The 141,021-nt window shown below is 43.5% G+C and overlaps 9 protein-coding genes and 2 long non-coding RNA genes across 24 annotated transcripts; 6 read left to right on the top strand and 5 right to left on the bottom strand.

Moving 5' to 3' along the window:
* The first annotated feature begins 29,958 nt into the window (after positions 1 to 29,958).
* Positions 29,959 to 32,113, top strand: LOC307027067 (uncharacterized protein). The gene is made up of 2 exons (XM_079695265.1): positions 29,959 to 30,867; positions 31,058 to 32,113. The coding sequence occupies exons 1-2, from the start codon at positions 30,049 to 30,051 to the stop codon at positions 31,382 to 31,384; spliced, it is 1,146 nt and encodes a 381-aa protein (XP_079551391.1). The 5' UTR covers positions 29,959 to 30,048; the 3' UTR covers positions 31,385 to 32,113.
* A 294-nt stretch (positions 32,114 to 32,407) lies between these two features.
* Positions 32,408 to 38,445, bottom strand: LOC307027066 (uncharacterized protein). 3 transcript variants are annotated; one of them, XM_079695262.1, is made up of 5 exons: positions 37,443 to 38,445; positions 36,452 to 37,204; positions 35,677 to 35,889; positions 34,727 to 34,840; positions 32,408 to 34,304 (listed from the first exon to the last, which is right to left on the bottom strand). In XM_079695262.1, exons 1-5 carry the CDS (start codon positions 37,749 to 37,751, stop codon positions 33,243 to 33,245), a joined length of 2,451 nt encoding a protein of 816 aa, XP_079551388.1. In that variant the 5' UTR covers positions 37,752 to 38,445; the 3' UTR covers positions 32,408 to 33,242. The 3 variants fall into 3 exon arrangements, with proteins under 3 accessions (XP_079551388.1, XP_079551390.1, XP_079551389.1); XM_079695264.1 differs by lacking the exon at positions 36,452 to 37,204 and having other exon boundaries at positions 37,443 to 38,435; XM_079695263.1 differs by having other exon boundaries at positions 36,452 to 37,626.
* Positions 38,446 to 48,293: 9,848 nt separating this feature from the next.
* LOC307027056 (ubiquinone biosynthesis protein COQ9, mitochondrial-like) lies at positions 48,294 to 66,049 on the bottom strand. The gene is made up of 5 exons (XM_079695244.1): positions 65,771 to 66,049; positions 65,483 to 65,567; positions 50,664 to 50,819; positions 48,887 to 48,940; positions 48,294 to 48,653 (listed from the first exon to the last, which is right to left on the bottom strand). The coding sequence occupies exons 1-3, from the start codon at positions 65,935 to 65,937 to the stop codon at positions 50,730 to 50,732; spliced, it is 342 nt and encodes a 113-aa protein (XP_079551370.1). The 5' UTR covers positions 65,938 to 66,049; the 3' UTR covers positions 48,294 to 48,653; positions 48,887 to 48,940; positions 50,664 to 50,729.
* Positions 60,387 to 63,668, top strand: LOC307027058 (chromodomain-helicase-DNA-binding protein 8-like). The gene is made up of 6 exons (XM_079695245.1): positions 60,387 to 60,405; positions 60,502 to 60,603; positions 60,780 to 60,878; positions 61,390 to 61,857; positions 61,995 to 62,147; positions 63,503 to 63,668. Exons 4-6 carry the CDS (start codon positions 61,768 to 61,770, stop codon positions 63,584 to 63,586), a joined length of 327 nt encoding a protein of 108 aa, XP_079551371.1. The 5' UTR covers positions 60,387 to 60,405; positions 60,502 to 60,603; positions 60,780 to 60,878; positions 61,390 to 61,767; the 3' UTR covers positions 63,587 to 63,668.
* A 570-nt stretch (positions 66,050 to 66,619) lies between the features above and the next one.
* On the bottom strand, positions 66,620 to 74,998 carry LOC307027055 (uncharacterized protein). Its single transcript, XM_079695243.1, has 3 exons — positions 74,897 to 74,998; positions 67,449 to 67,686; positions 66,620 to 66,749 (listed from the first exon to the last, which is right to left on the bottom strand). Exons 1-3 carry the CDS (start codon positions 74,952 to 74,954, stop codon positions 66,680 to 66,682), a joined length of 366 nt encoding a protein of 121 aa, XP_079551369.1. The 5' UTR covers positions 74,955 to 74,998; the 3' UTR covers positions 66,620 to 66,679.
* Positions 74,999 to 75,143: 145 nt separating this feature from the next.
* LOC307027070 lies at positions 75,144 to 78,027 on the top strand. The gene is made up of 3 exons (XR_013804517.1): positions 75,144 to 75,642; positions 76,356 to 76,404; positions 76,596 to 78,027. It is a non-coding gene; the product is annotated as an uncharacterized lncRNA (long non-coding RNA).
* Positions 78,028 to 78,932: 905 nt separating this feature from the next.
* On the top strand, positions 78,933 to 84,231 carry LOC307027064 (anamorsin-like). 5 transcript variants are annotated; one of them, XM_079695258.1, is made up of 9 exons: positions 78,933 to 79,088; positions 79,812 to 79,972; positions 81,824 to 81,967; positions 82,255 to 82,334; positions 82,648 to 82,807; positions 83,181 to 83,254; positions 83,352 to 83,467; positions 83,608 to 83,689; positions 83,813 to 84,231. In XM_079695258.1, the coding sequence occupies exons 2-9, from the start codon at positions 79,816 to 79,818 to the stop codon at positions 83,921 to 83,923; spliced, it is 924 nt and encodes a 307-aa protein (XP_079551384.1). In that variant the 5' UTR covers positions 78,933 to 79,088; positions 79,812 to 79,815; the 3' UTR covers positions 83,924 to 84,231. The 5 variants fall into 5 exon arrangements, with proteins under 5 accessions (XP_079551384.1, XP_079551386.1, XP_079551385.1 ...); XM_079695260.1 differs by lacking the exon at positions 82,648 to 82,807 and adding an exon at positions 82,605 to 82,647; XM_079695259.1 differs by lacking the exon at positions 82,648 to 82,807 and adding an exon at positions 82,605 to 82,647 and having other exon boundaries at positions 83,178 to 83,254.
* A 2,081-nt stretch (positions 84,232 to 86,312) lies between these two features.
* Positions 86,313 to 101,266, bottom strand: prmt7 (protein arginine methyltransferase 7). 4 transcript variants are annotated; one of them, XM_079695253.1, is made up of 18 exons: positions 100,959 to 101,266; positions 98,641 to 98,677; positions 98,375 to 98,524; positions 97,872 to 97,980; positions 94,103 to 94,215; positions 92,688 to 92,917; positions 92,397 to 92,577; positions 92,195 to 92,322; positions 91,174 to 91,309; positions 91,014 to 91,097; positions 90,859 to 90,906; positions 90,629 to 90,718; positions 90,035 to 90,196; positions 89,653 to 89,727; positions 88,243 to 88,403; positions 87,397 to 87,493; positions 86,578 to 86,777; positions 86,313 to 86,475 (listed from the first exon to the last, which is right to left on the bottom strand). In XM_079695253.1, the coding sequence occupies exons 1-17, from the start codon at positions 101,051 to 101,053 to the stop codon at positions 86,619 to 86,621; spliced, it is 2,055 nt and encodes a 684-aa protein (XP_079551379.1). In that variant the 5' UTR covers positions 101,054 to 101,266; the 3' UTR covers positions 86,313 to 86,475; positions 86,578 to 86,618. The 4 variants fall into 4 exon arrangements, with proteins under 4 accessions (XP_079551379.1, XP_079551380.1, XP_079551378.1 ...); XM_079695254.1 differs by having other exon boundaries at positions 86,313 to 86,472; XM_079695252.1 differs by having other exon boundaries at positions 86,313 to 86,777.
* Positions 94,224 to 98,520, top strand: LOC307027065 (uncharacterized protein). Of its 4 annotated transcripts, none has more exons than XR_013804514.1 (5): positions 94,224 to 95,340; positions 96,307 to 96,381; positions 96,486 to 96,692; positions 97,926 to 98,054; positions 98,383 to 98,519. XR_013804514.1 is itself a non-coding variant. In XM_079695261.1 (4 exons), exons 1-3 carry the CDS (start codon positions 95,262 to 95,264, stop codon positions 96,644 to 96,646), a joined length of 318 nt encoding a protein of 105 aa, XP_079551387.1. In that variant the 5' UTR covers positions 94,224 to 95,261; the 3' UTR covers positions 96,647 to 96,692; positions 98,383 to 98,520. The 4 variants fall into 4 exon arrangements, 1 of the variants encoding a protein (XP_079551387.1); XR_013804515.1 differs by having other exon boundaries at positions 96,483 to 96,692; XR_013804516.1 differs by having other exon boundaries at positions 96,483 to 96,692; positions 98,315 to 98,431.
* A 3,934-nt stretch (positions 101,267 to 105,200) lies between the features above and the next one.
* On the bottom strand, positions 105,201 to 110,244 carry LOC307027071. 2 transcript variants are annotated; one of them, XR_013804518.1, is made up of 2 exons: positions 108,856 to 110,244; positions 105,201 to 105,323 (listed from the first exon to the last, which is right to left on the bottom strand). It is a non-coding gene; the product is annotated as an uncharacterized lncRNA (long non-coding RNA). The 2 variants fall into 2 exon arrangements; XR_013804519.1 differs by having other exon boundaries at positions 108,908 to 110,244.
* A 14,915-nt stretch (positions 110,245 to 125,159) lies between these two features.
* LOC307027059 (uncharacterized protein) lies at positions 125,160 to 129,472 on the top strand. The gene is made up of 5 exons (XM_079695246.1): positions 125,160 to 125,940; positions 126,682 to 127,263; positions 127,372 to 127,515; positions 128,091 to 128,346; positions 128,473 to 129,472. Exons 1-5 carry the CDS (start codon positions 125,191 to 125,193, stop codon positions 129,132 to 129,134), a joined length of 2,394 nt encoding a protein of 797 aa, XP_079551372.1. The 5' UTR covers positions 125,160 to 125,190; the 3' UTR covers positions 129,135 to 129,472.
* The last annotated feature ends 11,549 nt before the right edge of the window (positions 129,473 to 141,021 follow it).

Genomic DNA, 141,021 nt, shown 5'->3' with positions numbered 1-141,021 from the left:
TTTTGTATTTAAATGATGGGTCTTATCATTGTGGAGGGTCCCCAAGACAATGCAACTAGTCTGGAGCTCGCTGGGGTCCCGCAAATGCTTTAATCACGATTTTGTCCATTTGCCCATCAGTTTGTTAACGAAGTGGACAGAGGCTGTTTTTTGCCCCTAAAAGTGACTTTTAATGGTGTTTTTGGCATTTAAATGATGGGTCTTATCATTCTCCAGGGTCCCCGACACAATGAAACTAGTCTGGAGCTCGCTGGGGTCCCGCAAATGCTTTAATCAGGCGTTTTAACACTTTTCCCCACGAAAATTATTTTTAATTATTTTTTGGGGGCTATATAAATCAAATTCCGGTTAATGCCGAGCACAATCGTACCTTTTACTATTTTAATGTATTTGCATGATATATCTTTGGGCGATAAAAGCGACATATTTGGATGACTTTGTCAGTTTATGGAGCTTATCCCACAAATCCCGGATGATCCGGGCCAAATTTGGGAGCTCATAGGCAGCCTGCCATAGGCCCCCACCCGTGGAATGAAAAAAAAATGAAAGAAAACGGTCAATTATATCTTAAAATAATCAAAAAATGAACTTTTAAAATTACATGGGAGAGGGGATCTGAAAAATTGGAGAAGGGGAAAAGTGTTCGGCGCTTCGGGACGAAGCGCCGAACACTTTTCCCCTCCCCCGTTGCAAGGTACAACGGAGAGGGGAATCCAGACTTCCCCTCCTCCGTTGTAAAAAACCGTTCATGTTTTACAAGCTACCTTCTGCACGAAATCGGAAACCCGGTTTTTGAGAGGACTCAGAAAAAAAACGGCTGTGTAACTTCATGGAGGAATTCATCCGCTGTATGTGCACTTTGGCTCGGATACATTTTGTTGCCTGGAGACCCCCCAGCATGGTTCTTACCAAACTTAAAGTTTTTGAACTGGGCTCTGGAGGAAGGTAAGGGGAGTTGACAGGGGACTCAATCCGCCTCATGAGGCACTATTTTCGGATACATTTCAACACTTTTAGCCCTTTTTGATGGTTCTCCAAAAAATAACTCTGACTTTTTCAGAGTGTGGAGGAAGGTAAGGGGAGTTGACAGGGGACTCAATCCGCCTTATGGGGCACTATTCTCGGATACATTTCAACACTTTTAGCCCTTTTTGATGGTTCTCCAAAAAATAACTCTGACTTTTTCAGAGTGTGGAGGAAGGTGAGGGGAGTTGACAGGGGACTTTACCCGCCTTATGGGGCACTATTCTCGGATACATTTTTTCATTTTCACCCATTTTTGATGGTTCTCCAAAAAATAACTCTGACTTTTTCAGAGTGTGGAGGAAGGTGAGGGGAGTTGACAGGGGACTTTACCCGCCTTATGGGGCACTATTCTCGGATACATTTTTTCATTTTCACCCATTTTTGATGGTTCTCCAAAAAATAACTCTGACTTTTTCAGAGTGTGGAGGAAGGTGAGGGGAGTTGACAGGGGACTTTACCCGCCTTATGGGGCACTATTCACGGATACATTTTTTCATTTTCACCCATTTTTGATGGTTCTCCAAAAAATAACTCTGACTTTTTCAGAGTGTGGATGAAGGTGAGGGGAGTTGACAGGGGACTTTACCCGCCTTATGGGGCACTATTCTCGGATACATTTTTTCATTTTCACCCATTTTTGATGGAACTCCAAAAAATAACTCTGACTTTTTCAGAGTGTGGAGGAAGGTGAGGGGAGTTGACAGGGGACTTTACCCGCCTTATGGGGCACTATTCTCGGATACATTTTTTCATTTTCACCCATTTTTGATGGTTCTCCAAAAAATAACTCTGACTTTTTCAGAGTGTGGAGGAAGGTGAGGGGAGTTGACAGGGGACTTTACCCGCCTTATGGGGCACTATTCTCGGATACATTTTTTCATTTTCACCCATTTTTGATGGTTCTCCAAAAAGACAAGTTAGTCTTTTTTCTTCCCCCTTCCTCTTCTGATTTCTCACTGATCGAATGGCAAACGCGACCCGCCATCGGAGGGCCTCCGCCGGCCCGGCCTCGTGCCGGTGCTCTGGCGGTCAGTTCCTCCGAAACTGCGGGTTCGACTCTGATGGCCGGGAGGGACGAGGGAAACGTCGGGGGGGTCTGCTGGAGGCTCCTGCTGGAGTCTTGCGTTCACTGGGACCTGGCTCGAAAAACTCGAAACCCTGACTCCAGTGCGGTGTTGCGGCCATGCGCCTCCGGGTACCAGACTCCACTGCCTCCTCCGTGTTGCGTGGGCTGCGTGGGGGTAACCCTGCGTGTCCGTTACCCTGCGTGTCTCTTACCTCCCAGGCCGACCGATATGAAGCGTTTCCAAGACGAACCGTCTGACTCAGGGGTCCCACCACAGGTTCCGTAGCGGGGTGGAAGTTCCACCTCCTCTCTTTGCCGCGGAATGCAAAACAAACACCTGTTTCTCTCATCCTCCACTGTGGCATAGCGGCCTTAGTCGGCTGCGGCATTCAGCAATTGGCCTTGCTCCGGGCACAGGACCCTACTTCATCAAACTACCTATTTGATCCTGCGTAACAACCACATATATGCTTGTCTGCAAAGACATTGATCGAATGGCAAACGTGACCCGCCATCGGAAGGCCTCCGCCGGCCCGGCTTCGTGCCGGTGCTCTGGCGGTCGGTTCTTCCAAACTGCGGGTTTGACTCTGCTCCTGGGAGCACATATGCTTGTCTGCAAAGAGGGACATGCCTGGTCCCGCCCAGGTGTTCTTCTACGGCTAGTGTCCAGCCAGCTGCGGTATCATCAAATTTGACCCGCCATCGGAGGGCCTCCTCCCCGGGTCCAGCTTCCGGTGCTTGGCGGTCGGTTCCTCCAAACTGTGGGATTGACTCTGCTCCTGGGAGCGCATATGCTTGTCTGCAAAGAGGGACATGCCTGGTCCCGCCCAGGTGTTCTTCTACGGCTAGTGTCCAGCCAGCTGCGGTATCATCAAATTTGACCCGCCATCGGAGGGCCTCCTCCCCGGGTCCAGCTTCCGGTGCTTGGCGGTCAGTTCCTCCAAACTGTGGGATTGACTCTGCTCCTGGGAGCACATATATATGCTTGTCTGCAAAGAGGGACATGCCTGGTCCCGCCCAGGTGTTCTTCTACGGCTAGTGTCCAGCCAGCTGCGGTATCATCAAATTTGACCCGCCATCGAAGGGCCTCCTCCCCCGGGTCCAGCTTCCGGTGCTTGGCGGTCGGTTCCTCCAAACTGTGGGATTGACTCTGCTCCTGGGAGCACATATGCTTGTCTGCAAAGAGGGACATGCCTGGTCCCGCCCAGGTGTTCTTCTACGGCTAGTGTCCAGCCAGCTGCGGTATCATCAACTTTGACCCGCCATCGGAGGGCCTCCTCCCCCGGGTCCAGCTTCCGGTGCTTGGCGGTCGGTTCATCCAAACTACGGGTAATCCTGGAGCGGACATAAACAAATAATGATATTTTACAGGACATGATGGATATGTGTTTTTTCCAGGCTTTTTGGAAATAAACCAAATGTGATTTTGCAGTGCATGATATAGCTCATTTTACCCATGTGATGTTGTGCAGTACATTACTGAGCTCATTTAACGATATGGTCTACCAGGTGAAGTGGGATGCTGCCATTTCCCAACTGGTCTCCGGAGGAATATAAGGAGAGTTGACAGGGGACTCTGCCCAGTGCTCATGAACCAAATGAGGGGTGTGTTAGAGGGGAAAGGCTCTGGCTGTTTCTGCAGCCTCTGCATCTACCTTCTCTCCCCACCCCGATACCAGCGCGTGCCTGCTGTAAAAGGCAGGTGCACGGGCTCTCACTTCCACTAACTCTGAGCCTGGCTCCCGAGCAGCACGTTCTCCCCGGCAGTCCGCCAGCAGATGAAAAACACCCACCTCTCCGCCTCTTCCGAGGGACGAGGGAACCGCGCGGGGGGGTCTGCTGGAGGTTCCTGCCGGGTGCTCCGTACTGCGTTTCACCGGGACCTGGCTCGAAAAACTCGGAACTCTGACTCCAGTGCGGTGTGGCGGTCTCGCCCTGGCCGTCCACCGTGCGCCTCCGGGTACCTGACTCCCCTGCCTCCTCCGGGGGCAGGTGCGAGGGGTTCAATGCCTCCTCCCCCCGCTGCGGCGAAAGCCGGAGCGGGACGGAGCGCCCGGAGGTACTGTTACCCCCACGTTTTGTACCCAAAACTGTCTTGTGAGTTCGTGGCAGAACCATGAAACAAAAAACAATCAATGTATCGGACCCATCGCCAGTCGCGTTGGTGCGGAGGTGGGACCATTTTAACCAGGTGGTAACCCAAGTCCTCCCCTTGGTCCGTGTTCCCTGCATTGAAGCATCGGACCCATGGTTGCAATCAGCAGTTGGCTAACGCATATAAACGGAGAAACAGAAAACCATTTAAATAGAATTCATTGTGTGTGTTTTTGGAAGGATGTTGACCGAATGCCCGGTGTGCAGCCTCCGCTATCTGGCTTTGAATAAGCACCTTAAGCACAAACATGCAGTGCGGAACCTGGATGAAAGAGGCATCATTCTTAAAATGGCCAGTGGTAGAATAAATGTTCGGACCAAACCCTGTCCCATCACAGGGTGTTCGTATGCTGGGAGGAAACTACACCGTCATGTAACTCGTGACCACCCTGAGTTCTCCCGAGATGAGGCACATCAGGTCATGGCAAGGCTGAAGCATAGTGTGGCCCTGCAGTTGCTCCATGACCTCCGAGAGACTAATCCCATCATTGGAATGGCTACATCATTGGATATAGACAATGAGGAGGAATACCCGGTGCACCCTCCACCCTTCTCCCCACATACCGAGTGTGACGAAGAGGACTGCATGCAGGTGAGGCTGGACAATGTGGCATTGAGGGCTCAGAAGGATGCCCTCATTGATGAGGTGAAGACCCTGCGCTCCAGGCTAAAACAGGGTCTAAAACCCAGGAAGCAGAATGCCACTGCTGCTCTGCTTGAGGAAGACGAAGAATGTATACGATTTAAGGGCGTAGCAATCCCAAGTACCCCCGACATGAACTCAGTAGCCTCCGGCAGCAATACCCCTCTCAAGACCCCGGTGAAGACTGTCATGCGGTCCATAGAAGCCTCTGCGAGTGAGACCCCCCTCAAGTCTGTGATGCGGTCCCCAGAAGCCTCCGGAAGCAAGACCCCGGTGAAGACTGTCATGCGGTCCGACAAAGCCTCCGGTAGTGAGACCCCGGTGAAGACTGTCATGCGGTCCCCAGAAGCCTCTGGAAGCAAGACCCCGGTGAAGACTGTCATGCGGTCCGACAAAGCCTCCGGTAGAGAGACCCCTCTCAAGTCTGTGATGCGGTCCCCAGAAGCCTCCGGAAGCAAGACCCCAGTGAAGACTGTCATGTGGTCCCCAGAAGCCTCCGGTAGTGAGACCCCAGTGAAGACTGTCATGCGGTCCATAGAAGCCTCTGCGAGTGAGATCCCTCTCAAGTCTGTGATGCGGTCCCCAGAAGCCTCCGGAAGCAAGACCCCGATGCAGACTGTCATGCGGTCCGTAGAAGCCTCCTGTAGTGAGACCCCTGTATGCCAGAAGACCCGTGCGTCTGTCTCCAATAAGCTGAAAGCTAATCTGGCTAAGGACTGGCCCTCTTCCCAAAATCAATGGTGCACTGGGAAGGGACTGCGGAATACCATGCGTGAAATCACGTTGCCTAAAAGCATGGAGACGTACATTCAGACATACAGAGGTCATTGTGAGGGTCTTGCACCGACAGTAAAACGGAAAGAGAATTGTATGTCCAATGTCAGCCGGATAAAGAACTTCATTGTATTCATGGCCCATGGTTTTGACCGGCTGTCAGACTGGCTGTTTCTAAAAGACACAAAGAGGGTCCGGGGCTGGAGCAAGTATATTTCAGAGTCGGGCCGGACAGTCACAACATCGCTGTTGTTCCTGAAGACTGTGAACCATTTCCTGAGGTACTTGTCTGCATCAAAGCTCCGGGGGTGCAGGCTCACCCAGTCTGATATGACCAACATCATCAGAGAGGTGAAAGCCAACATTAACGATTTGAAAAAGTCTGTCACTCTCCACCAGTTTAAGGTGAAGAGGGACAAGCTGGATCGTCTGCCGAGCCAGGCGGAGCTTCTCGCCGCCATGGCGGCCGCTGAGAAGCGCATCCCTGATCTCCTTGACCTGATGGCTAGCAATCCGACCTCAATCACCCAGTACCTGCTATATGGCTATCTAACTCTCCATTGGAGCCTCCTGTATGGCCACCGTCCGGGTGTGTATGCAAACATGACCAACACGGAGGTCTTTGAGGCGGACAGAAGGGGCACTGCTGAGGGCTACATCATCCACGTGCAGGATCACAAGACTGCCAAGACATTTGGTGAAGCACAGCTGGTGCTTACAATAAAGGAGTTTAGCTGGGTCATGCGGTGGATGGGGATAAAAGAGGGCTTGTCGGGTCCTCAGAATGAATTCTTCCTTTTCACATCGGGGAAGCAGGCTTCCAAGAACCTGAACGCTCACTTGAAGAGGGCTTGGGCTGATGCTGGGCTAGAAACAGCCGTCACCTTCACCATCTTGCGCACTGCCCTGGCTGACAATATCAAGCATCACCAAGATCCAGAAAGCAGGTCGATTCTGGCTAGGTTTATGTGCCACGACGTAAGCACTGCAGACCGGTTCTACGCGAATACGCCTGGAATAAAGGAGGCATTGAAGATCCGCTCCATGTTCAGGGCGGCGGCAGCAGCTGCAGCAGCATCATCATCAGAAGGAGGTCTACCACCGTCAGCTACCTCCGAAGAGGATTCAGGGGCGGAGAGCAGCGATACCTCTTCTTCAGGACCGATTGGTACTCCTGATGAGGGGAAAGGGGCCGTGGACTCAACCTTTTTTCCCCGGTGCACTGTACAAGTTAGACGGCTAATATGGCCCCCAGGCCCCTGTTAATCATGTTGTTATTATGTTTATTTTGTATACTGTTTTTGTAAAAGTGGTGTGATAATTAAATTAAAAAAAAAAAAAAAACATTAGTATAACCTTGAAGGTTCCCAGGGGCAAATACAGTGCCTGTCATTTTGCAGGATATAATTTAACATGTAACCTCTCCTGGAAATGGACATACTCTGTGCATTTCCAGGAGAGGTTCCATGTTAAATTATATCCTGCAATATCCTCCAAAGAAGGGGTGGTAGTGTCATGAATAAGGCCGAATATGTATGCCGATGTGCGGACGGTAAAGCACCGCAAAATCCACCCCTTTAGGGTAACCAGGGGCATGAAGTTCTGTAGGGTGTGAACATCTGGGTTTAGTCCGAGTGAGGAGTGCTCGAGCGTGGGAGGATGTGTAATGCAGAGGAGGGTAACAAAAGGTGTGTGCAGGAGCAGGGAGAAAAGAGAAAATAAAAAGACTCAAAGTGTTCCACCTTCCAGCAGCAGCAGCAGCGGGCCCGCTCTGTCCGTGGTGCTGAACACCTGCCTGTCTATGTGGAGTACAAAAACAAACAAAGACAAACACCTTTAAGGTCACCAGGGGCGTGAGGTTCTGGTTCTGGCGGTGTGCATGGAGGGGTTTAGTCCGAGTGAGGAGTGCTCGAGCGTGGGAGGATGTGTAAGGCAGAGGAGGGGAACAAAAAAAAAACGAATACAAATAAGTTAAAGTGTGAACCTCCAGCAGGGCAGGTGCTGCTGCTGCTGCTGCTGCTGCTGCTGCTGCTGCTGCTGCTGCTGCTGCTGCTGCTGCGAAGGAGGACGAATATTGATGCTTGTGTTCGGACGGTAAAGCACCGCAAAATCCACCCCCCCTTAAAGGTGACCAGGGGCATGAGATTCTGCAGGGTGTGAACATCTGGGTTTAGTCCGTGGGGGAGTGCTTAAGTCCGGGGGCCCGGGGTCTCACGGTGCACGAGGTTATGGAAGTGCCACTGTTGCCGGAGGTCCTTAGTCCGTCCTTTGGGGCTCTGTCAGGGGCTACAGAGAGGTGGTTTTCCCGGTCCCTCTCCTGGAGGTATGAAATAACCTGAGCTCCATGTGAGGGAGCCGTGCTGGAGCTGCTTAGTCCGTCCTTTGGTGGTCTGTGAGGGGCTAATGAGAGGTGTTTTCCCCGGTCTATTTGATGGAAGTCTGACACGAGCAGAGTGTGCATGCTTTGAAACTAATCCACCCACACTTAGCATGCTATTTTAGGGTATAAATCGTACCTTGTCACCATGCACTGTGCTCCCTGGGACGACGCGCCCTCCTGTGGGGACACATGAGAACTGCACTCAAATCACTTTGTGCTTTTTAAACAGTTTAACATATTTTTTTCCACATTTAAAAAACGCTTTCTGCCCTGGAAATCATTTCTAATCATTATTACCGTTATGGAGGGGCTGCAGGAACACTTTCCCTGCCTTGCAAACATTTATTCCTGGTTCAAATAATCAATTTGTTCCGCCTGCTTTGCGTCAGCACCTCTGCGGCTGTCGGATTAACACAGATGAATGCACTTTTAACACTCACGCAGCCAGAATTCCTGCTCTTTTCCTGGGTTACAAAGTGAGGTGACGCAGCCTGTCCTCTGAGTCTCCCCGCCTCTCATAGACTTATTTCTGGGTAAAAAAAGCCATGTGCTCCGCCCCCTGGATCTCTGCATGTGTGTGTGTGCCTGTGAGTCTGTGGCTACTGTCCACATGCCCGCATTAGGAGGCACTATTTTCGGATACATTTTCTCATTTTCACCACTTTTCATGTTTTTATTATGTATATTGTTATATTATTATTATTATTATTATTGTATATATGTATACTGTGTATACTGTTTTTGTAAAAATCATGTGATTATTAAATAAATAATAAAACATGAATATAACCTTGAAGTTTCCCAGGGGCAAATACAGTGCCAGGTGTCAGACTATTTAAACAATGTTTACCCAGGATTCCGACACCTTCCCTGGCTTGTAAAATGCGGTGATGCGCCCTGGAGGTATCAGACTATTTTAAACAACTTTTCCCCGCCTTTCAAACACTTGTTCCTGGCTTATAGCCTGTCATTTTGCAGGATATAATTTAACATGGAACCTCTCCCAGGGGCAAATACAGTGCCAGGTGTCAGACTATTTAAACAATGTTTACCCAGGATTCCGACACCTTCCCTGGCTTGTAAAATGCGGTGATGCGCCCTGGAGGTATCAGACTATTTTAAACAACTTTTCCCCGCCTTTCAAACACTTGTTCCTGGCTTATAGCCTGTCATTTTGCAGGATATAATTTAACATGGAACCTCTCCCAGGGGCAAATACAGTGCCAGGTGTCAGACTATTTAAACAATGTTTACCCAGGATTCCGACACCTTCCCTGGCTTGTAAAATGCGGTGATGCGCCCTGGAGGTATCAGACTATTTTAAACAACTTTTCCCCGCCTTTCAAACACTTGTTCCTGGCTTATAGCCTGTCATTTTGCAGGATATAATTTAACATGGAACCTCTCCCAGGGGCAAATACAGTGCCAGGTGTCAGACTATTTAAACAATGTTTACCCAGGATTCCGACACCTTCCCTGGCTTGTAAAATGCGGTGATGCGCCCTGGAGGTATCAGACTATTTTAAACAACTTTTCCCCGCCTTTCAAACACTGTTTCCTGGCTTATAGCCTGTCATTTTGCAGGATATAATTTAACATGGAACCTCTCCCAGGGGCAAATACAGTGCCAGGTGTCAGACTATTTAAACAATGTTTACCCAGGATTCCGACACCTTCCCTGGCTTGTAAAATGCGGTGATGCGCCCTGGAGGTATCAGACTATTTTAAACAACTTTTCCCCGCCTTTCAAACACTTGTTCCTGGCTTATAGCCTGTCATTTTGCAGGATATAATTTAACATGGAACCTCTCCTGGAAATGGACATACTCTGCGCATTTCCAGGAGAGGTTCCATGTTAAATTATATCCTGCAAAATGACAGGCAACAACTCTCTTCCAGACGTTTAAAAACACTTTTCCGACTATTTTAAACAACTTTTCCCCGCCTTTCAAACACTTGTTCCTGGCTTATAGCCTGTCATTTTGCAGGATATAATTTAACATGGAACCTCTCCCAGGGGCAAATACAGTGCCAGGTGTCAGACTATTTAAACAATGTTTACCCAGGATTCCGACACCTTCCCTGGCTTGTAAAATGCGGTGATGCGCCCTGGAGGTATCAGACTATTTTAAACAACTTTTCCCCGCCTTTCAAACACTTGTTCCTGGCTTATAGCCTGTCATTTTGCAGGATATAATTTAACATGGAACCTCTCCCAGGGGCAAATACAGTGCCAGGTGTCAGACTATTTAAACAATGTTTACCCAGGATTCCGACACCTTCCCTGGCTTGTAAAATGCGGTGATGCGCCCTGGAGGTATCAGACTATTTTAAACAACTTTTCCCCGCCTTTCAAACACTTGTTCCTGGCTTATAGCCTGTCATTTTGCAGGATATAATTTAACATGGAACCTCTCCCAGGGGCAAATACAGTGCCAGGTGTCAGACTATTTAAACAATGTTTACCCAGGATTCCGACACCTTCCCTGGCTTGTAAAATGCGGTGATGCGCCCTGGAGGTATCAGACTATTTTAAACAACTTTTCCCCGCCTTTCAAACACTTGTTCCTGGCTTATAGCCTGTCATTTTGCAGGATATAATTTAACATGGAACCTCTCCTGGAAATGGACATACTCTGCGCATTTCCAGGAGAGGTTCCATGTTAAATTATATCCTGCAAAATGACAGGCAACAACTCTCTTCCAGACGTTTAAAAACACTTTTCCGACTATTTTAAACAACTTTTCCCCGCCTTTCAAACACTTGTTCCTGGCTTATAGCCTGTCATTTTGCAGGATATAATTTAACATGGAACCTCTCCTGGAAATGGACATGCATTTCCAGGAGAGGTTCCATGTTAAATTATATCCTGCAAAATGACAGGCAACAACTCTCTTCCAGACGTTTAAAAACACTTTTCCGAATATTTTAAACAACTTTTCCCCGCCTTTCAAACACTTGTTCCTGGCTTATAGCCTGTCATTTTGCAGGATATAATTTAACATGGAACCTCTCCTGGAAATGGACATACTCTGCGCATTTCCAGGAGAGGTTCCATGTTAAATTATATCCTGCAAAATGACAGGCAACAACTCTCTTCCAGACGTTTAAAAACACTTTTCCGACTATTTTAAACAACTTTTCCCCGCCTTTCAAACACTTGTTCCTGGCTTATAGCCTGTCATTTTGCAGGATATAATTTAACATGGAACCTCTCCTGGAAATGGACATACTCTGCGCATTTCCAGGAGAGGTTCCATGTTAAATTATATCCTGCAAAATGACAGGCAACAACTCTCTTCCAGACGTTTAAAAACACTTTTCCGACTATTTTAAACAACTTTTCCCCGCCTTTCAAACACTTGTTCCTGGCTTATAGCCTGTCATTTTGCAGGATATAATTTAACATGGAACCTCTCCTGGAAATGGACATACTCTGCGCATTTCCAGGAGAGGTTCCATGTTAAATTATATCCTGCAAAATGACAGGCAACAACTCTCTTCCAGACGTTTAAAAACACTTTTCCGACTATTTTAAACAACTTTTCCCCGCCTTTCAAACACTTGTTCCTGGCTTATAGCCTGTCATTTTGCAGGATATAATTTAACATGGAACCTCTCCTGGAAATGGACATACTCTGCGCATTTCCAGGAGAGGTTCCATGTTAAATTATATCCTGCAAAATGACAGGCAACAACTCTCTTCCAGACGTTTAAAAACACTTTTCCGACTATTTTAAACAACTTTTCCCCGCCTTTCAAACACTTGTTCCTGGCTTATAGCCTGTCATTTTGCAGGATATAATTTAACATGGAATCTCTCCTGGAAATGGACATATTCTGTGCATTTCCAGGAGAGGTTACATGTTAAATGATATCCTGCAAAATGACAGGCTACAACTCTCTTCCAGACGTTTAAAAACACTTTCCCCGACCATTTAAACATTATTTATGGCTTGTAAAGTGCGGTGATGAGCCCTGACAGTATCAGACTATTTAAAGGGTTACCAGGAGCATGAGAATATCCTCCACAGAAGGGGTGGTGGTGCCGTGAATAAGGCCGAATATGGATACCGATGTGCGGACGGTAAAGCACCGCAAAATCCACCCCCTTTAGGTTAACCAGGGGCATGGAGTTCTGTAGGGTGTGAACATCTGGGTTTAGTCCGTGGGGGAGTGCTTAAGTCCGGGAGTCCGGGGACTCACGGTGTGCAAGGTTATGGAGGTGCCCATGTCAGGGACACATGCTGGAGGTCTGTGGTCCGTCCTTTGGGGGTCTTGGAGGGGCCACAGAGAGGAGATTTCCCCGGTCTCTGTCCTGGATGAGTGAAATAAACAGAGTCTCCATGTCAGGGACACATGCTGGAGGTCTCTCTCCCGAGAGTGGACGTCCATTGCCTGTAAATTGGTCTAACATTAGGTCTGTCACTTTGGCTAACCGCACCACTGTCTGTCGTCTCCCGCAAGTGGACATCCATTGTCACTTTGGCTAACCGCACCACTGTCTGTCGTCTCCCGCAAGTGGACATCCATTGCCCCTAAATAGGGTTAGGGAATGTTCCGGTATTTGGACAACATTAACATGGGATCACTCCGGTCAATGTACGTACTTCGTCTCACTGGAATATTAATGGCCAGATTGAATACAACATCGACCCAAATTCTCCGGTCAATGACAGGAGAGTTTTGAAAGTGACAAAACACTGTTCCACACATTTAAAAACACTTAATCAATGTTTACCCAGGATCCATGCACCTTTCCTGGCTTGTAAAATGTGGTGATGCGCCCTGGAGGTAGCGGGTAGGCTCTGTGCGTGGTGCTGAACCCCAGCCTGTCTATGTGGAATACAAAAACAAACAAAGACAACACCTTTAAGGTCACCAGGGTCGTGAGGTTCTGGTTCTGGCGGTGTGCATGGAGGGGTTTAGTCCGAGTGAGGAGTGCTCGAGCGTGGGAGGATGTGTAAGGCAGAGGAGGGGAACAAAAGGTGTGTGCAGGAGCAGGGAGAAAAGAGAAAATAAAAAGACTCAAAGTGTTCCACCTTCCAGCAGCAGCAGCAGCGGGCCCGCGGTGCTGAACACCTGCCTGTCTATGTGGAGTACAAAAACAAACAAAGACAAACACCTTTAAGGTCACCAGGGTCGTGAGGTTCTGGTTCTGGCGGTGTGCATGGAGGGGTTTGACCTGGCTCCCCGACACAATGCACATAGTCTGGAGCAGCGGAGCAGCGGCTGGGCCGTGTTCCCCCTTCTGTCCATTTGCCTATCAGTTTGTTAACGAAGTGGACAGAGGCTGTTTTTTGCCCTTAAAAGTGACTTTTAATGGTGTTTTTTGTATTTAAATGATGGGTCTTATCCTTGTGGAGGGTCCCCAAGACAATGCAACTAGTCTGGAGCTCGCTGGGGTCCCGCAAATGCTTTAATCACACTTTTGTCCATTTGCCCATCAGTTTGTTAACGAAGTGGACAGAGGCTGTTTTTTGCCCCTAAAAGTGACTTTTAATGGTGTTTTTTGTATTTAAATGATGGGTCTTATCGTTCTCCAGGGTCCCCGACACAATGAAACTAGTCTGGAGCTCGCTGGGGTCCCGCAAATGCTTTAATCACACTTTTGTCCATTTGCCCATCAGTTTGTTAACGAAGTGGACAGAGGCTGTTTTTTGCCCCTAAAAGTGACTTTTAATGGTGTTTTTTGTATTTAAATGATGGGTCTTATCGTTCTCCAGGGTCCCCGACACAATGAAACTAGTCTGGAGCTCGCTGGGGTCCCGCAAATGCTTTAATCACACTTTTGTCCATTTGCCCATCAGTTTGTTAACGAAGTGGACAGAGGCTGTTTTTTGCCCCTAAAAGTGACTTTTAATGGTGTTTTTTGTATTTAAATGATGGGTCTTATCGTTCTCCAGGGTCCCCGACACAATGCACATAGTCTGGAGCTCGCTGGTGTCCCGCAAATGCTTTAATCAGGCGTTTTAACACTTTTCCCCACGAAAATGATTTTTAATCATTTTTTGGGGGCTATATAAATCAAATTCCGGTTAATGCCGAGCACAATCGTACCTTTTACTATTTTAATGTATTTGCATGATATATCTTTGGGCTATAAAAGCGACATGTTTGGATGACTTTGTCAGTTTATGGAGCTTATCCCACAAATCCCGGATGATCCGGGCCAAATTTGGGAGCTCATAGGCAGCCTGCCATAGGCCCCCACCCGTGGAATGAAAAAAAAATGAAAGAAAACGGTCAATTATATGTTAAAATAATCAAAAAATGAACTTTTAAAATTACATGGGAGAGGGGATCTGAAAAATTGGAGAAGGGGAAAAGTGTTCGGCGCTTCGGGACGAAGCGCCGAACACTTTTCCCCTCCCCCGTTGCAAGGTACAACGGAGAGGGGAATCCAGACTTCCCCTCCTCCGTTGTAAAAAACCGTTCATGTTTTACAAGCTACCTTCTGCACGAAATCGGAAACCCGGTTTTTGAGAGGACTCAGAAAAAAAACGGCTGTGTAACTTCATGGAGGAATTCATCCGCTGTATGTGCACTTTGGCTCGGATACATTTTGTTGCCTGGAGACCCCCCAGCATGGTTCTTACCAAACTTAAAGTTTTTGAACTGGGCTCTGGAGGAAGGTGAGGGGAGTTGACAGGGGACTTTATCCGCCTTATGGGGCACTATTCTCGGATACATTTCAACACTTTTAGCCCTTTTTGATGGTTCTCCAAAAAATAACTCTGACTTTTTCAGAGTGTGGAGGAAGGTGAGGGGAGTTGACAGGGGACTTTACCCGCCTTACGGGGCACTATTCTCGGATACATTTTTTCATTTTCACCCATTTTTGATGGAACTCCAAAAAATAACTCTGACTTTTTCAGAGTGTGGAGGAAGGTGAGGGGAGTTGACAGGGGACTTTACCCGCCTTATGGGGCACTATTCTCGGATACATTTTTTCATTTTCACCCATTTTTGATGGAACTCCAAAAAATAACTCTGACTTTTTCAGAGTGTGGAGGAAGGTGAGGGGAGTTGACAGGGGACTTTACCCGCCTTATGGGGCACTATTCTCGGATACATTTTTTCATTTTCACCCATTTTTGATGGTTCTCCAAAAAATAACTCTGACTTTTTCAGAGTGTGGAGGAAGGTGAGGGGAGTTGACAGGGGACTTTACCCGCCTTATGGGGCACTATTCTCGGATACATTTTTTCATTTTCACCCATTTTTGATGGTTCTCCAAAAAGACAAGTTAGTCTTTTTTCTTCCCCCTTCCTCTTCTGATTTCTCACTGATCGAATGGCAAACGCGACCCGCCATCGGAGGGCCTCCGCCGGCCCGGCCTCGTGCCGGTGCTCTGGCGGTCGGTTCCTCCGAAACTGCGGGTTCGACTCTGATGGCCGGGAGGGACGAGGGAAACGTCGGGGGGGTCTGCTGGAGGCTCCTGCTGGAGTCTTGCGTTCACTGGGACCTGGCTCGAAAAACTCGAAACCCTGACTCCAGTGCGGTGTTGCGGCCATGCGCCTCCGGGTACCAGACTCCACTGCCTCCTCCGTGTTGCGTGGGCTGCGTGGGGGTAACCCTGCGTGTCCGTTACCCTGCGTGTCTCTTACCTCCCAGGCCGACCGATATGAAGTGTTTCCAAGACGAACCGTCTGACTCAGGGGTCCCACCACAGGTTCCGTAGCGGGGTGGAAGTTCCACCTCCTCTCTTTGCCGCGGAATGCAAAACAAACACCTGTTTCTCTCATCCTCCACTGTGGCATAGCGGCCTTAGTCGGCTGCGGCATTCAGCAATTGGCCTTGCTCCGGGCACAGGACCCTACTTCATCAAACTACCTATTTGATCCTTTGTAACAACCACATATATGCTTGTCTGCAAAGACATTGATCGAATGGCAAACGTGACCCGCCATCGGAAGGCCTCCGCCGGCCCGGCTTCGTGCCGGTGCTCTGGCGGTCGGTTCTTCCAAACTGCGGGTTTGACTCTGCTCCTGGGAGCACATATGCTTTTCTGCAAAGAGGGACATGCCTGGTCCCGCCCAGGTGTTCTTCTACGGCTAGTGTCCAGCCAGCTGCGGTATCATCAAATTTGACCCGCCATCGGAGGGCCTCCTCCCCGGGTCCAGCTTCCGGTGCTTGGCGGTCGGTTCCTCCAAACTGTGGGATTGACTCTGCTCCTGGGAGCGCATATGCTTGTCTGCAAAGAGGGACATGCCTGGTCCCGCCCAGGTGTTCTTCTACGGCTAGTGTCCAGCCAGCTGCGGTATCATCAACTTTGACCCGCCATCGGAGGGCCTCCTCCCCGGGTCCAGCTTCCGGTGCTTGGCGGTCGGTTCCTCCAAACTGTGGGATTGACTCTGCTCCTGGGAGCGCATATGCTTGTCTGCAAAGAGGGACATGCCTGGTCCCGCCCAGGTGTTCTTCTACGGCTAGTGTCCAGCCAGCTGCGGTATCATCAACTTTGACCCGCCATCGGAGGGCCTCCTCCCCGGGTCCAGCTTCCGGTGCTTGGCGGTCGGTTCCTCCAAACTGTGGGATTGACTCTGCTCCTGGGAGCACATATGCTTGTCTGCAAAGAGGGACATGCCTGGTCCCGCCCAGGTGTTCTTCTACGGCTAGTGTCCAGCCAGCTGCGGTATCATCAAATTTGACCCGCCATCGGAGGACCTCCTCCCCGGGTCCAGCTTCCGGTGCTTGGCGGTCGGTTCCTCCAAACTGTGGGATTGACTCTGCTCCTGGGAGCACATATGCTTGTCTGCAAAGAGGGACATGCCTGGTCCCGCCCAGGTGTTCTTCTACGGCTAGTGTCCAGCCAGCTGCGGTATCATCAAATTTGACCCGCCATCGGAGGGCCTCCTCCCCCGGGTCCAGCTTCCGGTGCTTGGCGGTCGGTTCATCCAAACTACGGGTAATCCTGGAGCGGACATAAACAAATAATGATATTTTACAGGACATGATGGATATGTGTTTTTTCCAGGCTTTTTGGAAATAAACCAAATGTGATTTTGCAGTGCATGATATAGCTCATTTTACCCATGTGATGTTGTGCAGTACATTACTGAGCTCATTTAACGATATGGTCTACCAGCTGAAGTGGGATGCTGCCATTTCCCAACTGGTCTCCGGAGGAATATAAGGAGAGTTGACAGGGGACTCTGCCCAGTGCTCATGAACCAAATGAGGTGTGTGTTAGAGGGGAAAGGCTCTGGCTGTTTCTGCAGCCTCTGCATCTACCTTCTCTCCCCACCCCGATACCAGCGCGTGCCTGCTGTAAAAGGCAGGTGCACGGGCTCTCACTTCCACTAACTCTGAGCCTGGCTCCCGAGCAGCACGTTCTCCCCGGCAGTCCGCCAGCAGATGAAAAACACCCACCTCTCCGCCTCTTCCGAGGGACGAGGGAACCGCGCGGGGGGGTCTGCTGGAGGTTCCTGCCGGGTGCTCCGTACTGCGTTTCACCGGGACCTGGCTCAAAAAACTCGGAACTCTGACTCCAGTGCGGTGTGGCGGTCTCGCCCTGGCCGTCCACCGTGCGCCTCCGGGTACCTGACTCCCCTGCCTCGTCCGGGGGCAGGTGCGAGGGGTTCAATGCCTCCTCCCCCCGCTGCGGCGAAAGCCGGAGCGGGACGGAGCGCCCGGAGGTACTGTTACCCCCACGTTTTGTACCCAAAACTGTCTTGTGAGTTCGTGGCAGAACCATGAAACAAAAAACAATCAATGTATCGGACCCATCGCCAGTCGCGTTGGTGCGGAGGTGGGACCATTTTAACCAGGTGGTAGCCCAAGTCCTCCCCTTGGTCCGTGTTCCCTGCATTGAAGCATCGGACCCATGGTTGCAATCAGCAGTTGGCTAACGCATATAAACGGAGAAACAGAAAACCATTTAAATAGAATTCATTGTTTGTGTTTTTGGAAGGATGTTGACCGAATGCCCGGTGTGCAGCCTCCGCTATCTGGCTTTGAATAAGCACCTTAAGCACAAACATGCAGTGCGGAACCTGGAGGAAAGAGGCATCATTCTTAAAATGGCCAGTGGTAGAATAAATGTTCGGACCAAACCCTGTCCCATCACAGGGTGTTCGTATGCTGGGAGGAAACTACACCGTCATGTAACTCGTGACCACCCTGAGTTCTCCCGAGATGAGGCACATCAGGTCATGGCAAGGCTGAAGCATAGTGTGGCCCTGCAGTTGCTCCATGACCTCCGAGAGACTAATCCCATCATTGGAATGGCTACATCATTGGATATAGACAATGAGGAGGAATACCCGGTGCACCCTCCACCCTTCTCCCCACATACCGAGTGTGACGAAGAGGACTGCATGCAGGTGAGGCTGGACAATGTGGCATTGAGGGCTCAGAAGGATGCCCTCATTGATGAGGTGAAGACCCTGCGCTCAAGGGTAAAACAGGGTCTAAAACCCAGGAAGCAGAATGCCACTGCTGCTCTGCTTGAGGAAGACGACGAATGTATACGATTTAAGGGCGTAGCAATCCCAAGTACCCCCGACATGAACTCAGTAGCCTCCGGCAGCAATACCCCTCTCAAGACCCCGGTGAAGACTGTCATGCGGTCCATAGAAGCCTCTGCGAGTGAGACCCCCCTCAAGTCTGTGATGCGGTCCCCAGAAGCCTCCGGAAGCAAGACCCCGGTGAAGACTGTCATGCGGTCCGACAAAGCCTCCGGTAGTGAGACCCCGGTGAAGACTGTCATGCGGTCCCCAGAAGCCTCCGGAAGCAAGACCCCGGTGAAGACTGTCATGCGGTCCGACAAAGCCTCCGGTAGAGAGACCCCTCTCAAGTCTGTGATGCGGTCCCCAGAAGCCTCCGGAAGCAAGACCCCAGTGAAGACTGTCATGTGGTCCCCAGAAGCCTCCGGTAGTGAGACCCCAGTGAAGACTGTCATGCGGTCCATAGAAGCCTCTGCGAGTGAGATCCCTCTCAAGTCTGTGATGCGGTCCCCAGAAGCCTCCGGAAGCAAGACCCCGATGCAGACTGTCATGCGGTCCGTAGAAGCCTCCTGTAGTGAGACCCCTGTATGCCAGAAGACCCGTGCGTCTGTCTCCAATAAGCTGAAAGCTAATCTGGCTAAGGACTGGCCCTCTTCCCAAAATCAATGGTGCACTGGGAAGGGACTGCGGAATACCATGCGTGAAATCACGTTGCCTAAAAGCATGGAGACGTACATTCAGACATACAGAGGTCATTGTGAGGGTCTTGCACCGACAGTAAAACGGAAAGAGAATTGTATGTCCAATGTCAGCCGGATAAAGAACTTCATAGTATTCATGGCCCATGGTTTTGACCGGCTGTCAGACTGGCTGTTTCTAAAAGACACAAAGAGGGTCCGTGGCTGGAGCAAGTATATTTCAGAGTCGGGCCGGACAGTCACAACATCGCTGTTGTTCCTGAAGACTGTGAACCATTTCCTGAGGTACTTGTCTGCATCAAAGCTCCGGGGGTGCAGGCTCACCCAGTCTGATATGACCAACATCATCAGAGAGGTGAAAGCCAACATTAACGATTTGAAAAAGTCTGTCACTCTCCACCAGTTTAAGGTGAAGAGGGACAAGCTGGATCGTCTGCCGAGCCAGGCGGAGCTTCTCGCCGCCATGGCGGCCGCTGAGAAGCGCATCCCTGATCTCCTTGACCTGATGGCTAGCAATCCGACCTCAATCACCCAGTACCTGCTATATGGCTATCTAACCCTCCATTGGAGCCTCCTGTATGGCCACCGTCCGGGTGTGTATGCAAACATGACCAACACGGAGGTCTTTGAGGCGGACAGAAGGGGCACTGCTGAGGGCTACATCATCCACGTGCAGGATCACAAGACTGCCAAGACATTTGGTGAAGCACAGCTGGTGCTTACAATAAAGGAGTTTAGCTGGGTCATGCGGTGGATGGGGATAAAAGAGGGCTTGTCGGGTCCTCAGAATGAATTCTTCCTTTTCACATCGGGGAAGCAGGCTTCCAAGAACCTGAACGCTCACTTGAAGAGGGCTTGGGCTGATGCTGGGCTAGAAACAGCCGTCACCTTCACCATCTTGCGCACTGCCCTGGCTGACAATATCAAGCATCACCAAGATCCAGAAAGCAGGTCGATTCTGGCTAGGTTTATGTGCCACGACGTAAGCACTGCAGACCGGTTCTACGCGAATACGCCTGGAATAAAGGAGGCATTGAAGATCCGCTCCATGTTCAGGGCGGCGGCAGCAGCTGCAGCAGCATCATCATCAGAAGGAGGTCTACCACCGTCAGCTACCTCCGAAGAGGATTCAGGGGCGGAGAGCAGCGATACCTCTTCTTCAGGACCGATTGGTACTCCTGATGAGGGGAAAGGGGCCGTGGACTCAACCTTTTTTCCCCGGTGCACTGTACAAGTTAGACGGCTAATATGGCCCCCAGGCCCCTGTTAATCATGTTGTTATTATGTTTATTTTGTATACTGTTTTTGTAAAAGTGGTGTGATAATTAAATAAAAAATAAAAAAAAAACATTAGTATAACCTTGAAGGTTCCCAGGGGCAAATACAGTGCCTGTCATTTTGCAGGATATAATTTAACATGTAACCTCTCCTGGAAATGGACATACTCTGTGCATTTCCAGGAGAGGTTCCATGTTAAATTATATCCTGCAATATCCTCCAAAGAAGGGGTGGTAGTGTCATGAATAAGGCCGAATATGTATGCCGATGTGCGGACGGTAAAGCACCGCAAAATCCACCCCTTTAGGGTAACCTTTAGGGGCATGAAGTTCTGTAGGGTGTGAACATCTGGGTTTAGTCCGAGTGAGGAGTGCTCGGGCGTGGGAGGATGTGTAAGGCAGAGGAGGGTAACAAAAGGTGTGTGCAGGAGCAGGGAGAAAAGAGAAAATAAAAAGACTCAAAGTGTTCCACCTTCCAGCAGCAGCAGCAGCGGGCCTGCTCTGTCCGTGGTGCTGAACACCTGCCTGTCTATGTGGAGTACAAAAACAAACAAAGACAAACACCTTTAAGGTCACCAGGGGCGTGAGGTTCTGGTTCTGGCGGTGTGCATGGAGGGGTTTAGTCCGAGTGAGGAGTGCTCGAGCGTGGGAGGATGTGTAAGGCAGAGGAGGGGAACAAAAAAAAACGAATACAAATAAGTTAAAGTGTGAACCTCCAGCAGGGCAGGTGCTGCTGCTGCTGCTGCTGTGAAGGAGGACGAATATTGATGCTTGTGTTCGGACGGTAAAGCACCGCAAAATCCACCCCCCCTTAAAGGTGACCAGGGGCATGAGATTCTGCAGGGTGTGAACATCTGGGTTTAGTCCGTGGGGGAGTGCTTAAGTCCGGGGGCCCGGGGTCTCACGGTGCACGAGGTTATGGAAGTGCCACTGTTGCCGGAGGTCCTTAGTCCGTCCTTTGGGGCTCTGTCAGGGGCTACAGAGAGGTGGTTTTCCCGGTCCCTCTCCTGGAGGTATGAAATAACCTGAGCTCCATGTGAGGGAGCCGTGCTGGAGCTGCTTAGTCCGTCCTTTGGTGGTCTGTGAGGGGCTAATGAGAGGTGTTTTCCCCGGTCTATTTGATGGAAGTCTGACACGAGCAGAGTGTGCATGCTTTGAAACTAATCCACCCACACTTAGCATGCTATTTTAGGGTATAAATCGTACCTTGTCACCATGCACTGTGCTCCCTGGGACGACGCGCCCTCCTGTGGGGACACATGAGAACTGCACTCAAATCACTTTGTGCTTTTTAAACAGTTTAACATATTTTTTTCCACATTTAAAAAACGCTTTCTGCCCTGGAAATCATTTCTAATCATTATTACCGTTATGGAGGGGCTGCAGGAACACTTTCCCCGCCTTGCAAACATTTATTCCTGGTTCAAATAATCAATTTGTTCCGCCTGCTTTGCGTCAGCACCTCTGCGGCTGTCGGATTAACACAGATGAATGCACTTTTAACACTCACGCAGCCAGAATTCCTGCTCTTTTCCTGGGTTACAAAGTGAGGTGACGCAGCCTGTCCTCTGAGTCTCCCCGCCTCTCATAGACTTATTTCTGGGTAAAAAAAGCCATGTGCTCCGCCCCCTGGATCTCTGCATGTGTGTGTGTGCCTGTGAGTCTGTGGCTACTGTCCACATGCCCGCATTAGGAGGCACTATTTTCGGATACATTTTCTCATTTTCACCACTTTTCATGTTTTTATTATGTATATTGTTATATTATTATTATTATTATTATTGTATATATGTATACTGTGTATACTGTTTTTGTAAAAATCATGTGATTATTAAATAAATAATAAAACATGAATATAACCTTGAAGTTTCCCAGGGGCAAATACAGTGCCAGGTGTCAGACTATTTAAACAATGTTTACCCAGGATTCCGACACCTTCCCTGGCTTGTAAAATGCGGTGATGCGCCCTGGAGGTATCATACTATTTTAAACAACTTTTCCCCGCCTTTCAAACACTTGTTCCTGGCTTATAGCCTGTCATTTTGCAGGATATAATTTAACATGGAACCTCTCCCAGGGGCAAATACAGTGCCAGGTGTCAGACTATTTAAACAATGTTTACCCAGGATTCCGACACCTTCCCTGGCTTGTAAAATGCGGTGATGCGCCCTGGAGGTATCAGACTATTTTAAACAACTTTCCCCCGCCTTTCAAACACTTGTTCCTGGCTTATAGCCTGTCATTTTGCAGGATATAATTTAACATGGAACCTCTCCCAGGGGCAAATACAGTGCCAGGTGTCAGACTATTTAAACAATGTTTACCCAGGATTCCGACACCTTCCCTGGCTTGTAAAATGCGGTGATGCGCCCTGGAGGTATCATACTATTTTAAACAACTTTTCCCCGCCTTTCAAACACTTGTTCCTGGCTTATAGCCTGTCATTTTGCAGGATATAATTTAACATGGAACCTCTCCCAGGGGCAAATACAGTGCCAGGTGTCAGACTATTTAAACAATGTTTACCCAGGATTCCGACACCTTCCCTGGCTTGTAAAATGCGGTGATGCGCCCTGGAGGTATCAGACTATTTTAAACAACTTTTCCCCGCCTTTCAAACACTTGTTCCTGGCTTATAGCCTGTCATTTTGCAGGATATAATTTAACATGGAACCTCTCCCAGGGGCAAATACAGTGCCAGGTGTCAGACTATTTAAACAATGTTTACCCAGGATTCCGACACCTTCCCTGGCTTGTAAAATGCGGTGATGCGCCCTGGAGGTATCAGACTATTTTAAACAACTTTTCCCCGCCTTTCAAACACTTGTTCCTGGCTTATAGCCTGTCATTTTGCAGGATATAATTTAACATGGAACCTCTCCCAGGGGCAAATACAGTGCCAGGTGTCAGACTATTTAAACAATGTTTACCCAGGATTCCGACACCTTCCCTGGCTTGTAAAATGCGGTGATGCGCCCTGGAGGTATCAGACTATTTTAAACAACTTTTCCCCGCCTTTCAAACACTTGTTCCTGGCTTATAGCCTGTCATTTTGCAGGATATAATTTAACATGGAACCTCTCCTGGAAATGGACATACTCTGCGCATTTCCAGGAGAGGTTCCATGTTAAATTATATCCTGCAAAATGACAGGCAACAACTCTCTTCCAGACGTTTAAAAACACTTTTCCGACTATTTTAAACAACTTTTCCCCGCCTTTCAAACACTTGTTCCTGGCTTATAGCCTGTCATTTTGCAGGATATAATTTAACATGGAACCTCTCCTGGAAATGGACATACTCTGCGCATTTCCAGGAGAGGTTCCATGTTAAATTATATCCTGCAAAATGACAGGCAACAACTCTCTTCCAGACGTTTAAAAACACTTTTCCGACTATTTTAAACAACTTTTCCCCGCCTTTCAAACACTTGTTCCTGGCTTATAGCCTGTCATTTTGCAGGATATAATTTAACATGGAACCTCTCCTGGAAATGGACATACTCTGCGCATTTCCAGGAGAGGTTCCATGTTAAATTATATCCTGCAAAATGACAGGCAACAACTCTCTTCCAGACGTTTAAAAACACTTTTCCGACTATTTTAAACAACTTTTCCCCGCCTTTCAAACACTTGTTCCTGGCTTATAGCCTGTCATTTTGCAGGATATAATTTAACATGGAACCTCTCCTGGAAATGGACATACTCTGCGCATTTCCAGGAGAGGTTCCATGTTAAATTATATCCTGCAAAATGACAGGCAACAACTCTCTTCCAGACGTTTAAAAACACTTTTCCGACTATTTTAAACAACTTTTCCCCGCCTTTCAAACACTTGTTCCTGGCTTATAGCCTGTCATTTTGCAGGATATAATTTAACATGGAATCTCTCCTGGAAATGGACATATTCTGTGCATTTCCAGGAGAGGTTACATGTTAAATGATATCCTGCAAAATGACAGGCTACAACTCTCTTCCAGACGTTTAAAAACACTTTCCCCGACCATTTAAACATTATTTATGGCTTGTAAAGTGCGGTGATGAGCCCTGACAGTATCAGACTATTTAAAGGGTTACCAGGAGCATGAGAATATCCTCCACAGAAGGGGTGGTGGTGCCGTGAATAAGGCCGAATATGGATACCGATGTGCGGACGGTAAAGCACCGCAAAATCCACCCCCTTTAGGTTAACCAGGGGCATGGAGTTCTGTAGGGTGTGAACATCTGGGTTTAGTCCGTGGGGGAGTGCTTAAGTCCGGGAGTCCGGGGACTCACGGTGTGCAAGGTTATGGAGGTGCCCATGTCAGGGACACATGCTGGAGGTCTGTGGTCCGTCCTTTGGGGGTCTTGGAGGGGCCACAGAGAGGAGATTTCCCCGGTCTCTGTCCTGGATGAGTGAAATAAACAGAGTCTCCATGTCAGGGACACATGCTGGAGGTCTCTCTCCCGAGAGTGGACGTCCATTGCCTGTAAATTGGTCTAACATTAGGTCTGTCACTTTGGCTAACCGCACCACTGTCTGTCGTCTCCCGCAAGTGGACATCCATTGTCACTTTGGCTAACCGCACCACTGTCTGTCGTCTCCCGCAAGTGGACATCCATTGCCCCTAAATAGGGTGATGGTCAGGCCCTAAACAGCTCTATGCCAATTATGGGATGTCATCGTATGCCGTTTCCATGGCAACGCATCCCTCGCCATACAACTCTATGTTGTCGTAATTCAATGGAAAATCGTCCAAACGCCACCAGACTTCATATGATGGGGGATGGTCAGGCCGTAAACAGCTCTATGCCAATTATGGGATGTCATCATTTGCCGTTTCCATGGCAACGCATCCCCCTCCATAAAACCCAATGTTGTCTTAACTCAATGGAAAATGGTCCAAACCGCACCACACTTCAGATGACAGTTGATGGTCCGGCCCTCAACACCTCAATATGACAATAGTGAGTTTTCCTCAAAAGCTGTTGCCATGGCAACGCATCCCTCGCCGTTAAGCACGATATTGCTAAAACTCCTGTTTAAATGTTCAAAAAGTGTTCAAATTTCACATGTGTGCTAACGGTCAACCCCTCGAGACATATATGTGTCAGTTTTGAGATTTCGTCAAATTTCGTTGCTATGGTAACTAAATGGTCGCCGTGAAACACGGTTCTCTCATAACTCCAGTTAACTTGCTCCAAACGGCCCAAAACATCACAGGTTTGATAACGATGCAGCCCTCAACACATCTAGGCGTATTATGGGGTGTCATCAAATTCCGTTGCCATGGCGACAGATCACTCCCCATCAAACACAATGTTTGTCATACTGCTGTAACTCCTGTGTACGTTGTCCGATCAGCCTGAAACTTCCCACGTTTGCCAACGGCCGAGTCCTCGAGACATCTGCCTGACGTCGACGTGCGGACAACAGCCTGCGGAGCGTCGAAGACCCGCTCAACGCTGCTCGCAGCTTTAATTATTATTATTATTCTTCTTCTGATTATTATTTGAATACATTGCGCGCACTTTTGACCCCCGCAACATATGTGAAAACTCACCAAATTTCGCATGCGCATCAGAAGTCGTGAAAATAGCGATGTGTAATTGGTACGGGAACTTTGCGTAAAAAATTGCGTAGACCACGCCCACTTCCGTTTTTAACGTTAACTCCCCCTACTTTAACTTTCACGTAAACCAACGAAACTCGCTACGCATATCTAGGGTGCGGAGACGAGCAAAAAAGCCTCTTGGAGGGGTATAAAATAACGTACAGCAAGTCGGCCATTTTGAATTTGGCGTTGGAAAAACGCAATTTATCGCGTTTTTCGTCCTCCGCACTTTAACGAACTCCTCCTAGGGACTTTATCCGTACGACTCCAAATTCGTCGGGTAGCTTCTCGACAAATGGGCGATCTAAAGTTATCACGGAACTTATTTTCTTTCGCACGGCGCAGCCGTGATTTGGCGCCAAAGTTCGCGTTCGCTCGATGCTAGGCCATCCCTCGCCATGGAACACGGTGATGTCATAATTCAAACTGACATGCTCAGAACGCCACCAAAATTCACATGATGAATAACACTGCGGCCCTGAACAGCTCTACGTCAAATCCGATGTTACTTAATTTGGCGTTACCATGGCAACGGATCCCTCGCCATAACACACGGTGTCGCTGTAACTCCAATGGACACGGTCCCATCGTCCCCCAATCTTCACTTTTATATCACCGGTGAATGCCTCAACAGCTCTATGCCAATTATGGGATGTCATCGTATGCCGTTTCCATGGCAACGCATCCCTCGCCATACAACTCTATGTTGTCGTAATTCAATGGAAAATCGTCCAAACGCCACCAGACTTCATATGATGGGTGATGGTCAAGCCCTAAACAGCTCTATGCCAATTATGGGATGTCATCATTTGCCGTTTCCATGGCAATGCATCCCCCTCCATAAAACCCAATGTTGTCTTAACTCAATGGAAAATGGTCCAAACGACACCAGACTTCAGATCACAGTTAATGGTCCGGCCCTCAACACCTCAATGTGACAATAGTGAGTTTTCCTCAAAAGCTGTTGCCATGGCAACGCATCCCTCGCCGTTAAGCACGATATTGCTAAAACTCCTGTTTAAATGTTCAAAAAGTGTTCAAATTTCACATGTGTGCTAACGGTCAACCCCTCGAGACATATATGTGTCAGTTTTGACATTTCGTCAAATGTCGTTGCTATGGTAACTAAATGGTCGCCGTGAAACACGGTTCTCTCATAACTCTAGTTAACTTGCTCCAAACGGCCCAAAACTTCACAGGTTTGATAACGATGCAGTCCTCAACACATCTAGGCGTATTATGGGGTGTCATCAAATTCCGTTGCCATGGCGACAGATCACTCCCCATCAAACACAATGTTTGTGATACTGCTGTAACTCCTGTGTACGTTGTCCGATCGGCCTGAAACTTCCCACGTTTGCCAACGGCCGAGTCCTCGAGACATCTGCCTGACGTCGACGTGCAGACAACAGCCTGCGGAGCGTCGAAGACCCGCTCAACGCTGCTCGCAGCTTTAATTTTAGTTACTTTGCAAATTCTGATTAATGATGTGAAATATAAACAACCCTTAAAAGCAGACTTTAGTTACACCTGAGTAAAATTCAGGGAAGGTGATTGTCAAGTGCCAACAATCAGGAGAGATATTTGATAGTTGGTGCTTGAGAAGACTAAATCTGCAGATCTCTATAAAGTATATTCATTACTCGTTATTCTCTACTAATAGTTCATTAAAAACTGTATATAATGGCTATTTTGCACATCCCTTTCAAGATTTCAAGATTTTCTAAGGTTTATTGACATATCATATACACAACTACGGTGTAGTTATGCAATGAATGAAAAACTTGGGTCACAGTATCCTCAACAGTGCATTACAAGACATCTATCAATATGAGTCTATACCTCCACCATCAAACTGATAAATTCTACACATTTCTTATTCTATCTACATACATAAGAGTATAATTAATGTGTATAATATCAGTTAAAATAAGTGCTTCAACAGAGTTAACATTGCAGGAAAGCAATATATTAGACGTTAAGTACTTTGTCAGGCTTAATATTTATCTGTAGATAGATACCCCCAAAGCTTTTTTCTTATTTGAAAGAAGACCTTAACCTAAAGTATTCTTTAATGTGTTAATAAAGGTTAATTAGTTTGTCTGTTTTGCACATCCTCCTATTAATATCTTTGTACATCCAGCACTAAACTGTTTTATTGTAGAGATCACTTACAGTATCTTCTTGATTTTTTATATTCTATATCATTGACCTTCTACTTTCCCCCTATGAAAGTAGGTACTTTTAATATTTTTGTCATCAAATAACATTATTCAACGTGCTTTAACCACTAGGCGGTTCACACAAGATACACACAAGGTACACACAGCATACTAATAATAACTTTGCATTATTAGTGTAGGACATTTATGTATGAACAACATCTGAAGATGTGTAGTTTTATTCATATTTTTACATAATTGTACAGGATATTGCTATACTATTTCTCATGTTTTACTTCTACACATTAATATCTGATTTGTAAAACATCACACACAGAAAGGCATATCCGTCATTTAATGGTAAGCTATTGAAATTGTGATTCCATAGATGTTTCTCCCATCACCCAAATCCCCTGACTATTCTCTCAACTCATACATTCTTATATTCAAAGAAAATCAGTAATATCTTTAAAAACTACAAGTCCTTTTCTATCAGCTATGCACCGTTATGGTGTAAATATAACCTAACTACCAATTGGATCAAATATAAAAGTCAGCCGAATTACTATTGATACTGCAAGGAGACGTATTTTGTGAAAAGAAATGTAAGATGTTGTTTAATTTTGATATATTTATGATCCATGTCACGTATTCAGTTTTGGCGGCAGTTCTCCTGTTTGTCTAGAAGTCTTCTCATCAAAGCTCTATAAATAACAAACCACGGCAGATCTGTAATATTTAATTTAGCCGGACCGTGTATTACAATGCTGTTATGTGATGACTTTCAAAGAGAAAAGCAAGAACACTCGGAATAAAGTATTTTTTTTATTTTTTAAATGTTTTCGGATATCATATCGCATTAACATCATATCCCAACATGCATTGCGGTTAAACATCCAATCAACGAGCTTCAAGCTGAGGATCTTGGGTAATCTGTTCAGTGGGTTTGTGGTGTGTATCGCTCGAAATGTCCCTTATAGGCCTACGTCTGTTTCCGGTGACTTTATTTACGGCTAAAAAGCATGCTAAAAAGCCCAAGATTATAGAATTAAACGAATAAATAAAAACAAGGATAATTGTGTGTTATTGTTGAGTAAATAACGCACACACACACACACACACACACACACACACACACACACACACACACACACACACACACACACACACACACACACACACACACACACACACACACACACACACACACACACACACACACACACACACACACACACACACACACACACACACACACACACACACACACAAAGAAAACCTTTTGAATTCATTTAGAGTTGTTTTTTCTATTTCTTCTGAATTGTAGAAATCCTTGGTGTTTCAATAACCTCGTATTATATCATTGTTGCCCTGAGGCAACAAACCAACCCCTGGTTGAGGGGTGTGGGGGTGTCACATTTTATAATTCATATGATATCAGGGACCCTTTGATGTGGCCAGGGAAAAGAAAGTTTGGGGCTCTCTGCTGGAACTGCTACCTCCGCGACCCGACCACGGATAAGCGGGAGAAGATGGATGGATGGATGGATCAGGGACCCCTAAGCTCCTAAAACACATGGTGAACATTTTTTTCCTCCCAAAATAAAAAGTCATGCCATAGAGGGATAAGGCACTATTATACGGAGCCCCCAAGGGGACATGGAGAAGAACAAAAAAAAAAAAATGTTTTGCGAGATCTCGCAATACTTTTGCGAGATCTCGCAATACTTTTGCGAGATCTCGCAATACTTTTGCGAGATCTCGCAAAGGTTTTCATTTCGCTCAATGTACTTCCGGGTCAGTTCAGCGACACAGAAACCACAACAATGGAGCAGTTAATCGATTTTTACTTTGAGCTTGGCTTAAAATATAAAGACATAACATCAGTGCTTGGCAATAGGCACAGGTTTATCATAAGTGAAAGACACCTCAAGAGGAAACTCCGAGCGAGGGGACATGCACGTCGACATGTATACTCTGAGCTTGCGGTCCTGGTGGATTTCATTCGCAACCAGTTGCAGTACTCTGGGCAGCTTCATGGGTACCGCTGGATGTATGCAAAATGCAGAGTGCATGGACTGCGTGTGAGGAAGGAGGATGTGCGCTTGGTACTGAAGGAGCTGGATCCCAGAGGAGTGGCATTAAGGCAAGCAGGACGACTCAGGCGAAGGCGTTACTTCTCCAAAGGGCCAAACTTCATCTGGCACCTGGATTCGTATGATAAACTGAAGCCATATGGCATTTGTATAAATGGATGTATCGATGGGTATTCAAGAAAAATTATCTGGCTTAATGCCTACACAACAAGTAGTGACCCAAAGTTGATTGGGGGATATTACATGGAAGCAGTGCAGCGTTTAGGGGGCTGCCCTAGACTGGTGAGGGGCGATCTTGGAACAGAAAATGGCTATGTTCGAGGCATTCAGCGTTTCCTCGTACCTACTAGCCCAGACGGCACCCATGAAAGCTACTTGGAGGGAGCCAGCACCGCCAATCAACGAATCGAGTATTGGTGGGGTTTTCTTCGCAGAGAGTGCGCGGAGTTTTGGATGTGCTTATTTGGAGACCTCAGAGACAACGGGCATTTTGATGGTGGATTTCTGGACAAAAGCCTCCTTCAATTTTGTTGCATGGGACTCATCCAGGTGAGTTAATACATTGTGTGTATGTGCTGTGCGTGTGAGTTAGAGGAGAGAAAAAGAAAGAGAGGAGAGAGTGAAGGACACAGACAGAGGGCGGGGTTGGTGGTTATGTGTGAATGCCATAATGTTGTTCTCTATTTAAGTTGATGCGTATGTACAGTTCTTACTAAATGTATTACATTCTTTTTAACAGGATGAGTTGGATGACACTGCACAGGTTTGGAACGCGCACACCATCAGGCCGTCGAGAAACCTGAACGTCCCCAGCGGTCGGCCAAATGTGATGTATGCTGTGCCTGACCTTTACCGGACAAGAGACTACCTTTCCCCTGTTGAAGATGAACACGTTCAACTGTGCAAAAATGAATGTGTCTTTCGGCTGGCCATACCATGTGATCCAGATGTGTACGAACTATGCCACATCTTTATGGGCGAGTCCCATCTGACTCCACCAACAGACCCATATCAGGCTGTGAACTTGTATATGCACCTAAGAGAGGCCATCAGTGCATCTCTCTAAATCATATACCGTGACATTGGAACTCACCGTCACCGCACTGCTTGTTTGTTTCTGGGAGTATATAGCTCTTATGCCTGTAGTTTCTTTCACAAAGTAGTAATGCTACTCACTGCACTTGCTTGATGAACTTAGGTCATGTGTGTGCATAGCTCATATAATTAATTTGAAATCCTATCTTTAAGTTGACTAAGAATTTAGAATATGTCAGTAAAGTCTAAGCTGTTGAATATTTTAGATTCTGTAGACACCAGTCCTGTTAAGGTGTTATGAACTGTAAGATGACTAAAATACTGCCTTGTCAACATCACTCCCCCCTTTTATATACATGTGATGGCATGACCCTGTCCTCACTGTGCAGCTCCTTCAGTGACAGGCTGCTGCACCCCCACTGTCTCAGAGAGAGGGAGCAGCGGTCAGACTATATAACCAGTACAGCCCCTAGTAGACCCCCCCCCCACACACACACAATAACAGACTATAACACCCCCTGTTGTTAAATACCAACCATGTGCAATATATATATGCTGTTAATAACTGTGCAATATATACCTATAAACTTTTACAGGATGTGTATTTTGTAAATTGTCTAACTTTGTTTAAATTATAATTTGTTTATCTTTAATACTTTTTTATGCATGCTTCTTAGGTAACATTAAGCTGTCTTTGGCTCTTTTCTGCTGTAACAATGTAAATGTCCCCTCTGTTGGACTAATAAAGGTATTCATTGGGTGAGGCGTGTGGCGCAGTGGATATAGCCTTGTTATGGGGATCAGATGGTCAGAGGTTCAAACCCCACTGCATGTCGTTGTGTCTAGGCAAGACACTTCACCCCAAATTGCTCCTTGTCCACAGTATTGAGTATGTAAGTCGCTTTGGATAAAAGCGTCTAACCAGTAACATGTAATGTATTCTGATGTGTTTTCGAACTGTGAAACAAAAATAGTGTGTGTGAAAATGTATAGGACTTTAGTAATGCTAGAACCAAGTAGTACGAACATCAAGTTACATGTAATTAACAGAAAACACAGTGATGCCTGTGTTGACAGGCACTTTAATGTCAGAAAGGGGTAGAAAATAACAGCACAAGCTGATCTTTTAACAGTGTGGAAATATTAATAATAATTTTGTATTTTTATCTAGTGTGAAATCCTGGCTTGCAACCCTGATTCAATTTAAAATGTGCCTAATCAGTTTGGTTTGTCAATTTATTAAGACCAATTGAGAAATAAAAAAATAAAACATTGCACATTATGTATACGTCACTTCATATGCACATCTACATACACACGATTTCTGTTTCTAAAGAAAATAGCATTGAGTTATAATTCGGTGCCATGTTAAGATGGCAGTAAATGAAAGTGATATGTTGGTAATATTATTTATACATTCTGAGGGCTTGTAATTAGAGGGTAGTCTTTTCAGGCCACATTTCACACTTTCAACATCACCTTTTTGTAAACAGGATCTAACATAACTATTTCCACATTAAATTTCAAACATTTTTTTTCTGAGAGTTATCAAAAAGGACTGACTCTTTAACACCATAACATCAACAATTAACAATTTGACCAGTGACGGACAACACCGTTTAGCTTTCTTAGCTGCAAAAAAAACACACTTAATCTCAGCCTCTAAACTGGGTTACGATCAAACTGACAAAAATGAAAACTGCAGTCATTCTCAAAGCATATTAAAAAAAAAAGTAATATCCTTGTTAAAGCAGAAAATAGAATTGCAGACTGCTCATTACACGGTTCAGTGCATCAGTTGTTTCAATGAAAAAAAAAACACAAAAATATCAAATCAAAATAATATTCCAAACTGTTACTATCAGGCCTGATAATGACTGCTCTCAAGTTCAAAGGATATCCATTTCAAAGTAGTTGCTGGACAGGATATTGTCAAATTCCGTGCGAAATTCAGGGAAAGAGCTGTAGGTACACGGTATTTCAAGGATAGCTCCACAGGTATGAGCAACAGGCCTTCTGCTGAGCCCAGTTTCAGCATTAAAGCACACCCCAATTCTGTCAACACATATGACAGAAGAACCAGTGCAGAAACGCAGGATTTTTTCAGCTTTGGCTTGGTCAGCATTTTTCACATATCGTTGGAGGTGGATGAAAGTGGTCTGTTCTCTCTGAGACAGCACCACGTTGGTTGTTTCAAACAGTTGGGACACTCTTCTGCCTGTGGCTTTCTTCTTCTCATACAGAGACAACACACTGTCCTTGTCAGGCAGTTTCAGCTGTACAAGTGACATGGGTGTCAAGAAGCAATCGACGATATACTTTGGCTCTTGGAGAATGGCTTTATGAGCCATTGTTTCGATGGCAGGCTCCATGTTGTTCTTTGCCGGTAGGAAATGGGAACCCATCCTTGTGAAAAGGTCGAGCAAGTCCTCTTCATCACTCTCCTCCATTGTGCCCTGGAGAGCCTTCTCCACAGCTGATCTCTCAACAGGAGAGAGGTAGTTGAGAAACGATGTCATCAGGATGTCTACATCAACGGAGTCGACTCCATGAATGCAGGCTAAAATGAAAGCCTTTGATAGCCTCACTGGCATGACACCATGGTCCAGTAATCCTTTCACCCAGATCCGTCCAACTGCTTGCCATTCAGCCTCACAGAAATCTGGCCTCAGCCTTGGAACTCGCTCTGCTTCCCCTTCACACGTTTCAAGAAATTGCTCCCAGAATGCAGTGTAAACCTCCCTTGACCCTCCATTATCATCAATAGCATTTTCATTTACAAAGTCCATCTTTAGAGTCAAATGTATTATGCTACTGTCCATAAATACAGCCAAAAGATCTTCAACAACCTTTGTCCTGTGAATTGATGCACGTCGCGTGCTCTCTGGATTTCCTGAGCCTTCAGCTGAGGTTGATGGGGATAGTTGGCTGCTCGAATTTAAAAGCAAATCCTGTAGTAGAAGAACGAATCATACAAACACACACAAAAAGATTGGTCAATGAATGAAGCAGAGGCCAAAATGTCCTAATTGTTTAAATGTTGAGTATGAATCAAGGTCCATATAATATTGGATTCTATGTTTTTCCCATAATGCAACTCAAAAGCTATTTTTTACAAGACCTTCTTTCCAACTCCACCACACCTCCAGTTTATAACACAGACTTTCTATTTGTTGTCTCCAATTCAAAGCCGAGGTAACACTGAAAACTTCAGTATAAAAATCATCAAAGTTACTTTTTTTATACCTGACCGAGCTCCTCCAGAGCTCTCAGGACAGTATACAAATGTTTTACAGGCCACAGTTATGTGAAATCTTACAAGACCGGTAGTTTAAAGGATGTGTTCAGGGTTTCTTGCAGTGATGCATCTTACCTGTGCTGTTTGCACTGTATCCTCATGTATGGACACATGTGCCGAAGGCAGGCCAAAATCAGAGGACAAGGGGAGTAGTAAATCCTGCATTGGTACTCCATTCATCTCCGCACTCTGAAGGATGAATTAAGTATGTTATTAATTGACAGCAGACACTTTGAAGTCTTAGACGTTGTTGCAGACCGTAATTTACAAAAGTATTTCCGTAATAGTCTTCAACATCATCTTCTATTTAAAACCAGAAATACTTGTACGTGTTTATAAAAACTACTGCACAATCACAAGTCAAAAGGACTCTGTTGCTTTCCACTTCTACTGCAGCTTGCTAAATAACACCATTTATTTTAATACAAGTTGTACATGACTTTGCTATACCACTATACACAACAAATGGTAGTTTGATATAGAAATTATCGCAAAAAAAGGAGAATTGTGAAGTTGTGCATGCCACCATGAGTTATGAGCTTATGAGCAAAATTAAAATCTTTGTGGAATTCCACAGGTTTTCATCAGGTCTTGTTTGGTTTGTTGAAATGTGAAAGGTTCTAAAGCAGCATAAACTATTAAATGTTAATCAATATGCTGTGGCAAAATGAAGCTCTAAATATACAAGGGGTGAGCTAACATTTCAGTAAGTACAGTAAGCGTTTCACAGCACTGTAGGTTATTTCATTCGTGTGTCCAAAGAATAATCGGGGAACAGAATACATATGCCATAAAAATAAAAGGACATGGTACATTTTTTTCAAAGTAGGAATGCACATTTGACTTTTTCTATAAATTGAATCGAATTTACTGACTATTGAAATCCAACAAAAAACTACAGTATGTAATTGATTGAATTGAAGTAGCAATACATTTCTCAATCTTTTCTGTGTTTACTGGTTTGGTTTTAATACATATATTTGCATTTCTACCCCCTTACCCAAACACTTTCCTGATCACATTACCTGAGTGACATCCTCATGTGTGACGTCATTCCATTTTATCACAACTATCTCATCACCACCTGCTCCCCAAAGATCATCTTCCGGATCCCATACAAGTGTATCTGCCTCGTCTGTTGGGGTTGAATGGGAGCGATGTGATTGCCTTGGACCTTCTGCTGTCACAGTGTCAGAGGTTGATCTTTGTTTTTTGGATCTTGGTTGTATCTGGAAATGCTACAAAAAAACAACTTTTGTTGTCAGCAGTAATTTGTAATAATGGCAGGGAGAAAAACATGTTTCACAATTAATATCAAATGGTGTGCAAAAAAATACATATGACTACACATTAGCCTATTAAGCATAAAGGTACTGTGCAATAACTTTTAGATATTCTTCAATCTTCCCTCAGAGTCTCTAAGATAAGTGATATGTTTCAAAGCATTACAAATAAAAGTATGAAATAGCAAAAAAATATGCAACAAAAAGAAATGTATGCATCTGACCACACATGTCAACAACAAAGTCCTGGAAAAATTGAAACATACAGAGGTGAAAGTATGTTGGTAACGCCTTGGACAAAAGCGTGTGCTAAATAGCCCTACCATAACTATAGCTATGTAGAAAGTTGCTGACTAACTGTGGTGACTGATGGCACACAATGGAACCTTTCTGTTTTATGAAATCCATGTACATCATTTCTTTATTTAGTTATTACCTGAAGTTTAATCTTCAAGCACTATCTCTTTCCATCTGTCCCTGTCATTAAAGTGACTTTATATTTCCTACTGCCACAAACCTGATCGCTATTGTCGCTGTCAGATGAATATCCATGTTCTGGCAGATCTGTAATCAATTCATCTGCATCAACAGATCCATGTGAGTCTGCTCCCTCAGTGATGGCAACAGATGAATCTACAGATAAGGAATCTTCTCTAACTGTTTCTACCTCAGATGGGGATTGATCTTTTGGGTGGGCTTCTTCTTTTGTGGATATGTAAAATCTAAGCAGCTTCAGTTTAGTTTGTTCATAAAGTCTGCCAACAGTGTCATCTGAAGGGATCTGGTTTCTTTTAAAATCACAGACATCAAAGGTGAAGTCTTCAACTCGCCCTTTTGTTGAGTGGCCATTTGGGAAGAATAGCTTCTTTCCCATTTCCAAAAGCTGAGCAACAGTTGTTGTTTTTTCCACCGATGCATGTCTTGTTCCCCCGCCATTGCAGGTCCTCACTTGTTGGTATTCCTTATTGTGAAAATGAAGCCATCCAATTTCAATCTTCCTGGTAGTCTTTTCTGCTGCGTTATTTCTTTGTCTTGACATCCCTTCACCTTCTTTTTGAAACACACCTGATGCACCACACAATGCTCCTTTTGTTTTTGATTTACTTTTCCGTGCTCCTATTTTATCTCTTAATGTCTGTAGAAGAGTTTCTTTATCTGTGCTGCGCTTTGTTTGTTGACAGAAGGAGAGGACAGCTACTCGGTCACCATATGAAGTGATATACTTTGCCATTTGTTCATCATTCATGATGGTTAGCACTGCCTTGTCAACCTGCAAAAATAAAATAACTAATACATTACCAACAACCACTAGCTTGCTACCTAGCACCCTAACACTTAACTTGTAAACAAACGGCGCTTATCAAATTCAGAATTCAGCATTAAACGTTTTACAGAAGGATTTTTTAACTGCCATGCTACCTCCATATTACTTATAAAGTGTTTGACTTTTCCAGGCTCTGTGCTGTTACGGTAACTTATTCCGTGAATTGAATGAATGTTCTACGCACCTTGTCACTTTGCATTTTCATGATGTCCTCTTGTGGGACCTCTCTCGAGCGAAGAAAGCTTTCCAAATCCTCCTCCATGACTCTTTCATCTGTTACAAGCTGCCCCAGAGTACTGTAGGTTGCCAAACTGAACCGGCCGGAAGTACATTGCGCTAAACGAACATTTTTGCGGGATAAAGTATTGCGAGATCTCGCAAAAGTATTGCGAGATCTCGCAAAGGGGTTTTGCGAGATCTCGCAAAAGTATTGCGAGATCTCGCAAAACATTTGCGAGATATCGCAAAGGTTTTGCGATATCTCGCAAAACATTTTTATTTATTTTTTCTTCCCCATGTCCCCTTGGGGGCTCCGTACTATTACACATATTCTTAATTTGCAGTATTTTATTTTAAAAGTGTTCAGAAAGACTGCATCAAATATGCTATATCTATATATCTATATAATATCAATATTGTTTTTAACTTCAATCAAAGTCAATTTAAATAGCGGGCAAGACTTTCCAAGGAGTAAAAATGTTGCTGCTCGACTACTGACTGGAGGTATTGCTGATATCAAGTCTACCATATATCCTCTTCAAATACTCTGTCCAACAATATCAGTCTCATGAAGAAAGGTGTTTTAACGCTGATTCAAAATAGCACAGAAACATGCATTCTTGTTCTCAGGAGGGGACATTGACAGAAGATTACTCAAAAAGTACACAGTAAGTACTTCATAGTACTTGTTCGGGAGTAGTTTCACTAGTAGGCTACTGAGTCCAACAGGATCGATCTCACGAAGAACTATTGGCAGAAAAAATAATAACAAACTCGAGAGACGGCTGAGTTGACCGCAGTGCAGAATCGCTGTATAGTTGAAATCTCCTAACAATGTTGTCAATTTTAGACACAGGCCTATTATATTTCCAGCCCTTAATAGCATTCATTTTCTGGGCTCAATATGTGTCTTGGCTGTTTTCGTTGTGAAAACAAATGGACCGTAGATACACGGATTGACCGCCCTCATCTGCGCTCTTATTTTGAAAGACAACTTCCGGTAGCAGAATATGAAAAAACGGAGGGGTTTTTTTTTGTTTCTGTTTTTTAGTGATTTTAGTTTTAGTTTTGAGAAGTAGAAAATGAAAATCATCCCGTTTTTTAAGTTTAGTAAATCAATTTTTTACCATGATAAAGAAAAACGCCTTGTATTTCAATTTTGGTTTTTCAATTTGAAAATGAAAATCAAATATCCAGTCGTTTTTTGTTTTTGAATCCATTTGTGAAAAGAAAATCCAATGACCAAAACATACACCGCAGGGACCAACCCACTGGCTGTCGAGTTTCGGGCACCGGCCTTTTTTCCGTTGCGGCCTGTAGACCCAGACCAGCTCCCCGGCCCAGAAGTGCTGCCCTCTTGTCCTGGTATCATAGTTCCGTTTCTGTCTCACACCAGCACTTTTCTGCTGATCGCGAGCAAAGGCGTGAGCGGAATCAAGGGGGTCCTGAAGTCTCCTGGTGTACTCAGGCCCTGGAGGAGTGTCCAGCGAGTCCGGTGGCTGACCAAACGCCAATACGGCAGGGGTGCGGAGCTCTCTCCCTAACATGAGGAGGGCAGGAGAACAGGCTGAGGACTCCTGGACTGCAGAGCGACATGCCATGAGCACAAGGGGGCAGATGCTCGTCCCAGTCACGCTGATGCTGAGACGTGAGGATGGCCAGATGCTGGCCCATGGTGGAATCTCTTGACCAGTCCGTCGCTCTGAGGCCGCAAGGGGGAGGTGCGTGTTTTTTGCATGCCAGTTGTGTGCACATGGAGGCGAACACCCTGTCTAAACAGTGAACCTTAGTTAGTTAGCTAATCCTATGGATGTCATGGGACCAGGACGTTTAAAACATATGAATTGTGGCTTTTATAGAGAAAAACATGTGACTGTTGTGTGATAAGCTACATGATAAGATATGTGTTCATTTCTGTTAAAGAGTCCTCTGTCTGTAAAATGATACTACTCCAAATCATTGATTGGGGGATCTTCCTAAGGGCAGAGAGGGACAGAAACACACACACACACACGCACAGGAGCGAAACAGATGGAATCAACAAACTGCTGACTCACTGCCTGGGGTCCCGCCCAGAAGTGAAACCGACCAATGGAACACTGCCAACTCACTGGCTAGCTCGCTCAGAAGTGAACTCGCCAATAACAAATAGCTAGGGAAGAGCAAGCGATACAACTCCTCCCCACCTGTGTATAAATGTTGTGATCATTTTGAAGATCGGCGCTCTTGTTTTTGACTGGCCGTTCCTGAGACGTGTCTCACGCGGTGGTAGAACTTGGGCCCGGAGCATTCTGCATTTTGAAGCTGCTGTGGCAGAGTGCTTCGTGATTAGGTGATTAGGTGATGTATTGTATTTTTTACCATTAAAACTGATTATTGTTTAACCCTTATCCTGGCTGCTTTGAATTTTTCCTTCTTTTGAGAACCCGCTTAAATAGGAACGGCGCGGAGCAGAGGTTCTGCCCCAACACCACATCACCCCAATTCTGGCCTCACTGCACTGGCTTCCAATTCGGTTCAGAATTGATTTTAAACTCCTTTTATTTGTTTTTAAAGCACTAAATGGGCTGGCTACGGCCTATATAGCTGAAGTCCTCCAGCGCTACACCCCAGCCAGAGCTTTAAGGTCTGCTGACCAGCTGCTGCTGATAGTTCCCAAGATCAGGCTAAAAACCCGAGGGCACCGAGCCTTCGCAGCAGCTGGCCCTAGGCTCTGGAACACTCTGCCCCTCCATGTGAGGTCGGCCCAGACCCTAGGGGTTGTTAAATCTACTCTTTAAACACACTTCTTCTCCCTGGCCTTTTAGTCAGAGCGGAGCACGACTCCTTACTTTTCCCTGTGTTTTTTATATATCTGTTGTAATTTATTGTCTTTTATTGTGATTATAGTCATGTGTTTTTTATGTGATTGTAGTATTTATTACATGTACAGCACTTTGGCCCGACCAAAAATCGCTTTTAAACGTGCTTTATAAATAAACTTTGATTTGATTTGATTTGATTCATTGTAACAGTTGCGGGTACGTTGTGTATATGCGTGGGGATTGTTGCAGTAGAAAACTCCACTGTAGCGACCTGTACCTTAATGGGAAACCCTAAATATTTGAGCACCCTCTATGAAACGTCAAGCTACCCCACAGCACCCCCAAAATAAATCTCTGGTGCCGCCACTGAGCCTGACATGTGTTGGGGGGGCCCGACTTTTTTTTAGTGCTTCAAAGTGTATTTTAGCATAGGAGTGCTTTTGTTTTGGAATCACTTATGCGAAGTTTCGCCTGCCCCTCGCTCCACTGACCATTAGACCATTTAGCAAGGTAAAAAGCAAAAACGCCTCTGATACCTCATTCACACCAATGGTGTTTCAGGGCCGGTTCGGAGCTGGAGCTTGAAAAGCACGGGGTTTTCCTGTTCACACTGCAGCGGAGCAGCCTATTAGCTCCGGAATCCGGTTCGTTTCAAGCACCAAAAAATTGTCCGGCCAGAGCAAAAGCACCGCATACGCCACACTTACGTCGAGGCAGGGGCAGGGGCGGGATCAACTCCTGAACAACAACAAAAAGCCGGCGTTTTATCCAGTTTGTACACAACGATGGAGAAACTTAACAAGCAGCAGTGGTCCACTGAAGAGACCAGCTACCTACTGGGAAACACCCGGGACTCGAAGTTCCTCCCCTGGTCACTATGCAGGGTCTCCGGCACTCCAAACCGGCTGAACATGCCCGCCACCAGGGCATCTGCGACTGTCAATGCTTCCTGATCAGGGAGAGCATACGCCTCTGGCCATTTTCTGAAATTGTCTATGGCGGTGAGGACGTAGCGGTTACCCCTGTTTGACAGAGGTAGCAGCCCCATCACATCAACATCTACTCTCTCCATTGGGACCCCTACGGGAAACTGTTGCAGCAGAGCATGGGAACGACCAGGGGGGCCCTTACGAGCCATACAAGTGTCACAGCGGCGACAGAAGTCTTCCACAGGCTGGCTCCTTCCACGCACGCTGAGACCATAGCCCCTTGGTTGCTTTGGAGAACACTGCAACTTCCTCCCACGGTGGCCGCTGCTGTGCCTCGACCCACTGCAGTACAGGCTGTAGGTCTGTGTCCAGCTCTTGCTGTTGCTTCCACTCTGCCACGTCCACTGTCTGGAGCTCCCGGCAAATAACCTCTTCAACTTGTCGAGCTGCAGCACAGACGGTGTCCTCCTCCAGCAGCTCCTTTTCACAGGTCTCTCTCCTCTCACAGTAGTGGTATCCACCGGCGTCACACGGGCGGCGGCAGAGAGTCTGCATTTGTGTGACTCACCCCAGCCCGGTGCTCCACCCTGAAGTTGAAAGCTTGGAGCTCTTCTAACCACCTGGCGACCTGCCCTTCTGGCTCCTTGAATGTCATGAGCCACTGTAATGCAGAGTGATCAGTCCTCACCGTGAACGCCTTACCACACAGGTAGTATTTAAAGTGCCTGATGGACAGAACCACTGCCAAGAGTTCCCTGCGAGTGACGCAGTATCGTCGCTCTGCTTTGTTGAACGCCCGGCTGAAGTATGCCACCAACCGCCCCCCCTCTGGTGTAGTCTGGGAGAACACTCTGCCTACACCCACGCCGCTAGTGTCTGTGTCCAGGGTGAATGGCAGACTCTGGGGCGAGAAACGGGGCCTCACTCAAGGCACGTGGAAGGCTGTCAAACGCTGCTTGACATGGCTCAGACCAAAGGAAATCACTGTCCCTCTGTAGCAGCTGGAACAGGGTTGCAGTGCAAGCAAAACCGCGTACAAACTTCCTTTAGTACGAGGCCAGGCCCAGGAAACTCTTGAACTGCTTCTGGTTGCGAGGATTTTGGCCAGCCCGCGACCACCTGCACTTTCTCTTGCAGGGTGCCCATTTTGTGGCCCAGGAAAGTGACCTCTCTCTGCATGAAATTGCACTTCTCTGGGTGTAGCTTCAAGCCAGCGGCTCTGATCCTTCCCAGCACCACTCTTAGAGATCCCAGGGCCGCCTCAAACGAGCTGCCATGCACCAGGATGTTGTCCAGGTAAACCAAGCACTGCTGGCGGGGGATACAACTAGCGAGCTGCGCTAACGGATATAAGGAGTTTTTTCAACAACAAAGTAGAGGCGAGTCCTCTCCTGTCAGACTGAGAGACTCAGTGAACTAAAGGACTCTCTCAGTGTTATCTCAGTGGGTCTCAAACGTTTTGGTCACCATTAATGTAAATAATTATTTCCGAGGCTTGCCGTCCGGAATTGTCCAATATGGCGGACCATCTCGCACATGCGCAGTACCGATCGGGCAGGGGGACGGATCGGGTACTGAGTGACACTAGCCTCATCCCAATACCCCCCCTCGACTCCTCTCTTCCCCTCCTCCGGGACTTGACCCGGAAATTGATCATGACACGCCATTTTGAAGGTCGTCCCAATAGCTGAAATGCACACGGAGGAGTCGAGGAGGGGTGAGGGAGGAGGGGTGCGGGAGGAGATGAAAGGGAGGATACACGCGAGCAGACTACGCGGAAGTGTTTTCACTACTCGCGTATAAAACCCCGCCCCCACCTTCATAGCTGGTAGATTTCAACAGAGGAAAACCCACAACTGGAAGATGAGGGGAAAAGCGTCACATAAATGTATAAGTGCTCACAGCTCCGTGGGAATTATTATGTGCAATTCATTTTTAATTCATTTCACATTACTATAATTATATTTTAATTTAAATGTAGGCTACATTTTACACCAAAACGGAACACAAAAGCAGGACCAACCATCATACATTGAATTCCTTGACTAACAAGAGAAAGATTCATTCATTTAAATAAATATTTAACAACAAATGGGCCGGTTCTAAGGGGTTATTCAGTTAAGCCCGATGAGAGGGGATACAGCTGTGCACATGTCATCATTAACAGACGTCGTTTAAAAGTGACGTTTGAGTGAACGAGGACATCCCAATTAATACCTGAGGACTCCTCTGTCCTCGCGTTACCTCCTTGTGTCTCTCGCTCGCATCTTACGGAGGCAGAGCTAAGATGCAAGGAAGGGACGCGAGTGAGGGAAAGGAGGAGTCGAGGAGGGGTATTGGGATGAGGCTACTGTTTACAACCTCGATCCCTTCCGCAGGAGTCGAATCACGTGCCCCTGCGCGTCGTCTGCGTTCAATTAACCCCTTGACTGCCTCACAGTTCTCTGATGTTTTTAATGCTTCTCCGATCTGTAAATTAGAGGTGAGCTGTGTTTTTAGTGCTGATGAGCCTATCTCCATGTTTGACTCGACATGTACCCTAATACTGGATTCTGTTGCTCCTTTTACGCTTAGACGCACCAAAGTTCTCTCAGAGCCGTGGCTCAATGACTGTACTCGTGCTCTCAGACGCGCTTGCAGGCGTGCAGAGAGAAAATGGAAAAAGGATAAACTCCATGTCTCCTTAGAAATCCTTCGTGCTTGCCTTTCCGACTACCAGACGGCAGTCAAAACAGCCAAAACGGAGCACATTTCTCTGTTAATCTCCAAAAACAGCCATAAACCTTAGATTATTTTTAATGTCTTCAACTCGATCATTAATCCCTGTGATGTTTCTCCAATTGTGCCATCGACTACTCTCTGTGATAAGTTTCTTATATTTTTTATTGAAAAAGTATCTGCTCTTAGGCTAGCCCACACTAGTGCTACCCCAGATCCTGCTTCTTTTCTGTGCCCTGCTGTCCTCGACCACTCTGAGCCTGTATCCCTCTCCTCGCTCTCGGATGTAGTCATGCACCTGCGGCCGAGAAACTGCACCTCAGACAGCATTCCCTCTCGCCTTCTCAGAGATGTTTTTGAATCAGTTGGAGCAAGTATTTTATTACTTATAAATACCTCTCTTAGCTCAGGATGTGTCCCAGCTGCCTTCAAACATGCCGTGGTCAAGCCACTACTTAAAAAGAAAAATCTCGACCCTTCCATTCTTGCAAATTTTAGGCCCATCTCCCAGTTACCTTTTTTATCTAAAGCCCTGGAGCGAGTAGTCTACGCCCAGCTGCAGTCTTTTTTAACCATGCATGGCATCCATGAAAAGTTCCAGTCTGGCTTCAAACCCATGCACAGCACTGAAACAGCCCTTTTAAGAGTTTTTAATGATCTGCTCCTAGCCGCCGACTCAGGTAGCCCAGCTGTCCTGGTGCTGTTAGACCTGACAGCTGCCTTAGACACTGTGGACCATAGCATCCTGTTGTCACGGCTTGAACAGTCCGCTGGCATCACAGGCTCTGCCCTTGCATGGTTCAGGTCCTACCTGACAGACCGTAGCTTCTCTGTGCAGCTAGGTGCCTTCTCCTCTGCCAAAGCCCCTCTTACCTGTGGGGTTCCCCAAGGCTCTATCCTGGGCCCCATCCTTTTTCTACTGTACATACTGCCCCTAGGTTCAATTCTCACAAAACACAACATCCCCTTCCACTGCTACGCTGACGATGTACAGATCTATCTGCCACTCAATTCAAATGTCAACTCATTACAGCTATTGATGGACTGCTTAGCAGAGATCAAATCCTGGCTGAGCCAACATTTCCTCAACCTCAATGAGAGCAAGACTGAGGTTATCTTTTTTGGACCACAACTTCCAGCCTCCCAGGTTGATATTCTGGGCTCCCTCAATAAAAACATCCGCCCCTCTGTCACGAACCTTGGAGTGACCTTCAATAGCGCTTTTAAATTCGATAAGAAGGTCAGCAGCGTAGTCAAAACCTGCTTTTTTAAAATACGACAATTGGCCAAGACCAAGTCGTTTTTATCTTTTAAAGATCTGGAAAGGGTTATTAACGCCTTTGTTACCTCGAGGTTGGACTACTGCAACGCTCTGTAGGTGGGTATGGACGAGGCGTCAATTAAACGCCTGCAGCTAGTGCAGAACGCAGCTGCACGTCTACTCACTGGCCACAAAAAAGCGTGACCACTGTGATATATTTATTTTAAATGTCACCTCATATACTCGTGTGTGTTAAATTCTCATATACTCGTGTGTGTTAAATTTGAAGGGACAAAGTACATTTTTCCTCTTTAAATATAGAAAGGTTTTTCATATATTCCTGAAACAATGTCCCATTTTTAGTAATAATAAATTAAAGCAATAGTCTTTTTCTTCCACTTTTATGTGTAATCAAAAGGATATTTTTTTTGGCTATTTGTGAGCAGGCATAATGCAAATGACCTTTGACATCTGCTTTGCCGTTCCCAGACATCGGGAGAGGCCCTGAGTTTCTGGCTTCCTCTGTTAATTGCTAAAACCAATATTGATTAACCCAAAGGGAGATTTGCCTCAGATATAATGCAGTTAAAGTCCTGTTAATTAGTGGTTCATGTCCAGCATGCATTAGTTAAGAAACGATAAGGATGTTGGTGTGTTGAAATGTGCGTTTCTTGCAAAACTCATAAAAAGGCCTTGGGAATTGGGTGCCACAGTTAATGAGACAATAGTCCTTCTGACTAATCAATGTTATTCATTGTATATTCATGATTATTGTGAGCTGACTTGAGGTGAAAGGAAGTTCAGAGATGGCCTTAGGCTATGAAACCTTAGTTAGTTAGCTAATCCTATGGATGTCATGGGACCAGGACGTTTAAAACATATGAATTGTGGCTTTTATAGAGAAAAACATGTGACTGTTGTGTGATAAGCTACATGATAAGATATGTGTTCATTTCTGTTAAAGAGTCCTCTGTCTGTAAAATGATACTACTCCAAATCATTGATTGGGGGATCTTCCTAATGGCAGAGAGGGACAGAAACACACCACACACACGCACAGGAGCGAAACAGATGGAATCAACAAACTGCTGACTCACTGCCTGGGGTCCCGCCCAGAAGTGAAACCGACCAATGGAACACTGCCAACTCACTGGCTAGCTTGCTCAGAAGTGAACTCGCCAATAACAAATAGCTAGGGAGGAGCAAGCGATACAACTCCTCCCCACCTGTGTATAAATGTTGTGATCATTTTGAAGATCGGCGCTCTTGTTTTTGACTGGCCGTTCCTGAGACGTGTCTCACGCGGTGGTAGAACTTGGGCCCGGAGCATTCTGCATTTTGAAGCTGCTGTGGCAGAGTGATTCGTGATTAGGTGATTAGGTGATGTATTGTATTTTTTACCATTAAAACTGATTATTGTTTAACCCTTATCCTGGCTGCTTTGAATTTTTCCTTCTTTTGAGAACCCGCTTAAATAGGAACGGCGTGGAGCAGAGGTTCTGCCCCAACACCACATCACCCCAATTCTGGCCTCACTGCACTGGCTTCCAATTCGGTTCAGAATTGATTTTAAACTCCTTTCATTTGTTTTTAAAGCACTAAATGGGCTGGCTCCGGCCTATATAGCTGAACTCCTCCAGCGCTACACCCCAGCCAGAGCTTTAAGGTCTGCTGACCAGCTGCTGCTGATAGTTCCCAAGATCAGGCTAAAAACCGAGGGCACCGAGCCTTCGCAGCAGCTGGCCCTAGGTTCTGGAACACTCTGCCCCTCCATGTGAGGTCGGCCCAGACCCTAGGGGTTTTTAAATCTACTCTTTAAACACACTTCTTCTCCCTGGCCTTTTAGTCAGAGCGGAGCACGACTCCTTACTTTTCCCTGTGTTTTTTATATATCTGTTGTAATTTATTGTCTTTTATTGTGATTATAGTCATGTGTTTTTTATGTGATTGTAGTATTTATTACATGTACAGCACTTTGGCCCGACCAAAAATCGCTTTTAAACGTGCTTTATAAATAAACTTTGATTTGATTTGATTTGATTCATTGTAACAGTTGCGGGTACGTTGTGTATATGCGTGGGGATTGTTGCAGTAGAAAACTCCACTGTAGCGACCTGTACCTTAATGGGAAACCCTAAATATTTGAGCACCCTCTATGAAACGTCAAGCTACCCCACAGCACCCCCAAAATAAATCTCTGGTGCCGCCACTGAGCCTGACTTGTGTTGGGGGGGCCCGACTTTTTTTTAGTGCTTCAAAGTGTATTTTAGCATAGGAGTGCTTTTGTTTTGGAATCACTTATGCAAGTTTCGCCCGCCCCTCGCTCCACTGACCATTAGACCATTTAGCAAGGTAAAAAGCAAAAACGCCTCTGATACCTCATTCACACCAATGGTGTTTCAGGGCCGGTTCGGAGCTGGAGCTTGAAAAGCACGGGGTTTTCCTGTTCACACCGCAGCGGAGCAGCCTCTTAGCTCCGGAATCCGGTTCGTTTCAAGCACCAAAAAATTGTCCGGCCAGAGCAAAAGCACCGCATACGTCACACTTACGTCGGGGGCAGGGGCGGGATCAACTCCTGAACAACAACAAAAAGCCGGCGTTTTATCCAGTTTGTACACAACGATGGAGAAACTTAACAAGCAGCAGTGGTCCACTGAAGAGACCAGCTACTTACTGGGAATATGGTCTTCTGAAGAGGTACAGAGGAAGCTGGAGCACAATCGGCCATTGTTGTTGTTGTTGTTGTCGGTGGCAGTTGTGAGGGGTTTCCGCGCGGTTTGGCTTTATGAAGCAGGCAAGCAAACGGTTACGTCACGACGCAAATGATGACGCAATGACGCAGCACCAGTCGGACTCTGGGCGGTGTGAAAAGAGCCGGAGCTAAACCGAAGAACCGGTTCTGAACCTGAAAAGCTCTAGCACGGAGCTTGAACCGGAGTTGCGTTGGTGTGAATGAGGTATCGGAGGCTCTTCCGTTTACTTGTTTAATAAAGAAAAACAAATGGTCCGTAGATACACGGATTAACAATGCTGAAGTTTTGCTTTTTTGTCAATATATTTTCTAATAGTGAGTCTAAAATAAAAGTGTCTTTAAACTGCAAAACTCTACTGCCAGGACTCAACCTTTATAATAAATGACTGTTTTCAAAATAAACAGAAAAATAAAACAAAAACCATAACATTAAATATACAATATAGAACTGCTTTGTTGAAGTCTCCATCCAAAAAAATGACAGATCATTGTGTCCAAAGGGAAAACATAATCTGAGCAGGAGGGTAATATTGGACAGGGCAAAACAAGGCAAGCCAGGGTCTTACAGTAAAACAGCAATAGGCCGTTCTATACAGCCTGTGAAAAATTTAAACCATAATTCAATACTTTCAGACTTTACAGTTATTCAGATATAAGAGCAAAAAGAGAGTTGATCTTGAGCTTGTGATGAGAGCCCAGCCCGGTTCTTCATCTGTAAAAACAAGACCAAAATCAGCCTAATTTCTATCAATACTTTCTATCAATATTCAAATGGCTTTACAAGTAATCATACCTTTTAAAAAGGCATTGAATAAAAAATGTAATACTAATGACTGTCTGGTTCCAAATGAAGAGTTTAGACTAGACTGTGTGTACAGGTGGACGAGGGGAAGAATGACTGCTAATGTAACTACTTTAAAATAGTGAATGATAAACAAGACTTACGTTAACAGCAGCTCCCATGAGCCCCTGCACCACTGTTTCACCAGTCGCCTGCACCTAAAGAATACAGAGGAACACACAACCATTTATTTTGAAATTGGGTAAAATTACATTTAAACACAGGTTAGACTCCCTGTTTCTCTTGCTTCATTTTGAACTCATTGTCCTGAATTTGTATGAACAGGGTATATGCAGGAATCCTGAAGTCAAATGTAATACCTTTTAAGACCTTTTTTAAGACCCTTTCCATACGTTTTAAGAACTCATCGCAACTTCAAGTTCTAACCGGTTACATTGGCAACACACTTTACCTCACATTTACTATATTGATTGTAAGATAGCACAACTAAACAGAGTGCAGACAGACTACTGAAGCCTCCTTTCCACATTAACTTCAACCTCTCTGTGAAGGTCAGGTTTAATGCATTATGCTGCTTTGTTGCTTCTGTAGACTGTGCTCTTTCATTCCAGTAAAACTCCTCAGAAACCAGTATTTGACAAATAAACAAAACAATTGACAAAACTTTGAACTATGAAATATATTAAACTTTGGTGAGCTTCAGCAGGGTAATGCCATAGGAGCTCCCTCACAAATACCCAGGGGTTAAATTGGGCTGGGGCTGTCCTGAGCATAGGACGATGTTCTGACGTCATCACCCTCACACATTTGTCATATGTTTACAAAAAACGATATATATGTTAAGACTTTTCTCGTTCTTAATATAGACTATATTTAGGGTCGATATGTGTTGACTTTACTTTAAAATAGCAGATCTCTGTGACCGGATATAGTTTGGCTTAGTGAACATGTGTCTCTTCCTTAGAGGAGCAGCATCACCCGGACTCCGCAGCTCCTCCGAGGCTCCTCCGTGCAGAGAGCCTGCACTGCAGCGGTGTGTGTCAGCGACGTACAGTCAGGGGAGGCACGGATTGGCCATCGGGAGAGTCGGGACTTAAACGCCGCGGCTTTCTGGCTAGCACTTAGCATGTGGGACCGGACAGCTTTGATCCCCATCGACAGACTCTCTCCCCTCCCCTCCTCCCCACAGAGCGGAGCAAGGCAACGAAACTTAAATTAAGAAGCAGCATTTTACGGCGCGCTATGCATGGGGCCGCCTTGAGGGGGTTTCCGACATGTCGTTTCAGTAAATTAAAGGGTGTTTCATGTTGTTGTTGCTGTGGACCTTCTTAATACCTTAGAAAATGCCGTTTAATACTTTTTAATAGCCTTAATTTTCGCTAAATTGATTTATCAACTTTTAATACTTTTTAAGACCCCGCGGACACCCTGATGAATCAAATCATTTTTATCTTTCAGTTTTCTTTGGCAGAATTAAGACCAATATGACATTTTCAATTAGTAAAGAAATCATGCCGGTGAACATGTCAGTGAATATTTCAACTAATCTGACAAATAGGGCAAACCCAGGTCAAATGTCATTTGTAGGAAAATTAATATAAACAATGACATCCTCAAGGTACGCACAAAACGCTGTATGTGAACAGCAAATAGTGCCGTTCCCACAGTCTCGTTGCACCGACAAGAGCAGCTAGTGATGACTCATCTAATCTTATCATTCATACATTTCAAATTGTGCTTAGGGGAATTATTTTCACCAGATATTATGACCAGAGAGATTTAAATTTGCCGTATTATGAGAGATTGTTTTTGTCAACACACACAGAGCTGGGTATTCCTACTTAAAGTATCAAAAGGAGTCTTAAACAGCTCCTCTCAATAACCCTTCTGTAGCTCTTCAGTGTTATATAGGCTCTCTACCTGTTTGGCGGTGGTTGCCATGTTGACCACATCCTGAATGCGGTTGTCAAGGAAGTCCCAGGTGTCCTAGAAGTCAGGAGAGGAGTCCTGCAGCATCACCAGCTCGGTGGTGTTGTAGATGCCCGTCAGTGCCGCACGTTTGGTGTACCAGTTCATCTGCAGGAGGGAGGGGGGAGGGGGGAGAGAGGGGGAGAAGGAAAGAGGTTAAAAGACAGAGCGTTGGATGTCAAAGAAATCAACAGAAGAAGACAGACAGGAAGTAAACACTAACAGGAACACAGTAGGGGCTCTGGCATTGTTTAAGGCCTTTTTACAAACAGGACAACTGATAATATTCAGTCTGTCCATCAAACGTCAACAGGTCCATTTGCTGAGTTGAGAGAGTATTGTTTATCACCTACTTAATTTCAAATCATCACTTTTATCGCTCTGGTTTATACAGCCTAATTTAAGCGGAGTATTGATTCAATGTTTGTATCTGCCAGATAATCAGTACCAAGTCATATCTGTGACATTAATGTAAACTGACGGGCCGTTAAGGTCGGCTGATCAGCTGCTGCTGATAGTGCCTAAGACTAGGCTCAAAACCCGAGGGCACCGAGCATTCGCAGTAGCGGGCCCCAGGCTCTGGAACATTTCCCTCTCTAACCTAGGGCTGTGCGATTTTGGCAAAAATCATAATCACGATTATTTGGGTCAATAATTGATATCACGATTATTTTGAGGATTATTCATTGACCATTTATTGAACTTTAAAACAAATAATATTTTACCAATAAACAAGATCTACAAATATATTGGAGCGCACTTCCAAAACCATACTAAACATATATTAATATGATAAATAAAAATAAATTAGACCAAAATAAATTAAATCAAATATGTTGCAGTGCACTGTCACAACCTACAAAATTAATAGAATCAAACCCATTTTTTGTTACATTTTATTAGAGTATAAAAAGAAATGCCTTTAAAATAGGATGCAAGCAACACTAGTTTCTTAACCTGAATTGATAATAGACTATAATCAATTTAAACAGAACAGATCTTAATGTTTGCATTCTTATACCATTGTGTACAATAAATATAATGAATAAGTTCAAACAAACAAAAACTTACAGCTGATTAATAACGGTATCTAACTTGAGTTTTTATTATATCAAAAACCTGTTGAAATGCTACTGTTATTTTTACTGTCCCCAAAAAGCGCGTTGACAGCCTCCAGGAATGCTTCTTTCACAACTTCCCCGTTTTTGAAAGACTTCATGTCCATAGCCGTGGGAACATGTTTCAAATGGGGGGTGCTGTGGGGATGACACCAGGGCTGGTTCTGACCAATGTGCTGCCCTATAAGGCAATATTTTAGCTGGCAATGAAAAACCTCTACAAAAGACCACTACACTGCAAAAAGAGAAATATATTGACATGTTGGACAGCTTATATAACAAGGCTTCAAATTTATTATATATTATAACATGTTTTAATTGGAGGGGTGGACTTCACATCCTCTAGGGGGGTCCGGGGGTACCCCCCCGGGAAGATTTTTAAAACATTTTAAAGTAAAATGCTTCAATTTGGTGCACTTTGAGCGCCCAATTAGAGACTGATCTAGGGGGTACAACTCTAAACACCCATATGAAAAAGATCGGTTTGCATTTTATCAATCAAATAAGCAGGTATGTGAACATTTCCAATAACCTACCATAGCCAATAACAAATACATGTAACTTATTTTATTTGTGTTGTTCATTCATATCTTATTTTACAAGTTAACATTTATTTATTTATTTATATTTTAAAATCTCTCCAGTTTTAAACGATATTTTTGGTTTACTGTCCTATAGTATACATTGGAATGATTTCAAATCTGTTTTTATTTATCCTAATAATTATAAAGGTGTGCCTTGGAAATATTTGTTAACATAAATTGTGATCAAAACGTTTGAGACCCACTGAGATAACTTCGACTAAAGTGAACTATCTAAGCCCTCAGAGTCCTTTACCTCACTGAGCCTCTCAGTCTGACAGGAGAGGACCCTCCCTCCACATTATTGTAGAAACAGCTTCTTATATCCGTTAGCGCAGCAGAAGCTAACAACAATCCCCGCCGGTACCGCGGTATCCCCTCTCTCTATCTCTCTCACTTTGGCTGTGAGCTGCGGGCGCCTGCTAAGCCAACATCCCCCACTTCATCACTCACAGCGCCCATCGTACAGGGCAAATGGAAAATGTAACCGGAGAAAAGGGTGTTATCTTTACTTAATTATGAATGTTGTTACATCAAGGCTGAAAATTCGTTTTTTTTTTATTATATCTCGTGGAAGTGCAGATCCCCTGTCCTCCACCAGGGGGTGCTGCAGCACCCTCAGCACCCCTACTTCCCACGGCCCTGTGTGTTTCGCAAAAACGTGACTGACACGATACACAAGTTATTGAGCCGTTTCCGCTCTACATCCTGAACTCCTCCCTTCGATGCAATGCACTTCCGTTTTGGCGGACTGGGTTTGTTTTGCTAGCTAGCTCCGTTGTGCCGACAAAGCACTGATATCGCAGAGACAAAGAGGATATAACAATTACAACATGAAGAAAAGTGGTTCGGGAACTACGTGTGCGGTAGTTGGTTGCAATCACTCGAGAAAGCACCTGAACGAGTGGTTAGATAGAGAGTGCTACGACCACAAACCAGCACCCAGCACCCAGCCATGTTGTTCATTAAATACAGATAAACACAACAAATACTGCATGCATTGTATTTTTTAATATTATATATGAATATTTTCATAGTGATGTAATTGTGTGGGCTGCTTTTATATTTTAATTTGTAATACCTGTTAGGATTAAACATGTGATCTTTCTTGTTGAAGCCATTTCTTTAGTTTCCTCTCAACAATTAATTCATTCAGTGTTATTTATGTACAGTATGAGCTTAATATGAATGATGAACTGTGTTAAAAGAAATTGTAGCACTCTAAGGAACATATGAAATGCAATAATGCAATAACAGTGCAATAATGAAATTAAATTACATCAAACTTTATTTTCACTCAAACAGTACAGGCACATATGATATATTGCACAGCATAAAGAGATCATGTAAATTGTGCATTATGTAAACAACAGACAACTGTTGGCTCCTGTGGGCATGACCTAAATAAGGCAGTTTATTTTGGTTTTATGCTGGGCCACGTCGTCATGTTATCCTCCCAGTTTTGCACTGAATTCGGGTGGGGGAGAGTAACGCCATCTCCAGTCAAAGAAGTAGAATCGTGTTCCCAAGCTAGCATCACTGTTAGCATCGAAATCGCTGTGTTTACACCAGTGCCCGTCTGACTGTTTACATCGGTTTACACCGACAGACGCTGTGCAAAAGACTTCCGGCGGAAATGAAGTGCATTTGTGTAGTGTCATGGCGCTACCCGTGTTTTGGCGCGTAAACTTGTCTATAAGATGCTATGGTAGCAGCCTTGCTCTTGTTGTTGGGCCTGGTGAAAATGGACTGCTGTGCATTTAGCTGTCCTTTCAGGTCGCTCCCCTTTTGGGAGCGTAGGGCAGAATTAGGAGGGAATTCCGTCTCGTAGCGTTTTTTGCACCGTTTTGAAATGCCGCTCCTAAATTACCCTTCTTCGATAAAGCCACACTCGCATTGCAGATGAGACAGATGGACTTTGAAATTGGAATAGATACAAGACTAATCATCCTCCCACTCGGAGTGAAAATTATATATTTTGGGCTTTTTTGCTTCTGCCATAATTGCGGTCTTGTGTGTGTGCGGACTGTCACTCCTGTTGACACGGACAACGTCAGCGAACTAGAGAATGCAATTCCTGAAGAAATTGCTTGTGGGAATGCTTTATGCTGAAAAGCTGATGCTAAACTGCTATGCTGAAATGTAATGTGTAAGAAGAAAGTGAAGACTTGAGATTGAAATGATACATGAACACTGGGGGCTTGAATGTGTGATGAGAGAAGAAAAGAAAGTAAAAAGGCTTGGAAAAGCAGCAGAATATTTGAACTGCAAACTTCTGAACTAACTTGATGGCGAATGATCTGTCGCCATGGCAACGGCATTTGATGACACCCCATAATACACTTAGATGCGTTGATGGCTGCATCGTTACCAAATCTGAGAAGTTTTGGGGCGTTTGGAGCAGTTTCACTGAAGTTATGAGAAAACCGTGTTTCAAGGCGAGCATTGTGTTTCCATGGCATTTGAAGAAATCTCAAAACTGTCCCGTAGATGTCTTCACGGCTGGACTGTTTGCACACTGCTATCAGAAGTCTGCTGCTCTGAGCATGTCAGTTGGAGTGATGACATCATCGTGTTCCATTGCACAGGTGTTTATAGTTGAGCTAACGAGGTGCCCAGACTTCAAAGGCTTCACTGTTCTGAATGAGAGATGAACCTCTTACATGTGAACGTTTTGTGGAAGAACCGTCACAGATATCTGTGAAATTTCAAAACGTGAAGCATGTCAAGGAAGTTGAGTATCTGAAGTGTAATTTTTGTGTAGTTTCGGGTTGATAATGTGGCCTTTTTGGCAGTTTAACTAAAGGTGTGCCACGGCTGCTGCCGTGAGGAAATATCTGCCTGAAATTACAATGTGGTTTAATGGAGGAATGTTGAACGTTTTTGTCACTTCATGACCTCAAAAAGCATTTTGTCCAATTATTTTTGCTTAATTATTTGTAATTTTTCAAGCTACGACATGTTTTCCTACATTTGTCATGATAAATTATGTCTCAGGAATGTAGGGTTTGGGAATTATGGCAGTTTTAAAAATATATATGAAGGCAGATTTCAAGATTTTATACCTTCTAGCTGTGACATCACACACTCTAGTTAATGTTAAAATGTGAAGAAAACCTCTAAAACAAGGTCTGAACAATGTTTAATATCTCTAAAAGTAAGAATCAGATTTGGAAGTTGTTTTAGACGAATAATGTCAGAAAGATGTGTAATATTTTAAAGTTGGAATGAGGTTTCTGAGTGAAAGTATGAATGAACAGTTAGCAGTTGAAGTCGCATGAAGATTTGTTGAAGTCTGAAGATTTCCTCCATTGACTTCAATGTTAAAAATGTGATGTATTATGGGATGTATCTCTGGAATTATGAAAGTTATGAATGAGAAAAGTAATAGCAATCGATTCCCGACCGAGCTGAACATTTTGATGTTTGAACGGAGTTTCTGCGATGTTCAATGCGGGAGGAGAAGAGGGCCAAAATAACCCGGCGGAATAATAATAACAATTTTGTGCGTAGAAGAACAGTTAGTTGGAATGCTGTTAACAGCGGCCGGGGAGTGTTACGATTCGTAGACACAGCGTACCTCCCTATCACTCATCAATTTCCAACTAAGGCTCCAGTGGGGACCTTGTTCCCTGAGTGTGCCTCTCCACCTATGTTTCTTACTCTCTTACTTGCTACCCTTTGCCCTCAACCTATTCTAAGGGAGTGTTTGTTCTTCCGTCTGTCTGTCTGTGTCTGTGTATTTTCTTGTTCCGATTAACCCAGCCACATGTTTTCTTGTTTTTTGTCTATATCTACGCCGGGATCCGGAGACGAGGCTGATCTTCTTGCTGTGGTCCTGTGTCCTGGATCCTCTATCCTGAGTTCTGGATTAAGTCGTGGACTTCGGTTCCTGGCTGAACCTGTTTCTGCGGTCCTGCCTGGGTCTCGTCATGCTGCCTCCCTGAAGGCTCCCACAGGATTGTAGTACTTATTACAGACACATGCTTTTCCAAACATTTGGTCTACCTACGCTGTAAAATGTATTATCTCTTCGATTTACACACGGCATCTATTGCACGTCTGTCCGTCCTGGGAGAGGGATCCCTCCTCTGTTGCTCTCCCTGAGGTTTCTCCAATTTTTTCCCTTTAAACTGTGTGTTTTCTCCGGAGGTTTTTCCTTGTACGATAGAGGGTGTCGTTTTTTCTCATACTGATATTCTGAACAATCTGTGCTGTTGTATTAGCTGTAAAGCAGTGGCGGCTGGTGGAAATTATTTTAGGTGGGGCTATTGTAATGTTGAATAAACCACACGGGGAACATTTTGAGAAATTACCCCTTAAATTAAATTGGCTACACTATTTCATCGTTGCTGTTGTATGATTGGTGTTTAGCTACGGTATTTAGCGTCTCCAGCACCTCCGCTTTTAGGGTTAACATGGACCCAAACGTCGCCCGGAGGTCCCCCGGTGTTTTTGCGGGAATTGCTGCACTAGCTAACGCTCCACTAGCTAACGCTGCACTAGCAAAACAAACGCTTATTTATTTTTCAAATGGTGCGGCGGGCTTCAAACACGTTCCTCCACTGGTTTCAACCAAGCAATAAATTAGATGTTTTCCAACCAAATACGGTTGAACTGACACTTCCCCATATTAATTTGTAAGTAGATTCGAAGATACATGAGTTTCTGACTGCCGTAAGCTGAAGCTTGGTTGCTAGGTTACTAGCTGGGTGCTCTCCAATAAGGGGCCGGGGGAAACAAAGTTAGTGATTACTGGTTCCATGTTGATTTAATTCAATACAAATTGTTGGGGGGAACTAAAAGGCTATTACCGTACTGGTTACTTTGCAGCCCGGACATTTCCCCCAAAACACATTTAGACGCTATCGCAACACAGAAGTACCTTTCAAATCCGATCATTTTTAAGACCTTCTAAAATCATATTCAAGACCTTTCTTATTTTTTTGGTCATATTTAAGACCTTTTTAAGGCCTTACATTCAGATTATCAAATGTAAGACTTTTTAAGACCCCGCGGGAACCCTGAGGAGACTAAATACGAACATTATATGCAGACACAGACGTGGTTCAGAAACACAGAAATATTAGAAAACAGACCATTAAGGCAACACATCTAGTTTGATGGATGCTGTCAAAACTCAACTACAATAGTGTGTGTGTGTGTGTGTGTGTGTGTGTGTGTGTGTGTGTGTGTGTGTGTGTGTGTGTGTGTGTGTGTGTGTGTGTGTGTGTGTGTGTGTGTGTGTGTGTGTGTGTGAAGAGCAAGCATGGGAAACAAAAGACAGTGTTTACCTCTTTGCATCCAGCTAGTCACACACAGTTACAATCACACTCCCTGTAATTTACATAATTAATAGATAGTTTAGCTTCTCACCATCATTTGCTGTGGCCCACTGATGTTAACGATCGTAACTGAAAGGCTGCCTGTCAAACGTAAACATTCAGCCACGTGACTCGCAAACTCTCGCGAGAGTTTTACACAAGACGGATCCTTTCTAGCCATAACCCTACACCGGGCGCTGACATTGGCGCCCGGTGATCATCAGATTTGACGACGCTGATTGGCTGAAATTATGTTTCGGAGCCATAGCTTACAGATAGCAACAGTAAGCTGCTAGTGGCTGCTGCAGCACTGGTTGAGGGCTCCTCTTTTAGCGCCCAGACGAGAGAGGGTAATGATACACGGGCAAGGCCAGGCAGGAAACATGTGACTTATCAGTAACTTTAGACATCGTAACACCATTTTAAACTAGATTTTATTGTAGATTATACATTTTACTGATGCCAATTATATAATATTTACCTTGTTCATTAAAAATTCAAATTAAAAAAATATATTTAAAAAAATATATATTTAAAAAAATAATAATAATAATTTAATTTTTTTAATTTTAATTTGTAATGTGGGAAGAGGTGGGGCGGCGCCCCTAGCGCCCCTATGGGCCGGCCGCCACTGCAAAGTGTCTCTACTGTAGGCTATTTTTATTATATGTACAGCACTTTGGCTCGACCAAAAATCGGGGGGGGTCTGGGGGGGTCCGAAAACCCTAGGGTTAAACCCTAACCCTAACCCTAACATGTCACCCATCTCCTTCGCATAGAGTTGATCAGGTTGTTGATTGTGGCCTGTGGAATGTTGGTCCGCTCCTCTTCAATGGCTGTGCGAAGTTGCTGGATATTGGCAGGAACTGGAACACGCTGTCATATACGCCGATCCAGAGCATCCCAAACATGCTCAATGGGTGACATGTTAGGGTTAGGGTTTAACCCTTGGGTTTTCGGACCCCCCCAATAAAGCAAAACTGTACGTTTCAGAGTGGCCTTTTATTGTGGCCAGCCTAAGGCACACCTGTGCAATAATCATGCTGTCAAATCAGCATCTTGATATGCCACACCTGTGAGGTGGGATGGATCATCTCGGCAAAGGAGAAGTGCTCACTATCACAGATTTTTCAGATTTGTGAACAATATTTGACAGAAATGGTTATTTTGTGTATAAAGAAAATGTTTTAGATCTTTGAGTTCATCTCATGAAAAATGGGAGCAAAAACAAAAGTGTTGCATTTATATTTTTGTTCAGTGTATATATATATATAAATATGCCTATGAAATCAATTCTGAAATAAATAAATGAGGCAATAAATATGTAAACATGTACATTTAAACAACCATTTATTTATTTCAGCTGACTTTTATTTCATAATGACACATTTATTTATTTATTTCAAGAGACTTTTATTTCATAATGACATATTTATTTATTTCAAGAGACTTCTATTTCATAATGACACATTTATTTATTTCAAGAGAATCGTATTTCATAATGACATTTATTTATTTCAGATGACTTGTATTTCATAATAACGCATTTATTTATTTCAGGTGACTTGTATTTCATGATGAGACATTTCATGATGAGACATTTCCATTCCTTATATGCAAATGAACGAGGCGTGGTTAGCTCACAGATCCAGAGACTCAGACCAAAGCAACAGCACCACAACACTGACTCAATAGCTTTTGTTTCACACTCCAGTACTCTTAAGTGGTTTGCAAACTGCCAATAAACCAAACCGGTTCAAGAACCATTCTTGTGCTTTTCTGGTGCTTAACTGGTTCTTCTCTGGTCTTATCTGGTCCGCCCAATGCTGCTCTTCTGAGAGCAACCGCTCTGACAGCTCTCTCTAGTCTCTACTGGGAAACAGCTAAAAGTCCTTCTGGCAACGCAACGTAAGCAACGCTACACGATTACACCCAGTCTGAGAGTAAAATATTTCTCGAAGGTTCGTTTTGCTTTCTTACAACGTTAAGTTAATGTTAACGTAACCTTAAGTTTGCTAGGAGGCTATTGTTACGAGCTAGCTGTCTTAGCTAACAACAGTTAGCAGCTAACGTTTTATGCAGTTTGTGTTGCCCCTGAAAAACGTGATGTAGTTATTAAGGGTATGTTAAATTAACGTTATTTTACAAGTTGAGAGAGTTAAGTTGTGTTTAAAATCGTCAATGTAATGCACGTTAGAGGTTTTTAGTTGGACATGAAGTTATCTAACGTTAGCTAACTCTACCAGGTTAGCATGTTAAGCTGTACTTTCTGTGGCAGCTAGCTTAATACAAAGAGGGGTTTTGTGCTTCATTGCAAACTTTTCTTTGTTAATCTACCTGAGACTGTAGGGACAGTTTGTTTCTACTCAACTATACAGACCATTGTTGAGGAGTTGCAAAACATACAGTACATGAGTTGGGTCCAACATATACCTTGAGTAATGTTACTTTGCTGCTAAAAATGAAACATCATTATCAGATGAGGACATCACCAAAGTGTGTGAGTCTGTAAGGGATTTGATCTGCTCTCTGCATGTCGTACACACTGCTCTGGTATTACTTATCTTGTAAAATGTAAGTCTCGCTCTTGTCATCGTTCAGGCTTTGCATTTGAAGTCCTATGCTATGACTGGTTGCGGACTTGAAGGGAATCCTGACATCCAGGAAAAAGGTGAGATTTTCTAATACATTTGAATGCCAAAAGCAAGTTATTGTTTTTAACTTTTTAAATATGATTGTTTTGGGGCATTTCTGTTTTATTGGACAGAGGCAGTAGAGATCTACTGGAAACAGTGGAGAGGGAAGAGATGATATGCAGCAAAAGGCCGAGCCGGATGGTTACTGCTCCGTGCGGAACGTGTTCTATCAGGTAAAGCACTTTGGTACCCAGTTATTTATGGTATTGAGTTTGAATTTAGCATTTGGAATGTCATTTCCAACAGTGCATTATAAAGACTGAAAGATGTAAATTGATGATGATTTGGCCTTTTACTTAAAAGGATGTTTGTCCTCCTGTGTTGTCTTATTTCCTTATCTTTCTTTCAGGTGTAACATCTACCAATGGTTGTACATGACAGAGACCTCCTCCACCTCTTTGCTGTCTTGCTAGTCAATCCTTCTGATCAGGTCATTTCCTAAATAGTGGTAAGTTTTACAGTTCAGTGTACGTTAATTTAGCAACTTAATGCTTTACCGCTGTTGAATAAACCCTATATTGCTAGTCATTTTATTAAAACTACGATTTGTAAACTTTTTGATTCCAAATACAATAATCTTTTTGTTTTAATTGTAAAACATATCTTAACATCCATCAGCAATCAATACAACAAATCATCCAACACCAAATAGAAGAAATCAGGACCTATTTCTTTTTATACAGCAGCATGTTTTGGGACTGCTCATTGATGTCATCAAGAGCCATTGAGTCTACCTTTTGTAGTCGGCCTCTCAGAGTGTTTATAATTTCTTTGTCTCTTAACATTCCTATAATCATTCGTTTTTTTATTGTTGATATTGTTTTGTTCTTTATTTTTGTTGTGAGAATCACTTTGCAATTGTGTAAGTGCTATATAAATAGTTTTACTAATATGATTGTTATTACCATCATTACTATTATTAATAATGTCTTCTTTGTTTTCTTTATTTATCGCTGCAGAAAGGATCATGCCAGCCCACATCAAACACCTGATCAAGAGCTTGTTAACCTCACTGCTGCGGACACCTGTGTGATATTCGACTCTGACTGGAACCCTCAAAATGACCTGCAGGTACGATATATATATCTGCTCAGTCTCTCCTAAAGATAGTTCAATAGGGCTACAACAACAACAACAGTCTTTCCGTTTATTCCCTCGGTTCTTTAAGTGTATATTTCCCATTTAATGCTTAAAAACGTTGAACAGCAACTGCACATGATGCTCTTTTGACCCCCTCTTTCAATTTTTTATTTCCGGCTCAAGCTCGGTGTCATCGTTTTGGACAGTCTAAGGCGGTGGAGTTGTACCGTCTGATCACTAGAAACTATGAGAGGGAAATGCTGGATAAAGCTAGTCTGAAGCTCGGGCTGGACCATGCCGTCCTGCAGAGCATGAGTGGTAACAAAGAAGGCAACAACAACAACGTGGTGAGAAAAAGAAAATCTGTCATATTTATAGATGCCAAGTCATTTTTGGGTCAGTCGCTGTTGCAGTACGCTTAGTTTATTTTCGAAAATAGTTTTCTAAATCCACTTGTGTAAATGTCTCTCTGCATCGCCTTTAGCCGGTCCAGCAGTTCTCCAAGGAGGAGATCGAGGACCTCCTGAGGAAAGGAGCCTACGCTGCCATCATGGACGAGAACGACGAAGGCAATCGCTTCTGCAAGGAGGACCGACCAGATCCTGCAGCGAAGAGCCACCATCATCACCATCACCAGGTATGTTCTTACCAGCACTAGCCACTTTGTGAGATACCAAGTACTTGGTTATTTGAAATGTAATATTGATGATGTAATAATTAAAACTAGGGATGGGTACCGGGTCCCAGTATTAACGGGCCCCGGGGCTGAATTATTGAAGACCGTGGTACCGTTAAGGTCCACGTTATCGATCGGTACTGGAGACATTTCAAAAATAGATGTCATATGTATTATATCTACATAAACATTATATCGCAGTCTTACTGTCGCCAACTCCGTTTCTAAGATGCAATAAGACTACAAAGTGCGTCTATGATTTATTTTCGATCTTTCCAATCCAGACGAGAGATCTCTCTCCCCTGTCGGTGTGCGAGGGGGTGGGGCAGTTTACACACAGAACCTGCTACATGCATGCAACACACACACACAGGCGTGCGCACACAAGCACATGGCGGAGAGAACTAAGCGCTACGAGGGTAGTTATGTTACCCGTCTTGAGCATGGATGTATAATAAGAACTGGATACAGCGTCGGAGGAGGGGTCTCGTTCTTTCCTATGAGAGCTGCTCATTGGCGCATGAAGTCAAAATGGCCCAACTTTTGAGAGAATGAAACGTCACAGATTACCCAGCATGCCTGGCTGTCAGAGCAGAAGAACCCGTTTGTGCGCTCACAGAGCATGCGCCCCTTAAGCCCCGCCCCCCGAGCACACACTCTCGGCTCACTAGAAAGAATGGAGAGAGAGAATAAATCTAGATTCGGCTTTTAGTGCATTTTACAACTTTAAGGACTTAATGATTCTAGGGCTATACAATAGTTCATACTGGGTAGTTAATTTAGTTTCTAAAAGATTATCCACCGATTTACAGACGTCTCTTTCCCAATTGTTAGTCAAGGGGAAAAATTATTTCTGGGCCGGTCGACGTCACAGACTGATAAGGAAATTGTAGTACCGCCGTTTGGACACAACAAATATTTTCCTGAGTTCGGTGCACTTCCTGGGGACTTGGTTTTGAGGTGGAAAATGCTCGTTGCCAAAAGTGCAATAAGAATTTAGCATGTAAGGGCGGTAACACGAGCTATTTGTCTAAACATTTAGCAAAAGTGCACCACATCCAGACGGAGGAATGCACCAGGTTCGACTGTCTTTCTAATAGCTCTGTAGCCCCATCCACGAGTAACGTTTCCACGTCAGGTATATATTATGTATGCTAGCAGCAACACACAGAATTAACTCAATGATACAAACATGGGTTAATGATTAGAGGTAACTGAGTTATTTATTTTGTTAAAGTTACAGCTATTCTGTTTGCAGTTCTATCATCACATAATTTAATACGATTTATTAAAACATTGTTGTTTTTTATTTTCAGTTTGCTTCAAGCAGTGGCTGTACGACAAAGACGTGGAGGACCAAGAAATGCTGGCCAGATTGGCAAAGACTAGAAGATACATAACAGAGAAGATAATGGATATTAACAAGAAAAAGAATGTTTACAATTTCTTTGTTGCCGTTTACATTTTGAATTATATTTGTTATTTTTAAATCAAATCAATATCATCTATTTTAGATGATATATTTATTTAGATGTAGGTTTTTTTTGTAATATTATTGTATTAAGTATAATTTATTAAATAAAAATACTGTTATGAACACTATACAATGTCTTTATTTTGATAGTTACCAGAATACATTGTATATTTAATACTAACATAAGCTGGTGATAGATAAATGCTGGTCTGCTGGTATGCCAGCAGACAAATATTTATAAAGAAAGAAACAGAAGGGAGGAAATGATGATAGCTGGACTCAGAATAAATCACACAGCATTTCATGGTACGCTGCATGTCATGGGGAAAAGTAACAGTGACAAGTGTAGGAACTGTGGAACATCTATAAAGCTTAAAGAGAAAAACTAAAGGATAACGTTTTAGAGGCAGAGAGGGAATGGAGTGTGGTTGGTATTTTGGGAACAAAAGGAGAGGGAGAAAGAGCTACCAGAAAGGCACTGTTTACCTTTAGTGAAACTGGGGTAGGTAAAATTATCTAACATTAGGTCAGGAAAGATCATAGATTGTTGTTTTGTTTTATTTATTTGATCATAGATACGTCCATGAATTAAGATATGGAATGATATGATGATTCACACTCATGTACAGTAGGTGGCGGTATGCACCTTAAAGTTGTTTGCAATCCGCCAAAAAACCGAGAGAAGAAGAAGTAAACTGGTTTGCCAACGGACAATTTACACCGAAGAAGAAGAAGCGAACATTTCTGGCGGGTGAAATTTAGAGTATCAGATTACATGCTATGTCTGACTCTGAGAATTTAGTAGTTTGCCTTATAGTCCTTCTCCTCCATTTTCTTCCTATTATCGAGTAGTCAGTGTGGTGCTGTTGCTTTGGTCTGGGTCTCTGGATCTGTGAGCTAACCACGCCCCGTTCATTTGCATATAAGGAATGGAAAGGTCTCATCATGAAATACAAGTCACCTGAAATAAATAAATGTGTCATTATGAAATCAAGTCTCTTGAAATAAATAAATAAATGTGTCATAATGAAATAAAAGTCCCATGAAATAAATAAATGTGTATTTAAATGTACATGTATACATATTTATTGCCTCATTATTTCAGAATTTATTTCATAGGCATATTTATATATATATATATATATATATATGTATTTATTTAATTATTGAAGTATTTATTTATTTATTTAATTTTGGCTTAAATGGCATTCCATAGGTATGGTGGCTACGCAACTGCATGCAACAAGCACATTTTTAAGAATCTTGTTGCAGAGCTAATGTGGGCAAATGGATGACACTAGAAAATCACAAAACTAAATTGGAGGGAAGTAATAAAGCCATACTATCGTACTATGTAGCTTACCTAAGAACCTAACCTTTCTGCTGCACTGAGACAAGGTTGCTGCAACAACAATAAGAAAAAGACGCTAAGATGCACACAGTGTGATGACACCTGTAACTGTACAGCTTTTATCTGTGACATTAATTTAACGTTGGACCTCAGCATGTTGACCAGTATTTAAAGTATCCCTCAGCCCAGACCCAGTATTTCATAGATTGATTATACTGAAAAGTGATGCTGCTATTAGAGATAGTTAATGAACAGTGTTTTCAATCTGAATTTCTGTACATAACCTGGAGGGCAGCAGGTAATGTCTGCAGAATACACTTCCATTGTGATCTAGCCAGGTAAGAAGAGCCTTGGAAACTTTCAACATACCTCATTATAAACACATTAATCACGCTTTTAGGTACCACTCTGACCTCTGCTAGTAATAAGAATACAAACATGGAAGAAGAAACAGAGGTTGTAATAGTGTACCTGTGGCCAGGTTTCAATGTAAGGGATGTACATCCTGAGTCTGGTCTCCACAGCATCTCTCAGAAACTCAGCAGTCTTCTTAGGTCTGCAACACAGTTTCAAAGACAAAAGCTGAAATAAGTTTATTTAAGATTAAGATAGAGCTTTCCCTTAGGAGAAATTTGACTTGGGCATCGAGATAATACACATAAAACATTCAGGTCAATCAGTCAAAGATACAGAACAGAGATCACATATATTTACAGCTTATGAAAACATGTAGATGTACAAATGTGTGTGTTAACGTACTCGGCCTGGCCCAGCGGGACCTGGTTGTGTTGTTCAGCTAGGATATCTGTCAGCTGGGAGTTACACTGAGAGACAAAGTGCAGCACCAGGTCTCCAGCTCCGTTATAGAACATCCCAGTGGAAGCAGAGGACAGGCCCAGCATCTGGTACCAACACAACACACACATAATGCATCATACAGCAGGAAAATAACCATGTGTGTGTATAAAAACAAAAAGCAGGTCAAGAAGAGACACAACATTGACTACCAAAAGGGAGCCAATGCCAAACGTGGGCTCTGCCTGTTAGATTAGATTCTACTTTATTGTCATTGCACAGAGTACAGGTACTAGGACAACGAAATGTAGTTAGCATCTAACTAGAAGTGTTAAACAACTAGTGGAGTGTTATTTGCAGTATAATATAAATATACACATCTGACAGTATTGACACTATGAACACTACAAGGAGGTATAAACATGATAAACAGCAGTGTAGAAATTGAATTTACTATAGAGATAAAAAGGTCTATATAGATCAGGTATACAAATAAACAGTATAATACAGCAAATATAAACAGAATACATATGAATATACTATAGACCGTTATTTCGATTTTAAAATAATATAAATAAATATGAGTATGCTAAAACAAAATGAGCCTTTGGACAGTTGTATAAATAAGAGCTGAGGTCACTTACTCACTCATCAAAGTCAGTCATTGAATATGTAGGGAGGGGGCAGTGTGTGTGTGTGTGTGTGTGTGTGTGTGTGTGTGTGTGTGTGTGTGTGTGTGTGTGTGTGTGTGTGTGTGTGTGTGTGTGTGTGTGTGCGTGTGCGTGTGCGTTAGCAGTGCAGCTGCTCCACTCACCTCAGCTGCGATGGCCTCCACTGTCCAGCCGTGCAGAGGGATGAACTCCAGGGCAGCGGTCAGGATGCGAGCCTGAAGCTGCTCCTCTGTCTCATACTCCCCCCCTGCTCTCCACTCTGATCCTGGTAGCTGTCCACACACACAGAAAGAGGCACGTGTCAGTAGGAATGAAGAAAAGAGGGGGAGGTTTTCTGAGGTCATGACAAGTAGATATTTGGATTTTTTGGGATTCTAAGATGCATGCAATGGGGCAATTCTGCTTTGACGCTGTGACCGAACAATATCAGGATAAGAAATTCATACACATCATATAACAATTATTTAGTGTGTTGATTGTCTCTTTTGATCTCTGTTTCACCAAACACAGAGCTCTGCAGAGACGGCATTCACTGACTTGTTGCTCTCACTAAACATAAGAGCTGCTCTGATTCAACCATCTGGGCTGAAAAATGAGATTGCTTGGGGCTTGGCGATATGGAGCGTGTATTTTTTAATTACTGTTTTGTGTCTTCGCCCTCATTCTAACAAAGGTTTTTTCCCTATCAAATCTTTGTACTCTATTAGCATTGCCGGCCAGTGATGTGTTGTGTACCGTGTACTGTGGGTGTCTCAAAATGTCTCAATATCTTTGATTGCCTTCTGATTGTTTGAAATACAAATTTATTTTTATATCGTATTTTTTTGGCTCAGACTGCAAACCTCTGGAATGAGAAAATGAATTAATACATCCAAATGCATGCACCAAAATATTGTTTTAACCAACACAAACATTATAACCTTTAATTATAAAGGTTGCCTCAAGATTGAGAGCGTTCTGTACAGACTAACCTGGTGTTCGGCCTGGAGGCCTCCTCAGCTGCTGGCTCAGATGCTGAGTGTTCCTGGGAGGCTCCTGCTGCCTCCTGTTCAGCAGAGTGAGCCCGGTAGTGCTCATGGTAGGTGGTTGAGCTTGGTGAGGAGGAGGGGGGTTTGTCAGCTTTGGATTCATCCTGAAGCCTCAGTGCTGCCCGGTGGAAGCCTCGAGTCAGGCTGCTGCACGGGGGCTGTGCTGCCGGGGCAGAAACCACTGCAGGGGGAAAATACTCATTAGCTTCTAAAGGCTATAATAGGAGAAAATGTGACAGAAACTCTAAAGTAACATGTCAGATTTAATTTCAAACTCAAGATCAACAAAACACGAACATCTATGGCCAAACATGGGATGTTGTACTTTACTCAGATATGACTCTTCCATGGTCTAAAATGCATTGAAACGTAACCAACATAATGCTACGTTGAACTAAACATAACATTAACTTCAGAACTGAAGTCATCACATGTGCTTTGGTTCATATGATATCCATTTGATTGGATTTAGACTAATGTCTGGCTAATCCAGGAGTCCAATTGTTGGGACTTTAACGGGATGATTGTTTAGAAAATCTCAAAATGCTATAAGAAATGTTGTTATGCCTTTAACTGAATCTAGCCAGTGCCAAATGTTAAATATCTGCCTGTTTGATGGTGTTTTTATTTTTTTGAAAACAGAAATCATGTTTATATTACCAACACTTTGAGTGTACTACGTGAAGGTGGCACTGGTCCAACTGTTGAGCCTTCAGGAGCTTCCCCAACACTTATACAATCCTTTGCTCTAATCTTTCTTCAACTTCTCTCTTGCTGCAGAATGCCTCAAATTATTGGTGAATTTGAGAAAACTAAATAAAAAAATATTTCGATTTTGGAAAGACTTGTTGCAATTTTTCGAGAAGGTTTATATTCTTTGGATATAACCGAGCATTTACAGAAACAAAAAGGCACAAATCCCCATTGTCGTTGTCCCATTTCTGCAACGTCGTATATGCATACACATCCTACTTACATAGGAGGTGGAATGCTAAATCTATACATGAAATTAGTTTTGTGAGGCAAGCAGCTTTCAAACATGCAGGTGCTTTGTGTTACAGACAGATACTTTATTTTATAATCAAAACTCAAAGAGTTGTAACATTTACACAGCGGTGTAAAGTAACTAAGTACATTTACTCAAGTACTGTACTTAAGTACATTTTGGGGTACTTGTACTTTACTTCAGTATTTCAGTTTTATACTACTTTGTTCTGTTCTACCCCACTTCAATTCAGAGGTACATTGTGTACTTTTACTCCACTACATGTATTTAATCCCTTTAGTTACTTCACAGATGTGGATGAATGATGTGAAATATAATCAAGTGTTAAATCAGACTTTAGTTCCACCTGGAGTAAATTCACAAGCTACCGTGCACTGGACTGCACTATACAAAGTCATTCAAACTAGCTGCACCTTTACCAGCTTTGAGAACACTTTCATGATCAATCATTATAAAACATATCATATATATTATTCTGAAATGGACCAATCTGCACGATGACTACTTTTACCGTCGCTACTTTAACTATATTTTGATGCTGGTCATTTTGTAAAATTTGAATGCAGGACTTTTATTTGCAACAGAGTATTTCTACACTCTGGTACTTCTACTTTCACTGAAGTACAAGATCTGAATACTTCTTCCACCTCTGCATTTACAGAAATCCACCTATTCTATACAGTCCGAGATCAATTTGAAGGAGCAGATTCTGTATATCTTACTGCATTTACTTGGTCACTTTCAAAATTCTCTGCATCATTTAGCTTATTGTATGATATATATTTCTGACCTGGATATAGTTAACTTCATATGCATTAATTGTATACTGGTCTTGCAACAAAACCTGAACTATTTTATTATAATCTATCCTACTCCATTTCATTTTACACTATTTGTAGTTTTAGTTTTTTATCTGTCTTTTGTCAATTTGTTGCACTGTTGGAGGAGCTTGGGACTTAAGATTGTAATTGCCATAACTACACTGTAGCTACTGTACATATGACAATAAAACCCTTGAATCTTGAATCTGTGAAAAGAGTCGGTATGAACGTCTCTGTAGTGAAAGAGTTAAAGGCCACACAAGGTAGAGGTGTGATCCGAGTCAGTAAAAAGACTCGTTCTTTTGTATCTATTTCATGACACACACACACTACTAAATACTAACGCTACACTTGATATGACGCTGAAGTTGGCTTCCGATTCAGAGCATCCGATTCGGCAGTTAAGGGTAAAGTTAAGGGACATTTAATTTACAGCGCTGAGCGAACAATCCTCTGTGTTTGAACCTCTTAAATCGCTGCATAGCCGATTTATTTGGACTGGATTATCCCAGAGAGTCTAAAGATTATTTATAACACAGTTTCAGATTTGTGAAACCTTTATTCTATTTGTGAAAATAAAAACAAGGGAGATTTCAGTGCTTTTTTCGCATCCTGACCACATTAGACCAGGTCCTGATCTGAAACCACTAGACCTAGACTCATCAAATCTGGACTGGATTATCCCAGAGGGTCTAAATATTCTTTTTAACACAGTTTCAGATTTGTGAAACCTTTATTCTATTTGTGAAAATACAAAAATGTAGATATTGCAGGTTTTTTTTTTTAATCTAGACCACATTAGACCAGGTCCTGATCTAAAACCACTATACCTACACTCATCAAATCTGGACTGGATTATCCCAGAGGGTCTAAACATTCTTTATAACACAGTTTCAGATTTGTGAAACCTTTATTATATAAAACCTTATACCTTATTATACCTTATCTTAATTCCAAGGGCAGCGGTCGGTGCAGCTGACAGTAATACACCTCTGTGCTGCTCACATGCTGAAGTTGATCAGTATGAAGTTGTCCATGTTTCAGTGCAGAAAGGAGACAAAACTATTTTTTTTGTACTGTTTTGCCCTCCTTCAAAATGCTACTGTATTTAGCCAGGTATTGTCAATTTCAAGGTGTATGGTACATGTTTTTTCCTCAAAGACTGAAACTAATGGGTGCAAGAAACATCTCTCAGCACTGCAGGAGGCCATACGGACACAGAAGTCAGAAAATATCAATTTCAAAAATGAAGATTAAGACCACACACCTTCTGATTTTGAAGACATGTACAGATCTCTCACAAAATTATCCCCTTTCTTTGCTCCTATCAAAGAGGAGGCACAGGAGGAAGCAGGGAAGGAGGATGACTTAAACGGAGCATGCCAGTCAAATCCTCATTATTGTGAGACACTTGTGGAAATAATTCTCCATTACGCTGGTACTGTGCCTCTTTGGACAGGTCTGATGCTTAAAGATCTTGGCAAAACCTGTGACAGTAATGCTGTTGTAGGGAGCTGGTTCCGCACAACAAAAAAAGTGATATTTTCATCAAAATTGCACAGAAGAGCAGGAGACTTTCTCCAGCTACAGCAAGAGTTTGTGGTTGGAAGACTCAAGGGCGTTCCAATAATGAAAAAACAGGTGCATCCTTCAAAAACATACGCTGAAGACAAAAGACAATCTGAGGGACCAGAGACACTTCCTCTGTCACAAGAGGAGACATGGAAGAAGCGAAGTAAAACGCAGAAAATAAAGTCGAAGTACTTCAGCCACCCTACTCCAACTGCTCAGAGAAAAAAGTATAAACTGTCTGAAACAGATGCAAGGGAAAAGCAAAAGGGATGCTGTCCACATTGGGGAGGAGAGGGAACAATTGGAAAGCAAACTGTGTCAATGACAAACACTTGCACAGTGGACAACCTCCTGTAAACCCTGCATCTCGCAATAAAAAGGAGACATTACATTTAGCTGACACTTTTATCCAAAGCGACTTACAATAAGTACATTCGACCCGGAAGATACAACCTTGAAGAAAACAGAATCATATAAGTACATCAGGTTTCATAGAGCTAAAACATTTCAAGTGCTACTCAACTGGCTTTAGATAAGCCAGTCCTTTGTTAGTATATAAGTGCTTTTTTTTATAATTCTATCGCTCGAAGTGGAGTCAAAAGAGATGAGTTTTCAGTCTGACCGGAAGATGTGTAAGCTTTCTGCTGTCCTGATTTCAATGGAGAGCTCATTCCACCATTTTGGAGCCAGGATAGCAAACCCACGTGTTTTTGCTGATGAGAACTTGGGTCCCCCTCGCAGTGCGGGTGCAGCGAGCTGTTTGGCTGATGCAGAGCGGAGTGCATGTGCTGGGGTGTACGGTTTAACCATGTCCTGGATGTAGGAAGGGCCAGATCCATTCGCAGCATGGTACGCAAGTACCAGTGTCTTGAAGTGGATTCTAGCAGTTACTGGAAGCCAGTGAAGGGAGCGGAGGAGCGGCGTGGTGTGGGAAAACTTTGGAAGGTTGAAGACCAGACGAGCCGCTGCATTCTGGATGAGCTGCAGAGGTCGGATGGCACATGCAGGCAGACCAGCCAGGAGGGAGTTGCAGTAGTCTAGGCGTGAGATGACGAGAGCCTGGACCAGAACCTGCGCTGTTTTCTGGGTCAGCTGGGGACGTATCCTCCTGATGTTGTAAAGAATGTATCTGCAGCAGCGGGTTGTTGCAGCAATGTTTGCAGTGAAGGAAAGTTTGTTATCTAGGGTCACACCCAGATTCATTGCAGTCTGAGTCGGGGAAACAACAGAGGTGCCGATGTTGATTGTTAGGTCAAGAGTGGGACAATCTTTTCCCGGAAGGAAAAGCAGTTCAGTCTTGTCAAGGTTGAGTTTGAGGTGATGAGCAGACATCCACTGAGAGATGTCTGCTAGACAAGCAGAGATGCGTGCGACAACCTGGGTCTCTGAGCGGGGTAAGGACAGAATTAGTTGGGGGTCGTCAGCGTAGCAGTGGTATGAAAAACCATGCGAGCTAATGACAGATCCGAGCGAGTTTGTGTACAAGGAGAAGAGGAGGGGACCAAGAACAGAGCCCTGAGGGACCCCTGTAGTTAATTGACAAGGGTCGGACTCGGACCCTCTCCAAGTTACCCTGTAGGTGCGGTCTTTGAGGTATGAGGTGAGGAGGGAAAGTGCAGAGCCTGAAACTCCAAGTTTTTGGAGAGTGCTAAGGAGGATCTGATGATTCACCGTATTGAATGCAGCAGACAGGTCCAGAAGGATAATGATAGAGGAGAGGGAGGCTGCTTTAGCCGTGTGCTGTTCCTCAGTGACAGCAAGGAGGGCCGTTTCTGTTGAGTGACCTACCTTGAAACCAGACTGGTGCGGATCCAGAAGGTTGTTCTGATGGAGATAACAGGAGAGTTGTTTAAAGACAGCGCGTTCAAGTGTTTTGGACAGGAACGGAGGAGAGAGACAGGCCTGTAGTTTATAACATCAGACGGGTTGAGAGTGGGTTAATTTAGGAGAGAGTTTACTCTTGCCTCCTTGAGACTGTTTGGAAAGTGACCAGAAGTTAGAGAAGTGTTGATGAAATGGGTGAGAAACGGTAGAATATCAGGAGCGATAGTCTGAAGGAGGTTTGAGGGGATAGGGTCCAGAGGACAGCTGGTAGGACGGGCAGAGTTAATGAGGGTAAGAACCTCACTTGGAGAGAGAGGGGAGAAGGAGGTTAGTGTGTGGGTGAAAGGAGGTTCTGGTGACCCAGCGGTGAGTAAAGGTGAGTCAGAAAAAGAAGAGCGAATATCATCAACCTTTTTTTCAAAGTAGTTAACAAAGTCGCTTGACAGAAGGGAGGAGGGGGAAGGGGATTTGGGGGGTTCCAAGAGGGTGGAAAAGATTGAAAATAGTTTTTGGGGATTGGAATAGGAAGATTGGATCTTATCTTGAAAGAAAGTGCTTTTTGCCTGAGAGATTGAAGCACAGAAAGAGGAGAGGAGAGCCTGATAGGTTAGGAGGTCGTCATGGTGTTTGGATTTCCACCATTTCTGCTCTGCTGCCCGAAGGATGGTTCTTTTAGCACGCAGTGCGTCATTTAGCCAGGGAGCCGGAGGGGACTGACGAGCCTGCCGAGATGTGAGAGGACAGAGAGAGTCCAGAGAGGATGAGAGAGTAGAGAGGAGAGTTTCTGCAGCAGAGTTTGGAGGCAGGAGTTGGAACGAGTCAGAGGAAGGGAGGGCTGAGAGCACCGATGAGGCAAAGGTAGAGGGGGAGAGGGAACGGAGGTTACGGCGGACAGGTGCAGGATGAGAAGAGATTAGTTTGTTATGTTTGGAAAGGGGTAGAGAGAATGAAATGAAGAAGTGATCGGATGTGTGGAGCGGGTTTACAGAGAGGTTAGAAGTAGTGCAGTTCCTTGAGAATATGAGATCAAGGACATTGCCAGCGTTATGAGTTGGTGGGGATGGAGACAGTGAAAAAGCAAAGGTTGTTAACAGAGATGTTAGTTTGTCTATCTTCCCTGTCTGGAGGTTGAAGGTATCGTGGTTTTAGATCAGGACCTGGTCTAATTTGGTCTGGATTTTAAAAAAGCTACAAAATCTCCCTTGTTTGTATTTTCACAAATAGAATAAAGGTTTCACAAATCTGAAATGGTGTTATAAAGAATCTTTAGACCCTCTGAGATAATCCAGTCCAGATTTGATGAGTCTAGGTCTAGTGGTTTTAGATCAGGACCTGGTCTAATGTGGTCAGGATGCGAAAAAAGCACTGAAATCTCCCTTGTTTGTATTTTCACAAATAGAATAAAGGTTTCACAAATCTGAAACTGTGTTATAAAGAATCTTTAGACCCTCTGGGATAATCCAGTCCAGATTTGATGACTGTAGGTCTAGTGGTTTTAGATCAGGACCTGGTCTAATGTGGTCTACATGTGAAAAAAGCACTGAAATCTCCCTTTTTTGTATTTTCACAAACAGAATAAAGGTTTCACAAATCTCAAACTGGGTTATAAATAATCTTTAGACTCTCTGGGATAATCCAGTCCAAATACATCGGCTATGCAGCGATTTAAGAGGTACAAACACGGAGGATTGTTCGCTCAGCGCTGTAAATTAAATGTCCCTTAACTTTCCCCTTAACTGCCGAATCGGATGCTCTGAATCGGAAGCCAACTTCAGCGTCGTACACTTGATGAACGTTCAAATAAGAACATCTAAGCTATATTTAACTTCAGACACGTTAGGACACAGACCTTGACAGTTTGCATAATCTGACAGAGGCGCCCTCAGGTTGTTGTAACGTTAACAAGTTTTTAATGCGTGTTTAAATGTTGAGGTCTAATAAAAAGTAGCACCATGTCAACCAACAGTTATTCCCCGGATGAAATAGTATCAATCGCCACAGCCAACATGATGTTGCCCTTCACCACAGTGACAAGTGACTTTGGCACGAAGGCGACATGTTAACACTGGCTCGTTAGCAAGTCAGCAAAAAGAACGGAACTAGCAAAATGAATTATTTGCCAAGCAGTCCATAACATGAGAGGAAGCATGACAGTGGTCGTGTCTCACCGCTGCCCAGGCCCCGGAGTGCCCTTCCAACGCGCAGAGCTCTCAGCAGCGCCGCCATATTCCGTTGCGCTGAGAGGGTTGTCAATAGAGAACCGCAGTGACGCGTCGTAAAACCCGGAAGTAAGTTAGCATTTTTAGCACTTCCGGTTCCTTCCTCAAAAAGCAATGCATTTTTTCCATAGGGTTTTGGAAAATAGCTCGAAATAAGGTCTGTGGTTGACACAAATTTAAGAGGTAATTGACGTTTTGTTCTACGACATTAAATACATCAGCAGTGACCCCACTGGGGATTTTTGAAGAGTTTACATGTCTGAAAAACGATGGTTGTTACCGAATGGCTGAATAGGACTACAGAAATTGTCGAGGCCGTTGTACGTCATTACGCCGAACACGTAAACACTCCCGCTAAGTTTGTTTTCCCCTGTTTTCTGCTTGAAAGCAAGTACCTGCCTATCTTTAGTATCTGTATATCTATATCTGACCATTAGAATCTGTATTTTTGAAATTGTCGTTTTTAACACCGTAGTTTTACAAATTACAGAATAATTAATTACCAGTGTTTTCCAATTTTACTTGGCAGTTCGTTTCGTTGGCTAACGTTAGCTAAAGCTAGCGCTACTAGTTAGCTACGCAATGGTTTGTTGCTTTGCTCCGGGTTGCAGCCACAGTTCTTCGCATGAAACGTGCTTGTTCTATCGTTTCCCGGCCAATGTTTTCCAAAGGAGAGTCTGGATTCGTGCCATGAGGTAAGCTGACGTTACATTTTTGTCCATGTCACGGTGAAATGTAAATAATGGGTAGTGACTGTATCGCCGTTATGGAGATGGCGCTGCTGAAAAGACCGCAACATAAGTAAAGATAATGAATACATCCTATTAAAACCTGTTTGGCTTATATGATAAGTCTTATTAGTACAAGCAGCATAACGTTTCACCATGTAACTAAAGATTGTAGTCAGGGAAATCAGTTTGACATATTGAACTAATAACAAATCACCTCTGGCTGGCAGAGAACTCTCTGCTCCATAGCTTCTCTTGGACGTAAAATCACATGTACATTTTACATTTATATTCAATTTAATATTCCATCCCTGACATACTTTTGTATATATAATAACTTATATTTTGTTTTTCTTGTTATGCTGCTGCAACACAAACATTTCCCAAATTGGGATCAATACAGTAATATCTTATCTTAATTAATTAAGAAATATAACTATTATAATTAGTTCAGCAGCTGACACCTATTTTCAATATGGATTAATCTACCATTTATTTCTTTAGTTCAATTTTCATCTATAAAAATGTTAAAATAGTGAAAATGTTCACGAGACTTATCAAAGTGCAAGGTTATATCTTTAGATGTTTTGTTTTAGCCTATGTACTGTATGTCTTAATGCTCTTACAGTATATGTGACGGTGTGACTTCCATGAAACTATATTTTATATCTTCCCAACAGACGAGCTGACAGGAAACCTAACACTCTAACAACCACAACATTGCAAAAGGCGAGTAAATGTAAATTAAAGACAATTCACAATTTTTGTATTTCTTCTTCCTTGCAGTGAGGTGAAGCTGACCTTGCACTTGGTGCCAGTAAGGATGTTCCTCACGCAGGCTGAATGTTTCTCCTTCCTTACTGACAAAGAAGCCCTTGATTTGCAATGCTTCACTAATTGTCATTTCCCTGGCTCTGTAGGGACACTTTACCTCCAGCACAGCGGAAGACCCTACCAGACCATCCGGAGATGCCCCCAACAATCCTGATAGGGAGAGCCACAAATCTGACTCTTGGACCTTCATCTAAGTTGCAGTGGTGAATGCCCTGACGCCCTCACATTCATTCATAGTCCCCCACTGTACAGACAAAACACCATCAAGGGCCTGTTGTTGCCTTAGCACCCTGGCAATAAAGGAAGCAGTCACACGCTTTGACCTCAGGACAGCTCCAAAGTTGCTGGCAGTCAACCTTCCTTTCCTGAACAAATGCCAGTTTGGGTTGGTTCGCTGACCAGTGGTAGCCACCTGAATTGCCCTCTGTTGCTCTTCAGACAATGCCATGCTTGCCACAATTGCCTCAGGTCCCTGATGCCCAACAGATTTGATAATTTCAGGAACAGTAAGTGTTTCCAAGCTGTAGTGTTCCTCTTCTGGCTCGGGGGAGAGAAGCCAAGAAATTCCTGAGAACCTGCCCCCGAGTCTGTCCCTCAGCCAGTCACGATCTTCGGAGGTGGGCTCTCTTCTCAGCGGGTTAAATTAGTTATTGGTTTCAACAGTCACATTAAAACAGTTACTAAATCAGCTTACTATCACCTAAAGAACATATCTAGGATTAAAAGACTAATGTCACAGCAGGATTTGGAAAAACGTGTCCATGCTTTTATCTTCAGTAGACTGGACTACTGCAATGGTGTCTTCACAGGTCTCACTAAAAAATCTATTAGAAAGCTGCAGCTGATTCAGAACACCGCTGCTCGAGTCCTTACCAATACTAAGAAATTGGATCACATCGCTCCAGTTCTGAAGTCTTTACACTGGCTTCCTGTGTGTCAAAGAATAGATTTCAAAATACTGCTGCTGTTTATGAAGCACTGAATGGTTTAGGACCAAAATGCATTGCTGACCTCCTGCTAAATGATGAACCATCCAGATCTCTCAGGTCTTCAGGGAATGGTCAGCTTTCTGTCCCCAGAGTCAGAACTAAACATGGTAAAGCAGCGTACAGTTATGATGCTCCAAATATCTGGAACAAACTCCCAGAAACCTGCAGGTCCGCTGCAACTCTTACTACTTTTAAATCCAGGCTGAAGACTTTTCTTTTTGTCGCTGCTTTTAATTGAACTATTCATATCTTAGACTGCACTGTAACTTTTATCCATGTATTTTTTCTTGTAATGTTTATTTTATTAGCGTTTCTTTTTAATGACTGATTTTAAATGCCATTTTCTTAATGTCTTTCATTTTTTGTAAAGCACTTTGAATTGCCTTGTGTTGAAAAGTGCTATATAAATAAACTTGCCTTGCCTAATAAAGATTTCATGTGACACATACAATTGATTTGTTGATGGGAATTAATGTGAATAAATTAACTCGGTCTTAAAAGGTTAACGGTACTCTTGCTATCACTACTCACCGACACTATAAACCTTGTTCCTCATGCTAGCCCTGACAACACCGGTAAGCACACCTTCATCTAGGCTGCACTGTAACGTGTCCTGACTTGTAGTGGTTCTCTCCTCTATCTACACTGTTCTTGTCATCTTTGTAAAACGATATCAGACTGGTAATTGACACAGCCATGACTTCTAGTTAAAGTCGAAAATTCAGCTTTATTGTCAAAAATTCTACATGTGTTATACATCCAGAAATATCGAAATATCGTTTCCCACAGTGTGACATGTATACATAAAACAAAAAGGGCCTAGATAAACGTGGTATACATTAAACAAAACGGGCCTAGATAACCGGGGTATACAGTTTAAAATGTTAATATATTTAAAGTGTTCAAAGTGCAGTTTCAGTGCAAGTCAGTTGAAACGATCTTAAGTTGGCGTGACGTTGAAGTCGTGCGACCCTGCTGCTGTACTGGCTTGTAGTTCGTTTATAGCATAACGTTAGCATTTCTCTTTTGGCGACTAGATTTATGATTCAAAAATGATAAAAGTAGGGTTGACATGTGGAGATTATCCGGCTGAACAAAACGTGATCCCTCTCTTAAATGTGTGTCAACCACAGACCTTATTTCGAGCTATTTTCCAAAATCCTATGGAGAATTTGCATTGTTTTTTTCGCGAAGGAACCGGAAGAAGTTTACTTCCGGGTTTTACGACGCGTCACTGCGGTTCTCTATGTTTATTTTAAATAACAACCGCATCATCTTTGCGCGACTGTTGTGATATAAACACGCATCAAGCTGGCAACCATGTGAAAAAACAAGAATGCCGTCTTCAGCCTAAAACGCATTAAACATACATTTATACATGTATGGAAATGTAACAATATAAAATGCAGTTCAGAATTTATTTGGTGTCTGAATAACTTAATTTCACTCTTAAAATCATTCCCACTGCAGTTTTCCCGTAGAATCTCTCTCAATGGCCAACCGATAACGATATATTATTTTGAAAAGTCAAACCGGAAACGCACTCTTATTGTGTAACTTGACATTGCAACTTCTATCAAGAGACGAACGGTAAGTAACATGATACTCGAGTGTAATGCTCAGTTATTTAATAACCACATTATTTTCAGAACAATGATATTATTATATTGGTATATGTTGTTCATGGGCAGCCGTATACTGTGCTCTCCATGCTAAGGACGTGCTCCTGGATTTAATGAGCACCGGCGTTTTCTGCGTCACGCTGTTTCTCGATGTTTGCTAACGTGCTATTACCTGAATCCACCTCTACACACACAGGCTGACCTGCTAGCTAACAGTTAGCCGGCTGGCCTTACGACATTTTAATTCAAGAGGTGGATAAAACAACCATTAATTCAATAATGTAAAAACGACATAGAGGAAACACTTTGGCTAGAGAGAACCTGCCAGACAATTTCACCGTTTGTGAATGATTTAATTTAATACTATTGCTTTTGAAAATAATGTAACACTATTTATTATAACAATTGACTATCTGCTCTGGTATTATGATAAAACAATTATCTCAAGGTCATACTTGTTGGGAATTATTCTTTCTCTTTATAACTTGTTGAGGTGTGGGTAAAAGCTATTACATTTATGGGTGTATTCAGATTATTCCTATTATTATACTAATACAACTACCTGTTGGTCTGGCTGTACTATCTCTGCAGTGACACACAGACACGTGTCTTCACTGTTAGATTATCCACAACTAGACAGAGAAGCCAGTGTTTTTGTGTTGTAATCACTTAAATGAGTGCTTCTCTCCAGACAGATGATGGCAGACCTGGGCATGAGAGCAGGAGACAGGGTGATGCTGGTGTGGGCTCAGCCCTCAGACCCAGCCGCCCTGAAACAGCAGGCGGAGGAGCTGGGGGCCATCGTAGGTGCAGACAAAGTGTCAGTGGAGAACATGGAGAGATTACTGATGTGTGAGTAACACTACGATTTTAAATTACACGAGGCAAGGTTGTTATTTAAAAAAACTACTTCATCATGATGGCACTGCAGATGCCTCTGATTCACGGTTTACTTTCCTCTACTAAATTGTAATTTGTAAGAAATGTTTGTAAACTCCACTTAATTTAGTTCAGTTTCCAGATCACATATTCAGATTATTAGCTATAACAAAATATAAATCAATTTATACTATATATATATATATATATATATATATATATATATATATACAAACATTGATATAATTATTGGTTAAGATATACAGCAGCTCTATACAAAAAAATTCAAAGTAACTCCAGATGTACCAGCTGTGATGATAGCATGAATGCATCACCAACCATATACTTTTTTGGTTTGTTTTTTAAATATGTTTTGTATGCGCTGTGTGAAAAATAATAAAACTCAACAATCGTAATTAAGTAATTATTATTGCATATTTAATAATTCCGGGTCAGCGAGACAGCGCAAAACTCATCCTGAGCACACACAAACACTCACAGCCGAAGTAAAAACAATAAGTGTGGCTTGATATTGAGTAAGAAAAAGGTTTATAACACTGTGAGAATGGGTCTGCGGAGAGCATTTCTCCGCGATCCCAACTCGTCTATTACCAGCGTTGAGGGAGCTCTATGCAAGTCAATGGGGACTCCCTGTGAGTTAGCCAAGGGATCCTGGGCCCTTTCTCATTTCATCAATTCCCCCTCCTCGACTCCTCGACTCCTCGGTCCTCCGGTAGTGACCCGGAAATGAATTTCGGCGCGCCATGTTGAAGGACATCTCATTTCTCTAAATGCACTTCGAGGACCGAGGATCGAGCGTCGAGGAGGCTCTCTGGAGGAGCTCTAACCAAGGAGAGAGGAGAGAGGAGAGAGGAAGCTCTTTGGAGGAGCTATAACCAAGGATACACTGATGGGTCCTTCGCGGATGCATTTCCGGGAACAGAGATGTTTCAAAGAGTCGTGACGCACGGCCGGACTTATCTCAGCCAATGACAGCTCTGCATGCATCCCCTGGATATTATTTTAGTAACTGCTTTCATCGCGACGCGATGTTTACTTTACAGTGAGAACAGCTGTGAGGTCCGTGCAGAAAGCAGAGCAGTGTGTATAATATATATCACTCAGTATAATAGGCCTTCTCTCTTTATTTGCTTTAGTTTAGTAGATAAAACCCAAAGAAGAAGAAGAAGTGATGTCAGCGGCTTCATTTGCCTAATCCTCCCCCAGGGACTTATTCCGGTGTGAACGCGATCTGCTCTTAGTTCATGAGAACTCTTTAGTTCTCACGAACTAAGTCCTGATGAACCATTGTGGGAAAAGTACTGCGGTGTGAAAGCGCCTAATGCGAGGATAATAAAACGGCGGCTTCACAAAAGTTTTTGGGAGTTTTATGGGGCGTGGTTTGCAATCTGCCCAGCCAATCCGAAATAGGAACCTTTTTCTCCCGCGAAAGGGACGGAAAAAGGGGTAAAAAGTTTCTCATTAACTAATTTTAGTTCCGGATTTTTTGGGTGTGAACGCAACATTTCGGAACTATATCGGAACTAAAGTGGGAAAAGTACTGCGGTGTGAAGGGGACAGGTAATAACCGGAAAAGCATGACATGGGCCCTTTAACTAAAGTAAGATTTCGAATGCAGGACTTTCACTTTGTATTATTGCTATTTATTATTGCTATGTATTATTTTTACTATGTATTATTGATACTTTCGATCAAGTAGTAGATCTCAGTGTTTCATCCACTGTTGATTCAGCCTGTAAGCATGAACACAGTTCTGTCAGAAGTGAGTAAATGGGTGTAAAATGCTCCTCTCCTCTCTCTCAGCCTCCCACTCAGTGTCCTCCTTTGACTGGGTGCTCTCTGGCCTCGTGGCAGACAGCTCCTCCATCCACAGCTCAGAGACTCTGGCAGAAATTGCCAAAGTGCTAAAACCAGGAGGGAAGCTCATCCTTGAGGAAGTACTAACAGGTGAACGGTTGTTCTTACTTCTTTTCTAGATGTTTGACGGCTGAAAAGTATGAAAAATGTAGTGATATGCATCTTGATGCCGGTAAAATGGCAAAGTACACTAATAATGATTCACAGCATTATGTTTAACACTGATAAAATGCATACAATATTTACATTTCACTTAGTATTGTTTATCCATCAATGTTGTCTCTTTCATGTGTCATATGTCTTTATCCACAAGGGCACTGTGAGGCTTTGGCTCTGATTGTGCGACAGTGTGTGTGACTCGTTTCTCTGTGTTTCAGGAGCTGAGGCCCAGAGTGTGAGGACAGCTGACAGACTCATGTCTGCCCTGAAGTTGTCGGGCTTCATGTCGGTTACACAGGTGCATGATAGCGTTCACATACAAACAGCATGAGTATGTGGTTGTGGCAACACCTCTGAAATGTGATCAGGAGAAAGATGGATGGTTAAAGCCATCAAACAAAGCAGAGCTGTTTTAATTTTTGTTCCAGAAGATCCTGTTTTGCATGTTAGTATTCTGGGCATATGCGTATGTAATATGTAAAAGAATATATAACTGGTATATTGAATTTTCTCTGAGTGGTATTTTAACTTTGGTTTCTTCTTTCTTTTCGGTAATCATCCACACCAGTGTTTCCTCTCTGTCCTGTTCACCCTTCTTCCTCTCCCTCCAGGTGAGTGAAGCAACTCTGAGTCCTGAGGCGCTGACCTCTCTCAGGACGGCCACTGGTTACCAAGGAAACACTCTGTCTAAAGTCAGAGTTTCTGCCTCTAAACCTAACTTTGAGGTTGGATCCTCCAGCCAGCTTAAACTGTCCTTTGGCAAAAAGCCAGGTGGGTTTAAAGCGCAGTGTTCATGTATTTCCATAGCACATTTCTTTCTACAACTGTTAATTAAATTTAAGGAGACTCTTTCTGTTGAGACGTTTGTTCTTCTGTCATATGGGACACCTTTTATAAAGGGTATGATAAAACAACAAAATATGTCTCGACATTTGAACATTCAATCTGCATTTAAGGGTTTTCGAAGTACCAAAATATAATTTTAGAGATTATTTACAGAACATTTGTGAACGAATATCAAGGTTTCTTATTTGTTTAGTTTTGAACATCAGTATGTCTGAATATATTTTATATGGTATTATGTAAAGTCCTATAGCATGTTTACTGATGTAACTCATGGGCACAAATGTCTGTGATTCAGCAGAGAAACCTGCTCTGGATCCCAACACCGTCAAAATGTGGAACCTCTCAGCCAATGACATGGACGATGACGATGTGGTGGGTTCCTGATGTATTATTTTAATAGCCACAAAAGTATATTTCTCCTTCAGCCCACTTTTCTGAGTTCTTCACGTCTCCTTTGTTTCTCTTCTAGGATCTGGTGGACTCGGATGCTCTGCTGGATGAAGATGACATGAAGAAGCCAGACCCAGCTTCTCTTAAAGCATCCAGCTGTGGAGGAGAGGCTAAGAAGAAAGCCTGCAAGAACTGGTGAGGCCATCACACAAATGTTTCTGACTGTTAAAAATCCAACAAATTGTTTTTGTCAGCTAGGTTTTTTTCTTACAAATGTTATTTGAAAAGCATTTAAGCATTACATGACACACAATCTGTTGTATTTTGTTGGGTAGCACATGTGGTCTTGCAGAGGAGTTGGAGCAGGAGAGTAAAGGAAAACAAACAACCAACCTCCCAAAATCTGCCTGTGGAAGTGTGAGTGTCTTCTGATTGTATATCACCAAATTCTCACCATGTTTACTCATATTTATTCTCTTATTACCTGTTAACAGTGTAAACAATAATAGTGACAATGATCTTTATTCCTACTCGTGGCAGTGTTACCTTGGTGATGCGTTCCGATGTGCCAGCTGTCCGTACGTGGGGATGCCAGCGTTCAAACCAGGAGAAAAGATCGTGCTGGACAACAAGACGCTGACCGATGCTTAAACCCCCCCCCCCCCACATTCCTTACTTTTCTCTTCCAGCCTGAGACCCGATTCCCTCCCCCCAGAGTTCAGAGCTTTTTCGGTCCTTGCAGATGTGATGGGTGATTTTGCCCGTCTATCTGCTTAGGGAGATGGCTTCTGTTTGGTGCGTTAAGAGTCAACAACATCATCCTTTTTTCTTCAGTGACTCACCACCAGACTGTGCTGCCCTCAAGTATAAACTATTTCAAGCCACGTCTGAGTTTCTTAATTTGAGAGTATTGCCATGAAGGATGAGCTTTAAAATAAATGAAGATAATGCACTGTCAAGTACTGTTGTTAATTATGCAAATGATGGTGAGCTAGGCTGGTTCTAGTATGTGAAAGCACTGAATACATTTATTTTCCCTTGAAGTTCTTTAAAGGGCCCATGTTATGCTTTTCCATTTATTACCCGTCCCCTTGTGTGTTATGAAGGTTTTTATGCATATAAACGGTCTGCAGAGTCACAAACCCTCAAAGTACACCCTGTAGCGAGTAAAACTAACATAGAAAAGAGCTGTCTATGCTGCCCCAGAAAGCCTCGTCAGAGATTTCTCATTTTCCATTGTTTTCTTCCTGGGTTCTGTGAGGGGTGAATACCCAAATCAACAACAAATGAACGGATTGGCCCAAATTGACCACGGAGCTCCTCACATACCAGGATCCCTTGGCTAACTAACAGGGAGTCCCCTTTGACTCCCTGAACGCTGGTAATAGAAGAGTTGGGATCGCGGAGAAATGCTCTCCGCAGACCCATGCTCACAGCGTTATAAACCTTTTTCTTACTCAATATCAAGCCACACTTATTGTTTTTACTTCGGCTGTGAGTGTTTGTGTGCGCTCAGGATGAGTTTGACTGTGTCTCTCTGTATCACCGACCCGGAAACCTCCTCGCAGCAGCAACGAGCCTCGCAACGTCCCGACCAATCAGAGCACACTGGGCTCACAGGGAGGGTGGTATACATTTATACACATACTATACAGAGATGCTGTATGAGAAACCAATATGATTTTGGAAAATTGCACAACAAAAATCTTGACCAATGACATATTTAGAGTATAAGATGAAAGCTGCATTATGTTCACCAGTTTATAATGAATAATACAAAAATAACTGTTGAATTTAAAGTGGAACTATCATGCTATATTTGAATAATATTGTAGGGCCATACCTATATAAAACATGTCTGAATTTTTTTTCAAAATACCAAACAGATCATGCATTTTAGCCATGCTCTATTCCAGCCCTGTCTTCCCAAGGGCTGGTTTTGGGGCAAATGAGCTGCAGCTGACCACAGGGGCCGAGGCACGAGCGTCATGTTACCATGCTATTAGTATGCCACGGCAACCTCTCATTCCCCTGATAGATGGAGAGTTGACCATATAGGCGGAGCTCCTCGTTCCTGACGTCAGAGAATTTTCAAATCTGGATCAGTCTGTATCAGATCCGTTGCAGCCCCGTTTTTAGAGATTTGGGTATGGAGGAAAAGAGAGGGTTGTGTTTTCTGACACTTGGTGAGTTCCCTGACACACCGGGGACACATTCACATACAAAAGTGCATTTTGCATGATAGCTCCCCTCTAAGATTATTTATGTATGTAAGGGGGAAACAGTTTGCCATCACATGTTGCCTTTATTAGTTTCATTTAAATACAATAAACTTTGTATGGATCCCATTTATTTCCCTGCCAATAATCACTTAAAGTGGACCTATCATGCTATATTTGAATAATATAGTGTAGGACCATACCTATATAAGGCATATTTATACTTTTTATTTTTCAAAATACCAAACAGATCATGCATCTTAGCCGTTCCTCATTTCGCTCAATTTAACACTGTCTTTGCATGGGCTGATTCTGTGAGAACAGCACCATCTACAGTCCTGGCATATGTACTACAGCGTCTCCAGCGCTTTTGAACGGCAATGTCCGTGGCTGTCTCCTCCTGATTGGTGGAGTTGGCCCAATAGCCGTAGCGCCACTTCTGTGACAACATAGAAGTGTTCAAATCTGGATCAGTCTGTGTCAGATCCATTGCAGCCCCTTTTTAAGAGATTTGGGTATGGAGGAAAATAGAGAGGGTTGTGTTTTCTGACACTTGGTGAGTTCCCTGGAACACCGGGGACACCTATTCATGTATAAAAGACGTACAAAAGTGCATTTTTTAGGTCATCTTTAAAGTTCAACTCTCATATTAGCACCACGACTCGTGTTTATTGGTGGACACATGCAGGATCCAACATTAAAGAGGCCCTTTTATGCTTTTCCCTTCCCTGCAGTGTGTTCTAGAGCTAAATGCTCTGCAGTCTGTTTTTCAGAACAGGTAAACTTCCTTCTTGGAAATTATAGCACTCCAACACTGAACAAACAATATAAAACTTTATGAAACATTACAGTTACAGTGGGATTGTGAGACAGGTGAGATCACAAAAGCTGCAGGATGTCTCCGGTATACAAGCTTGAGTTCCTTTGACTCAGTGAGACTCACCTTTGATGTAATGGATTTCAATGTACCATCATTATATTCTACTGTGAAAAAGAAAACAGTTTTTCTAAATTCTTCAATAGCTCAAATGAAATGCATTTCAAATGAATGACATATATGTAAATAATCAGAGTTGCACTACACACCATAATGGCTGAACCTCAGATATTGTTCCCCAGTCTCCATATCACTGAGCCTCGATGCTGAAGTCCATCTTAATATCTCCTAAACTGGGTTCGAAGGTGAAGCTGTAAGACACCGAGGCTCTGCCATCACCTGAGCTCTCCCCCGGTGACCTGAAGAAATACACTCCCTGTTTCCTGTGGCGACTCCACTCACACTCACCCTGCAAGAAGGCACAGGAAACGTGTCAGAAAAGAACTGAAGATTGCTTTTTCATTTGACATTAAACACCGGAGTGAATTTACGGTGAAAGCCAGAGACGTTGAGGAAATATAGGCAGCTGAGCTATTTTTAACTAGTCAGCTTTTTTGTTTGATTCTATTTCGTGAACTTTTCTTAAATTAAAAGATGTTGAAAAACGATAACAAAAATATTAAGTTGTAAATAAAAAAAAGCATGTCATGCTCTTTTGAATGAACATACCTTTGATACGCCTTGCTTCAAGTACTCTCTTCTTGGCGAGGTTAAATAAACAAAATATTATAAATCTACCATCTATATTATCCATCTATAATTTACCATCTACAAAAGTCTATATATGTGAATAGAACAGCAGACAGTAGCTCTATTTCCTCAACAACTATGGTCAAAGGTGCTTGCTACTTTTACATATTTTGGTTACATTTTAGTTTGTGCAGTAAACAACTAGCAGATTTTTTTTTTTTTTGGGATATTTAGCTGTAGCTTCAATTTCCCTATTAGAGATGAAAATGAGTGCAAAAGACAAGAAAATACAGCAAGAAACTCAACTCAAGGTAAAGATGACCAATATGATTTGATACCTGCTCACTGACTGGTCCAATCAGACCTGCACTAACAGTGATGTCATCAGTTAGGTGGTATTCCATCCACAGCGCAACACCATGGCAACGACCAATCCTGAAACAGACATTGAACAGCCTTAAAATCTGCAATGACAAAGTGTTGAGAGCAGTACACCGGACCTTTGTGTTGGACCTCAGAAAATGGAAGGTAGCTATAGCTCCAGCTGCTAGTTCCAGCTGCTAGTTCCAGCTGCTAGTTCCAGCTGCTAGCTTCTAGCTTCTCCTTCTAGTCTTATCTCTAGAGAGACTCTAGCCACTGCTTTTTAGTCTCTATCAATCTTTTCCCAATGGAGGAGAGTTGTTGAGATTCCTAAAACAGTTAGTCACATAAGCAACCAGTGAACAACTGAATATTAATTACTGTGATTAATAAAGAGGCTTCTTCTCTAAGTAGGGAAACACCTCCAAATTCTCAAGTTTGGCTTCAAAGCAGTTCCATAGGAAAGGGAAGCTACTACTATCTTTACACCCCATAATACCAAAAGAAGAAGTCAAGTGAAATGTCAAGTAATATGGACATACTTTTGGCCACAAGCTTATTGAATAAGGCTTCATTTTGTATTAAGGAGAATCGTATCGAGTCTGATCAGGATTTAGACAGGATAAATAATACTGCTGTTTGTCCTTATCCCAAATTCAGTGAGCTTTAGAAGGGACTATAGAAGGGATCAGTTTACCCTAACTAAATGTTTGGTCACGGTAAACTCACAATCTACTTATAGTTAGGTATCATTTATATGTACTGTATACACTAAGACTTTGGGATATTGTCCTTGCTCTCAGTGATAGAAGAAAACTCAGTACCTTGTGAAGGGCAGTGATCCCTGACTGCTGATTGGCTGTTGAGGGACACACTGTGTGAAGTCAAAGGTCATGACGGCTGTGGGCGGGGTCAGAGCACGGCATGGATACTCCCACAGAGGGTGGGGCTCCGCCTCACGGGACTCACGAAAATCCAGAGATCGCTACAAGGACAGATGTGATTAAGTATATAAAAAAAACGAAAAAACACAGGGCAGTAACCTCAGACTTATTACAGGCCCCCTTCATTTCAGCTGAAGGTCATGGACATATACATTTTCCTCACCAGTAATGAAAAAAATCATCAACAAACTGTATGTAGTAGTAGGGCAGTGGTGGAATAAGTATTACAATTAAAAAGGAACAATCATTGGGATGCATACTCAAATCTTACTACAATATTGTTAGAAATTCAAATCAATGTTTTATGGCATAATTTAGTTTAAACATGCCATCAGTTAAAATGCTGATTTATACTGAAAAAACCTGAAATTCTCGTGCACAACCAGTTAAGCTTTTATTCTGAAAATCCTTCATCTCCGGTTAGCATTTAGCATGTGGCTAATATACGATTTCCTAAAGAGGTGAATTTAGTAGCGAAATGACATGGAGTGGTGCAAACCGAAACCTACTGATTTAATACTACAACTATAGATGTTGAGATACTACCATGCTGAATATTAAATGAAGGTACAGTTTATTTGAATACATTATTGTTTACAGACGAGAGTAGCATGTGACACCATCCGGAATGACCGGAAACCAAACCAGCCATGAAGTATTTTCTGTATTTTTTAGAGTATTGATTACAGCGTTTAGAATGTGTTACATGAAAAGTGATGAAAGAGAATATGAGGAGAAAAGGCGTGTTAAGCATATATTGAATGTGAAAAGTACAAATCCTCTGTTTAAATGCAACAACGGACATTAGAGACGAGGCGAGCCGGCTGGCGGGGAGGAGCCAGCAGAGGATATATATAACAGCACCGGACAAGGGATTCTCTCTCTTCTCTTGCTCAGGAGAGCCGGATCACAGCTGTTTTCTGCCTGAACAATATTCTGTCTGTAACACTACCGCGCCTTTTTTAATTAAAGTATCCCATTTGAATCTTCTCAGAGACTCCATTTAGTCTCATTTTCAAGCTTCTCTCCTGGACGCGAGAATAACGAACATATTTAACAATATCCAATCCCATATTTATAGTGCTCATTCTCTACACTTTATCCTATAACACGCAGACATCTTGTGCAGGTGTCTACGAACAAACAGTAAATGAATATAGTGTCCATCTTCCCTCATGATTCTGTCTTATGATTTAGACATTTCTTTTCCATTATGAAAACATACACTTGATGGGAGATAACAATGGATGTAAAGACTGCTCACTAACAGAAATGAAATTATCATTTTACCTGCACCATTTCATCCATGGGTGTGACATCAAAGCCCTCACATGTTCCACACGGAGCTCGTATCCTCCACAAATCCTAAAAAACAGAAAATACAAAACTAATTCAGCCTTTGTATAATTATAATTGTATCATATTATATAATTTAGCGCTTTGTATTAAAGAGCTTAAAAAATGATATTTCTTTCCATACGTCATTCAAATGAAAACAAAAAGGGGACCATACATGTTAACTGCTGATAAAAAAAGACAGCAAGATATGTATTTGACCACCACAAAACCTTAAGCCTTTTATATACAAAAACTACATTTACTTTTTTTATGCCTTGTTTTCAAATGTTACTGGTTGACAAGAACAGTTTGAAAATATCTGGATCTGTGTCACCTGGAACTCTACAGCGGCCATGTGCAGAGTGGCGGAGCGGGGCAGGATGGCGGCGTCGGGGCGGAGCAGACCGGCCAGCGCCGTGCGGCAGTACCAAAAGAATAGGGAGTGCCAGGGCAGGAGGCTGGTGCTGAAGTACGGCTCCCCCATCAGCACTGAGATCTGCAGGAGAGACACGTCGCACTCACTGCTCTGAGGGACACACTCCTGGCATGTGGTGAGATAGATAAAAGGCACTCTCTTGCCCGAAAAATATCTTAATAAATTCCTTTAATACGATTTGTTTAGCTAAGTCCCATCTATTAATCTATACAGACAGCCCTTGGAAAAATTAAGAGACCAATTTGTCCGGAGCTGCTCAATAATATATTCCAACATTTGACTTTACTAACAAAAAAAAATATTAGAAGTCATATCATTTTTTGGAGTGCAGACACGTTTTGACTAGATTAGATATGTGCAGAGCTGTGAGAGTTGAGCAGAACTGTGAAAACTCCTCCGTGGGTCTTGTTGTTTTACACTGTGAATTATAAAAACATTATTTAATAATGAATAAAGAAAGGAATGGACATTACTAAAGGCTAGTTCCTGTACCTGTTCCCCTCCTAGATCCTTGCTGCTCAGCTGCTCAGGTCTGATCTCCAGCAGCTCCACCGCTCCTTTCATCGAGTTGGCCTCCAACACCTGCAGAGACACATATGTAGCATCAACACTCCTGAAACTGAGGATCCTGAACACAAAGCTCCAGATGCGAGGTGTAAAAACATCAAGGCTCATGTGTGTGTTCTCATAGAGAGAGCACTGGAGTAAAGTTTCTTATTTACCTGCTCAATGACCTGTTCAGACATTCTTGAGTTTTCTAAACCGTAGACCTAAGACAAAAAGAGGCAGGGATTAAAAAGACAGTTCACTAACAGTCTGAGTATGGCATTTGGATTGTGAAGGTGTAGTATGTGCCCACATGTTCAAAGAGGAGTACCTTCTTGGCTCCCAGCACGTGAGCAAACACCGGCAGCAGACTTCCATCGCTGACGCCGAGACACACGCTGTCCTCCCTCAGAACCTGCAGGGAACACAGCAGCTCCTCAGACAATGCATTCACTCATGCACAGTTGACTTTCATGTGGGGCGTCACTTACGCTGCGCAGAGCGCTGACGTAGCTCTCTGTGCGCCGTCTGTCGTTGAGTTCACCGAAACGCGGTCTGTTCCAAACCAGGTGAGCCTGACAGGTGCAGCAGGGCCGAGAGGGGGCAGCCTTGCTCTGTGGTGGCTGGCTGAGGACACCAACACACACCATTAGTTACTCCTTTACATGGGAGATAGTGGGAAATAATTTCTTGACATCATGACATCATATACGTGAATGATTTAAATAATTGCTGAGAACTTTATATAGTCAAATATTTACTTTTATTATACTGTATATTCTGTGTAAGACTGGGAATGTACAAGCAGATGGTTTAACAGATGGTTTAACCATCAAGTGGAATGCAGTTAATGGCTTTGGTTGAAGCTAGTATGTATCCTGTGGGTGTTTCTCAATCGCGAGTACGCTTGCTTGGTAGCACATGTCTTCTGAGCGTCTTGCTTCAGAAGCGAGGCAAGAATCTTTCCTGGCATTTGGAAAACGAAGAGTGGAACAGGCTAGCAAGTGTGCAGGTGTGCGTCATATGAGAGGCCCCGCCTTACATTTTCCGCCACAGATTTGGGGAAATTGGTCCGTGCGCAAAGCATTGTGGGGATTTTAAGACCGCGGAGTCTACACATGTGCAGCCTCGACATTTCTCCAAACGAAGTACGCCGGGCTCGGTGGAATTCCAAGTATGCTGGAAATTGGAACAGTACTTCGGCGGCACTCGATGACGTAGTATGCTTGAAATATAAAAAAATTAGAACTAAATTAAACAGTCAAAGAGAGAAAGTCTACTTCCCATTTTACTCAATGGTTATGACTGACCCATGGAAATAAATAGAAAAAACTAAAGTCCATCTGCTGGGTAATATCAATAAAACTAACACTCTTGTTCCTGTGAGTTGACACCGAGCAGCACTTTGAAGGGTTAAAGTGTTGCAGTTTATGTTGCACTATTCAGACCTGCAGGAGATGGTCAAACAGTATTTCTAAACAAACAAACAATATGTTGTCTGTGAGCTGTTACCTGGGAGACTGTAAGCTGTACCACAGACTGTAGTCGTCATGGCAGACGGTCAGGCGCAGCTCCTCTCCGTCTGACACGCTGCTCTCGACAGGCAGGAAGTAAACACTCTGCATCCAGTGGTCCCTCCACTGAAACACCACACAGAGATCAGCAGGGGGGGGGAGAAAGCTTGACTCAGAACAACAACATGTCCTAAACTCACCGGAGCCGTCTTTGGTTGTTTGTATGTCCAGCTGGGGGCCATGGTGCACACAATGCTTCCACTGGGATCCATGTCCAGGTCCCACCAGGACAGGACCACCTGGGCCCGCCCCCCAGCCTGAGCCACAAACTGAGAGCTGTGGGACTGGAAGGCGCTGCTGACTGGTTTACTGAAGTCCACACTGAGAGAGGGGCGGAGGGGGGGGGGGGGGGTGCAGAGGAAAGAGGAGCAGGGTGTGAAACACTGATTTCAAGAGAACTAAATTGCAGAACAAGTTTCTTACTTTCATACCTGAACATGGTGCAGAGAGGACCGAGCGGGGTGAAGCTGTGGGGGGGCACCTGGCTCAGCTGGATGTCGCATACGGCATGAGCTCCAGCACAGGGGCCCCCAGTAGGCAGCGGGACCAGGCGGGTGCCCTCCACCTCCACCGGCTGCAGCTGAGCCCAGCTCCACAGCAGCTCGGACTCCACTAGCTGGGCGTAGACGGTGGCCCGGTGCGGGACCGCCTCACAACCCTCCTGCAGGGGGGGTGGGCACATGATGACACACAACTGACCACCAGCCAGATCACACATTTCACACATGGTCTGCACCTTGTTTTTGACTACATTTAAAAGACTTTTTTTTGGTATTAACCAAATTCATAAAGTTCTGACTGAAGTTTCAACCAACAGATTCATGTCACATCATGCAAATGTATTCATTTATTGAAAATAGTAATTCAGCCAGGATCGTTTCCCTGTCCCCTCACAAAGAACAAAGAGTTGAACTCACTCTATTTTCCCTCCCGGCTCCCTCAAAGGCGACAAATACCACAAACGATGTATTAATCTTGTATTGTGCTTAATTTTTATCATAATATATGGAATTTTCAGCTATTTTGTAAATGTTTTTAGATTTCGGATTCGACCCTGGGTCCTCATAGTAGGGAAAGAACCCCAGTATATCAGCTGCTATCGCTATCAGGTGAGCTATACGGAGGCTCAAATTGCCAGTTTTTAAACCAAGCCAAAGGAAAAACGTGGGTTGCAAACAGAGTAAGGTTTGTTTTTAGCCAAGCCAGTAGAAGGAAAATGCATTTTGCAACCGAATGAGTTATCGATCCCCTGCAGACACTACCAACTGCTTCACAGGAGTCAGCAGTCAGCAATCAATGAGTGTTTTTCATAACATTTGAATCAAGTCGACCTCGGAGGGACCTTAAGATGTGTTTAGATCTTTTGTCCTGTTGTGCTGTGTTCGCACTTTGAGAATATTGTGTCCTTCTCTGCTGGCTGTGAGCTATTTTTACGTTACCTGTCTTTGTAGACGGGTTAATTTTCTCAGGAGTGCAAACCCTTTTCTTTTTCCCTTTTGGATTGTTCGTTTTCTCCTGTTTTAAGTTAGAGTAGGTAAGAAACCTGTATATTTATTTTTCTCTAGTAGGTAAGATTTTGTGTTAAAGGTTAGTTCGTTTTTGTGGTTTTGTTACTCCTGCTTTGTTTATTTTGGTATCAGACTTTCAGCATGTTTCTTTTTGTTGTGAAAGTATATTTTTGTATGATTCAGATTTGGTCAATTAAATGTACCAAACGACATTCTCTGTCTCTGTCTTGAGAGTGGGAAAAGTGGGGAGAGAGCAAACTTTGTGCTGCGCCTAGGTTCCCCTAGGCCTGGGCGTAACACAGACGCTGAGATAATAAACGAAACACATACACACACACCTGGATCAGATTTTGGTGAGCATGGGCGTAGCTGGGCAGCGCTCCTTCACCGATCAGCTCTGTATCAAACAGTTCTGTGATCAGAACATTGGCCTTCATTTGCATATCTCCATCTGTAATAAATGACAACACGTCATCAACACAGACAAAGCAACAAACCTCTCTTCCCAGAGAATCATATTTTGTATCGTATAAATCAGGGGTTCCCAACCTTTATCGTGCCAAGGACCGGCAGATACATTTAAAAAAATGTGCGGACCGGTTGTCAATTTTAGCTGATTTTAATATTTACTCACCAGCAGGTGGCAACAGAGGCTAATTGTATTTAACAGCCTAAAGAAATAACAATATGCATCCAAAACATATTAATAACGTTTAAAACCAGGATACAATTAAAACAAAAAATTAGGACCGCTTTACAAATATTAATATAATATAGCCTAATATAGCAACAGTGGCTAATTGTATGTAACAGCCTGAACAAATAATAGAACAATATGCATCCAAAACATATTAACGTTTAAAACCAGGATACAATTCAAACAAATTAGGACCACTGTACACATATTGATATAACTGAAGTGTCAGGGAGACCCCTGGGCTTGTTTGCCAGCCATAATAACGTCATACCGGGGCGTTCGTTCCGGTGCACTCCGACAGCATTTAGCACTACATCGAGATTAAGATTAAACTAATTTATTTTGGGAACACCCACATACCTATGGAGTTTGCCAGATGTGTGCAGGGCCGCCGCTTGCGGACAGGCAAGGCAGGCAACTGCTTGGGGCCCCAGACCAGTAGGGGGCCCCCGAGGGCCGACACATCTTTAAAACGACATCAGTGTCGTATTTTTTATTTTTATGCAAATTTCAGAACAACGAATTATACCAAAAAAAAAATTAAACAGACATCATACATTGCCATAAACCTTCATCAAATGCAGTTAATCTACAATAGTGGGGGCCCCATTATTGTAGATGAACTGAATTTGAGTGAGTGGGGCAATGCGCAACGTTTGCAATGACAGTAGGAGACCTCCCTAATGGGGCCCCACCTTATCCAGACTCACTCCGGTCACTGCATGGGTCAGTGTCGGAAATCGCGTGCAATGCATTATTGTTTACAAAATAATCCTGATGACAAGGAAAGGCACTGAAAAATGAAGAGAAATTATCTTTCTGGAAGCGACAAAAGCAAGAAGAAAAAAGATGAAGATGAGAGAAAAAAACAAGACAGTGGTAAGTAATTTGAGTAAACAAAGATGACATACTAAATAAATAAATGTTGCTAGTCTAACCTTAACTGTGGGATAGATAAACTTGAATTACGTAACTTCCACTAGAATCAAATTATTTATTTTGTCTACTTTGACGTTTAACATGACATGAGTTAACCTAGCAGAACAGTTGCTGGCCGTGACATTACCAAGACACGGGTGCGCACTGCAGCCGGGTCGGTACAACGCCGATGACCTTTTAGCTTAGCTTAGTTTAGCTAGCTGGCTGGCTGGCTGAAAGAACGTAGAAGCTATAAATTACAGTTGCCGTTGACGCGTTAGCTTAGCTTAGCTAGCCGGCTGAAAGAACATAAAAGCTAGTAATTAAAGTATTAACACGTCTTCATTAATCTTGTTGGCATTGTTACTGAAATAAACATGGTGTCTGCCATTTCTACATTAACGTTTCACCCGTTGTTTAATGGGACACCAGTAATGGAGTAATTTGGAGGGGGAAATCAGCTAACTTTATCTGTAGGCTAGTTAACTGATGAAGCTGTGTCCGGCTGAGCTAACTGTCAAGCTATGAATGTTAAATTAGGAAATGTCGATGCAAGACATTTGGACAACTGTACCCTAAATAACTTATTGTTAAGTTAGTCTGCTGCTATGTGTGGAATGTATTTTATTGTATTTTCCTTCTCCGTAGTCTACTCCTAGTGGTTTTATGATGATACTGAAAACTGTATATTTCAACCTTAGTAGCCATAGTGTAGGCTCCAGCACAATCCTCTGTATTGGAACCATGTTCACTTACATTGTCCCTTTCAAATGAAATGGAAATATTAAACAATGAAGAATAGTGGAAGCTATCCCCAAGAAAAACATTCGAAAGCTGAATATGAGGAATTTTTATTATATAAAGTGAAAGCATTTTGAATTGTTAACATGTTACTGTTATAAGTTTCACTTTATTATCTATCCTCAGGATCCTTTCTTAAGTGTCTGGCACCAGCAGCAGCAACGGAAAAGGATAAGGTGTCCTATCCAAATTCTGATGATGGTAAGTTAAGCAGGCTATTCCACTTTTAATGGATTATACTGTGCATCGCACTCCAAAGATTCCTTGTAACATGATATTCCCTGTTTCTTTTTTGGTCATAGCAGTTCAGTCAACATCTACCTCCAGTGGGGCGTCAATATCTACCTTGAGTGGGGCGTCAACATCTGCCTCCAGTGAGGCGTCAACATCTGCCTCCAGTGGGGCCTCAATATCTGCCTCCAGTGGGACAGCAACATCTTCTCACCATGAAGATGACACTACATAGGTAGTAGGTAACCCTACCTCCAGCAGCACTACCACGACTACAAAAGGTTTGATCACATCAGACGACCCTGCACAATGGCCAAATGTCCTAAATGATAGTGAAAAGTGTGCACTAGTAACAAGAGGACCAATACAAGAAACAGATATAGTCTTTCCGCAGAATACTGAAAAAACTTCACGTAGATTTACAAAGGAAAACTATTCTGGTTTTAATTGTTCTTTATATTTATATGTGTGATTTATTCGTTTTTGTATGTGTTTTATATTCATATTACTAACTAATAACTCACTTTGAATATAACAAAAATGTGAAGTTGTTAAATAAAAAAACAGTTTAGCAATTTTTTAGTTGGTGTCAGATTATTTATAACACAATGGTAATGAAAGCTGGTTTGAGGGGCCCCCAGTGAATTTTTGCCTAGGGCCCCCACAGACCCTAGAATCGGCCCTGGATGTGTGTAAATTACTGTTCATGGTAATTTGAAAACAAATGCCGTTGTTGGACACACACAAACACACCGAACACACACACAGCTTAGCAGAGCAGAGCACATACACACACACATCATGTGCCTTTGTGACCGGACATTTCCTTCATACAACGAGTAATAGGGGGAATAATCGGGCCATTCGATGTGTGTGTGTGAAACGTAGCAGCCTGCAGTGGGGAACACAGTGAAGGCGGTGTGTACACGCTGGTGCTACACTTCTCAGGGGCTGCCTCCTGATGCTGCAGCCATTTCATGAAGTGAAAGAGGTTTTACAAATAAAAGAAATAGCTCTACACCCCTGGCCGCAATGTCCTTAAAATGAAGTCCGAGTTCGAAATATATCTCAAATAATATATGCACTGCCATTTCCCCACATAAACATAACAGTCTGCGATTAAACGGTTGTCTCCTGTGTGCTCGACCTCCTATTGGCGCACTGGTAACTTTCTCTGTGCACGAGAGGCTGAGACCTTATGCTAACCAATTTTGATTTATCTGGTATGTTTTGGATGAAATAATATGACTTGTATAGGTGCGGAAAAAAAAAAAAATTGATAAAATATTTTTAAATATGTATAATTCTGCAAATATTACGATAAACTCACAGCTATTTCGCGGCCCGGCAGTAACACCTCCGCGGCCCGGTGGGAACCCCTGGTATAAATGACAGATGCATGTAACTCCCAGCAGTCAAAGGGACATCAGTATTCATGCAGCTGTGTGTGTGTGTCTGACCTGGCCCCACAGTGACGTCAGTGGAGTGTTTGTTAATGATCTTGATCTTTTCAGAGAAGCCGTTCTTCTTCACGATGCTCTGTGCTGCCTCTGCCATCGGTTTGAAAACCTGCAGATACAGAGGAAACAGAAGATGAGACAGAGACATGACAACTGTAGCAGTGTGTCTAATTATATTATAAGGTAAAACTGCAAGTGAATTAATTGTGTCTGCTAAAACTTCTAAAACCATGATTGAGTTACTGAATACGTGCAACAGTAACAAGATGTGAACTGTTTCTTGGTATACATTAAAAACCAACTTTACACAATATAAGAATCTTGGTTTTGCTGTTTTACAGATGACCTCAAGACCCCATGACATCACTGTTGGGATAGCGTTTAGCCTTGTTTTAAGTTACTTAAAACATGAACTTTTACATATTCCTTTTTCATCATTGTAGATACAACACATGGGGAGAATGGGGGGATACAAATTGCCCCTGGTCATGTACTATCTCTACCTCCACAGCAAAGCAGAAGTCAGCTCCTGCAGTGAGAGCCATCATGGACAGCAGGCCTGTTCCTGTCCCGATGTCCAGGACGATGACCTTCTCACCCCGCGCCTTCACTCTGCCTACAGCCGCCCGGATGCCCTGGTAGTACTTCAGATTCTGAAGGAACAAAGTACATCAGCTGCCAGTGTCACACTGAAGAAGAGCAGGTGCTCTGAAGACCAATTCAACAGAGCAAGTGTGATGAATACATTGAAATGAAGGTTAACACTCACCCTGTCATGGTCATGAAGCATATCAGCGTAACAGGACCTGAAAATAAAACATCAGAAGTTGATCCAGATGGAAACAGATTCAGATGGACCAGGGTTGCATTTATTGGTGCTACTGTTTCAGTAACTTGAAAAAAATCTCCTCAAGAAATACTTTACTGTAGATGAAACATTTTTAAAAAGGGTCAACGTCTGATAACTCCTGATTTGTGCTTGTGTTCTTTGGGAAAGTTCAGTTTGTGATGTTTTGATTTGGAAAAACATCCTACATATTGTGATACATTGCTCTTTAATAACGTGTCATTGATATGTTACTATCCATGTGTACATCAGCCATGACCAACAAAAAATGAAAGCAAAAAAAAAAGAAGTGTTATTTTAGAGCTGTAAATGAATGCAATTAATTCTGCTCACAATGTTTTTTCTTGTCTAAATAAAAACACCACTATCATTCCTCATTAGAATGATCAAATTGTGTACTCATTTGTCATCGTTGATGCTAATGATGCTACAGTGCAGATATCAACGCAATTACATGAAAACACACATGATTGAGACAGGGAAATAATCTAAACCTCACGCGTGGCGTTTCACTGTCAAGGGGAGCGTGTATGTAATTACATTGCAAATACTGACGAGCCCCACCACTATATGGGTTAGCCCTACCATAGATTAGATTACCCAACACAAATACTCTGGAGCCACTGTTTGCGGTCTTCAATGACAGAAGAGCCTGTCAAGTTTGGCTGTACTCAGCATTGAATCAAAACGCACCATAGCTTTAAATCTTTGTTTGTGAGGCGTTTTGCTGATCAAGATGGTAATCGCCACATTCAGCTGTAATAGGCATGCCAACTTGATGCTCTGCTCACGGATGAGTCGATGACAATAATATACTGTTAAGATGATGACCTTGCGTGTGTATAATATTTTTCTTCTTTGTGGGGGTCTGCCCCCAAAAAACAGTTTAAAGTCCTGAGAAAGTCAAATAAGACGGTGTGTAAAACTACACTGCCCAGCCAAAAAAAAGTAACCACTTTGATTTAACTAGGCCAGTAGGTAAGGGCTTTCCACTGGATAATAACTGCAGCGATGTATATGTTTTAGCTGAATACACGTTTTTTAACCCTAACTGAGGCAGTTAGTCACTTCTTTAATGTTTGTTCTTTCTGATGTGAAGTCAAGGTTGTAACTGTTTGCAATGAAGTTGTGTGCTATTCTTTTGATTATTTTGATTTATGATAGTAATTACTTAAATGTGAAGGGGGGTGAGCAAGCATTTTGTGGAACAGTCGTCATTAGCTCCTCCAAAAAAATATAGTTTAATCATTTAATAATAACACTGAATATGTGAATCATAACAGTGATTGACAGCTGATAGGAATAACATGATTGTTAATATTATCATATTCATTCAGACAAACATCGATGAGACAGTTAATTAATGTACTTATTGCAGCAGTCTGCATAGATTTGGTATCCTGCTGGTCTAAGAGTGAGACAAACTCAATCAGTTAATGTTCAGTTAAAATTCATTCAATGAGGTCTGCCACCTTATATATTTATATGTAAGGCTTTACTGATGTGCCACAATAATGTCACCTAATGTTATTGAGTTAAAATATCAATATTGTGGCTTTCCAAGTTAACATTGATTGATATGACTGCGAATAAATCAGCATATACTTCTGCCAGGGGATGCCACCCCTGAAATTCTCCTGCCACCATATTCTTGCCACCCCATGAATATTTTTCTAGATCCGCCCCTGATGAGTGGCATTACAATACAAAAATGTATTGAGTAGGAAACCACAGAGGAAAATTACCCTCAAAGGAGCAATTAAAGCGAGTGAAGCCAGTTTGAAAAAATTATCTTTTAGGCTTGATTGAAAATAACACAATGTTATATCATCACTGTTATATCATTGCTTACTATTCGTGGTTATCAAGTATCGGACACTTAAACAACAGAGAAGGTTTTAAGAAATAGGACTATAACCTACTGACAAATTACATCTTATCCGTTCAAAAGCTTAGAAAACTAGGCAAACGCTAAATACAGGCGATGACGTAAACTTTGCGCGGCCCAGCGAACAGGGCTTCAATCTACGGCAAGCCTTCAACCTACGGCACAACAACTGGCCCTGAATGCACAGAATCAATACTGTTTTCTCCTCAGCAAACCATAAAACACATTTAATTGCTCCCATGATTTGAAGTGTTTGCAGAGCTCCTAAAGAATTCCAAGTACTATATTACATACTTGTATTATCTCTGAGCTGTGCAGCATCTCTGTCTGTGTTATGCTAACTCGTAGCTACCTGGCTATCTCCTGGTGGTAGTCGTACTCCTCGCTCTCCTCCACCCAGTCTAGGGCTCCGGTGGTGAGGTTGGCTCTGCCACAGAAGGTCTTCATCTCTGCCTCAACTGCTATAATACTCAGGTGAAATGTACGCCTGAATAAAAGCTTTTTTATTACACTACTCTACACAAATCTAAAAAGTAAACTGATTTACAGAAACAGCGTTGCCTCTAGTGATGGCAGTTTGACACTGAAGCTTCGAACGGAGCTTCAACCCTGGACTTCCTATTCCATAGAAGCAGTGCTTCGAAGCTTGCTTCAAATCACGTGACATGTGACGTCCGAAGCAGCAACTGCTTCGAATCACGTGACATGTGACGTCCGAACCAGCAACTGCTTCATTTCCTGAATGAATCAACTCACTGGTTCGCCGTCCAATCAGGTGATTCAATGCACTGCCTCGTCTCGATTTTGACAGGTGACAGTTTGAAACAGTTTCAAATTTGAGCGCTTCAACACTTTATAACCGCTCTAAACAATGCGCAATGTGTGGGTTGTTGTCGGAGTTTGCATTGTTGCTGTTGAGTTGTTGTTGGCATTGCATTTGAATTGGATCATTATAGAGCAAGCCAGGAAGAAAAATAGGTCGTTCCGGCTCGTGAAACACTTCGAAATGTGGAGAAGTTGTGAACAAAAAGACAATGAGTAATATAAAAACACTTCGATGGTCTAAGGAATTGATAGCCCAGTGGATAGAGCTGGCGGCCAGGATGCGGCGATATTCTCCGCGCAGCTGGTTCAAAGCTCGGAATAGTTAAACTTTTAATCATTGCTTTTCAACTTTAATACTTTAATAACTGATAAAAGGCCCTCTCCACCCAAAAAAATGTCAAGCACTCTCTAGTCTCTTCTCAAAAACCCAATACACACTATTATCAATCTTTAATTGCAAATAGAACATGATATTCAGTCTTAGTAGTCTTGTATCGAATATTTTTCAAGGCAAAGATGCGTTAAACCCACTGCAGCCTTGCACTTCGCCAGGAGAGGTCGCTGTAACTGAAGCTTCGAGAAATGAACCTATTTCCGACACAATTGTCCAAGTGGTTCGAAAAGCTTCATTTTGCCATCACTAGTTGCCTCCATGGAGGCGGCCATCTTTCTCAGCGACGTCACACTCATGCGGTCACGTGACTGCCCTCTTTTTTTGGAAATAAAGTAAATACTGAGTAGCATGTTCTTATTATACATCCATGGTATGGAGGACGGAACATGACATAAGTATAAATAAATAAATAAATATGTAAATAAATGTATGAAGAAACACAGGAATAAATAAATAAATAAATACATGAAGAAATAAATAAATGTTCAAATAAATACACAAATAAATAAATAAATGCATAAATATGGAAATAAATACACCAATGTATAAATAAATAAAAGTCGAAAATAAAACAGAACACACGTTATTATATATCTTTCATTTCTACATTTCTACATTTCTATCTTTCATTTCTACATTTACATGTATTTATTTGAACATTTATTTATTTCTTCATTTATTTCTTCCTGTATTTATTTATTTATTTATTCCTGTATTTCTTCATACATTTATTTATTTATGTATTTATGTGTCCATATGCTAATGAGGTGGGCGGTCCTAACCTCAGTCTGAAGCAGGATTGGTTACAGGCAGTGTTGTAGTCAAGTCACCAATTCCCGAGTCCAAGTCCGAGTCACCCAAGGAGGGTCCGAGTCATTACCTGTGTTCGAGTCCGAGTCCAAGTCCGAGTCACCTAAGAAGAGTCCAAGTCAAGTCAGAGTCACAAGTCTTCATGTATTAATCTTCGTGGATATATGTGTTGAAATGTAGCTGCTCCTCTACATTGCTTTTATCCTGTCCTGTTATACTAATCTGTTTATTTAACTGCTGTGAAGCGAGTTTGCCTGCAATTCTTGTAATAGGTGTCACCAATGTGGTGCCGAGAGATGGGAGTCGGAGGCGGGGCATCAAAGCTACAAGCTAGACTTTAGCATCAGAACAGACATGTAAACAACTTTCAGGGTTGCGGTCGAATAGTCCATTTAGCTTAGGAACCTTCCTAACCGATTGAAATGACCCGGAATTCTCTAGAATGATAGGAAAGGAGGTTTCAAACTTCCTTTATAACCTCCTTTAGCTTAGGAACCACTGGACCTCCCTAACCGAAAGGAGAGGAAAAAATGCTGCCCCACAATGCCTTGCAGCCGCAGCATTTGACGTCACACAACAGTCGGCCGTTCACAGACACAAACGATTATGACGGAGAAATTATATCATGAAAGTTACGGTGCTTATTAAGCATTTTAAAACGTATGTGGTAAGTTGCCAAAGTGCTTTGTTTTGAACGTTCATCAGTATTATAATTAAAAAGAGAAATACAAACGTTAGTTTTTACTGAAATGCAGTGGCGGCTGGTGGAAATTATTTTAGGTGGGGCTATTGTAATGGTGAATAAACCACACGGGGAACATTTTGAGAAATTACCCCTTAAATTAAATTGGCTACACTATTTCATCGTTGCTGTTGTATGATTGGTGTTTAGCTACGGTATTTAGCGTCTACAGCACCTCCGCTTTTAGGGTTGACGTAGACCCAAACGTCGCCCGGAGGTCCCCCGGTGTTGTTGCGGGAGCTGCTGCACTAGCTAACGCTCCACTAGCTAACGCTGCACTAGCAAAACAAACGCTTATTTCTTTTGCAAATGGTGCGGCGGGCTTCAAACACGTTCCCCTCCACTGGTTTCAACCAAGCACTAAATTAGATGTTTTCCAACCAACTACGGTTGAACTAACACTTCCCCATATTAATTTGTAAGTAGATTCGAAGATACATGAGCTTCTGAGTGCCGTAAGCTGAAGCTTGGTTGCTAGGTTACTAGCTGGGTGTTCTCCAATAAGGGGCCGGGGGAAACAAAGTTAGTGATTACTGGTTCCATGTTGATTTAATTCAATACAAATTGTTGGGGGGAACTGAAAGGTTATTACCGTACTGGTTACTTTGCAGCCCGGACATTTCCCCCAAAACACATTTAGACGCTATCGCAACACAGAAGTACCTTTCAAATCCGATCATTTTTAAGACCTTCTAAATCATATTTAAGACCTTTCTTATTTTTTTGGTCATATTTAAGACCTTTTTAAGGCCTTACATTCAGATTATCAAATGTAAGACTTTTTAAGACCCCGCGGGAACCCTGAGGAGACTAAATACGAACATTATATGCAGACACAGACGTGGTTCAGAAACACAGAAATATTAGAAAACAGACCATTAAGGCAACACATGTAGTTTGATGGATGCTGTCAAAACTCAACTACAATAATGTGTTTGTGTGTGTGTGTGTAGGGCACATAGTATCTGTCCCCGGCTGTTTGAAGAGCAAGCATGGGAAACAAAAGACAGAGTTTACCTCTTTGCATCCAGCTAGTCACAGTTACAATCACACTCCCTGTAATTGACATAATTAATAGATAGTTTAGCTTCTCACCATCATTTGCTGTGGCCCACTGATGTTAACAATCGTAACTGAAAGGCTGCCTGTCAAACGTAAACATTCAGCCACGTGACTCGCAAACTCTCGCGAGAGTTTTACACAAGACGGCTCCTTACTAGCCATAACCCCGCACCGGGCGCTGACATTGGCGCCCGGTGATCATCAGATTTGACGACGCTGATTGGCTGAAATTATGTTTCGGAGCCATAGCTTACAGATAGCAACAGTAAGCTGCTAGTGGCTGCTGCTGCACTGGTTGAGGGCTCCTCTCTTAGCGCCCAGACGAGAGAGGGTAATGATACACAGGCAAGGCCAGGCAGGAAACGTGACTTATCAGTAACTTTAGACATCGTAACACCATTTTAAACGAGATTTGATTGTAAATTATACATTTTACTGATGCCAATTATATAATATTTACCTTGTTCATAAAAAATTCAAATTAAAAATACATATTTAAAAAAATATATATTTAAAAAGAAAATATATATATATATATTTTTTTTTTTTTTTTAATTTGTAATGTGGGAAGAGGTGGGGCGGTGCCCCTAGCCGCCCCTATGGGCCGGCCGCCACTGCTGAAATGATCAAATAAAGTCAACATTTCACTGAGCTGTGTGGGGTTTGTTCCACTTTTAAAAGATGTTTGAATGGTGATATAGACAGTGATTGTTAGGGCTGGGTCCAAAGTTCAGGACCTACAATGGCAGCGACCAGATGGATTCAGTCTTTTAACAAAGTTTAATAAAGGAAAAAAGGAGCAACTAAAAAACAATCCACAAAATGAAGGTGGATCTAGTTCACGCTGGTGGCGGCAGCAGGACTCAGGCTGGCTCGAGCAGACACTGGAAAAACAGAGGAAAAAACAAGGTTACTCTTCAACAAAAACAGCAAGAGAAAATCACACTAAGCTAGGCTACTACGACATTCAGCTCTACCGAGTGAGACGGAAATATCTGGCACTGGAGTGTGAACATGACCAGGGTTTTATGGAGGAGTTGATTAGATGAGTACAGGTGCTCCTCATTGTGAACCAGCTGAGCCTTCTAACGATCACCACACTGCACAGGAGAGAGAGAGAAGACAGAGGGGAGGGGGAGAAAGCAACACACCTAAACCATAACAGTACTCCCCCCCTAACGGACGCCTCCTGGCGGCCTTCCTGGCTTGCCAGGGAATTCCCTATAGAAATCTTCCAGGAGGATGTGATCCAGGATAAGGGCCTTTGAGATCCAGGACCGTTCTTCAGGACCATATCCCTCCCAGTCCACAAGGTATTGGAAACCCCGACCACGCCGGCGAATGTCCAGCAGCCGGCATACTGTAAATGTAGGGTGATTATCAATGATCCGGGGGGGTGGGGGGGGGTCAGCCGGAGGAGGGAGTGGACTAGAGACATAGGGCTTGAGCAGAGACACGTGGAATGAGGGATGTATCTTGAGAGCAGGAGGAAGGCTAAGGCAGACGACACTGGGATTTATGACATGTTCAATTGCGTATGGACCAATATATCTTGGGGACAACTTGCTCAGTCTGGAGTGGCAGGTCACGAGCAGATAACCAGACCCTTTGGCCGACCTTGTAGTCTGGAGCGTGGGATCGGTGGCGATTTGCCAGCTTCTGGTTACGGGCAGCAGTTCGGGTGAGGGCTGCTCGGGCTTCCCGCCAGACTCGGCGGGCACGACGGAGATGGGCCTGGACTGAGGGAACAGTCACTTCCTTCTCCTGGCTGGGGAACAATGGGGGCTGGAAGCCGTTAGAGACCATAAAAGGGGACATACCTGTGGCGGAACTGACCAGGGAGTTATGGGTGTATTCCACCCATGCCAAGTGCGAAGACCAGGAGGCGGGGAGACGGGCAGCGACACAACGTAAGGCTGCCTCCAGGTTCTGGTTTGCCCGCTCTGCCTGACCGTTAGTCTGTGGATGGTAACCCGAGGAGAGACTTGCAGTGGCCCCCAGTGCCTGACAGAATGCCTTCCAAACCCGGGAAGCAAACTGGGGACCCCGATCTGAGACAATGTCCTGGGGAATGCCGTGAAGCCTAAAAACATGGGACACTAGGAGGTCTGCTGTCTCCAGAGCAGAGGACAGCTTGGGCAGGGGGACCTAATGGACAGACTTTGAGAAACGATCCACAATGGTGAGGATGGTTGTATTACCTTCTGACGGAGGAAGTCCTGTAACGAAATCCACAGCAATGTGCGACCAAGGGCGGTTAGGTATGGGTAAAGGGCGTAGGAGGCCAGCTGGAGCACGGTGAGAGGATTTACTGCGGGCACAGACAGAGCAGGCAGAGACAAAAGCCCTGGTGTCAGCAGACATGGTCGGCCACCAAAACCTCTGCTGGATTAGTGTCAAAGTTCTGTGAAAACCTGGGTGACAGGCAACTTTAGAAGAGTGCCCCCACTGGAGCACTGGAGATCTCACGGAGGAAGATACGAACAGCCGATCGGGAGGACAGGCTGCTGGAGCAGGATGTTCCTGGAGGGCCTCCTGAACGGTCTGCTCGATCTCCCACCTGGCCGCTCCAACCACACAGGAGGTAGGGATGATGGTCTCAACGGAGCTCCCTTCCACAGGGGGTGAAAACTGACGGGAGAGAGCATCTGGCTTGGTGTTCTTTAATCCAGGGCGGTAAGTCAGAGTGAAATTGAACCTTCCAAGGAACAGTTTCCACCGAGCCTGACGGGAGTTCAACCTGTGAGCAGAACGTAAATAGGACAGGTTCTTGTGATCAGTCCAAATGATAAACGGACATACAGAACCCTCCAACCAGTGTCGCCACTCCTGCAGGCCTAGCACAACGGCTAGAAGTTCCCGATTCCCCACATCATAGTTCCTCTCTGCAGGTGTGAGGCGTCGAGAGAAGTAGGCGCAGGGGTGGAGTCTATGATCCTGGGACGAGCGCTGGGAGAGGATTGCCCCGACACCTAGATCTGAGGCATCAACCTCCACCACAAATTGCAGTTCTGGATCTGGGTGAATGAGGACAGGAGCGCTGGAAAACAAATCTTTTAGTTTACTAAAAGAGGACTCGGCCGCCGGGGACCAGGCAAAAGGCAGTTTGATAGAGGTTAACTGGGTTAGAGGAGCAGCAATATGACTGTAGTTGTTAATGAAACGTCTAGAGAAATTTGCAAATCCGAGGAACCTCTGCAGTTGTTTCCTGGTTGAAGGAACTGGCCAGTCCCGAACTGCTTTCACTTTAGCTGGGTCAGGTTTTAACTGCCCCTTTTCAACGATGAAACCCAGGAATTGAACAGATGACACATGAAATTCACATTTCTCAGCTTTAACAAACAGTCTGTTCTCGAGGAGTCTCTGGAGCACACATTTGACATGAGAAACATGATCATCTAAAGACTTTGTTTATCTAGATGATATCCTGATTTTTTTCAAAGACAAAGTGGTTTAGCATCTCCCTCAAAACATCATTTATAAGGGCCTGGAAGACAGCTGGAGCGTTTGTTAACCCAAAAGGCATGACTAAATACTCAAAATGGCCCAGGTGAGTATTAAATGCTGTTTTCCACTCGTCACCCTCGCTGATGCGAACTAAGTAGTATGCATTTCTAAGGTCAAGTTTAGTGAAGACAACAGCATCATGCAATGGGCCGAAAGCAGAGTCAATGAGCGGGAGAGGATACTTGTTTTTGACGGTAATGTCATTTAGACCTTTAAAGTCAATACAAGGGCACAGGGACTTGTCTTTTTTGTCCACAAAGAAAAAACCCGCTCCCACAGGTGAGGAAGAAGGACGAATTATGCCAGTGGACAAGGATTCCCCAATATACTTCTCCATGGCCTCTTTCTCTGGCCTGGAGAGGTTGTACAGTCTTTTTGTGGGTAAGGGGGCACCAGGGAGCAACTCAATAGCGCAGTCATAGGGCCTATGTGGTGGCAGAGAGAGGACACAATCCTTGCTAAACACAAGTTTAAGGTCATGGTACTCGCTAGGAACAGATGAGATATCAACCTCCTCAGCTGGACTAGGGGAAGAAAATGGAGTTTTAGCTGATCCTAGGCAATGTGAGTGGCAGTGATTATTCCAACCAGTAATGGAAACAGTTGCCCAATCTATCTGGGGATTATGAACCTTTAGCCAGGGTAAACCGAGGACAACAGGTGACATCGGAGAGGAGATAACAAAAAGTTCTACAGTCTTTTGATGATTACCGGACATGGTCAGCGTAATGGGAGCTGTGCGGTGCGTGACCTCAGCTAATAGTCTGCCATCTAATGCTAACACTTCTTTGGAATTAGGCAGTTCAATAGTGGGAATGGACAACTTAGAGATGATGCCAGAGTCAATGAAATTGTCATCAGCACCAGAATCAATGAGGATCTGGAGGGAATATGTGTCCTGTAGCATACCTGGGATTTGAATACGACGACCAGGGGATGAGGAAATGGAAGAATGGCTCACCAGCGTTCCCCTTATGGCTGATGAGCCCGCTCTTTTGGCATCTCGGGACACCCCGCGATGTAATGACCCCCTTGTCCGCAGTAGTTGCACAACCTCAGACGGAACCTGCGTTGGCGCTCTGCTTCAGTCAACTTCATCCGACGATCTGCATGGGCTCCTCCTGGTAAGGCGTGGGTTGAGATGCTGGCGAGAACGGCAAACAAACACTGGCGGGCTCCGGAGGTGGGCGAGGAACAGCTGGTGACACACAGGAAAGGGGGGAAGGGAAGAAGGCCCTCTGCCTGACTGACCTCTCCCTACGTCTCTCCCTCAACCGGTTATCTAGACGAATAGCCAGACTAATTAACTCCTCTAAGTCGGAAGTCTCGTCCCTAGCGGCTAATTCGTCCTTGATTTCGTCTGCCAAGCCTCTTAAAAACACACTCTGTAAAGCCGCTTGGTCCCAAGTACACTCTGCAGCTAAAATACGGAAATCCAGGGCATATTGGGAAACCGAAGAGAGAGAAGCTGGCTGCCTGCCTCCTTACCCCTAACAGGGTGGTCAAAAACTTTACGCAGCTCTCTGGAGAAAGCATTATAATCAGAACACAGGTAAGGCTTGTTAGAAGAAACTGCCAGCGACCAAGCGGAGGCTCTCTCAGAAAGAAGGCTAATAACAAAAGCTACTCTAGACTGATCAGAGGCATATGTAACTGGCTGCTGACTGAAAACTAACGAGCACTGATGAAGGAATTGGCTGCATGTCCCTGGATTACCTGAATACCTAGCGGGGATGGGAATATGTGGCTCCCGGAGACCTGGACTCAGTGTTGCTGGATGAGCAGACGGTGAAACGGGAGAGGGAGCTGGAGGGAATGGAACGGGATCATGGGTAAGCCGGGTCGCCACGTCTTCCATGCGGCCGCTCAGCTGAATCATACCCGTCGTGAGTTGGTCAAGCTTTTCATTCAAGCTTCTCAGGACGGACTCGTGCTGACCCACGAGCCCCCCCTGTGAGGACAGGGCCTGCCTAAAAAAATCAGTCTCTGCCGGGTCCATGTTTTTTTGGCCAGATAATTCTGTTAGGGCTGGGTCCAAAGTTCAGGACCTACAATGGCAGCGACCAGATGGATTCAGTCTTTTAACAAAGTTTAATAAAGGAAAAAAGGAGCAACTAAAAAACAATCCACAAAATGAAGGTGGATCTAGTTCACGCTGGTGGCGGCAGCAGGACTCAGGCTGGCTCGAGCAGACACTGGAAAAACAGAGGAAAAAACAAGGTTAATCTTCAACAAAAACAGCAAGAGAAAATCACACTAAGCTAGGCATACTACGACATTCAGCTCTACTGAGTGAGACGGAAATATCTGGCACTGGAGTGTGAACATGACCAGGGTTTTATGGAGGAGTTGATTAGATGAGTACAGGTGCTCCTCATTGTGAACCAGCTGAGCCTTCTAACGATCACCACACTGCACAGGAGAGAGAGAGAAGACAGAGGGGAGGGGGAGAAAGCAACACACCTAAACCATAACAGTGATAGGTGTTAAAGACTAACGTTTATAATAAATACATTTGTATTGATTTTAAGATCTTTTCATAGTGCATACAATCATACGTATTGGGATCATTTGTATTAATGTGGACCGGAGGGAGAGGGTGACGAGCATAAGTTTCACTTTCATTTTTAATTTCAATTCCAATTTTGGTCACGAATGTTTCTCTGTTGTTCAGAAAGCATAAAGCAACAGCATCAGAGCACGGTGCAGAGTCTCTAGATGAGTCCGTCGTTCTTATTAAACATCCATGTTGTAGCCCGTTGTATAGAAAACTGTAGTTTCCATAGTTTCCCCACAGCAGCAGACGCACATTCAGGACGTCAGCTGGCGCATCATAAACACGTCGGATAGTGAAAGTGCATTCGGATTCTCTAATTCGCCTCGCAGGTGTGCACACGCCAGGACAGAGGACATCAGATTCCAGAGAAAACTTGCTCGAGTCCAAGTCCGAGTCATCATTACCTGTGTTCGAGTCCAAGTCCGAGTCACCCAAGGAGTGTCCGAGTCCAAGTCATCATTATCTGTGTTCGAGTCCGAGTCCAAGTCATCGTGCGCGAGAATTCATGAGTCCAAGTCCGAGTCGCGTCAATCAGTGCGCGAGTCCGAGTCGAGTCACGAGTCCCGAAAATCGGCACTCGAGTCCGAATCGAGTCCGAGTCCAGGACTCCATCTCTGGCTACAGGAGTGTGTGATCATTTCTGGCAGAGGGCTCCACTACTAACCGCGTTGATTCGAATGCAGGAGCTTTACTGTTTAGCCCTTAACTTTATACATCCATACTTTATCCACAGTTCGTTGTAAGGTTTATTTATGGATATTGGTTTAAGAGCCATTGGAGATCATTTACGATCATTAGCGGACCATTTAGAGAACGGAGAACCAAAAGACTATGTCCAGTTTCGTGTGCAACGATTTATAGAGGACTTGGCTCAGCTCGACATGGATGTGGATGTTAACCCAGCTGTGTTTGAGAGTCTTCAAGAGGTCGCCCGCCAACTTGAAATCCTCTCGGAAACAGAGGAGGCGACCCTTGGGCGTCCATCTGACATGTTGCCCCCAAACGTTATTGAAAGCACATCTTCGTTGGGGGCACACCGCTGGGGACGTCGTGCAGGTGTTCGGGGTGTGCGAAAGAACAATTCGTCGGAGGATGACACAGAGCGGGATACGGTAGGCTTAATCCGCATTCACGTTTTTTGTCTGGTTTTCCTTACTTTTATTGTTTCGGCTTAGGCTATATCAGTGTACACATTTGTTCGACACATTAACTTGTGTTTAGTAATGATAAAGTTTCATTAGCCTACATTTCCTCCATCCAAATTAGCCTACTTGTTTATAGATTGTTTACAGATTTATTAAAGTGGTAATAGGCAATTTACATGTTGAAACCAATACTATATAATATAATATAATGTTTCGGGGCAAAGATACAAACATGCTTTGTATACAAAGCAAAGGTACCATTACCTCAGACATGAGGCCTAATAATAGTAATGAGGTTTAAGAGACCAGCTAATTTATTTCAGATGACACCTAAATCTTTCAATGCAGGTTAGTACAGAGCAACACACTAATTCTGATGTGTTTTGATTGTACAGTGCAAAAGGTGACTATTGTGTATTGTGACTTACTATTGTTTCGTTATTTTTGATGATCAGGGTCCAAGATCTATTAACTATGTTAGATAGCAACAGTTTGGATGAAACTGTTACCCAAATTCTGCAGCATCATCTCAACTCTGGATACAAAATGATGGTGGGGCACCTGAATGCACGAGGGATACGCATTCAAAGTGAGGGATTGTTATTATTATAATAATCCTCCATGCAGTGTTTTTTTTTTACTATTTGATAATGAATCACATTATTCTGGCATATTTAGGAATGCTTTACTTTTCATTATGTTGAAGTACACCATATCTCTGCATTTCCCTGAATATAATAGGACAGCGTGTCCAGGAATCCATGCGGCGCGTTGATCCAGGTGGAGTTTTGATTCGCACTCTGCAGCTGAACCCAAGAAGGCGCAGGAAGTACTTTGTACCAGCACCGATGGCACATCAACGGCAATCACAAACTCATTAAGTATAATCATTAACACTCTCAAGCGTTGATCAAACATCCACTTCACTACAGTTACAAAAGATGGGCCCATCTAAAGTGTTATAATCAATCAGCTTCAATGCAAACCAGGCTTCAAGATTCAAAGGCTTTATTGTCATATGCATGATAGATTTTTGTATTGGTTGGTAATGAAAATCTGAAGTCTCAGTCTCCTCTAACAATGCAACATACAATATTATGTAGACATACAAACAAGTTTAAACACTGCAAGAAGAAATATAAATGAAATGTATCCAATTATTAATTGCACCAAATTCCTCTGGATGCAAATTAGTTTTACTATCAAAATTAAGATGATTTATGTTTTGTAATTATAACTTTTAGTAGGTTAAGGCCTTCTAAATGTGTAAATGTTTGTACATACATTAGTGGATTGACCTTAATGTGTGCCTATACATATCCCTTTAGGTGGCATTTTGTTGTGCATGGTGGTATTGACGGCTTTAGTCGTCTCATCGTGTACTTGAGTGCTGCCACCAATAATCGGGCAGCAACAGTTTTAAGAAGCTTTTTGGAAGCCGCCAATGTCTACGGTGTGCCATCACGTGTGAGGTCAGATAAAGGTGGAGAAAATGTTGACGTTGCACGCTACATGGTGGTAAACCGAGGAGAGAACAGGAATTCACACATTGCTGGCAGGAGTGTCCATAATCAACTTAAACTTCAAGTCAAACCTTTATCAAATTAAGTCTTTGGTAAAGATTGCAATGTCAACTGTCAAATGTCTTTAGCTATTTAGCCATTATTAATTTTGTTGTTTTATTTTTGTTCGTCTTCCGTAAGATAAAACCATAGAAATAAAAAAAGTTATATTTCTATAATACAAACACTATAATTATGACACCAACTGTATAATTTGACAAGAAGGATTACAATATTTTTCAAACATCTATTTAGTGGAAGTCCCAGCACGTTGCATGACTGGGCAAATTACTGTTGGAACTTTGATTTTAAATGTATTTTCCAGTCAAGAGAACCTTACATTAATATTGAACCACAACAGTTAATGTGGCATAAATATGGCATTAGTCCGTCGTTTTTTATACATCCATAGTATGTTCAGCTGATATATTTCCTGATCCAGTTTCAACAAAGCTTACAGTAGAAAAACCTCACCCAAGTTTGATGAACTTTGCTCAAGCAAAATGTTGTTTGATAAATCCAACTTCCAGCTTTTTTCCAGAGGCATTATTGTGCACTTGCCACTTAATCAGGAACATTTTCCAATTGAAATCTGCAAAAATGTTAATACTTAGCTTCTAATTAATGTAATTCAATTCTAATTTACTTGAAAGGTGAAAGGTGATATTTTGCATATGTTATTTTTTTTTGTTCACTTAGCAGACTAAATATTTTCCTTCCTTTTTCCTCAAAAGGATAGGAAGGCTCTGGAGAAACGTTTATGTGGGAGTGCTGGATCTCTTCTACACAATGTTTTTCAACCTAGAGAGAGAAGGCCTTCTCAATCCTGACTGTGAAGTGCATCTCTATGCTCTGCACTGGTGCTTTGTGCAGAAGCAGAAGCACCTGCAGTTTTTCCAGCAAGGCTGGAACTGCCACCGAATAAACACTTAGGGAAACCGGTCCCCAATGCAACTGTGGACTCGCCATGAGCGTGAGGCCCAGCAGGAGCCTATACAGGTTTGATTTGTATTCAATAGTTTTATTTTGACTTTGACTTTACTTTCCTACATGGAACCATGTTAACAATAATACCCACTTTTTCTGCCATTACACAAACTGTTTAAAACAAATAATACAAGGGAGGTCCATTCCAAAGTGCATATAGTAGCACAATGTAACAAATAGTGGCCTGTTGTCGAGGAAACTGAATGTGATGGAATTATTTTATTCTGCACTTCGGCACTTTAAACACTTCTATGAGGTATTCCTTAAATGCTGTGATCAACCAGAACAAGCGAATAAGGAAGATAATGATAAATCAGGGCTTTCTGCTCTCTCTAATTATTTCATAGCTGTTCATGGGACATTAATCAGGAATTCCAGGAGATGATACAAAACTTTAGGTTATATAAAATGAATTAACTGACATATATACTAAAACTTTGATTTTGGTTGACACTAACTTTAGCTCTTGCAATTGCAGGTTGACATTGAGTTTGGAGTTGACTGGACTGGACCATGTGCTCATCGCCAGCCTCATGTTGTGGTCCCTGAAGTTCAGCTGCAACGTTCACTGACTGACCAGGAAGTGGAAAGACTTCCAGACCCTGATGGCCCTCTGTCCAATGTGTGGAATGTCTATGTACAAACTGTGAGCTTATTGACTGAAATGCTACAGTAAATGTGTGTGTATCAAGGCTGTTGCTGTTGGAAAGGATTAGGACGAATAAGTGACAATATCTGACTGACTGAAGACACTGGTACCAAGATTCAGTATATTTAGATTTTAATACAATAACAAATTAAATGGTCATGAAATTACGTTCAGTAGTCATTTTAAACATGTGTTGCACTGAACCGTATGCTTGTGAATCAACACTTACTGTAATGCATTAAGCAATATACATTTGTTACAGTTAATGAACATTTTGTAACCAATATCAATTTAAAACTTTGAAAATATATAAAGATAAACATGCTTTCCTTGTTATCAATAACAAGGAAAGCATGTTTATCTTTATATATTTTCAGTGTTACAGAAACTGGCTGGAGTAGGCATTAAATTAGTTTTTTTTCCTCTCTGAAAACATACATGTTTGGCCGGCCAAACAAAAGATAACAAATCTTACACAAGTACTAAGGTGTGTCTGTCTCTTCAGACCATTCCGAACCCAGTTTCAGTGCTCCAAATAGCAGCAAGAATGTCCCTTTCAAACGTACAGTACTCTTTGTAATGTCCTGGAAGTGTCAGCTGGTGGAAGAGTTGGGGAAGTTGCTCTCCACCACGGTCACATCCAGGTCATATCTAGGAAGCACATTCCATCCTATCCAGAACTGCACAAGTTTCCCAAGGATATGGGGAGATGCTTTATAAAACAGAGAATAAATTCATTTTATTATAATTGCTTTCAGTTAATAGTTAAATAACAATAATTTTACTTAAATTACGTCTTGGATTGTTACTGTAGCTGAAAATCCACGGTTAAACATAAAAACAGAGGAAGCGCCACTTTCTTTATAATAATTACAAACTTTCAGTAAACAAAGCTTGAAGACGTTGTTTTACCCATCTCAATAAATGTGCACAGGAATCCTGTGATCCTACAGGAATCCTCCAGACTCAGAGAGACTTCACTGTCTTCACCCTCATCCTGTGCAGGCAGCCCTGCTGATTTCTGCTCCCTGCTGCAGGCTGATAACAGACAGTTGGTATCGCGCTAAATTCTCTCTGCAGACTGTGATATATTTATTTTAATGTCACCTTATATAATATAATATAGAGAAGTTTTTCGTATATTCCTGAAACGATGTACCATTTTTAGTCAAAGTAGATTAGCGCAATAGTCTTTTTCTTCCACTTTTATGTGTAATCAAAAGGGTGTTTTTTTTTGGCTATTTGTGAGTAGGCATAATACAAATGATCTTTGACATCTACCTCGCAGTTCCCAGACATTGGGAGAGGCCCTGAGTCTCTGGCTTCCTCTGTTAATTGCTAAAACCAGTATTGATTAACCCAAAGGGAGATTTACCTCAGATATAATGCAGTTGAAGTCTTGTTAATTAGTGGTTCATATCCAGCAGGCATTAATCGTTAAGAAACGATAAGGATGTTGGTGTGTTGAAATGTAAGTGCGTTTCCTGCTAGACTCTTAACAGAGCAGGAGACGATTGGGTCACACACAAGTTAGAGAGACAATGGTCCTTCTGATTTTAAGTGAGCTGACTTTGGGTTGAAGGGAACTTCAGGGAAGGCCTTAGGGCAGCGGTTTTCAAAGTGTGAGGCGCGCCTCCCCTGGGGGGCGCCAGAGAGCTTCAGGGGAGGCGCAGCGTGAGACACAAAAGAACGAGAAAAAGACGAGTAAAGTCAGGGCCGTGGGAAGTAGGGGTGCTGAGGGTGCTGCAGCACCCCCTGGTGGAGGACAGGGGATCTGCACTTCCACAAGATATAATTTAAAAAAAACGAATTTTCAGCCTTGATGTAACAACATTCATAATTAAGTAAAGATAACACCCTTTTCCCCGGTTACATTTTCCATTTGCCCTGTACGATGGGCGCTGTGAGTGATGAAGTGGGGGATGTTGGCTTAGCAGGCGCCCGCAGCTCACGGCCAAAGTGAGAGAGATAGAGAGAGGGGATACCGCGGTACCGGCGGGGATTGTTGTTAGCTTCTGCTGCGCTAACGGATATAAGAAGCTGTTTCTACAATAATGTGGAGGGAGGGTCCTCTCCTGTCAGACTGAGAGGCTCAGTGAGGTAAAGGACTCTGAGGGCTTAGATAGTTCACTTTAGTCGAAGTTATCTCAGTTGGTCTCAAACGTTTTGATCACAATTTATGTAAACAAATATTTCCAAGGCACACCTTTATAATTATTAGGACAAATAAAAACAGGTTTGAAATCACTCCAATGTATACTATAGGACAGTAAACCAAAAATATTGTTTAAAACTGGAGAGATTTTAAAATATACATAAATAAATAAATAAATAAATGTTAACTTGTAAAATAAGATATGAATGAATAACACAAATAAAATAAGTTACATTTATTTGTTATTGGCTATGGTAGGTTATTGGAAATGTTCACATACCTGCTTATTTGATTGATAAAATGCAAACCGATCTTTTTCATATGGGTGTTTAGAGTTGTACCCTCTAGATCAGTATCTAATTGGGCGCTCAAAGTGCACCAAATTGAAGCATTTTACTTTAAAATGTTAAAAAAATCTTCCCGGGGGGGTACCCCCGCCCCCCCTAGAGGATGTAAAGTCCACCCCTCCAATTAAAACATGTTATAATATATAATAAATTTGAAGCCTTGTTATATAAGCTGTCCAACATGTCAATATATTTCTCTTTTTGCAGTGTAGTGGTCTTTTGTAGAGGTTTTTCATTGCCAGCTAAAATATTGCCTTATAGGGCAGCACATTGGTCAGAACCTACGTGTCATCCCCACAGCAAACCCCATTTGAAACATGTTCCCACGGCTATGAGTAAAGTGACACTTGCCCACTTGTGGCTGTCTGTGGAGACCGAGTTCCCCCACCTCGCCAAAAAGGCTGTAAAAGTGCTCATTCACTTCCCCTCCACCTACCTGTGTGAGTGCAGGTTTTCCGCATTGACTTTGATAAAAAGCAATTACCGGTCAAGGCTGCAGCCAGAGAATGATCTGCGTTTATTCCTCTGTGCATCAAAGACGCAGACTCATTGTTCCCACTAAAGTAGGGGTGAGTGTAATAAGGAGGCAAAGTTGACGTTCAGTGTGTTACCGGGAGCATATAAGGATTTATCCACCATGTAGAAAATGTTAAAAAAAATATGTCTTGAGAACACGGCGTGCGGAAATATACGGGTCGTGCTGCAGCTAGATGTGCCTGTCCTCTGTAAGAAGGTGTCGGCGACTGACATGCAAGGAAGAACGGCTGTCCACAGGCTGTTCCAACTTTAACAACTGTATTAACTTCCAGGGTAGTGAATTGAACATGCAATTGTAATTGGGTGTGTGGTATATTTTCATGCACGGACACGCATGTTCCACAACACACAAACTGAACAACACTCAATTTTCCGATCGCTACCAGCGTCCTTGCGATCTTGTTATAATAACAAGTGCACGTTAATGATGCAATATGGTTGAGACCATTCGGGCTTATTCTAGAGGGGTGCAAGAAATAGTCCAAGTAGTGGGGGAGTTGTGTTGTTTAAAACATAAAAATAAAAAGGTTTAAAAAAGTTATTGTTTAATGTTTTTAGGACGTGACGCTACTCAGCCAATCAAATCGGTGCAGTCAGCACGATAGGTTCAAACACACACAGAGACACGACAAGAGGAGAGAAACAGTCGGAGTAATTTCAAATGGCGGAAGGTAGACAGCAAAAAAAGAGCATTTAATTACATTTTCTCTTACTGGACCTCTTTGAAATGCAATTGAATACCCCTGCATTATAGCAGCAACAACAATAATAATAATAATAATAACAGCAATAATAATTGGGAGGGGGGCGCGGCTGTTCTTATGTTCTCTGAGGGGAGGCTCACCTACCCACACTCTGAAAACCCCTGCCTTAGGGCATGGGAACAGTAAACTTCTTTTGGTTGACATGCTATTCCTGTATTGGTGTTTTATTTGATTTCTCTTTTTTTTATTCTTTCATGTGTGGGTACTAAATTGTTACAAACATTGTGGAGAAATTAGCTTAAACATGTTTTATTAATCTGTATGAAGAGAGAGCAGTTCTGCATTGCAGGAGACTAGAAGAGCTTAGACATAGATACAGCATGTGAAAATATCAAGGAAGTCTATATACAGTATCTTGAAATATATATGTGTGTTTAATTACTTTGTATCAATAATAAGCAGTCTGTGTAAAAAGAAGCTGGAAATATGCAAGTGCATTACATTTGGATGGCACTTTGATCCAAAAAAACTCACAATAACTGCGTTTCACTGGGAACGTTCTGGGAAAGAAGACAGGATCATTAAACTATATCAGGTTTTATAGTGCCAAAACATTTCAAGTGCTACTCAACTGGCTTTAGATAAGCCAGTCCGTTGTTAGTATATAAGTGCTTTAATAGTACTTTTTGTTATTAATTCTACCACTCAAAGCGGAGTTCAAATACATGTGTTTTCACACTCAAACTATTTACACGTCTAGACAAGGGCAGGGCAGTTAAATAAATACAATAACTACATTAGGAGTAAGGACAAGCATTGTACAGTTTATTAATAAATACAAGTTAACACATTAACCTGGTCAGATAAATACACGCGAAGTCAATATGGAAGGACAGTTTCAAAAGAATGATTTAGACGTCCCAATTCCCGGAAGTTTTAAAGAACAATGGGAACAGACCGAAAGATTGATTCTTAGTGGAATAAAGAAGGGAGACAAGAAGGAGGCTTGTGCCGACCTCAGATTCCTCCATAATAGAATGATAGAAGAAAATAGAGTGGGAGGAGATGAGACTCTAGGAAATTTAGGCTCAGCTCTAAATGTTTATGAGCGACAGCTTGTAAAGAAACTGGGAAACCTAAACGAGCAGAATCCCGGATTATTTGGCCGTCAGAAACTAAAGGAAGAGAAAGAGGCGGTAGATAAATTAAGGAGGATTTGCCACAACGCAGCGCTTGTCATGAAGGGGACAATTGTTGTTCTCCCCCCCAGTCAAAAATCCCCCAGTAGCAGCCCAAACACAGGGGGGGGGGGAGTTTCAACCTTCTAGTGACGTTGGCACTCTCCTGTTCCCTCAGGACATTAAGGAAACGCACGTGATGGAGAAATACATCAATATGTTGCAAAACGTATCAGATTTCATAGGGATATAACTCAAAAGGACACCTCTGCCTCAGACAGGGAAGACACTCTCAGCGGTGCTGTACATTTTGTGTGCAAAAGGCTAGCTCAGGAGAGAGGTCTCAAACAGGAACTGTAGAGGATCAGTATGTCTCAATTCATTCCCCCTTAATATACCCGGATTTATCCAGTGTATTTACACAACCGCCTCCTTACTCTCCCCCTGTCCCGAATGCACCCCCCATGTAATCTACAGATCACACTACAAGACGCGGCCTCTGGGTCAGACCAAGACAAATCAAGTGTAAGGGGGGGTAACTTTAAAATAGTGGGAAATGTTTCACTGACTCCTTTAAGGAGTACCTCCATTAAAAAGGGCGAGAGCAGCCCCACAACGGAAGAATTAATCGCCCTTGTAGAACGCTGTGAGGAAAGAGAGGAGAAAATACGAGTCGACTATGAAAGAAGGCAATATGAGAAGAGAATAATTGATGAGAAGCGGAGACGATGGGACTAAGGATAGTCATGAGAGAGAGAGGGGCTATCACCAGGCAGAGGAAGAATTACTGAGACGTGAGAAGGGAGAAAAGGAACGAGAAAGTCAGAACAGAATGTATAGAGAGCGGTAGTCAAGAAAGAACAGGTGGGGAACGGTATAGAGACAGTTCTCCCAGAAATGAGGGTAGTTTCAGTGACGTACCGTTCCATGAACGACAGGCACAAACAGGCCATCTCTCCACCAGCAGGGGAGGGGCATCGGGGGATGAAAGGGGTGGGTGTTACTCTGGAGTAGAACAGGAAGAGCACGACAGAAGGAAGTGTAAGAGCAAGAGCAAGCACATAACTATAACAGGAACAATCACTGAACTGACTGATACACAGGTTCTTGCACTCCCCCGTATGAGGTTAAGGTCCCAACACACCTCAGAAAACCCCACATCTCATGCCTTTATGGGCCCAGCATTACAGGCTCCTTTGGTGGCGCTCCCCAATGGGAATACAGCTTACCACCCTTTCTCGCTAGGAGATTTGCATGAACTGGTTGACAAAATGCCGCTACATACTGAGGGAGGGAGACATTGGATGAGAAAGTTTGCTGATATGTCAGTAGGACAAACAATCTGCCTTGGAGATTTCAGGAGGATATTAGCACAACAGACTTCCAGCCATGACGTAAAGAAAGTTGAGGAAAGATCAGGAACAGTAAGAATGACCGATAACCAGCATATCTCTTCCAAGAACAAACACAGCTTGCTGAGCATGGCAATGAGAGAACATTTCCCACAGACAGGAGGAGGTTACGGCCCACTGTCTTTCACGTTCACACCTGGAGAGGCCGCAGCAACCATGTTGCTCAGATCACGCCAACGATACATAGTAGCTACTGACTGTAGTCCAGAAAATAGTGACCAACATATACAGATGTTCCGTAAGGCAATATTGGTAGCAGTACCTGCCGAGATTAAAGCTCTTATGGAGGAAAACCCAGAAGTGGATCTACTAAGCACGCATGGGAGCGTCATTTGGGCCATCATTTAAGCAAATTTAACAAACAACTCACAAAGAATAAAACCGAGGAAGAAGAGTTGAGAGTGCAACTACTCCGCGCTCAGCTAGAAATAGCCCGTAAAACAGTTCAAAATGAGAAGAAAAGTCCCAAACAGCTGATTGTTCATCCTGTGGCGCCAGCAGAGCAGGCACTGGGGCCGCAAAACCCAAAAGGGGGTTTTCCCAACCAAGGTCCATTCTATAACCAGCCCCAATATGGCTACAATAATGATTTTTAGCAACAGAGGGGTGGGTTCAGAAGCACGGCTAAAGGTAGAGGAGGCTTTGGAACAGCTCCTGAAGTGATCCAATATCGGAAGAAGGTGTGCTACATCTGTGGACAGGCAAACCACTGGTACAGGCAGTGCCCACAGAGAGGGCGGGGACAAGGGGGACAGAGAGGGCATGTACAAGTGTACAGAGCAGAACCCCATGAGGCAGCCCCACAGGCCCAATACCAAGACCAGGGTCACGTTGCACCAAATGCGATGTTTGCCCCCTATGGCCAGTTTGTCCAGTACGAACAAGACTATTACCCACCACAATGAGGTCGCCCAGGGAACCCTGAATGTACGGGCCTGGCGGATCCTTACATGGACATGACTGTAAAAAACATGAAGTTACCATTCCTTGTTGATTCAGGAGCTATATATTTCACTATCAACTCCCCCGTTTTCAACACATCCAAGTCCAGTAATACAGTCTCAGTCATAGGGTTTTCGGGAGAAATAGAGCAAGTACCGCTCTCTACGCCATTAACCACCAGAATAGCAGGCCAGCTATTTTTTCATCAGTACACTCTGGCACCCCAAAGTCCGGCTAACCTCATGGGAAGGGATGTTCTTATCAAAGCTAATGCCTCCATCCTCTGTCCCCCGACGGACTAATCATATCATTTTCAGATGGCAATCGCCTCAATTGTTCACTATCCACCATAAAGTCAGGTTCTCAAATGATGTTGGCCCAATCCACTGCAGCAGAAGCAACTCAGTATGCCACTATATACTGGGGGTTGCTCGACCGGCCCTAAGACAAGACACCGGGACTATTTCAATTTTTCAACAATGGAAGCCATGGATTAACCTCCTCAGGCCTTATGGTTCCCCTCCAGATCCATCTGACGCTGAATTATGATAGAAAAGACGACCAAAGTTATGCATATGCGTATGACGCAGAGATGGCTATGTCCATTTGGGACGTATCCACAACTAATTTATTTGTGGGACAAGCGGGGGTGGCTGCATCTGTTGAACTCACTGATGAACAACTCTATTGATACCGTATGTCAGCTGAAGCCACACCACACATTTCATTAGCTATCAGGAAGGGCTATGAAGCTAAGGAACTTGGTCCTATGGTAAAGACACTGCTAGAAGTCGAGGATTGGTAACCAACACAAATAGCAGCACTCACATACTCTCCCTCACACAAAGCTTATGCTCTAAACATCTGCACACAAGAATGCATCTTCATGGAGAGACACGAAGTCGATAGACATCACGGTAGAGAAAAAACTGACCATTCATTCACTGATGACATGTTACGTGACCTCCCACCTGACCTGTGGGCATCTAACTCTCATGACGTAGGTTTCTACTCAAAGGCTGCACCAATAACATTTGAGGTGAATGCCTATACATCTATCACAGTACCCTGTTAAACCACAGGCCAAAGGGGGTATCAGCAAGGCAGTTGAGGGACGAGTGGAATACTCCAATACTCCCGGTATCAAAACCTAGCGGGGAGTACAGAATGGCTCATAATTTAAGGACCATTAATGCTATTACAACTACAGCTCTGGTACCAGTTCCTAACCCATACACGGCTATTTGTAATATCACACCTGTATTGACCTGGCCAACGCTTTCTTCTGCATACCTCTGGCGGAGAAAATTAGGCCTATTTTTTCATTTACAATGGGAGGGGAAAAACTACAGTACACGAGACTGCCCCAAGGCTTCAGTCTGTCTCCAGGAATATTTAACAAAATACTAAGGGAACAGCTAGATGGCGTTTCATTACCAGAGGGGGTGGTGTTGATCCAGTATGTAGATGACCTTCTCATTGCAGCACCCTCCACAGCCTCTGCAAGAAGCTTTTTCTTGGAGACCTTGAACCCTGGTTCAAGGTCTCCAAGAAAAAGCTACAATGCACCCGTAAAGAGGTGAAATTTTTGGGCAGAGTTATCTCTCCAGCAGGTACAGGCATGTCAGCAACACATCAGGAGGGTATATTGCATCACCCAAAACCTAGGACAGTCAAAGACATGTTATCTTTTCTGGGTCTCACAGGCTACAGCAGACACTACATCCCAGAGTATAACCCAAGAACAGCTGTACTGAGAACACTGATCAGTGAGAAAGGCATGCACAATCTCACTGCCACACTAGCCTGGACACAAGCTGCAGAAGCTGCATTCATTTCTCTCAAACAATCCATGTCCCAGGTCACCTCTCTCGCCTCTGCATCCTATACATTGCCATTTTTCCTTGATGTTTCTGAAAATGAAAACACAGTAAATGGTGTTCTATTTCAGAAAAAGGGCGGACGTAGGTCAATACTGATGTACATTAGTACTGGACAGAGTGGAGAACAGGGAACCTCCATGCACAAGACATGCAGCAGGTACAGCACGTATCTTAAACAAAATTTCACACATTGTGATGAGACACCCTTTGACAGTACTGACAACACATAGCATTGTCTCTTTTGTGAACTCAAGTGCATTCACAATGACTTCCACAAGACAGACCAGGTTAGAGAAAACTCTGACGCAAGTGTAGCAGGTATATAAATATACAGGAATGCATTCCACCAATAATCCCTCACGTTTTATTTTATTGTTCCAATATTATTTATTGTCACTTTTATTTTGGTATGTTTACTACAAAAGACCGTTTTGGGAGCTAATGCTTTTATTTTGAAGTCTTCACTTTCGGCAGTGACGTCATCTACCTGCGTTGCACCCTCTCTCACTCAGTTGTTTGTATGGCAGACTGAGGTGAGGAGAGTTTGTCATGTGCTCTTCGTAGATTTCTGTTCTAAATGATGTTTACAGTGTTTATATAATCTTAAACTGTGAAACAAGGTTATAATATCATTCCATGGTGCTAATGTGTTGCTGTGTAGTTGTTTTGCAGAAGTTTGAGTGTTTTAGCAAACTTTTAGTTAAGTGTACTGTTTAGCCGCACTTGTGAGGACTCACACACAGCACCTGCAGCATGTTTAATGGCGTCTTCAGGGTGTCCGCGCGGTAGTAAAAGGTAGTAAAAGGTAGTAAAAAGAATCTACCCAAATTAAGGCCCTTGAAAGGTAGTAAAAGGTAACAAACGCAATTTGACTTGGTAGTAATTTTTTTAAAACTCTGCCTCAATATATAATGAGTTTCCATTGTTTGCTTATTATTTGTGTCTGCATGTTTGAATTTCATCTAGCCTACGTAGTTTAAAAATATATACGGTGCTAACAGGACCTGAGTGAGGCGTAGTTGATAGCAATGACGTAGAGGTAACCTGTGTGGACTTCATAGCCTATCAGCGACGCTTACAACATTTTCCGCCTTTTTCCAACAATTGACGTTAGCAGAGCCGCCTTTTGCCACAGTTGCAGTCTACTTTTTCTGATGTTAGCAAATTAGAGCAAATTTAGTGTGAAATGGGGAAGTGCAAGTTTTCGCAATTATGGGTTGATGACCCCTTATATAAAGACTGGCTTAAACCCGTCATAGGAAATGACCGTGAAGCATTTTGCGGTGTCTGCAAAAAAACTATAAATGTTACCTGGAACGGCATTACTGCTATCAAGTCCCACAGTGGATCGGCTATACACCAGCAGCGGCTTCGGGTGAGGGGGGGACAGCTGCCGATTTCGTTGTTTTGCGATGCTAGCAGCAGCACCACACAGATCGCGGCAGATCATGCCAACTTATCAGCAACAGTCGCACCACCTCGGCAGCAAACCAGTGCCACCAGCACCACCACGGCTGCGATAGCCAAACAGCAGACGTTACCGCCACAAACATCAGCCCTCAGGGCTGAGGTTCTCTGGTGCCTGAACACAGCAGCTAACCATCATTCATTCAATTCGAATGAGGGCATTGGGGAATTGTTCGAAAACATGTTCACTGACTCCGACATAGCCAAAAGTTTTGTTTGTGGCAAAGATAAGACATCGTATATCCTTGGATTTGGCATTGCTCCACATTTTAAGAAGCTTCTTATAAATAGCATCAATGCTTCTGGGCCATATGTTGTCATGTTTGACGAGTCTCTGAACCAGTCCGCCAAGAAGAAGCAAATGGATATTCACGTTCGGTTCTGGAGAGATGACCGCGTGACGTCTTCATATTTTGGGTCACAGTTTCTTGGACATGCAAGGGCTGAAGACTTGCTGCAAAGCATTAAAGTGAGTTGATATTTTCTTGTTTGTTCTTTCTTATTGTCGTTATATGCCCATTTGAAAATGTTTATGTCATAGTTAGCCTAAGCTTTAGCCTACACGACGTGTGTGTCGGGTGTGTTTTGTGACCCTGCAAGGCGATATCAGTCGCTTTGCGCTCAATGCTATTTTGAGAAAATCCACGGTAAACAAACATCCGGGTTAAAATGTTGAATTTCATGTTTTCGCATAATTTGACAGTATACAGTCTACATATCATTTCATATCGTGGACAAATCACGGAAAAACATACGTTTTGACTGTTAAGCCCGGTGAAGATGCAACACATTAGCAGTCATACCATTTGTCAACGCCGCTTAAAAAGGTGATTTTCTCCTCTTCTAGCATTATCATGACAGGAGAACCATGCCACTTTGGATACAGTTATCTTAACGATTGTTCTAGCAATAGCCTCAATATACATATCGTTGGAAAGCTTAGTTTATGGCCGTTCATATGAGAACAATAACTTAGTTTTGTACATTTTACCAAAGCGACTGGTTTCGCCTTGCAGGGTCACATTTTGATGAAGGATTTGGTTAATATTTCTGAAAGATGCATACTGGTACTACAAAGGGGGAAACACGTTTGACTTATACTTACTGGCACTGTATTTACTGTCTATCTATTGTCTATTTTATGAATAACCAAAAACCACAGGACAGATTACAATTTTCAATAAACTTTGTTTTTTGTGACAATTCACAGGAATGTGTTGCACAACTCAACTTGAGACACCTGCTGTCTGTCAGTATGGATGGCCCAAATGTCAACTTCAAGCTGCTGAAGCTCCTTCAGAACGAACATTCAGAGCTTCATGGGGATGCACAACTCATCAGTGTTGGCAGTTGTGGCTTGCACACCCTCCACAATGCCATGAAGGCAGGATTCGCAACATGGCAGGTAGACAAACTGTTGCGAGCTATGCACTACATCTTCCACAATGTTCCTGCCCGTAGAGAAGATTACACCGCCACCACAGGATCTTCTACCTTTCCCCGATCTTTCTGTGGCCACAGATGGGTGGAAAATGTCCCTGTGGCTGAGAGAGCTGTCGACATTTGGCCTGTGCTTTTAACATATGTTGATGCTGTTCAGAAGAAAAAGGTGACAAACCCAAACACGGCGTCATATGATATCATTTTGGCAGCACGGGATGATAATTTGATAATTCCAAAGCTCCAGTTCTTCTTGTCAGTTGCACGAAGCTTCAACCCCTTCCTGACCAAATATCAGACCGACGAGCCTGTGCTGCCCTTTTTTGCTAAAGATCTGAAAGAACTCCTGATGGTAAGAAATGTAATTCCTGTAGAGTAACTGTCTTTATTTGAATGTGATTAAACTGTATCAGTTGACAGGTGTGACTTGATTGCTAACAGTTTTTGTTGTTCTTTTAAGGCTTTACTGCGGCGATTTGTTAAAAGGGAACTTATACAGGACCGAAGCCCACTGCAACTTATCACAATCCAGGTGTCTGAGGAGAAGAACTGGGTGGCTCTGAAAAATGTGGACATCGGCCTGGGTGCTGAATCTGCCATCAAGGTAATTACTGCAGATACTTTCAATGTCATACATGAAATGTGCTGTCGGCACAAATAAATAGTTACTTCGAACTATTAGGGTAGAAAATGAATGAGTAACATTGGACATTATTTAACCACCTCTGTGGTAAGCAATATAGCTATCGTAATTGTGTGGTTGTTAATGGTTATCTTTCAAACTTCAGTGGTCTTCACCACCAGGCCTTTGGCATTGAGGCTTAAACTGAACCACAGCCATGAGGATATACCAAACCTCTTTCTCACTCTGGTTAAATTGTTAGGATTGTTTTAAATGTGTAACTTGTCATAGTTTAATTTCCAATCATAGCAGTGAATGTTTATGCATCCTGAACTCATCCTGAACTATACTCACATATCCCATCACTCACACACAAACACACCCACACCCACACCCACACCCACACACACACACACACACACACACACACACACACACACACACACACCCAGAGAGCAGACAACCAACATCTTTTCCCCACAGGTTTTACACAAGTATCTCTATATATGTGACAAATAAATATCCTTGTATGAACATTAATGTTCTCTATTTGTTAGGCCCTTCAGAGCAAACCAGGAGGCAAGATAGGGGAGCTCTCTCTGCTAACCTTCAGGAAAGAATGTTTGCAGTGCCTTGTTAAGGTTGTCATGAAATTGCAAGACAAATCCCCCCTAAAGGTTCCAATGGTTAGGCACATTGCATGCCTTGATCCCACACAAATCCACCAAGAACCGGAGTGGTGCATCAAGCAAATGAAGAGTGTAGTGCAGACATTCCTTCAGGGAAAGAGATTGACAGGTGGCATTCCAGCTGGTAAGAAAAAATACAGTATGTCTAGGGACAGGGAAGGTCATTCAAATGAAGGCCATGTTCTAAGGGTGTTCTACTTTGAAATGTACTTAAATGTCATTAATGATTATGTTTTTGTCAATATTGTAGGTGATGTTATCATTCAACAGTTCGAATCGTTGACCTCTGTGGAAGGACGGGATGAACGTTTCCTGGCTTTCAAGCCACTGAAGGACCGCCTTGATGTGTTCTTCTACACAACCCTCAGCAGGCCTTACCCTGACTTGCTGCAGTTTTGCCAGAGTCTCCTCCTTCTTTCCCATGGCCAAGCCACTGTGGAAAGAGGATTTTCAGTGAACAAAGAGGTGGAGACATGCAATCTCCATGACCGCACACTGGAATCACTGAGACTAGTTTGTGACAGGATCAACAGTTGTGGTGGTGTTTTGAAAGTGCCCCTCACAAAGGAGCTCCTTGCCTCTGCCTCATCAGCTAGATCCCAGTACAGACTGTACCTTGACAGTGAAAAGAAAAAGAGAGAGAGTGCTGCCCATGCTCTGAGGAGGAAGGCAGTGGAGGAGGAGCTTCTGGACCTCAGAAGACAGGAAGAGGTACTTCGCCGTGTTTGTCACTCACTGGAAAAGGACGCGGACAAGTTGGCCGAGCAGGCTGAGGGAAAGGCTGGGTCCAAAATGGCTGAACTGATAATCAAGTCCAATACCCTTCGCAGAAGGCAGAAAGAAAAAAAAGAAGAGCTCTGCAAATTGGAGAAAATAATTGAAGATAAGTCCTCACAACTGAGACTTCTGTGACTGTACACCCCTCACAGTTATTGTTTTAAATGTTTCTCTTAGATACAATGTAGATTGCAACAACTGCACACAGGCACACCCACAGACGAATGCAGGCACACGCACACACAAACACACACACACGTACACCCCTACAGTTATTGTTTTAAATGATTCACTTAGATACAATGTAGATTGCAACAACAACAACATCCATACAAAGGCGCACCCACAGACATGTGCATACATGCACTCCTCACACACGTTATTGTGTTTAAATATGGTGAATGTTATATTGAAGCAGATCTTTGAAAGCTGTAGTCCTCAGAGCATATTGTTCATTAAAGTTATTTATTTGATTGATTTTCAATTTTTTTCATTAATACGCATTATTAATACGCACCAGTAACTGCTTAAGTGTGTGTGTGTGTGTGTGTGTGTGTGTGTGTGTGTGTGTGTGTGTGTGTGTGTGTGTGTGTGTGTGTGTGTGTGTGTGTGTGTGTGTGAGAATGCGTGTTTGTGAGAGAATGCGTGTTTGTGAGTAAGTGTGTGTGATGTGACACTTTATTATTAATATTTATGGTTGTTAAGTGATATGTGTTTAAGAAGTGTCAAGGTTATTACTCACTTTATTAGGGCTAAGGGTCAACTCAACACTACAAAAAAAAACACAATTGACAATGACAATACTTAATGATCACAATTAAACATTAGTGTACCTGATATGTATGACGGGTGTGACAGTGTCACACTAATACCTTATAATTAGTAGTCCAAAAAGGGCTGCTGCTTGATGTCGTGTTGGTAGTAAAAAATATTGTGGAGGTAGTAAAAAAGGTAGTAAAAGGTAGTAAATTCATCTCTATGAATCCTGCAGATACCCTGGTCTTTTCCCCACCACAGACTGGTGTGTTGCAGACGTCCATGTTTATTAATGCTGCTGCATTATTGTGTTTACTTCATGCAGGTATGTTTGTTGCTCCCATGTTTTGGTCTATTGTGTTTTGTACTATGTGTTTATTTTATTGTTTTATTTACATGTCTAAAAATACTAATTAGCCGGTGGTGTATACATTTCCAGTGTAACTGTAATTGTACAGTGTATTGTGATCTATTGTGACAGATTTGATATCTGAATGTTTTATAAGGACTAGTCTCTCAGTTGTTTGTATGGCAGACTGAGACTGGTGTGTTGCAGACGTCCATGTTTATTAATGCTGCTGCATTATTGTGTTTACTTCATGCAGAGGAATAAATACGCCACAGTTTCGGTTAAAGACAACAACCAAATCTCCTTGTCCATCAAACACGCACAACACAACGAGTCGTAGCAAGGGTCTGCTGAGAAGTAGGCCCAGACCGGCTACATTGGTGCCGTGACCCGGATCACATCGTGGATCAACACCAGCTTGGTCACCGGAGGTTGTCGGACGTCAAAACAACAACAAAAAAGAGGTTCCCTTATGAAGGTTATATTGAAGTGGCTTTGTCACAGTTACAAGGACATTGTGTTCTTTCTGGAAAAATGTGTGTCAAGTGAAAGAAAAAGACATTGAAAAAATTGTCCATTGTGAATCAGTATTTTATGTTTTTGTTGACATTAACTACGTTTTTTTGAAACAAAAAAAGAGATGGATTTCAATGTAATGGGGAAAGCTGTTCAAAATGTTTCTGGTTTTGGGAGGGGGGCGCAACTTCCTGGTTTGGAATTATTTAACTCTCCAGTTGCTGGTTTGTTTTAAGCCTGGCCATATCAAGAAAGACTGTCAGAGTTACACTCCCGGACGGGAGGACCAGGCCGCACATTCACCTCGAGAGCAGCAGCCTTTAAACTGACTGGCCCGCATTTGGAGAGGGGACGTGTGGGTGAGGACAAACAAACCCTCAGAAGTGACAGTGAATATGAACAGTGTTATGTGAAGTTGTGCGGTGCAGCACCGGCTGGTGTGACGATGATAGTACAGAACACGCATAGAGTTGAGCCATATGATGAGCTATTCTATGCTCCAGTCAATGTGAATAATATGTTCCAGATGCAGGGAATGCTTGATTCAGGTTCCATGGCCTGTACTTTCAGTGAAGAAGCAGTGGAAAAGATGCTGAGTGAAAAAGTATTGTCAGAACCAAGACCGATGACTCAGGAAGTGGTTTTAGTTGGGTGTGGAGGGAAACTCACTAAACCGAAGTGCATGTACGAAGTTGAACTGAAGGTGTATGGGGAGAGCTGCATCGTTCCAGTTCTTGTGGTGCCAGGCCAGCGAGATGATCTCATCATTGGCACAAATGTGATCAAGTTTCTCATGCGAAAGTTGAAGAACAGTGATGATTACTGGCGGCTTATCTCCGTTTGCAGTCTTTCCTCATCCCCAGAGTGTGAACAGTTCTTGGACCTCATGGCGAACACATCCCGTTGGAGGGGTGAGGAGCTACCAGACAAAATTGGCACAGTCAAGCTGAAGCAGTCAGTCACTCTCCTAGCAATGCAAGAACACCTCGTTTGGGGTAAGCTACCTAACGATACTCCCATGTCACCGGGAAGCACTGTGATAGTTGAGCCGACCTCATCCAAGTCCATGCCACGTAACATCATGGTTGGCCGGATCGTGACACCTCTGTGGGGTGATAGGTGGGTCCCCATGAAGGTCACCAATCTGTCTGATAGACCAGTTACGCTGAAGAGGAACTGTAAACTGGCAGATGTGTCCCCCTGCTTAGCTGTAGAAGATTTTGAGCTCCTCCAAGGCTCTAGTCAGATTGACAAGGCTGTCCCAGGCAAGCACCATACACCAACCAGTCCTTCAGATCTCGAACAGAGGCTGCGAGAGGTTGGCCTTGACAAACTTGACATACAACCTTGTCATACTAGCCACACAGGGAAGGAGAAGTTAGTCCAACTGCTCGATTGTTACAACGATGTCTTCTCCAAGCATGAAATGGACTGCGGTGAGACGAAGGGCTTTGTCCACCGCATTCGACTTACCGATGATCGCCCATTCCGCCTTCCTTACCGGAGAGTACCCCCTGCTCACTACCAGAAACTACGTCAAGTCTTGACAGACATGGATGAGCAAGGGATCATTCGGAAATCTGTGAGTGAGTATGCCTCACCACTGGTGATGGTATGGAAGAAGGACGGAAACTTGAGGATCTGCACCGATTTCCGGTGGTTGAATGCGAGAACACTCAAGGACGCCCGCCCATCCTCTTCCACATCAGTCAGACTGCTTGGCTGCCTTGGGAGGGAACACCTTCTTCAGCACGATGGACTTAACGTCCGGCTTCTAAAACGTCCCCATGGCTGAAGAGGACAAAAAATACACAGCCTTCACCACACCGCTAGGCTTGCATGAGTATAACAGGATGCCGCAGGGACTGTGCAATAGTCCTGCCTCATTTATGCGCATGATGCTGAGTATATTTGGGGACATGAACTTCAGCAGCTTATTATGTTATTTGGATGACTTGCTTGTTTTCGCATCAACTGAAGAGGAGGCCCTACAGAGACTGGAGGTCGTCTTCCAGCGCCTGCGAGACAACAACCTCAAGTTGAGTCCTAAGAAGTGTCACCTGATGCGATCGTCTGTCAAGTTTTTGGGTCATATCATAGATGGCGGCGGAGTAGCTGTGGATCCCGCAAAGGTGGAAGTCATATCCACTATGTCGAAGTCTGATCTCATGGAAGATGACGGATGTACACCCTCAGTAAGGAGGATCAAATCCTATTTGGGCATGGTGTTCTTCTACCAGCACTTCATCCCTAATTGCTCTTCCATTGCCAAGCCACTCTTTGCTCTGACTGCTGGACAAAAGAGAAGAGGAAGGATGAAAGTGAAAGTGAATGTGAAGGCAGGAACATTCAGGAAACTGAAACCTGATGACTGGACTCTAGAGTGTGACATCGCCTTTGACAGTCTTAAAGAAAGTCTGCTGGACTGTGTGGTTCTTGCACATCCTGATTTCTCACGTCCCCTGATTCTGTCAACTGATGCTTCCTTGGACGGGCTTGGCGCAGTGTTGTCACAAGTAGCAGCTGGTGAAAGTAAAGCCCGTCCCCTAGCTTTCGCAAGTAAGACACTGAGCAGCTCTCAGAAGAATTATCCAGCTCACCGGCTTGAGTTTTTGGCGTTGAAGTGGAGTGTGTGTGACAAATTCAGCCATTGGCTGAAGGGCAATTCCTTCACAGTATGGACGGACAATAATCCACTCACATACATAATGACTAAGCCCAAACTCGACGCCTGCGAACAACGATGGGTCGCAAAGCTCGCTCCTTATACTTTCAGTCTGAAGCACATTGCAGGAACCAAGAACGTAGTGGCTGATGCTCTCAGTCGGGACCCGTTTGCCAAGACAGTTGGGCGTAGACTTGTTACAGAGTCCTATGGCAATCTGCTTGCCGAATCTGATGAAGTTGGAGAAAATGGAGTTCAGGATGTCTTTCGCTTAAAGGTCCAGTGTCAGTGGACGAAGAGGTCAAAACAAGGTGCTGTGACTCAGTCCCATTGTTCCCCGCCCCTGTGTAACAACATTGTGAAAGCTGTCCTTGATTCTCATGACCACTGGGATGCAGCTGCAGAGTCCAGGGTGACAGAGTTGATCCAGTCCGTTCAACACCTTGTTCCACCAGGGCAGGATCTGCTACCTGCCTTCTCCCTGGAAGAGCTCCGAAAAAGCCAAGGGCTTGACCCTGGCATCTCTAGAGTCATGCCTTTTCTGAGTCGACAGAGAAGACCCTCAAGGCGGGAGAGAGACGGTCTGGACACAAGTGCTCTGGTACTCATCAAGCAGTGGGAGAGACTTAATGTCATTGATGGAGTGCTCTATAGAGTCACCAAGGATCCCTTGAGCAAACAGAAGAGGCGTCAGTTTGTCTTGCCCCAAAGTCTGGTAGACAAGGCCTTGCGTGGTGTACATGACTTGGCCGGTCATCAAGGGCAGGCAAGAACGATTTACCTGACAAGACAACGCTTCTTCTGGCCTAGAATGGAGCACCAAATTAAGGACTATGTGAAGTGCTGCCAGAGGTGCATCCTGGCCAAGACACCGGATCCTTCTGCCAGAGCTCCGCTTCAAAGTATCAGGACCACCGCTCCTATGGAACTAGTGTGTTTGGATTTCTGGAGTGCGGAAGATAGCAAGCACCGTTCAGTAGATGTTCTTGTCCTGACAGATCACTTCAAAAAGTTGGCCCATGCCTTTCCCTGCACAAACCAACAAGCGAAACAAGTTGCTAAGAAGTTGTGGGACAACGTCTTCGGTGTGTATGGGTTTGCGGGGCGCATACATACAGATCAAGGAGCCAACTTTGAGAGTGAGCTCATCGCAGAACTGCTTAAACTATCGGGTGTCTCCAAGTCACACACTACAGCCTACCACCCCATGGGGAACGGAGGGACTGAGAGATTTAACAGGACTCTGGGGGGTATGCTCCGTTCACTGCCACTGAGAGAGAAGGCCAAGTGGCCCCAGCAAATCCAGACCCTGACATTTGCATACAATGCGACAGTGCATGAGACGACTGGGTACGCACCCTTCCACCTAATGTTTGGTCGGGTTCCAAGACTCCCCGTTGATGTGATGTTCAAACAGGTCCTACACGACCCAGTGGTTGTTGACTATGGCAGCTATGTAACAACGCTTATGTCCCACCTCCATGAAGCAGCAGACAGTGCTCGAAAGCATGCCATCAAGGAGCAAGACAAGCAAGCCAGAGGTTACAATCGAAAGATCAAGGGGACTTGCCTGAACGTGGGAGACAGAGTACTTCTCGCCAACAAAGGTGAGAGGGGAAAGAAGAAACTTGCGGACAAGTGGGAACCAACAGTCTATACTGTCGTGGACAGCAACCCACAGACTCATGTCTACATGTTGGAAGATGACAAGGGTAAAACAAAGGTAGTGCATCGCAACCTTATCCTGGATATCAGCTTCCTACCCATAGAATCTGCTCAAGGAGAAATGCCGGAGACTGAGGACAGTCTTGATGATTCAGAGGACGGGTCTCGGATGGAGGATCTCGTCAACTCTTTGGAAGAGGAAGAGGGTTCGGAGGATAGGACAAGCGCATGGGCACTGAGTGGGGCGGAAGACACTGCCAGTCACCGGTCCTGTGACGAAGCTGATACAGACGAAGATCAGTCTGATTCAGAGCTAGATCAGTCAAGTGTACCAGATACAGCATCAGTGATCGACGCAAGCAGTGTCCAGTCATTCAGACCGGTTACAGCGTCAGCAGTTGACACATCAGACTCAGTGTCGATGGTTGACACAGGCCATGTCTCGACCGTTATTTCTGACACTTTACCAACAGTTGCAGAACAGGGCCGAGACAGTCAAGCACCCACTCAAGCAGACACGCAGGGTGTGGTCAGGACACGTGCTGGCAGGGTTGTTAAGAGAGTCAGCCGTTTTGTAGAGACAATGGTTCAGAGGCCGACCAGCATGAGGGGGTTCGCAAACTCTTTCAGTAAGAGATCCCAGTCTCTTCTTACCCTGTTCTGAAGGGGCTGTATTATTTCTTCTTGTTTGTTTTCTTTTATTGAGATGTTTCTTTTTTTATCGTTGTTTTTTTTACGTTTTGCAATGTGTCACTGTAAGTGATGTACTGTTTACTGTCTGTGCTCACGAGTACGGTTTGGAACTCAAGTAGGCCGGGTAGTTTGGTGTACACGGCACCAAGCAATTCTAAGAGGGGACTAAGGGTTGATCACCCTTTTGATTTCTCTGAACCTGTTTACCAGGTAGCTTCTAGCTGATTGTGAAGATGGTATCTTTATGTGAACCCGTGCCAGTTTTAACGCAGTGTTAATGTCCCTGTCAGTGTTATGTCCTGTCAGCCGCTCAGGATTTTGGTGTAATTCAGGAGGGGTGAATGTAGCAGGTATATAAATATACAGGAATGCATTCCACCAATAATCCCTCACGTTTTATTTTATTGTTCCAATATTATTTATTGTCACTTTTATTTTGGTATGTTTACTACAAAATACCGTTTTGGGAGCTAATGCTTTTATTTTGAAGTCTTCACTTTCGGCAGTGACGTCATCTACCTGCGTTGCACCCTCTCTCACTCAGTTGTTTGTATGGCAGACTGAGGTGAGGAGAGTTTGTCATGTGCTCTTTGTAGATTTCTGTTCTAAATGATGTTTACAGTGTTTATATAATCTTAAACTGTGAAACAAGGTTATAATATCATTCCATGGTGCTAATGTGTTGCTGTGTAGTTGTTTTGCAGAAGTTTGAGTGTTTTAGCAAACTTTTAGTTAAGTGTACTTTTTAGCCGCACTTGTGAGGACTCACACACAGCACCTGCAGCATGTTTAATGGCGTCTTTTCCCCACCACAGACTGGTGTGTTGCAGACGTCCATGTTTATTAATGCTGCTGCATTATTGTGTTTACTTCATGCAGGTATGTTTGTTGCTCCCATGTTTTGGTCTATTGTGTTTTGTACGATGTGTTTATTTTATTGTTTTATTTACATGTCTAAAAATACTAATTAGCCGGTGGTGTATACATTTCCAGTGTAACTGTAATTGTACAGTGTATTGTGATCTATTGTGACATATTTGATATCTGAATGTTTTATAAGGACTAGTCTCTCAGTTGTTTGTATGGCAGACTGAGACTGGTGGGTTGCAGACGTCCATGTTTATTAATGCTGCTGCATTATTGTGTTTATTTCATGCAGAGGAATAAATACGCCACAGTTTCGGTTAAAGACAACAACCGAATCTCCTTGTCCATCAAACACGCACAACACAACGCAGAGTCGTAGCAAGGGTCTGCTGAGAAGTAGGCCCAGACCGGCTACACAAGCACACATCACCTACACACATGAAGGAGTTAACAGCGCAGACACCATTGGCAGCGGAGAACCCCATAGGTGTGAGGAAAGAATCATTCAGGATGTGAAGCTAAGAATAGATGCCACATGCAGAAAACCTGTTCACAGATGGATGTTGTTTTAGACACCCCACCAAAGGGCTCCAAGCGGCCTTCGCAGTCGTGAGTCAGAGAGCTGGGGGACAGTTTGAGGAAAGATCAACAGGAGAAGTAACAGGGAAAGTCTCAGCACAGTTGGCAGAAGTAATTGGAGTCATTGCAGCATTAGAGCTATCAAAGGGAAAAGATGTAAACATCTATACTGACTCAGCATATGTTCATGGTGTCATACATGTGGAAATGCGCCAATGGATGCGAGCAGGATTTGTAACATCCACCAATACTCCCATCAAACACGAGAAAGAGATCAGAAGGCTTGCAGAAGCAGTAATGTTACCCAACAAACTAGCTTTACTTAAATGTAAAGGTCACAGCACGGCAGACAACTATTTGGCTTGGGGTAACAATGCAGCAGACAAGGCAGCCAAAGCCAAAGCAGGGTATATGCCCCAGTTTCAAATGCTGGTCTCAAAATCTGCTGACTTACTGCCCGCAGTAACAGATGATACTCTTAAAGAAGCTCAAACAGCAGGGTCCCCTCAAGATAAGACAGTATGGTTAGACAGAGGAGCTACCAACAAAGACGGGATATGGTACTCCCCAGATGGGAGACCAGTGATACCCCCAGGATGGGTAAGATCAATGCTTAAAGAAGCACACGGCCCAACACATTGCGGCAAAACTCAAATGAGCAGACACCTGACTCACTGGTGGCACCCCTACCTACCCGACATGATAGCTAATTACCTAGAGGAATGTGTAATTTGCTTAACCCATAACATCAGAGCCATTGTAAAACCATACCAGAGAAAGTTTCCTTTACCTAAGATGGCAGGAGAAGAAATCATAATTGACTACACTGACATGATTGACAAAGTAAGAGGGTTCAGATACTTACTAGTTGTAGTCGATGCATACACAGGTTGGCCAGAAGCTATGCCATGCAGGAGAGAAGATGCAGACTCAGTGATCAAGTTCTTAGTCACGCATTACATTCCACTACATGGGTTTCCTAGGAAAGTGAGGTCAGACAATGGCAGCCATTTCAAGAACCACGACCTACGCACAGTAGAACAGTCTTTAGGACTAAGACACAGTTTTGGAGCTGCCTATCACCCCCAATCTCAGGGAAATGTAGAAAGGATGAACCAGAACATCAAACAGAAACTCAGCAAAGCATGAGAGGAGACAGGCATGAAATGGTTAGAGGCCTTGCCTCTGGCTCTCATGTCAATTAGGAGCTCTATTAACAAAGGGACAGGCTTCTCCCCATTCGAGCTGACACATGGCCATCAGTTTCCTGGCCCAGGAGCCTTGAGTGTAGGAAAGGAAGTAGAGGTCCTGAGTCCGAAACCTTATTTCCAGCAGCTTAAGGGATTGGTGTCAGGGTTTTCCACTCAGGTTGCTGATGCCAAAGGGGGACCCGAAAAACACGAGGCCAACACAGCAGAGTTCGTCTGGCTGAAGGTCATCCGGCCCAAGTGGCTCAACCCCAGGTTCACCGGCCCCTACAGAGTGACCCAGCGGACATCCCATGCCGTCCGCCTAGAAGGAAAGGGGGACATCTGGTACCACTGGAGCCAGTGTGCAGCGGGGAAATCACCTGGAAGGACCCTCTACGACATCCGGACGGACCTGGCTATCATCAACGAGGACATCCCTACAGCAGACGACTTGGAAGCTGGCATCAGCGGACTGGAGGAGAAGGACCTCGCGGACATCCCTACAGCAGACGACTCGGAAGCTGGCATCAGCGGACTGGAGGAGAAGGACAACGAGGACATCCCTACAACAGACGGCCCAGAAGTCGCCGTCAGCAGGCCGGAGCACGAAGACACAGGACTTCACGGGAAGACAGAGGAACCTACTCCCCTCTGATCAGGTTGCTATAAGCTACACATAGCACCTCATTTACTAACCCATTTTTTGAGGGAAGTGGTATCTTAACCCACAGTTTAAAGTTCTTATAATAACCCATTTTTTTAGGGAAGTGGTATCTTAATCCACAGGTTAAAGTCATTTATTAACCTATAAGAAGACCCCATTTATAAACCCAAATTTAGGGAATTTGTTTTTGTAAACTCGCATTTAGGGAGTTGTTTTCTAAAAACCCATATTTAAGGGATTTTTCTTTCTTTTTCTTTTCTTTTTTACCTCGTGTAGTACTGACACAGGGACCAAAACATTTCAGAGAAGAGTAGAACATGTCTGAAGGAGCCCTGAATTTCCTGATAACCTGTTGGTCGCTACTAGGTTCACGTAAAGCACTGTTAATGTATTATATTACTGAGGTGTCTCAAATATACGTCAATCATGTGGGCACCTGCTAACAGGGTGGTGGTGTATTTTTCATACATTATTATTGTATAATAACCAGTCGATCCCGATCGACTGGTTGGCGACCACTGCTAGGGCATGGGAACAGTTAACTTCTGTTGGTTGACTGATTATATGACTGTCATGGGACGAGGACGTTTGGACCTATAACAAGGGTCACTTTTATAAAGAATATGTGTGTGTTCCTTACTGTGGTCATATGTCCTGTATAATCATTTATCAACTATTCCTGTATTGGTGTTTTATTTGATTTCTCTGTTTTTATTCTTTCATGTGTGGGTACTAAATTACTACAAACATTGTGGAGAAATTAGCTTAAACATGTTTTATTACTCTGTATGAAGAGAGAGCATTCTGCATGGCAGGAGACTAGAAGAACTGGGGGAGGAGACATTCCCCATTAGATACAGCATGTGAAAATATCAGGGAAGTCTATATATCTTCAAATATATGTGTGTGTTTAATTACTTTGTATCAATAATAAGCAGTCTGTGTAAAAAGAAGCTGGAAATATGCAAAGTGAAACCTTTTATCTGAAATAAAGATTCTGCAGGGAATATTCTTAAGGTGTCTGGAAAGGCTGCAGGCTAAATGAGTGTGCGGTACTTTTTCACCACGTTTATCTAGGCCCTTTTTGTTTTGTTTTATGTATACATGTGGGAAACGATATTTCTGGATGTATAACACATGTCGAATTTTTGACAATAAAGCTGAATTTGACTTTCGCGTGCTTGCATATTTTAACAAAGCTTTTCATTTTAGCCACACTGAATTTAACTAGAAGTCATGGCTGTGTCAATTGACCTTTCGCAAAGCCACGCCCCCCCTTGGTTACTGTTGCTAGTCCGACAAGCTGAGAGCCAGATGCGTTAAACAAAGCCATAATGGAGGGTCTCCGTAACGTCGGAGTCGCCTTAACAGACTCATTTTGGAGCAATAACGCAGCAATATCCTCCAGGTCCCAACAAAAGGGGCTACAATACGCTATGGAGGGTTATATCCACAGTATAAACATTAGAAAAGAGGGAGGCACAACATCAATAGAGGCACTTGCATACAGGTCGCAGTGCAAGAGTGAAAAACCACATGAGCTGTAGGCCTATGTCAAATTCGACGAGCACAATATTGTGGACCAGGCTTGTTCGTGTACTGCTGGGTATGTTCTGCTTTTGTAATATCGAGTTGTCATTGCTATTGAAATCGTACATCTAGTTATTGTTTAGGGCTAACGTTAACGTCTATGTTGATCATCCTATCAAGCTAGCTAATGTTTGCAAGTGTAGCTGTACAATAAATGAGTCGAGTGAAACATGAAATAAACATGCCACCAAGCTGATCTTTTAAAATAATTTACAGTATGCCAGGTTACTGTTCACATACTGTGGGCTTGATGCACACACTGGACATTTGGCGTGCAAAAACAGAACAGATCTCCTCCACAAGACAGCCTCAACAATGGCACAAAGCCAGAGGGAAAAAAATAACTGGCCAAGCTATTTTCAATGTGGTGGTAGCCAAGGCCAAAGTCAACCGTAAGCGGAAGCCTATAACTATACCCACAACAATTAAGTTATTCAATTCTGTGTACTGCATATTACCATACTTACCATATTTACCATCAGTCATGC

This window comes from Notothenia rossii (genome assembly GCF_949606895.1).
Source record: "Notothenia rossii genome assembly, contig: scaffold_58, whole genome shotgun sequence".
NCBI lineage: Eukaryota > Metazoa > Chordata > Actinopteri > Perciformes > Nototheniidae > Notothenia > Notothenia rossii.
This window is presented reverse-complemented; position numbering and strand designations above follow the sequence as displayed.

What these genes read in the sequence shown, in the direction of transcription:
- LOC307027067 (XM_079695265.1), top strand. Translation starts at nt 30,049, where the DNA reads ATGGAGCAGTTAATCGATTTTTACTTTGAGCTTGGCTTAAAATATAAA. An exon ending in GTTGCATGGGACTCATCCAG is followed by an intron (nt 30,868 to 31,057) that starts GTGAGTTAATAC and finishes TCTTTTTAACAG; the next exon opens with GATGAGTTGGATGACACTGC.
- LOC307027066 (XM_079695262.1), bottom strand. Translation starts at nt 37,751, where the DNA reads ATGTTTTGCGAGATATCGCAAAACCTTTGCGATATCTCGCAAATGTTT. An exon ending in ACAGCGACAATAGCGATCAG is followed by an intron (nt 35,890 to 36,451) that starts GTTTGTGGCAGT and finishes GTTTTTTTGTAG; the next exon opens with CATTTCCAGATACAACCAAG. An exon ending in CACATGAGGATGTCACTCAG is followed by an intron (nt 34,841 to 35,676) that starts GTAATGTGATCA and finishes TTCATCCTTCAG; the next exon opens with AGTGCGGAGATGAATGGAGT.
- LOC307027058 (XM_079695245.1), top strand. Translation starts at nt 61,768, where the DNA reads ATGCTGGATAAAGCTAGTCTGAAGCTCGGGCTGGACCATGCCGTCCTG. An exon ending in AAGGCAACAACAACAACGTG is followed by an intron (nt 61,858 to 61,994) that starts GTGAGAAAAAGA and finishes CATCGCCTTTAG; the next exon opens with CCGGTCCAGCAGTTCTCCAA. An exon ending in ACCATCATCACCATCACCAG is followed by an intron (nt 62,148 to 63,502) that starts GTATGTTCTTAC and finishes TTTTATTTTCAG; the next exon opens with TTTGCTTCAAGCAGTGGCTG.
- LOC307027056 (XM_079695244.1), bottom strand. Translation starts at nt 65,937, where the DNA reads ATGTGTGTGTTGTGTTGGTACCAGATGCTGGGCCTGTCCTCTGCTTCC. An exon ending in GTCCCGCTGGGCCAGGCCGA is followed by an intron (nt 65,568 to 65,770) that starts GTACGTTAACAC and finishes ACTGTGTTGCAG; the next exon opens with ACCTAAGAAGACTGCTGAGT. An exon ending in ACATTGAAACCTGGCCACAG is followed by an intron (nt 50,820 to 65,482) that starts GTACACTATTAC and finishes TCCCTCCTGCAG; the next exon opens with ATGAACTGGTACACCAAACG.
- LOC307027055 (XM_079695243.1), bottom strand. Translation starts at nt 74,954, where the DNA reads ATGGCGGCGCTGCTGAGAGCTCTGCGCGTTGGAAGGGCACTCCGGGGC. An exon ending in ACTCCGGGGCCTGGGCAGCG is followed by an intron (nt 67,687 to 74,896) that starts GTGAGACACGAC and finishes TTCCCCCTGCAG; the next exon opens with TGGTTTCTGCCCCGGCAGCA. An exon ending in GCCTCCAGGCCGAACACCAG is followed by an intron (nt 66,750 to 67,448) that starts GTTAGTCTGTAC and finishes GTGTGTGGACAG; the next exon opens with CTACCAGGATCAGAGTGGAG.
- LOC307027064 (XM_079695256.1), top strand. Translation starts at nt 79,816, where the DNA reads ATGATGGCAGACCTGGGCATGAGAGCAGGAGACAGGGTGATGCTGGTG. An exon ending in CATGGAGAGATTACTGATGT is followed by an intron (nt 79,973 to 81,823) that starts GTGAGTAACACT and finishes CCTCTCTCTCAG; the next exon opens with CCTCCCACTCAGTGTCCTCC. An exon ending in AAGAAAGCCTGCAAGAACTG is followed by an intron (nt 83,468 to 83,607) that starts GTGAGGCCATCA and finishes TTTGTTGGGTAG; the next exon opens with CACATGTGGTCTTGCAGAGG.
- LOC307027065 (XM_079695261.1), top strand. Translation starts at nt 95,262, where the DNA reads ATGAAGAGAAATTATCTTTCTGGAAGCGACAAAAGCAAGAAGAAAAAA. An exon ending in GAGAAAAAAACAAGACAGTG is followed by an intron (nt 95,341 to 96,306) that starts GTAAGTAATTTG and finishes ATCTATCCTCAG; the next exon opens with GATCCTTTCTTAAGTGTCTG. An exon ending in CTATCCAAATTCTGATGATG is followed by an intron (nt 96,382 to 96,482) that starts GTAAGTTAAGCA and finishes TTTTGGTCATAG; the next exon opens with CAGTTCAGTCAACATCTACC.
- prmt7 (XM_079695252.1), bottom strand. Translation starts at nt 101,053, where the DNA reads ATGAAGACCTTCTGTGGCAGAGCCAACCTCACCACCGGAGCCCTAGAC. An exon ending in ACGTGCTGGGAGCCAAGAAG is followed by an intron (nt 90,907 to 91,013) that starts GTACTCCTCTTT and finishes TTTTTGTCTTAG; the next exon opens with GTCTACGGTTTAGAAAACTC. An exon ending in AGGATCTAGGAGGGGAACAG is followed by an intron (nt 90,197 to 90,628) that starts GTACAGGAACTA and finishes TCTCTCCTGCAG; the next exon opens with ATCTCAGTGCTGATGGGGGA.
- LOC307027059 (XM_079695246.1), top strand. Translation starts at nt 125,191, where the DNA reads ATGGGGAAGTGCAAGTTTTCGCAATTATGGGTTGATGACCCCTTATAT. An exon ending in ACTTGCTGCAAAGCATTAAA is followed by an intron (nt 125,941 to 126,681) that starts GTGAGTTGATAT and finishes GACAATTCACAG; the next exon opens with GAATGTGTTGCACAACTCAA. An exon ending in ATCTGAAAGAACTCCTGATG is followed by an intron (nt 127,264 to 127,371) that starts GTAAGAAATGTA and finishes TGTTCTTTTAAG; the next exon opens with GCTTTACTGCGGCGATTTGT.